The following is a 144,179-nucleotide window of genomic DNA, read 5'->3' on the forward strand; positions in this document are numbered from 1 at the left end:
GCAGGAAACAACAGAGAGAAAACCCAAAGGTCTTGCACTGAAAGCAACTGAACTGAATGAGATCAAGGAAGAAAAAGAAGATGCTGAAGATGATGATACAATCAACCTTCTTACAAAAAGATTCAGCAAATTCCTGAGGAAGAAAAGCAAAAATAGGAACCAGCAGAAAAGAAGGTATCCTAAACCTAATGATTCAAATTCCTCTAAATATACTTGCTTTGGATGTGGCAAAACAGGGCATATCAAAACAGATTGTCCAGACAATCAAACAAGGGACAAATCTGTCAGCAAGAAATTTGAAAGGAACAAGGGAAGAAGAGTCTACATCTCATGGGAGGAAAATGAAGCATCCTCAACCAGCAGTTCTTCAACAGAAGATGAGGTGAACAATTTCTGCTTCATGATGAAGGATGAGGAGTCAAGCTCTGATTCAGTAAGTAATTTTTCTGCTGATTCTGATAACTATGATGATTTGCTTGCTGCCTTCAAGGAAACACATGATGAAGCCAATAGGCTAGCTGTAATATGCAATAAGTTGCAAAAGGTAAATAATGTGCTTGCACCTAAAGTAAAAACACTTGAGGAAGAATTGCATAAAGGCAAAACAGATTTGGTAAGCCTTGAACTAACTTGCTTGCATGCCTCTATTAAATCCTGTGAAAACTGCAAAAAATTGGAAAAACAAGTGGAGTATTTGCTGAAAACCCTTTCCAATTTCACCAAGGGAAGAGAAAACCTTGAGTCTCTCCTTGGATCACAGAATGCAGTTTTCAATAAGAATGGACTTGGTTATACCCTTGGACTTGGTTATACATTGAAGGGTACCATTTGTATCATTTTTATTCTGTTTTGCAGATTGGCAGCAAGAAAAATCAGTGGTACTTGGACAGTGGCTGTTCCAAGCATATGACTGGAGATCTTACAAAGTTTACCAGCTTGAAGCTCAAAGCAGAAGGACATGTAACCTATGGTGATAATAACCGAGGGAGGATTTTGGGCAGAGGCACTGTTGGAACAGGGAACTCAACAACCATTGAGAATGTGTTGTATGTAGAAGGACTCAAGCATAGTCTTCTCAGCATAAGTCAGCTTTGTGACAAAGGATACAAAGTGAATTTTGAGTCAAATGGCTGCACAATCTCAAGTACTTCATCTAGTAAGGTACTGTTTACTGGTAAGAGAGTGAATAACATTTATCTGTTGAATATCATGGAAACTAACTCTTCAAATGAGTGTTTGCTGTCCAGAAGTGATGAGTCTTGGTTGTGGCACAGGAGGTTAGCTCACATACACACAAATCACTTGAATAAATTGAAATCTAAAGATTTAGTTTCTAGTTTGCCTAACATTAAATTTCAGGACAACAGGCTTTGTGATGCTTGTGTGAAAGGTAAACAAATCAAATCCTCTTTCAAGTTAAAGGATATTGTCTCTACAAAAAATCCATTGGATGTGTTACATATGGACTTATTTGGTCCATCTAGAGTTGCTAGCTTGGCTGGAAATTTGTATGCTTTAGTTGTTGTGGATGATTACTCTAGATTTACATGGACTTTATTTCTTGCACATAAACATGATGCTTACACTGCCTTTAAGAAATTAGCAAAAATTCTGCAAAATGAAAATGGTTGCTGCATTAAATCAATTCGAAGTGATCATGGGGGAGAGTTTCAAAATGCTAAGTTTGAGAGGTTCTGTGAGAAGCATGGGATAGCTCATACCTTTTCAGCCCCTAGGACACCCCAACAAAATGGTGTAGTTGAAAGGAAAAATAGATCACTAGAGGAACTAGCTAGAACTATGTTAAATGAATCTAAGCTTCCTAAGTATTTTTGGGCTGATGCTGTTTATACTGCAGGTTATGTCTTAAATAGGACCTTAATAAGACCAATTCTTAAGAAAACCCCATATGAACTGTATAAGGGCAGAAAACCTAGTGTGAGCCACCTTAGAGTATTTGGGTGTAAATGCTTTGTATTGAATAATGGCAAAGAAAATCTTGGTAAGTTTGATGCTAAATTTGATGAAGGTGTGCACATTGGTTATGCTTTGAATGGTCATGCATATAGAGTCTTCAATAAAAGGTTGCTTATAATAGAAGAATCAATGCATGTTGTTTTTGATGAAACTGATCATAGCCTATCTAAAACTGCTGATGACCCTGACAGTAATGAATTTAAATCTGTTTTAAATCAAAATGAATCGATTCATTTTGATACTGCTGATACACATGCTATACAAGAATCTACTGCAGCTACAGGTTTGCCAAAAGAGTGGAAAACCCCAAGAGATTTAACACTTGATAATGTCATTGGGAACATTGAGAAAGGAGTGTCAACTAGAAAATCCTTGAACAATTTCTGTGAAGCAATGGCTTTTGTATCTCAAGTTGAACCCAAGAATTTGAATGAAGCTCTCAAGGATAGCAACTGGATTTTAGCTATGCAAGAGGAACTAGATCAGTTTGCTCTTAATGATGTCTGGACTCTTGTTCCTAAAATACCTGAGATGAATGTAATTGGAACAAAATGGGTATTTAGAAACAAGATGGATGAGCATGGAGTGATCACCAGAAACAAGGCTAGGCTTGTAGCTAAAGGGTACAATCAAGAAGAAGGAATAGACTATGATGAGACCTATGCACCAGTGGCTCGGTTAGAAGCTGTTAGACTGCTGCTTGCCTTCTCCTGCATCAAAGGGTTCAAGCTATTTCAAATGGATGTGAAAAGTGCCTTTCTAAATGGCTATATAAATGAAGAGGTATTTGTATCACAACCACCAGGTTTTGAAGACCATCAACATCCAGAACATGTGTTCAAACTCCAAAAGGCTCTCTATGGACTCAAGCAAGCTCCTAGGCAATGGTATGAGAGGCTAAGTGATTTTCTCACCTCACAAGGCTATGACAGAGGCACATCAGATAAGAACTTGTTCATTAAGAAGAAAGGAGATGACTCAATTCTAGTACAAGTATATGTGGATGATATCATTTTTTGATCAAACAATGGAGAATTGTGTGAAGCCTTCGTGAAAGTCATGAAGAGTGAGTTTGAAATGTCAATGATGGGTGAGTTGAACTATTTTCTAGGCTTGCAGGTCAAACAACTCAAGGATGGCATTTTCCTAAGTCAAGCTAAGTATTGCAAGGATCTGCTGAAGAAATTTGAAATGGACAAGTGTAAACCAATCAGCACACCCTTCTCAACAAGCTGTCATTTGGATCATGATGAAGCTGGAATTTCTGTTGATGAAACCAAATACAGAGGACTCATAGGATCACTACTGTATCTCACTGCCAGCAGGCCAGATATAATGTTTGCAGTGTGCATGTGTGCAAGGTTTCAATCTGCTCCTAAAGAATCACACTACAATGCTGTCAAAAGGATTTTGAAGTATTTGCAAGGAACTAAAGAAGTTGGCTTGTGGTATCCAGGTAATATTTCATTAAGCTTAACTAGTTATTCTGATTCAGATTTTGCAGGTTGCAAAATTGACAGGAAGAGCACAAGTGGAACCTGTCATTTGCTTGGATCAAGCTTGATCTCATGGCAATGCAAAAAGCAGGCTTGTGTAGCTCTTTCCACTACTGAAGCAGAATACATTGCAGTAGGGAGTTGTTGTGCTCAAACTATATGGCTAAGACAACAATTGAATGATTTTGGTATCTTACTTAACCATATACCTCTGCTGTGTGATAATACAAGTGCAATCAACTTAACCAAAAATCCTGTCATGCATTCAAGAACCAAACACATTGAAATTAGGCATCATTTTCTAAGGGAACACATATCTAATGGAACATGTGATATTAAGTTCATTGGTACTGATTTACAGCTTGCTGATTTGTTCACAAAACCATTAGCCAAAGATAGGTTTAATTTTCTGCTTAATGAATTGGGTATTATAAATGTCATTTGTGCCTAGCAGTGAAAAATTAAATCTGTTTATTCGTAATTGAATGTGTTTATTTTCTGCACTGATATGCATTGATGACTAGGAAAGAGAAATTTTGATCTTTGACTGCTTGACTGACCTAGTGGCCATTAACCTCTGTACCTTTGACGGTTTTGGTCATGGTTATGTAACCGATTTGATGGTTTGGATGCTCAATAAAGGCATGAGTATATGCATCGTGACCCTAAATATTTGTTGCACATTTTCAAAGATTCTCTGCACAAATTCAGAGCATAAAATCTTCATGCATATCCACTCATAACTGCCATATCAACACATTCATTTCTATATAAATCTGTGTGAATACTTGCTACCCATATTGGCTATTCGTTTTCTGTTCTCACCATTTGAAACCAAGAAAAGAATTCAGGTTCAACCATGGCTTCTTCTTCCAAGAAACAGAAAAATAAGGGGAAGCAAACCACCTTTCAAGGTGTGTTAGAAGGATGGTTCGCTGGAAATAAAGAAGGCATCAATGCCTACATTCATGAGACAAGCAGGAAGCAGATCAACATACCCAAAGTGCTGGATTTCAACTGGCTGAAATTTGAAAAACTGGTAGAAACAAGGGCTGTGTTGAAGCACCAGAAACTGAAAAAGATGCTGGAATTAACGGGTAATGTTTATCCTGACTTGGTTAAGGTGTTTTATACTAACCTCACATTGGATGGGAAGAATGTTGTCTCTTATGTGAAAGGAATTAAGATGAAGATCACAAGTGAGGTGTGGAACTCTGTGGCTGGAATAAAATATGCTGGATTGAAAGTAGGAAAGGGAAATACCAGTGGAATTTCAGAATTCAACAAGCTGCAATATTATAAGAGTTGCATGAGAAATCCTACAGAGAGTATAAACAGGTTCCATGCAGGCCATTTGAACCTCACTCCACGTCTAGTTGCATACATCATAGCATGGCAACTGATTCCTAGAGGGACAAACCATGTTGTCTTACATGAAGAGGATTTCATTCTCCTATACTGCATCATGAACCAGATTAAGGTAAACTGGGTGTTCATTGTCAATGAACACATGCTCAAGTAAAAAAAGTTGGCAGATTACCGCTTTCCCTATGCTATTCTTGTTTCCAAATTAATTGATTACTTTGGTGTTGATGTTACAAATGAGAGAAACGACCCTATTAAAGCTGTAAGTGAGATTGATAATTCAACTCTCACCAAAATGGGTTTTCACAAAATTGAGGAAAAGTGGGTGGTTCTCAAGGAGAAGGACCCTCAAGCAGGACATGAGGATGAGGACGAAGCTGTTCCTATGGATGATGACTCACTTGCTACCCAATCTGAACATGAGGAAGTTGCTGCAAATGCCATAGTTGCCTATCAAGCTCCAGAATACCGAGGAGAACCAATGTCTATGTTTGAGAGGCAAGTGCTGTATCGTCTTGATGTAATGTCAGCAGAACAAAGGGCATACTTTGAGACTACTCATGCAAGGTTTCAACACCTTGATGATCAGATTGAAGGGGTTCAGGCACATCTTGCAGAGCTTTACTACAAGAATCAGTAGTTTTCTATTTTTAATGCTTTCTTTATCAGTTTTCAAGTTTCTGTAATGCTGAACAATTTGGTTTTCATTTCCTGGACTATTATGATTATGGTTTCTGCTTTATATCCCTTTATTCCCTATGCTTATATGCTGTTTGATGAATCCAAAGGGGGAGAAAAATGGCTCACCATGCTAGGTGAAGCTAGCTAAACAGGGAGTTAATTCTGCACCTTTAAACCATTTTTGCATGTTATGCAATGTTGCTGTTTTTTCTGGTTTAAAATCTGGTGCAGTGCAGGTACTTAAAGCAACAAAGCTATGAGGCTAGCTATGGGGATTTGTCTCCATCAAACAGGGGGAGATTGTTGAAGATGGTTGCTGCCCCTTCAAGATTGTGTTTGATGAAGACTTCAATGTAGATTTCATTTGTATTTAGCTTTGCTTTAAGTGTGTCTTAGGTAGTGCTTAGAGGTTGTCTAAGAGTGGGCTTTTTGCTGAGTAACTCACCTCATAACCACTGGCCATGTGATAAGAACAAGCATAAGTTTTCTTAAACTGTTTTTCACATGTTTTACAAAAAACACGTTTACTGCATAAAAATAAATCTGTTCTTTTCTAAATAAACAGATTCATTTTTACACTGATGCCTTGGCTATGTCTTGCGAAAATTAGATTTTGTGCATCAGGTATTTTGACTAAGTCTTCTACCTTTCAAAACGACTGAGTTTTAAACAGTTAAACTTTCTCTGTTTTCGTTTTGAAAAATAAATCTGTTCATCTGTAAATGAATAGATTCTTTTTTTTGTCTCTGGTGCCATGTCAAGCTTAAACGTTTTCAGTTTTATCTCTGCACCAGAATGGTTGACTAAGTCTCCTCACTTGACAAATTCTCTAACTGTTTTTTGAAAATAAATCTGTTCATTTTATTTTCAATCTGTTCATTTTATAACAGCTTTAACTGTTTTTCAAAAATCTGTTATAAGTTGGTTTTCTATAAAATGCAAACTTGTTTCTGAGTTTAATAACAATTCAACAGTTCATACATTTGCAAAAAAACAAGTTTTACAGCAGAGAATCAAAAGTTTACAAAGGATTAGCATTTGTTCTTCAAAGATTTCAAAAATCACAAAGTGCTTGTTCTTGGTTTGGTTCCAAAAGCTTGGTGTGAGGTGCTGCTACTGTTCTAGCAATCTTGCCTACTGGTTTAAGGCAGATCTTTGTATCCTCAATCAGGTGTAGTCGTTTCACTTCTTATTTCTTGTAATAGTTTGGTTGAACACTCTTCTTGATAGGTGTTCTTGAAGAGTGGGTGTGTGTGTGCTGAAATAGGTTTTTTCAGCAAGAGTACCTAAGTTCTTGTAGGTTTCAAGAACAGTGGGAATTGTACTTGGTTGTACTGTGTTTTAGTGATTTCCACCTGGTGTTGGTGAAGACTGGATGTAGCTCAGTTGAGTGAACCAGTATAACTGCTTGTGTTCATTCTCTCTCACTCTCTGCAATTTCGTTTCTGCATAATTGATAAAACAGCAAAGAAATAAATCTGTTCAATTGAAAATAAATTTGTTCTTTCTGGGCACTGTGCATACTGTTCTTAATTTCTGAAAAAGTTGTTTGAATCTGATAAGAACATATATAATCTGCTAAAAGCCATTGGAACAGATTGATTGTGATAGGTTGCTCAAGAAACTGTCAAAGCTATTAATTGAACCTTAAACAATTGCTTAAAGTTGAAGCTTGCTGTTCTGTGATTCATTGTTCTTAATTTCTGGAAAATTGCTTGACATCAAGAAAAACACTCATAGTTTGTTAAAAGCCACTGGAACAGGTTGTTTGTAAAGGTCACTCAATTAATTAGCATGCTATCAATTGAACCTTAATCACTTGCTTGAAATTGAAGTTTGTTGTTTTGTGTTTCACTGGTTTTCAATCTGATATCTGTGTGTGTGCATCTGGAAAATCTATCTGCATAATCTTGTGATTAACCTTGCTGTATTAAAAGCGTTTCAAACAAAAACAATGCTGAAATAAATCTGTTCATTTTCACATAAATCGATTTATTTTCTGTAAAGCTGGGTTAAACACTGTTTCTGCGAGAAAGTTTTAAAAGGTCAATTCACCCCCCTCTTGAACTTTGGCACTACTAAACCCAACAACCATGTCACACAATTCTAAGTTCGTTCGTCCAGAAGATTTTATTTATCAAAGAAACGCAGGCACATGCAATGGATATATTCTTCCACATTACTAGGGATTTGGGGTCGAATCACGAGGAACAACATCAAACATTCCTGATCCTTTTGTAATTGAAGTAGGTAATCCTACAAAAATTCAGAATGGATATGAAGAGAAATGGTTACTCAACCTCTTGGTTATTGATATACGTGGTGCAAATGACAAAAAAGGTTGCACTCAATGTAGATGTGACCTTATTAATCTTCCGAAAGACTTTTATAATGTCACCAAAGATATACATAACCAAAAATTGACTACTACAAACTATAAAGGTGGACTCTTTTGTTGCCAGGATAATCTACAATGCAAACTAAGAGAAGATTTTCAAGGTCCAATAAGAATAGTTTCCTTAAGATACAAAATAAGTTGGGTTGATTGGAATGAATATCAAGTACCAGTTAAGGTTTATATACTTGATTCAACAGACAAAGTGAAATCAAATGGTTCCCAAATAATTCACGATTGTCAGGTAGATAAGTTTTGAATATAATACTTAACAAAATAAACAAATTTTTCGATGTCCATTAAAGTGAGTAAAAAACAAATGTTTCTTAATTTATTTCAGGCAGAGTATACCATTCAACCAAATGGTACTGGTGACTCTCCTCATGTGCAAAAGGCTAACATACCAATGGAAAAAGGTGGTTATCTCATCTATGGCACTGCCCATATGCATTCAGGAGTTGTGAATGCTACTTTATATGGACAGGTGATAAACAATTTTGTAACTATAATCAATTCTTTTGTGATTTATTTGTTTGCTATGTTATTTTCTTTGATTTCCTTATGACTGTAAGATGTGTCATATGATAATGCATCACAAACTCTAAAATTTTCATTTTCTTTATATTTTAGGATGGAAGGATTTTATGCACTTCAACACCAAAATATGGAACAGGAAAAGAGGCAGGAAATGAAGAAGGATATTTAACTGGAATGTCAGTCTGTTATCCTCAACCTGGTTCTATCAAGATTAAAGATGGTGAAATGTTGACTGTAGAATCTAGATATGAAAATGAATTTCGTACTGGAGTTATGGGTCATTTCTACATATATCTTGCAGAGAATATACCAGAAAGATATTAAATATGTAATTCAAAAATCTTTTATATTTCTTCACCTATTGCTTAATTTATTTTTAAGATAGTTTGTTTCATGATAAAAGAAGTTTCAAAATTTATTTTTCCCTTATCTTACTTTATCTTACTTTGTGTTTTGTTGTTTTATTGTATATGACATAAAGTCGGCTATAAAAGAGGAGGAAAACTATAAAGATTAAATAATTCCTTTTTTTTTGTGATATCAAATATTTGACACTTTAAAGACGTATTTTTTTTTATACTTTTAAAGCATATTTGTGATGTCCCTTTTTCGACAAGTGTACCGAATCAGAAGTAATACTTTGGACAAATATCGAACCCACAATGAACAATTGTTTAAAATCCTAATAGTAGCATTCACTAAGTATAAGAATATGTACAATAATTTGATTTGATTTGATATTGACAACAGTTTGCATGAAAATTAAATAAAAGCAAACTAAATGAGTAAAAGATTTCAATTAACAAAATTAAGAATGAGGTTAATCTTTCTCACTTGTTTGTAGTTTTAAACATATAACATTCGATCTTGATTGGCATTGATGCACATATAAAAATCATTCATATCGATTTCCCGAATACAAAATTATTGAGAGAGTCTCTTAAATAACGATTCCTCATATATTTATAAAACTCCTTATCATTACGAACAAATGTTATAAAGTAATTAACATTTCAAATATATTTCTAGCATTCAAATATGTTAAGCACTATAATTTAGGTCAAATGCTTAGAAGTACTTTCCAGTCAAATTTAAGAATCAAAATCATAAATAGTTTCAAGCTTTGAGAATAAAATGATACCAATCATCAATCAAAAACTTAATATTATAGATAAATATCACCTTAATACATAAGCGTTTGAACATATTACTCCTAATCCCAAAGAAAAGAATTAGCCACTCATGCTGGCTATCACAAGCATGGACAACAAGAAAAGAATATCTATAGCATTTCTCGTTGACGATTGCCTCCTTTAGGGTTTCCTTCCTTTGGTCCCTTCCAATGATTTGTAGGGTTATGCCTTACGCCTTTTACTTAATCTAATTGGGCTTGGACTATGTGACATCTCGCTTAAGTGAGATATTATCTACTTAAACAACTTTTACGAGAACACATTAGACAACATTTTATAGTTTTAAATTATTAACATACATATTAATTTACAAAATTATGCAATAGGCAACATTTTCAAATTGTTTTAAAACGTAATTACACATTTAAACCACATTTATAATTTTATATTTGGACCATTTTTATAATTTAACTAGTAACAATGTATATAATATTAATATTTCAAATATGCAAGTTGCATACTCTATTATATTCCAAAATAGTAGAAGTTGTAATGATTACAACTAATTAGAGTTATAAATTAACAAAGAAAATCTCTCAAAAAATTTACATTTCTTCAATAAACCATAAATCCATTTCAGTATTAGTATTACCTTGATGTCCAACCTGGAAAAATTAAACAAAAATGTACAAACTTTTTAAATATTATCAAGTTTGTAAATAAAATTAGATAAATGCAAAGTACCCAATTGATAAGTGTCAGATTTCAGTAATATTTTATATTAAAATGCAAACACTTATGGGTATTAATTGATAAAATAAACATAAAATAACTCTTAATTTATGAATTTGTACCTTTTTACATATTTTGTGATTTTAATTTGAATAAGAATAATTTATTCCCAAATTTCTGTTAATTTCAGGATTATAGGAAAGAATGGAGATGATTGGGCAAAAGGAGAATATAAAAAGTTAAAAAGGGAAAGCTGGAACACATCAGCACTCACCAAAGTTCGCCCAAACTCGTCTAAGCCAGACGCCACCAGAGGATCTCACTCAAGTGAGCTCAATCTCGCCCAAACGAGCTCAATCTCACCCAAGCGAGATTGCTCCATTAACATTGGGCCTTTTTTCGTGCTTCTCGCACAAATGAGCCCAATAACGCCCAAGCAAGAAGATACTTAGCCTATGCAAATTAGGTTAAATAGGAGGCTTAAGGCACAACCATGGACGTGCAAGATTGACAAGAAAACACCATTGAGTGAAGTGTAATCGAATTTGGAGGATAGTAGGTGTTAGAATTCCTAGAGGAGGCAACCGTCAAGGAGAAACATCCAGAATCTTCTTTTCTTGCTCTCCTTGTTTGTAACAACCAACATGTGTTGTTAATTTTACCCTTTCGGATTGGGAGTAATTTGTTCAAACTCTTATGTATTGAGGTGATATCTAAACATAATATTTTGTTCTTGATTGATGATTGGTATTATCATTTTTTTAGTAATGTTTGTTCGCCATGATCTCGAAATTTAGATTTTACTGGAAAGTACTTCTAAGTTTTTGACCCAAATGATAATGCTTAACACATTTGAATGCTTGGAATAGATTTGAAATGTTAATTGTTATCAACGTCTGATCTTACTGATAAGAATTTTTTATAAATATGCGAAGAATCAATATATAGGAGGCATGTTAATAATTTTATATGTGAGGAGTCGATATAAATGATTTTTATACGGACATCAATATCAATCAAAGGACACAATATTGTCATGCTAATCAAAATACAAATGAGTGAGAAAGATTAACCTAATCCCTATTTTCCCAATTGAAGTAACAAACTCTTTGACTTGTTTTCTTATTAATCATTGTGATCTTAACAAACTTTATTATTGTGTTTTCTATTTAGTGAATTTTTTACTTGATTATTCAACAGTTTCTTATGGATTCGATATCCGTCCTTAGGGACAAATCATTACTTCTGACAACACGGTGCACTTGCCGTAGAAAAGTCATCACCAACCTATATGCAAATGATATGTCTATACTTGGTCCAAATAATGTCCAAAAGATAATATGTAATAAAGGATACTTAACAAGAATTATCTTAAACTTATTGTCAGTGTTTCCAACCATAAAGATGTGTTTAACCTTTGCCTCATATCTCAACTTGAAATTTGTTTCAATATGCATAACATCAAGATTATGTCTTAATATATTGTCTTTCCAGTATGGAAGGTCCCAAAAGATGCTTCTTTTTGTTCAATTATGCCACTCCCCGTAACCATGTATTCTTTGCACATCCCCTTCAGTTACTTTAGGATAAGTCTTGACTTTATTCCAAACTTGTGTAGGTGTGAACTTAGGTGGTGGAGGATCCATGTCAACTTCCCCCTTCTGGAACTCATTTTTGTTCCTCCTAAATGCGTGATCATTCGATAAAAATCTACGATATCAAACCAAAAATCCCCCCCCCCATGATGTAATCTAAATGCCTTTGAGTGCTCCATGTAATGTGGGCATTCCAATTTACCATGAGTTCCCCAGCCAGACTACACACCGTAAGCAAGAAAATCATTAATCGTCCACATTCACGCTACCTCATCATGAAGTTTTCTTTCTTTGAAATATCGTATGTTGGGACACCACTCCACAATTTCTTCAAGTCGTATATCAAGGGCTGTAAAAATACATCAATACCAACCCCTTTGATTGAATGGGTCTGGTATGAGACAACTTAAAAACATATAAGGTTTAGACATGCACATTTCAGGAGGAAGATTATACAGAGTCACAATTATAGGCCAACATGAATATGGTGCATTTGATGCTTCCACATATGGATTAAAACCATCAGAGCATAAACCCAATAGCACATTGAGTGCCTCCACAGAAAAATCAGGATATACTCTATCAAAATGTTTCCAAGCCTCACCATCACATGGATGACGCAAAACACCATTAGTGCTTATGTTATCATAATGTCATGTCATTTCTCCCGTAGTCTGTGTTGAAGCATACATTCTTTGCAACTTTGGCATTATTGGAAAATAGAACATTTCCTTTACAGGAACTGGTTTTTTGTTACTTGATCCGGTGTTCTAATGATGGTACCTTGGCTTATGACAAAATTTGCATTCAAGCAACACCCCATCATTTTTATTGTATTCGTTATCATAGAAAAACATGCAACCATCCACACAACAATCAATCCTTTTAGCCTGTAATCCCAACTTCACACTGGCCTTTTTGCACTATAATAACTTTTAGGCAAACCTATTTTGGAGGGTGTTGTATCCAAAAGCATTTTTGAAATAAACTCTAAGCATTGGTCAGAAATATTCCAATTGGATTTGCAAGCTAATAGTCTAACACACATTGATAATTTGGACTTTGATGCCCCTTCACACAATGGCGTATTTGCATTTAACAAAAGCTTATAAAATCTGAGTTTCTTCGTTTGGAGGCTCTTCCTTGTTATCTACATTTGGTTCTTGGAATGACTCTTGTTGCCTAAGAGCATCATACATCATGTCTTCCATCCACATAAATTGGTCATCTTGTGGTTGATTGTGTGCAACATCCATTCCCAAAGCCATGTAATTATCGTTATTATACAAGTCACCTTGTACCATGTCTTCACCACGATCAGTCAAAATCCAATAACTAGATCTGAAACCATATTTGTAGAGGTGAACCTTCACAACTCTTTCCTCCAAAAATTCTTGTACAATCACACTTACTACATAGACATCGTATTCCTCCATCATTCTGATAACATTCTTGTTGACAAGATTTGGTTATAAACTCTTCAACTCCCAATATAAAAGACGCTTTCAAAGCATCCCTTTCTCTATGACACCTATCATACATCCATCCACAATTTGATGGAAATTGATCCATGTTCTGTTGATAAAGCAATTCACCAAAAGTCAACGAATTTTAAAGACAATCATTGGAAGACTGAAAATATTGTCTTAAATAGTATTTGCAGATTAGTTATTAGAATAAATGTCATATTTGTTACAAACGAACATCTAAGAGTTCATGTTAAAAACTCTTCCTAGTTTAACCATATATGGATTTCCATAAGTCATTCAGATTTGTCTAATATTTTTGTCTACTGCGTGCAGTATGAGTTTATACAAACTCAATTCAATGAAAGTGACAAACCTAGAATTATACAAACCACTAGAATTATACAAACCTAGAATTATACAAACAAGTAGAATTATACTTAAGGACAACCTGCATATCACTAATAAATTGTGTGCTTACTGTAACATTTTACTACAACCAATGATATCAACAACTGTGTAGTTGGTTTACAATAGAATGCAACAAATAGCAAATCCTCTACAAGTGTCATGAATTTGCAGAATTTTACAAATTTTTCAAACTTACAAATTGGACATCTTATGCAATTTCTTGAAATTCTTACAATATTATCAACTCTTAAATCTAACCTTTCAATTAGTACAAAAACATGATTTCAATGCCACATCTCTAACCTCTGAAGCAGCAGAATTTAAACACAAATAACCATGAAAATGGAACACAAACTCAATCTCCAAGTCAACAGAAACAAGAACCAAGTTCAGCATAACCAAAAATGGAAACAAAAAGGAACTAAGGAACCAACAATGAACTTAGTATAAAAGTATAAAGGTTATCAAACAAATGATTAGTAGTGAAGGTTTCTAAATTCCTGAAAAGCTACACTCAATAATCCTAGATACCATCCAATTTGAACTTTGAAGAAGAAATACATTTTAGGAAACAAATATAGATTACTGATCTCATTCTAAACCAAAAAAGACCCAACCATGCATGAATTACCATTAGCCTGAGACCAAAGCTTCTATGAACCTAACTTCTCTTTTCATGAACTTAATTACTACATTAGCTAAGAAAAAAAGAAATATCATTAAGGTATATGCATAATCCTACATAGACAAAAGATGTTATTGATCTCTACTAGGCTAAGGCAGCAATAAGATAGAAGGCAAGAATGTCATGCAAAGAGTAGTAGTGATCATAGTTGTTTACTAAACATGTTCAACAAAGGGCATTTATCTCCGTTAAACAATAGTCTAAACTTTCATAAGTGCTTGTAAGATTAAGCTTAACTAATTATGTAATCTTAGCTATTAGTGTTTCAAGGAGAAATTAATCTTCAATTTTTCTATTCTCTCCTAGTTCACTTTTAAGGTGTGCTTGCTTTTATTAAATGTCTAAAAAGTGTTACTACATATTAACAGGAATTTCTCAAGTATATAAATAATGGTACTTCACTTTTAAAAGAGAGGACTTTTGATGCAACTGTTACAACTTTGGAACTACTTTCTAAGGCATTGTCTATAAGTGTAATGAAGATTATAAAGAAGCAAACTTGGATTTAGAAGATGATGATTCCAATCAATAAAACTTGTATTTGATTAACAGTGATATAGATTTAATAAATGTATAAACATATTCAAAAATAGTAATCTGTAATTTATATAAGAACTATTTGTTGAATAAATTTCCCCATGTTTCAACATTGTGGACCAGTCACTATGGAAAATTGCCCCTCATTTGAAATAGCATTGATTGATATGTAAACTAATAAATACTAACTATTAGTTTATTTTAAGATAGAGACATTTTACTTTACAATTCTAATTGGGGTATACACTTTGCCTAATCTACATCATAAGAAATAAATAAAAAAAATCTCCACTTTAGCTTCCCATATATACATTGGGATCACAATTTCCATCAAAGCTTGACAATTTAAAATTATAGTTTTGTGGATTTGGATTATGCTATTGGCATCATCCTCCAAAATAGTTTATTCTCCAATCTTCTTCTTCTTGGTAGTCATGTTAAAAAATTTCTCTCTGTTTATTGAAGACTCACATATTATTTCATTTATCATTTTTCTTGTGAGCCTTCTAATTTTTGTAATCTTTCCACCATTAACCTCAAATTTTCATTTTTCTTTTTCTTTTCTCCTTTTAGAAGCTTCTAAATTCATTGTAAGTTGTGGCAAGCTAAAGGAAACAAAGTTAGGAAAACAATTAGTGTCATTCTCTAAAAGTATACCCATGTTTTTTTAGTTTGTTTAGTGGAGATAGAAAAAGTTGTCATTTATTCATCCAATCTTTGAGATAAATATATTTAACTTTAAGAGAATTCAGTTCTTGAATCTAAGCATCAATTGATAAAGAATAACTCACTACACATTTTTAAAAAATTATACAAACCTATCAAGAACAAAACTTAAGAAATTTTGAAGACAAATAATAAAGCACAAAAAGAAGTAGTTAAAGAGAGTAGATATGTGAGAAAAGAAAGAATAGAATAAAGAGAAAAAATTGCTTTAGAAGACTATAATAATATTATTTATATTATTATTAGAAGTTACTCAAGAAAACTAGTTAATATCCATTGATGTCAGAATATTAGGATAACACAATATTGGAATATTTTGCCAAATAAAAACGAATCAACAAATTATATTGTTCTTAATTTAGAACAAATTTGGTTAATAATGCCTCTTTTCAATTCAATTTTTTTTGTTCTTTCTTTGTTTTGTATAAGTATTTCTCACAAACAATTTTCAAACTATTTTGATTTGCTTTTGAAGTTATAAACTTAAACTCAATACTACTATGTGATTCAAACGAGGTATGATTACTTCACTCTTGTGATTGAAGTCTACTAATCAATTCAAACTAAAAGCAATGTCAAACTTACACTTTATCTAAAAATTTGTTTGATCAACTAGATTAGAAAGGAGCCAAAACTTCATGAAAATGACATAAATATGACTTAAACAATAGAGTAAAACTACACTAGAGGCAAATTTTAATCAATGAACATTATTAATGTACATGAATATATGAAAAAAACATGATTCAATGATAAAAAAAATTTACCGAATGAATAAATGCACAAAACCAATTTAGCAATGAAAACAAATAGAAATAAAAATTAGAAACACAATTAACAACAAAAATACAAAACAAAATTAGAACTCAAATATTAGAAACAAAAATATTGATAAATTTGTTACAAATTTAATTTTTTTGACAAAATTTTAAAAATATTTACTAATTCAAGCGTAAATAAAAAATCAACTCATCCTCATACAAATATGGATTATACCTTACTCTAGTAATCAAATGATGATAAAATAACTTGAATTAGATTGATTAAGAATAAGAAATTTTTATTTGTTTATCTTTCTATGAATTTTTAGAAGAAAAACAACAAATTCAAAGATGTTCACCGCTGAACATGAATTTAATTCATAAGATTATATAAATGTGAAAGCTTGTATCTATGTGTGAAACAAGAACATAAACATAACAAAATAACATGAAAAAAATAAAGTGGATATATAAATAGAATTATTATAAACTTGTTATTGAATATGAGATTAATTCATAGGATTATTCAAGTGTAAAAGCTTCTTTCTAAGAATAGTAAAATATGAACATACACACGAAGATAGGAGATGATTGAAACACAAAAAAGAAAGAACTAAATCAATTCACCAAAAAAGGTGAATAAAAGAAGAAAAAAATGAAAAGAGAAACTTATGAAATAATAAGTTTATCACACCACTTGAAGAAGCTTCGAAATAAGTGTTGATAAAATTGTCACTTGATCTAAGGATCAAGATAGGATTCAAGTAAAACGGAACTTTGCATTTTTCTAATCATTCTATAAATGCTTTACAAAATCTCCTTAAAATTCAATTATATCAAAAATTGTTTATAAACAAGATGAATGATTATTTATAGACTACATAGTCAAATTTCCTAAACTAAATGAAATGGAAATGAACTTAGAATTACATTTAAATTCAAACCTATATCTAATGGTAGAAATTTAAATCTAACCTAGGGAGGGAAATTAAAAATTAAAAAATACAATGATGATAATCAAAGCTAGATGGAAGAAAATCTTGAAGCACATTTCATGCTTGAGCCACACTTTCTATGGTTCATTCACACTTGTCTTGCCTAGCTTATCCTTCACTTTTCTTTGTCTTTTGAATCTAATGCTTTGTTTGAGATTTAAGAGACTCAAATCGGATTTGATGGGCTTTAATTTTCTTTTTGTTTCTTGGCAATTGCTACCTGCACCCGATCAATTGTGATTGGCACCCGACACATTTTTTAAAATCCAAAAATGCCCTTGTCTTCTTCATTTATGAAAACATTGAATGGTGAGGAAGAAGAAGTTCATGAATGTGTGAAGCTTTGGTTTGAGCTGCAAAAGAGAAGGTTGTGCTTCGTTCATTGTTGCTAAGTTGAGTGTAAGCTTCGTTTGGCAAGTTAATGAGGTAAGTAATCCATTTTCGTTCGTTTTTGGTTATTTTCTCGAGCTCAGCTGGTCCCGGATATCGGAATCCGAAATTCAAATTTTATGCCTACGGATATTAATATCCGGAAGTCAAAATTTTCTATACGGATAATAATATCCGGAACTAGGATTTGCCTACGGACGCTGATATCCGTAGTTCATATTTGCCTTACGGATGAAAATATCCGGAACTAGTATTTGCCTTACGGATGCAAATATCCGTAGTTCATAATATTGCCTTACGGATATATATATCCGGAAGTTAACTGTTGATATTTTTTTGGTTATGGATTAATTTATCCGGAAGTGAAGTGTTCATTTTTTTCAGCAACCGAATGGATACAACAGAGTCATACATGGGAGTTTTAGGGGAGATTGATGTGTGGGATGGATTAGATGATGTTGATCTGGAGCAGTCAACAAGTTATAACGCATTAGATAATGAACACAGGGCACATGAATGTAGTGAGGCATTTTCTACAAATGAGGTATGGTCAATGTTGGGTTGTGAATGTTTTTTATATGAATTATTTTTAAATTTGGCATGATGATCAAGATGTTCTTTTAAATTTTTAAGAATGTTATTGTAGGTATTTCGTGATCGAGATGAGCTGTTAGATTGGGCGAGAAGTGTTGGCTATAGTTATGGGTTTGTCATTGTTATATTAAGGTCAGATACATGGACGGGCCAACGAGGAAGGATGACCTATGTATTGTTAGGTTGTAAGAGAGGAGGTAAATACAGACGGTATAAAAAAGAAGTAGATGTCAGTCAAACTGGAAGTAGGAAGTGTGAGTGTCCTTTCAGATTGTGAGGCAAACCAGTCAAAGGTGGTCAAGGGTGGAAGGTTGAATTAATTTGTGGTTCTCACAATCATGACTTGGCAAAGACAATGGTGGGTCATCCCTATGCTGGAAGGTTAAGTATAGAGGAAAAGGTTATGGTTGAGGATATGAGTAAAACTGCGGTGAAGCCAAGAAATATTTTACTAACCATGAAAGAGAGAAATGAGAAGAATGTGACAACGATTAAGCAGGTTTATAATGCAATCACTGTTCACCGAAGATCACAACGAGGTCACAGAACAGAAATGCAACAACTGATGTTGTTACTAGAGCGAGACAGGTACGTGCATTGGTGTAGGTGTGATGAGGTCTCTAATATTGTGCAAGATATATTTTGGACACACCCAGATTTAGTAAAATTGGTGAACTCATTTAACATTGTCATATTAATGGATAGTACGTACAAGACGAACAAGTATAGGATGTCGTTACTTGAGGTTGTTGGGATTACGTCTACAGGTTTGACTTTCTCCGTTGCATTTTGTTTACTAGCAGCAGAAAAGGAAAATAATTTTTTTTGGGCCCTTGACAGACTTAAAGGGTTGTTTTTAAGAGTTGATTCATGCCCTAGGGTGGTGGTATGTGATAGAGATGTTGCCTTAATGAATGCAATTAGAATGGTGTTTCCTGAAGCTTATAATTTGCTATGTCGGTTTCACATTGATAAAAATGTGAAAGCAAAATGTAAAATGTTGGTGCATCCAAGAGAGGCATGGGATCAAGTAATGGAAGTGTGGGGATCTGTTGTGGATTGTGATATTGTTGAGGCCTTTGAAGATCGTGTCAATGCTCTTCGAGTTGTCTGTTCTCCATGGCCTATATTTGTTGATTATGTGATGGATACATGGTTACGTCCACATAAAGAAAAATTTGTCAAGGCATGGATAGATAAGGTGATGCACTTAGGAAACACAACAAGTAACAGAGTTGAGGCGGCACACTGGAGCCTAAAGAGAGTTCTTCAGAATTCGATGGGGGATTTATGTTTCTGCTGGGATTCCATCAATAAGATGATTATTTTACAACATAATGCAATCAAAGATTCATTCCAAAAGAGTTTGCATGTGGTTGGACATCGGTTCAAGGTTACAGCTTACAAAAAATTGTTAGGTTTTGTGTCTAAATATGCTTTGAACCTTATTTCAGAAGAACTTGATAGGGTTAAATCAGTGGGGTTTGATAAAAGTAGGTGTGGATGTAGTCTTACATGTACTCATGGTCTTCCTTGTGCGTGTCAATTGGCTTCATTTGGTGTTGGTAGCATACCACTTAAATCAGTACATGTGATGTGGACTCGTTTAAGTTTTGAAGACATTGCTACTGAACAATCTTCATCTGAGTTGTCAATTGATAAAGAGTTTGAGGTCATCGCGAAGCGGTTTAAAGAGTTGGATGTTGCAGGTAAGGTTAACATCAAGAGTAAATTGCAGGATATTGCCTTTCAAGAGAAAACATCTATTTACGCACCAGATCATAAGGTGAAAACAAAAGGTGCTGTAAAGATGTCTCATCCTACCAAATTCATGAGATCAACTAAGCGAATCCCTTCTTATTTTGAACATGTGGATTTCTTACACTCACAACATGATAGTTGTGCAAGCAAAAAATCTAATGAAGAAAGCTTACCAGAAATTGTACCAGCAAAATGTATTCCTTTCCTTGATCAGTTCCCTGTAGGGTATCATCCATATATTGTTGATGTTGTTGACGTTAGGGCTGATGGCCATTGTGGCTACCGTGCTGTTGTTGCCCAATTGGGAATGGGAGAGGAGTCATGGGCTGTTGTTCGAATGAATTTGTTAAAAGAACTAAGTGAATGGAGACAAGAATATGTTCAACTCTTTGGTGGTGATGATAGATATGAATACTTGAAGAAGTCACTTCTAGTGGAACACATGTCTATGGTACCAACCACTAAAACCATTTCATTTTTACATTGCATTTCTTTATTTAACTTTGTTTGTCAATTGTATTTGCAGGCAGGAACAGATAAGTGGATGACAATTCCAGACATGGGATATGTTATTGCAAATCGGTATAATGTCATTCTTGTTTCTTTGTCCATGTTACAATCATTGAGTATTTTTCCTTTAAGAACCCAAGCACCAAGTAACTTTCGTCAACACCGAATCATTGCAATTGGACATGTCCACGGAAATCATTTTGTCCAGGTATAAACTAAACCAATCAAGATTGATGTGCTAAATCAAGATTTGTGTACCTTATATTTATTACCTTTATAGGTCAAGCTCAAAGATGGTTGTCCAATTCCACCTACGGATATATTGTGGGCATCACATCGTTATCCGGCGGCCCAAACTTGGTTAACATACTACACTAGCCGGATACAAGTTTATACCCAACTAATGTCCATTAGACGATATTTGTAATTATAACATTTGTAATAGCATAATTTAGATTTATGGATGTTTAGTACATTTGCAGTTGTCCTACACACAATGTTGAATTCACTGAAGTTTAGGGTTTGCCTATGGATAAAAATATCCGTAAGTCACACTTTTGCTTATGGATAAAAATATCCGGAAGAGTCTGCTATGCCTACGGATAAACATATCCGTAAGTCACACTTTTGCCTACGGATAACAAAATCCGGAAGTCACTGTTACGCCTACGGATAAAAATATCCGTAAGTCACACTTTTGCCTACAAATAAAAATATTCGTAAGCCAGTGATTTCTGTACTAATGATCATATTGAAACATATAAGGATCATATTGAAACATATAAAATAAAAGTAACGTGAAGCAAGAACCGATAAGGATCATATTGAAACATATAATTAAGGTTCAGATACATTGTCATGGATCAAAATATTACATAAAAAGAAATCGTAATACATCTGACATATTGAGAAATCCTAATCAATCATTCCTACGTGCATGTCTCCTGACATAAACAGCTCTTTCATCAGTCGCTCCTCGTGCTAACATAATGGTTGTTTGTATGCCTTCCCAAACAGGGCTGCCCTCCACGACATCGCCATGATCAAGTAATGGCTGCAATGTCTCTGTAATTCTACGACAAATACCCTACAAGAATGAATGACATACTATTAGAAAAAAACAATAGAAATTAATATCTTAACAAGGTTAGAAGCATACCAGAGCAGGATGTGACTCCTCATGATGACTTGGCACTGCTTCGTGATGACGTGCATCTGAGGGTACCGGTACAGGACGGTCATCCTCATCTGTATTAATCACATATGGATGTGATACAGATCTAAACCAACCCATGTACTCTTGAACGCAAGCGTCAGGATGACGTGCTATGGCATAGTCATGTATGACATAATCATTGAAATGTAACCATCAACGGTCCATTTCATTTGTATCCGGATGACCATGTCCAATTACAGATGGGTTGCGAGGGATGATCTGTGTATAGCCATACTGACGCAGAACACGTTCTGGCATGTGCAGCTGTGTCCAATTTCCAAGCCTCAAATAACCACAGAATAAGGAAATCCACTCGAATGGACGTTCTTCCCTGTGCTCGTTGTATGGACAAAACCGAATGGAAGCTGGTGTCAATGTATCCAACTGTGATCGTACAACAACAATTGAAGTACCTTTTCCAGCATCATACAGCCTGCACCGAGGTTGATCTTCAGAATACAATGCTTGCATACGTCTCATCCCTATAGACGGGAAATGCTCATAAATCCACCCCTGCAACAATGTTGCATAACCAGCTAGTTGCTTTGTGTTTGCATAACTACAATCTCCTAGCTGCTCATACATGTGAGTTAGGGCAGCTGCTGCCCAAGAATATCCCCCGGTAAGCCTCAAATCAACAAAAAATCCAAGATAAAACACACTTACTGATGTAGCACTCTTGTCCGCAAAAATAGTGCAACCGACAAGGTGAAGTAAGTATGCTCTGGCAGCCACAGTCCACTGCCTCCTTGAGCATGCATCTTGATACACTTCTCTTAACCAGCTAAGGCGCACATGAGCTCCCCGACAGTGTCTTGTTTCTTCAGATGCAAGTGCACGGTCAACACGGAGGGCTTCTACCAATAAATCAGTCGCCGAATCAGAATCTAAGGTTTCCTGTGTGTAAAACTGACCGACAATGGGTAAATGTAACAAATTTGACACATCATCAAGAGTGATGGTCATCTCCCCAACCGGTAAATGAAAACTGTTTGTCTCTGCATGCCACCTCTCTACAAAAGCACACAGCAGTCCTCGGTCTAGACTCTCATAACTAGCATGAAGCAGACCACCTAAGCCAGACAATTCTACAACAGCTTCTATGCGCTCATGAGGTGCTCCTAACTTATTTATCTTCCTCCCATGTGAAACGACCTTCAGCTCACCACGATCCTACAATAATCAACATATATCATCAATAATCAGGAATACATAACAAATACAAAAATTTATTTTTCATTACTTACCAAACCATCCCACAACTGTTTGGCTACGTGATGTTCATAATTAACAAGTAAGGACTTATCCAATGGCCCTCCTGGATAGCCTTCATCATCAACTTCAACTTCTTCTTGTTCAATATAATCTTCAAACTCTTCATTTGGAATTGAAGTACTAGGCCCACCCCGTTTTCTTCTAATCGATGCAGTTGGACGCACACGATCCAAATTAGAACTTCCTCCACCTCTAGTCCGCACCATCTTACATTTCATAAAAGTAACATTCAATCCAACATATATAACAAAATTATAACACATATAGTTTAAAACACTTGTGAAAAATTTCACACTAATACGGATATTAATATCCGCAGACCAATAACAACAATCCGGATAAAAATATCCGCAAGTCAAACGTAGCTTACGGATAAAAATATCCGGAACCCACTTTTGAATTACGAACAAAAAAATCCGGAACCAATTCTTGCACTACGGACAAAAATATCCGTAAGCCAATATTCAAGTCCGGATGAAAAAATCCGGATGCCAATATTCATGTGCGGATAAATTTATCCGGAAGCAGATGGTGATCTACGGATAAAATTATCTGGAAGCCAATGGTGATCTGCGGATAAAATTATCCGGAATGTACTACTCTACGAAAAAAAACCATGAACGGTACCTCAACTTCTTTGACGATGAAGCACTCACGACGAAGCAAACCAACTCTGCTCACGGTGGCTCACGGTGTCTCCCTGCAACTTCACGGTGGCTGCTGCTGCTTCACGGTGAAGAAGAAGAAGAAGAAGAAGAACCCTAGTTGTTGGGTGCTTGCATTGGGTGCAGATCATAATTTATGTGTTTTTAATTTCATTAAGGGTAATATAGTCTTTTCACAAATCTGATTGGGTGCCAGTCACAAAGCATTGGGTGCAGGGAGAATGTGCCTTGTTTCTTTGCCTCTTGATGTTCACAACCTAGCTTATTGGGCTTAACAGGCCCAATTGCAAAAATTACTATTTGAACTTATTTTTACATTGAAAGAAAAACAATTTACTTGTTTCTTTTCTTTTTTGTCTTTTTTTTTGGTAATTTGTGAGTATATGCCCCATGTATAATCACAAGTATAATTACTAGGTGTGTTTGTTTGGTAGTTGTAGCTTTATTATTGTATAGCTTTTAAAAGGTATGAGAATTTTTCTTTTAACATAGGTTGTTCAAGTGACATTCAAGTCTTAAAGGGTTTAATAATTGCATAAGCTATTAATCACTTTAAAATTTTGTATCTTATCAAGATTGTGTCGTTAAAAAGTTTAATAATTTGCATATGAGATATTGAACACTTTAAAATTTTGTATCTCAATTACGATTGTATGTCAAAAGTAAGTTAGGAGATGAAAATACATATAAATATTAAATTTTTGTCATTAAATCTAAATCTATAAAGATTGAAATTAACATCTTATGTTACATGGGACTAAACTTCTATTAGCATTTGCATCCTCCATTACCATATATTTTTTTACACAACTTATAATATTATAATGGAAAAAATAACTTTCTAAAATCTTTACACTTTTTAGAAAATATTTTTCCAAATGTATTATAAAGTCTCTATATTACATGCTTGAAAACATTTTGAAAAAGTATAGTTTAGAACTAAATCTATAATGATTTTAAATTATTCTCAATGGATCATAGAATACTTCACAATAATTTTTTTATTATAGAATAATTTTTTCAAAACAATTGTTCTGGAACATTTGAGATCTTAACACCCTTCCAAAATATTATATGAGAAAACTTTAGAAGAAAAGATATTTTTGGATTGTCAAATAAATTCTGAATTCTACTATTCAAAATATAATATATTCTAAATTGAAAATTTTAAAAGATATTTTTAAAAATTTTAAATACCTACCGACAATTTAAAATATATTTATACTTGCTTTGGAGCAAAATCTATGTAGAAGGGGACAGATTAACACACCTTTAAATAGAATTAGAACAATCATATCACTTGTTCATGTTCTTTTCTATTTACATTAAATGTAATAATAATATGAAAAACATTTCCTCAATTTATCTCATGCAAACTATTATTATAATTTTATTTAAATAATTCTATTTAATTTGATATTTTACATAGATTTAGCTCATGTAAACAATCTATGTACTAAATAAACTCTCTGTTGATTCCCCTCATCACAGTGCACTTATCTGCAAGCATTAATAATTGACTTAATTCTCCAAAATCTTCCTATTTGTAAAAGAATTTTGAAAACTTCTCTCAAAATCCTAAATCAATTCATTTCATTCAATGAAAACTCTTTCCATCAATCTAAGTGCATAAATTGACTTTTTTATAAGAAAGACTTTAACATTTTACTTTTTTTATTTCTGAAGTTTAACCAATCAAAATATAGGTAAAAATAAATAAATAAATATTCATGCAAAATTATGCGTGAGTGGAGTTCAAGCATCAAAAAGTCTAATTTCATGAGGTATGACATTGCAACTAGCCTTCTGAACTCATGAAAATCAAATCCCCTGTTCAAAGTTCATGAACAAATCTTACAACACAAATTTTTACATCAAGAAAAGAATATAACTCTATAAAATCCTCTAAAAACACTTCTCTCAATCCCAAATGATAATCTTCTCTCAATCCAAAATCAACTAATAAAATTAACTTTTACAAAATTCCTCACCAAACATCTCTAAAACCAAAGTGCTGAGTAGTTGATTTTTGGTTTTATGAAAAATACCATGCATTTTACTCCTTTTTTAATGGTAAATGACTGAAGAAATTTACCAAAACAAAACATGTATATATTAAAAGTTCAAAGAAACTATGTCATAATCCAGCATTTCAAGTTGAGTGAAATACGAGCATCAAAAAGTCCAATTCAACAAAGTTTGTTAACACTGCAAGAAGCAAATCTCCTTTTTAACCACAACCAATCTTTGCTCATGAAATCAATTTCCCTTTTCAAATTCACATTTAAATACAGTAAAAACAAGAAATTAGAAAAACCACCCCCTACCCAAATGAGACCACTACACTTAACTTGGATTAATAAGAAATCCAAAATAACTTCTGAAAACTGAGTGCTGCAAAAATAAAAAATTTCCAACAAAGTTTGCATCTCAAGTAGGAAGAAAACTAGATGAAACATAGCATTTTATTTAGTAATTTCACATGCAGTTAACTGTGGATTTTCCTGTATTTGGTTAGAATGAATTCAATTCAATCAAGCAGCATTTAAAATATAATAGACAAACATAAACTGATAATAAATAGCTATAAATTTCCATAAAATTCGACAGTATCCAAAATAGTTTTTCATTCCTGACTAACTAACTCTTAAGAAACTATTATGTCCAATCCTCATTTCTTGAGGAACTGAAAATATGTAGTTCTTTATGCCATCAGGTTGCATCACAGTATGTAGAAAGACAACCACTGGTTAAAATGTCAACACCTATATGTAACTAACAAACAATGCATTTCTTACCCTTTACCATCTTTTGCATCTACAAAAGATAATCTTACAAATAACTAAGTGTGGTCAAATCTGACTACATACTCAAAGAACCTTCAATACTTTATTCAGTCAAGATGTAGGGCTGTAGCGAAGATGCTGCTCATAGAAATTGATGAGCTGCAACATATGAAAAAGATAAGGGTTAGAATAGGCCTTAGAAACATTGTCAATGAAGTAATCAAATGTAGTAATGAGAAGGAATAGGGTACTACAAGAAGTGGATTAAATGCTTTTAGATACTTGTTGTTAACCATCACTTCTGTTCCATCAGACCTGCAAAGTTTATCACTAAATAATTCAGGTCATATAATATACTCAGAATAGACCTGCAAAGTCTTGATGTAATAAAAGAGAGTAAGGATATACATTTAGGAACAAAATTGAATAATGAAAATGAAACCCCAGGCTCCATAGAATAAAGTGATATAAGCCAAATAGCAAAGAGTACAGACATGTCTGGAGAAACTTCTCACTGAACACTTATAATAAGAGAAAAATGAAGGAAAAAATGAAATAAACTTCAAAAGCTAAAATTAACTTACAAATAAGCTGATTTACAAAAAAAAAAAAAAAACACTCATATTAACTTCTTTAAAAACAAACTTATGCATAAGCTAATTTTAACTTGTAAAGAAATTGAATTCATTTTAGCTTCTTATTTACTTTATCTAAATACTAAAGTTTATCTAACAGACCATAGCTACATTTGTTCAATGACCTTCAACAAACTTCTGTGGCAGTTAAGTCTTGAACTAAATAAAAGCATTTTGCTTCATTTGTTTCTCTTACATAACTATAATGATTTTCCTCTTAAAATGCTTTTAAAATTATAAAAATGGCAGCAGGCAAGATCACCCTTCAGAAATATTGTAAATTTACATGCATATGAGAACATTCAAAACTCGCTATAACTTATAAGCAAAGGAATCAAATGTCTAAAGCAATATAAGAATGAAGTGATTTAATCATGTTCTTCCCATACATTTCTTCTCCAGATATCGAACTCAGTTGAGTCAAAAAAGGAATCAACTGTCTAAATTAAAAATACCATATAACTTTAATATGATTCTTCTAAAGAAAAATCATATGTAAAGATACCTATTCTAAAATGAAAACACTATTCTTAATCAACATATTTCCTTTCAGAAATCTAGCCTCTTGCTCTGATTCTAATTTTAGAGGCTGAACAAATAAAAAGATACATGCAAGACTAGTTCTTAAAATCATAGCTCTCAATTGCACCCAGTAAGGCTGCAAGCACAGTAGCATTGCAGAGCAGCACCCTGCTTCTCTAAGAGCAATCTCACTGCACATTTTGTGGCCATTTTCACAGGCAACCTCTTGTGTCTCACACCTACCTGACAGCAGACCTTAGCCAGGAAGCTTCTATTCGGAATTTTCCAAACTTGGTTACCCATCTTGCAGCAACCTCTAGTCAAAGAGGCAAAACATTAATGGGTGAGTGGGCATGGAGCTGATTGGAGAGGATAGGGAAATTTTGTTTCTTGGGATTGTCTGTTGGGGATGCACCTGCATCCCCAAATTGGACCACTCTACACCTCCAAACAGTCCACTATAGGAGAGGGGGTTTTGTTGTTCTCCTATTAATCATGGATAAATATGGCCCTACCTAACTCAAGCAAAATTGTCTCTGAAGGATAATTGTGGTCTCTACCAAAGCATATAAGAGACAAAACATATAACATGTGTGTGTGTGTATATCATTATACTGATATATAAACAGAACATATAAATAACAAATTCAATAATCAAATGGAATTAATATAATAATAAAATATATGCATGTAATAAATAAGAAAGAATGCAAAATATTATCAAACAAATACATACGTGTTTACATAACAGAAGCTATAAAGAGCAATGTTGTCAAACTCGAGGATCAGAAAGGGAATTGAAACTCAACTCCAGGATTGTAAGTCAATACGGATTGAGTTACTACTATATAAAAAAATTATATTTAATACATAACACAAGATACAATGTTTTCAGGCAGAATCAGTCCTTCCACTTGCCATTATAATTATCAGCCAACACAATAAAAAACTAAAACAAAATAGAGGAACAGTTCCACGGCTCAGCTGAAATCCAAATATAAAAGAGGAGCTCTCTCCCTCCTGCAACAGCTAAAGAAAAATGAAAAACGTTGAATAGAGAGAACAACAGCGACGAGCGAGCACGAGAAGACAGCGGAACCAGAAGAATAGAGAGGACAACAATTTGGGGCTCTTTTTAGGGTTCAGATTGCAAAGAGTTGCGCAATTTGATGAAACACATTTGGGCCTCATCCTTTGGCCTTCAAAACATCAGATAAATGTTTTTTTTTTTTCAAAAAAACTGGCCCAAATTGGGGAGCGGGGACCTAGAACTTATAATTTATAAATAAATCACCAAGAACAGAAACAACAGGCACAAACAAACACCCAATTGACCCAAATAAACTGAGAACAAAGGATTTTAAAACATATATGCATTTCACATATTGACCTACAAGCCCAAACCCCACCTTCCCTATCATTTTTTTTTTTAGATGTGAGTCCTAATCATGCAGTCAACCTGTCTCTAGACTCAACCTCTACAACACACAGAAACCTTGCCACCTTTGCCATGATGCAATGTAAGACTCATAACAAGCATGGCAGTCACAGGGAGCAAGGCAACCACAACAGTGTTTCTCAGGAAACCTGCAACCGTGACAACAACATCCAGCTATGATTGTGGCAATGTCCAGTGATGGTGATGGGTATTCAAAGACAACTATGAAAGTATCAAGTTCATCTTCATTCATCTTAGAAAATATCAAAGCAGATCAATGATCTAATTATTTGTCAACTGAAACACTTGATCCACAAGTGATCTACACAATTAGCAATCCCCTATGAGTTAGCAGGTGGACCCACACAAAACTTGTTGGATTGTACAAGTTAGCATTTTACTGACATCACACAGAAACAGAAACAATATGTGTGTATATATATAGGAAAATTTAGAATAGCAGCCATCATACAATCCACCAGCCCACTATAATCCTTTTAAGTGGCTTTTCTTTGTGCTTTTAAATAGTGAAAATGCGGATCATTGCCAGGGCAGCATGGACTAATTTGCATTGGTAAAAAAATGCATGTAAAACGTGCATATTTAGCAAATAAGACTAACAATGTTGACCAATTAAAATTAACAAACAAACTTCACACAAATTGATAATATCTCAATTTCCAATTAACGCAGAAGCATAACAACTTTATCTAAGCCACAGGCTTTTCAGAATATTGAAACAAAGTTTGCATTTAGCACGTAATTTTGTCCATCAACAAGGAAACTAGTTTTAATTAGATAAAAAAAAATCGACAGATGTTTGCATGGATGAGAATATTTAGGTGGATTAGTAGACATGCAAGCAAGATAGAAATCAGCAATGAACGCATTGGGAGAAAATTAAAGTACCACTTAATAAGTAAAAGACATCGGTCTTGCCTAAAACAGCTTGGTCATAGTTATCAAACACAGATGGCAGCACGTGGCAGGAAGAAGGATGAACAATATTTTAAATATCATGATTCAAACTAAATAATTTATAATAAACATAAATACTAAAAAAACTAAAAGCAAGATAAATAAGTCATAATTCACTCAAAATCACCATCTATCCAGGAGCAGTAAGAGCATGTAAACAAGTAAATATTGAAAGATGAAGGTGAAATTAATAGTAAGAGATATACAAAATTGACCAGGAAAGCTAAAGGAAGAAGAAAGGAAAAACCAAATGACAAAAACAGTCTTATAAAAGTGTGAAGGAATAGGGGATCCAAACAAAGGTCCCTTTCCATGGAAGAAAAAAACCACTACTGTAAGTAAATGCTACCAAATTCTTGTTCACAAAGGTCTGGAAGAGTTTGATTATATGCAGCTTTCCCCCTTGCATATGGAATATCTTTATAAATGAAGTAATGAGGGTAGACTCATGAGACGTTAGAATTCATAAAACCTTAAACATTCTTCATGAACATTTTTTTGCCACATATGAAACGTGATGTTCAAAGTTGTGCAAATTGGTTTACATGTGAAAAGGCCAAGTCCTAGGTTATGTCACGTGGTTTATATACACATCACTCATCCCAAAACATTCCTTGGTCTAACATGTCCTATGGACTTTATGCTTGGTTTCCAAAGAATAGAGAATGGCAAGAATTATATCTTATGGTTGTGGGATAGATTTTTCAGGATGACACACTTTATACAAGACAACAAACTTCATGATGCTTGTTTAATTTCTAATATATTCTTTGAGGAAGTAGTTAGACTACTTGGTCTCCCTAGAAACATTGTGTCTAATAGGGATATAAAGTTCTCGAATTATTTTTGGATAATATTTATAGAGAAAAGATGGAACTAAACTTTTATTTTCTACAACATGTCATCCTCAAATGGTCAAATAGAAGTGATTAACAGAAATCGTTCTTGACTACTTGGGGTTGTGTTTGATATCCAAAAATCTAAGAAAGTCAAAAGATCCTCTTCCTCATATGGAGTTTGCTTACAATAAAGTAGGAAACTCCACAACTTGGCATTCTCCTATTACATCTTCCTAACTTTGGATCTATGATGTGTTGTGATAAGCTTAAGATGAATTTGTTAAAGACCTACAAATTAGAGTAAAAGGATAAGACAAAATAGAATATATAACAATATGAAAATTCAACAAACAAGTGTAGGAAGTAAGTCATTTTCCAACCAAGTGAATGGGTGTGACTTCACCTAAGAAATGATAGGTTCCCCACTCAAAGGAAGTCCAAACTTCAAGATTGAGTAAATGGATCATTCCAAGTACTGGCGAAGATCAATGGCAATACATACAATTTGAACATCCAAAGTTAGTATAGTGTAAGTCATACTTTAAATGTTAGTGACTTATCTCCTTTTGAAGCCTATACCATAATTGCACCATGGCCACACTATAGTGCACTAAACACCACTACTTTGGCAGTTATTACTGCTGTCATGGTTACAATTAAAAACCACTTTGCTATCCTCCTATAACACATCATTACTACCAAATTTGACACCCTAGTATGCAAAGTAATTAAATGGATCATACCCAATAGACAAAGGTAGAGAAAGACCAAAGAAAAACAAACGAAAAAAATTATTAAATAGAGATCTTGATTTAATGGCCTTTCTAAAGACTTGGTTTTGGAAATGGAATATCATTTAATCTATATATGTTGCCAATCCTACCTAAAGAGAAAAGATTATTGTTGTTATAGACTATGAATGCTTACATCAATGTTATCGATATCAGATAACTGATCATATTGAATACCCCAAAAATCCTTTATAAAGTTGGAAACCATAACGGGTTATGACGGAAGCATTGCGGTCAAAAGAAATACAATATATACATATAGACAATTTCTTGTGTTTTGTTGTTATTTTATGTTTTGAACTTGAAATTTGTGGTGATTTGATTTGATGTTATTGTTATTTGAATTTTTTATACATAATATAATTATTAGTTATGATTGGCGACAACGAGCGACGATGATAGGCAACAATTGGCGGCGGCAACTGGCGACGACGACTCGCAATAACAAGCAACAAATGCGGGCAATGGGGCAGGGAGAAATATTAGAGGTGTTGTGGTGGCAGAGATAAAATATGTATTGGATTGCAATAATTATAATGTTTTAAATGGGTCAAAAAAGGCCCAAAAACATAATTTTAAGTAGGTTTTGAAATTATAATTAGGTTTAACAACTCATTTCATGCAGGCACACAACACATTCAAATTTTAATTTGACTAATTAGGGTTTTAAGGTTTTATGATTAAAATAGTTGAAATGGGCCAAGGCCCAAACTTATTAGTTTTTTTCTCAAAATTAGGGTTTAGGGTCTCTTCTATCTTCTTCATTTTGCACCGCACACAACAAACACAATCTCTTCTATCTTCTTTATTTTTTGTCGCCACCCACACTAGCTCACCTTGCATCGCTGCCACCGCCTTTTTTGCTATTGTCATTTTCCGTTATCATTACGTGATGCAAAAAGCGACCGTCATGGACTACCATGAGAAATCCGCATCGCCACCACCTTGTTGTGGCAGTAGTCAAAAAATCCACCACCGTCTTCCACCATGGCACTGACATAACCAATTAGTGATAACATTGGTTTACATTACATGAATTTGGAATCCAATGTTATGGCCAAACTTTAAAAAATAGCCCACAACTACAACTTTTGTTGCAACTTTAAGGCTTTTAGACACTACCTAGCCATGCTAGAACCACAATTGCAATAACACTATAATTTTTAAACCTTGGTTATTCTTACTAAAATAGTTAATTTCTACCAAAAATAGTTAATTTTATACTAAAAATAGTGATAAAAGTCAAAATTAAATTTGTATATATAATCAAGTTTTAATAGTATGAAGTACCATAGAACACATTTGTGTCTAGCAAAAGCACACCTAAGGCTCTGGGTATTATCTAAGAAGACCTTTAACATTATCCTTAGGAAGGGGAGAAGCCTTCGCTAGGCCTTGAAAATGATAAATAGGAAGCCAAGTGAAGAAAGTGGTTCAATACTTAACAAAAGCTACACAATAGTATTGTGTTAGGCTTACTAGACAATTTACTAGGAAGGTTGTGGGATCGAGCCCCATCCATCTTGAACTAGGATTCAATGAACTAATCAATTAATCTTTCAAAGGGGGCTAAGGATATAATTCCAATAGAAGAATCCTTCCATGGATTCATGTTTCTCATCAAACAAACAAAAGAATCAAAATTCCATTGAAGGTTTCACTATATTGAGCATACTAAGAATTTAAAAAGATACCATAAGTGTAGCTTTTTTCGATTAATCCTGGCCTATCAAAACAGTACCACTCCAATTTCTTTCCCAAAAGGGCATAACACTTTCCTTTTCTACGATACGTTATTAACTTAGCAAAGTTGAGCCCACAAAGTACATTATCAATTTGAAAAATCCAAAGCCAAGTGTCCTGACCCAAAGATCTATCAAGCTTATGAAAACAACCAAGTTATCCCTTAGCACTAGCACAAAGTAAGCAAGCTACCTTTATTCTATTAAAGAAAAAAAAACACCCCTAGAATCATATCATGAATCACGGTTACTTACTTTGAAGCCACGAAGGTTACCAAAACATCCTGCATTCCACTGGATACGGTAGCTGAATAGCCTATTGGCTTTATAATCTTTACGATGTTGCTAGCAGGTCTGGCATGATTAGTACCAGTACCAGCATTCCTTGTTAGTAGTGCTGACTCAGCTGTACTAACAGCTACTCCAACTGGATTTTGTGTATTGGCAGGCTCACCAGCATATAATTCTTTGTTGAACCTCCTTACAGAACCAGATTTTCTCCTTTTGGCTCCCCGACAGCGGCCACTTTCACTTATTTCCATGTGAACCCCCTTTGATTTAGCAACTGTTTGACCATTATTGCCAGCAAACCCAGGACCAGAAGGAATTGCTTCTGGAATTCGTATTGCAAGCCTGTCTGCTTCATTCCCACAGGCAGAAGAAGCTTTAAGCTCACTAAGCTTAGGATCATAATCATTTTCCTCATTCCTTTCAATATTTTGTTCTGAACCAATTGCTGACTTGGTAACATTAACAGGTGTGGCATTTTCAAGATTGCTGCCAGCAACATTTCCCAATTCGTCAGCAAAAAGAACAGTCTGAGGAAAGGCGGGAATAACAGGAAGGCTTGCATCACTAAGAACAGGTAGAGCAGACTGTGTATGATTTCCAGCCGAACTAGTCGAAAAGCGTCGAAGGCTGTATGGAGTGGTAGAACGCTCCAGCCGCTTCCTGGGTTGAGTATGATGCACCACATGCTTGCGTTTGCGCTTACGATGTCTTCCTGACTTCAAGCTTTGAAACCACAAAAATAAGTATTAGTGAACAGGTGATTTTCACAATCTAGACATGTTATATATCCAACCAGTTTCTGTCAGCTACAGTCTTTTTACCTCTGCTTATAAGCAAAGCAACCTATTCACAATCACAGCAAAACAGAACACAAACATAAAATAGAATAGGAATACATGCCTCTTCACATCGGTACTCATAATTTAACACAGGGTCCAAAGAAAGATATAAAAAAATTTATGGAAGGCAAAGAGAATACCTCTCCTCAAAAGCTTCAACAACATCAGGAACAGAAACTAGATTTTCTGGTGGCTCCCAAGTGTTGGCTGTCTCAGGCCACCCATTCCTTCAGTGACAAACAAACAAACAGATCAGCAAAAATACATATATAATTTTTTTCACTCTAGACCCTTTTTCCTTCATGTATTGACATTCATAATGCACAATCTCTTCCACCCCCATTTCATTGTAATCACTCTTTATTTGTGATCACAGTATTAGTCACATCCATCACTTTTTCTCTCTACATTTTTTCTTTTTCCCACTCCCTCTTTTTTCACCCCCAAAATGGGATGGGTGGTTATTTTACTTTTCCCGTTAGTTTTCATTATAACCCAGTCCATAAAATAAGAACAAAAGACAAAGGAGCAAAAGGGGTACTCACCATTTGATAAAGTATTGCACCTGACCCTGTATTTGCAACATTGGAAATCCACATTGTCGTAAAGGAAAGCCCCCAACAGGACAAAAAACAAGTTAGACCAAAGAACAACAACAGCAACAACAAATTCTCTCTAAGTGAGGCTGGCTACTCAAATTAAGTTCACCATTAAAGCATAAAATAACTCAAAAGAATCCTTATTAAGATAAAAATAGACCAAGAAAAAACACCCCCATTACTGATAAAACTAGTCCAAAAACAACCCTAAAAAAATCTCCATTACAGATCAAATAATTAAAAAAAACAGAGACACGACACAATACAAGGAAAAAACACAACCCTCAATCATCAAAGAATAAGAACAACAACAAATTCTATGAAAGGTTGGCTACATAAATCACACAACATTCTAGGCAGCCTTTTTAAACCATTAAAAAAATCATTATTGCAGAGGAAGCTGGACCAAAACTAAATCGATTGCAGATAAAATTATTTAAAAAATATACGGACACAAGACAAAATAAGGAAAAAGCATGTGATCCTCAATCACCAAAAAATAAGTAGAACAACAACAAAACCCATAAAAAGTCGGCTACATGAATCGCTCGACATAATTGACATTATTCAGCAACTGGGTTCCCCCATTAATCCAAAAATGCCTCGAAAACAAAAAAAAAAAACATTACAGATTAAACTAGACCAAGAAAACATTCATTTTGAAGTGAATATAAATTTTAAAAGAAAAAACACAGACACAACACAAAGCAGAACAAGGGGGGGGAAACATAAACCCCAATCACCAAACAACAAGAAAAAGTCTATCTAAGCAAGGTCGACCACATGAATCACACAACCCATTACACCAAACAAACAAACAAAAAAACTCTGCAAAATACCCATTACATATAAAACTAGCACAAACAAAATAACAGGAAAAAAAATCTCCATTACAGTACCAACAATGGCCAAAGAAGAGAAAAAGATGGGAACTTTTTACCTTACGCACCCTCTTACGACGTATAGCTTCAACTTCATAAAAATTCTCAGCAAGAATAACACCTTGAGCCCCAGGAAAAGTACCACCAACATTTTCCTCTTCTTCATCTCCCTCCAACCCATACTCTTCTTCCCCTTCCCCTTCTCCTTCCTCGCCCTCCCCTTCAGAATCCTCCACCTGAGGTTCCTCATCCTCACCGTTCCGCAACTGGGTACCCTCGTTCCCCTCAAAGATTTCAACTTGACCACTCCCACCTTCTCCACCTCCCGAATCCGCAGCCCCAGAAGGCTCAACCACCTCGGATGGAACATCCGCGGTGGCCTTTTTCTTGGGTCCACCCTTCATTGCAGCAACCTTAACCAGTGGTTCTTGCCCTTCTGGTTTTGCTGGTGAATGGAAGAATCGTCTTCTTTCTACTGAGAAGGAAGCACCAAAAGTTGTGTCCACCCTGTGGTGTGGTGATGAGCTGTCAATCTATGTGTATCTATGCCCGAAAGCGTGATCCATGGCTCAGGTTTTTATTTAACGCTTTTCTTCTTTAGCCCTTTTTCCTCTTTCTTTCATCTTTCTCATTAAGATTTTTTCCTTTTTAATTTCCGTTTTTTTCAATCCTTTTCTTCTCTCGATTTCTTGGTGGGGTTTGTAATTTTGTTTCCCTCCCTGCCCCGCCTATTCTATTTTTCATCAATTTTTATTTTTTTTCTTATTTTTTTCAAACGTCTTTATTTATTTATTTATTTTCTTATCATAATATTTATGTAGCACATATACGGATATACGGATACGGATACTGATAGGATACGGACACGGAAATACACAAAATTTCTAAAATATTGGATATGGGAACACGGATCTATATATTATATAATTATAAATTATATAAATTGACAATAAAGATAATAAAGATTTATGTGCACAAGTATGTTTCAGATTATTTTTTAGAGTAAAAAGATGTTTTTCATAATTGGTTCACGAAAATTTGTTTTTTATTTTTATAATCATAATAATAATTTATAAAATAAAATTTAATTTTTTAGAAAATTAATGTATTTTTCTTTTTCAAAATTGTGTTAGAACCGTACTATAATTGTCAGAAATCTAACAAATACTTTTTGAATTTGACGGAAATGTGTCCAACATATGTCATACGAGTGTCAGTGTCTGATACTATCGGACACCGACGCGTCATTTAAGAAGAGGGTCCGAACTTCATAGCATAATATAACTTTTACAAAACAATTATTTCTATAAAAAAAAAAAACTATTTTACTCTTAATTAAAATTTATTATGGTTCCTAGCATTACATGAGTGTTGTTGAGACAAGTTTTTTAAAAAATAAACACTTCATATGCACATATTCAAAATCATGCGTGTTTAATTAGAAAAATTTATATTTTATTAAATTAAAAAAATTCATTATTTGATAAAAATACATAATTTTTCGGATTTTAATCAACTAAAAAATAGTTATATAGCTTTTATTTATATTTTTTAATTATTGTGAATCCCCATTCGGTGAATGGCATGTGCTTCCGTTATTATTAATGTAAATAAAAAAGTCTTAATGATTTACTTATTGTTTTATCAATAAAGCATTGAATGAATAATATATATTTAATGAGTTCAGGAAAAAATTAATTAATGCTTATACTTTTATATTATGTTACAAAAAAATTATTAATTGAAAAGTTATATTTATGCGTTAAAAAAAAACTATTAAATGCATGGACTTTTATATGTATAATTTCTCTTAAACCAAAGTAAGAACGCTACAATGGGTTACAATGGGGGTGGGATGGTGTTGAGTTTCATGTCTTAATTCGATAATTTTATTAAATAATTGTTAAAAATGAAGTATAGTTTAGTTTGATTTGATTTAAATAAAAAGAAAACAAGTATGAATATAATAAGAGGGTGGAAAAAATTTTATACTTGTACACAAGTAGTCACGCACACTCTTTTTGTATTTCATTAATTAAATTTAGTTTATTGATTTTAGTTAAACTAATCATTAAACCAATATTTTATGGTTTGATTTGGATTGATTTTTTATATTTTGTTATCATAAAATTGATAAATATTTTTTTAAAAAATATTAAATATTTATTAATAAAAAATTGTTAAATAAAGAGATATATTAATGTATTAATTTTTTATAATTATTGGTATATTCATGATTTTTTTTATCTATTTATAGTAGTTCTTTATTTTCAATTTAAAATCCAAACCATGGTCTAAAAGAAATAGATGTAAAAAATTACATTAGAGATGTGGTATTAACTTACATAAAGTTTTTCCAACCATAATGACTTTAGGTTTTTTCATGGTTGTATCTAGGTCACTCTAGTAGGTGTCTTAGTTAGGAGATCATTGAGGTATATTTTTTGTATAAGGGTTGAAGCACCTCTGAAATTATTTTTATTTATTTATTTTTTATTACTGATAAAAATAATTGGTTTATTTTGACTTAAATAAAACTATAGCAATGCAGATATATAATTAATGTTGAAATAATAATTATTTAATTGAACCTAATTATAATTAATGTTGAAATAATAATTATTTAAACTATAAAATAAACCTAGTTATATTATTTATGCAAGAGAAAATAGGTTGATCATATTCTCTTATTTATTGGAAATCATCTTAAAGTAGTGGGGATTCGTCTTGAAATACTTCAAACATTATACTTATGATATTATGCAATATTAACAAAAGTAAATTAAAATAATATCTTTGCTCAGGAATTATTAATATTTGCAATTATTAATATTTATGTAAATGATGACTCTCATTCAATACATAATCGCCACGTCCAAATGAGTTGGCATGTCTATAACACAAATAAAAAGACAAATGAAAATATTATCATCAAAGTTTGTAAATAAAATATGTAGTGTATGTATTAAAAATTTGTCTAATCTTAGGATAAAGAAATTACAGTGATTTTGTTCTACTTCTTCTACACAAAAATATTTACTCCAGCCACAGTTCTAATTAAAATAAATAAAAATATATTAAATGTATCTCTAAAATTTTAAAATGTAATGAAAAATATTAAAGTTATCTTTGTAATAAGCTTTTGATTTCGCTGTTTAATTTCAATTGTAGTTAACAAAATCATATTATTCCAACAAACTTTATTATTTTGTTTTCTATTTAGTGAATCTTTTACTTGATTATTCAATTGTTCTTTGTGGGTTCGATATCCGTCCTTAGGGACAAATTATTACTTATAACAACGCGGTGCACTTGTCTTAGAAAAGTCATCAGCTTCCCCAAAATTTAGAAGTTTCTAGGATCCCTTAAGCTACAATGTTGGATTGAATTCCATTCAACCTTACAATTTTTTTTATATACTATTCAATCACTTTTTCCAATGAATACCTAATGTTAATTGGTAAGAAGTGGGTCTATTTCGTTAATCTATCCACAATAACCCATATGGAATCATATTTTTGAATGGTTCAAGGTAAGCCAACTACAAAATCCATCATTATGCTATCCCATTTCCATTAAGGTATATTTACGAATTGTAGCATTTTTTCTAGCTTTTGGTGTTTTATCTTAGATTTATGAAAAACTAAGCATATTTTTATGCATTTTGCAATTTCTTTATTCTTCTTGGGCCACAAAAACATTTTCTCAAGATCGTGTTACATTTTTGTTATTCCTAGATGTATGCTAAATATGCTCTTATGTGCTTCTTCATCATTGGACACACATATCCTACCATTAAATCTCAAAATTCTTTCCTTACTCACGCCAAAAACACTAGTAAAAAATACTTCAATAACGACACCTTTCAAAGACGGTTTGGACATAACCATCGTTAAAAACTGGGCGGTGGCAATCTTGTAATATTTTCGAATTTTTTTTGGATTTTTAACGACGGTTCACCCTAGAACCGTCGTTAAAAGTGTCGCGAGTGGGATATAACGACGGTTCACCCCAGAACCGTCGTTAAAAGTGGCGTGAGATGGGGATACGACGACGGTTCTCTCAGAACCATCGTTAAAAGTGGCATTCAAATTTTTGAAGTCTGAAAATTTGCCACGCTCCCACTTTCATTCAGAACATTACTTTGCATTCTCTCACAAACTGCAGCTCGTACTCAGCTCTAACCCTGCGCCGATCTTAACCCCACCGTGCCGCGCCCTCCTCTTCGGCGCCCGAGACCCCTCACCGTGTCGCGACTCCGCGCCGTGCCGCGACTTCGCGTCGTGCCGCGACTCCGCACCGCACTGTGTCACGACCCCCGCGCCCGAACCCGCGCACGAACCCCCGCACCGTTCCGCGACCCCCGCGCCGTGCCTCTGCGCCTGCCGCGCCGCGAACCCCGCGTCGTGCCTCTGCCCCTGCCGCGCCGCGACCCCCGCGCCCGAACCCGCGCCGCACCGCGCCGTGCCTCTGCGCCTGTTGCGTGCGTGACTCCGCGCCCGAACCCGCGCCTCTGCCGCTCCGCGAACCCTGCGTTGTGCCCCTGCCGCGCCGCGAAACCCTCACCGTGCGGCGGACACGACCGCGAACACGCTTCCTGCCGCGCCCGCGCCCGTGCCGCGACCGTTACACCTACCGCTAGCCGACCCTGCCGTTGCGCCTGCGACCGCCGTCCACGCCTACGTGACCGTCTTTGCTGCCACCGCTTGTCGTGACCCCCCATCCATTTGAGGTTAGTGTATTCTTATTTATTATCACCTATATTTTGAAAGTATTCGTTTTGAGTTTGATATTAATTGTTTATATTGAACGCATTGGTTGAGTCCGGAGGTGTTCGACCTTCGGCAATTTTCAGTCATTATATATTGTTTTGACATATTGAACGCACTGGTTCTGAGTCCGGAGGTGTTCGACCTTCGACACTTTTGTTTTATTTTTTCATGATTACATATTGAAAATATTGGTTCCTAGTTTAACAGTTCTATGGATCGGAGTTGGATTAATACATCACGAATAAGTGATACTTACGAAAAAGGGGTGGAAGAGTTCATACAATTCGCAGAACATAATGTCGTTAGTTATAAGAATGGAGTAAGGATAAGGTGTCCTTGTATCAATTGTTTAAATGGAAGGATATTGACTGTTTCTGAAATTAGAGAACATCTTTTTTGTGATGGATTTTTGAAAAGTTATACAACATGGACGTGGCATGGTGAATTGTTAGACTTGCCAAGTGTGCACGGAGGTTCGGAGGAAGTTCATTTCTCAATGGATGATAGATTAGAAGACATGATTCGTGATGTGGGAGCAGAATCATTTGCTAATATAGTTTTTGAAAATATGTCTAATGATGCAAAGACTCCTTTGTATCCTGGTTCAACTAGCTTCACACGATTATCAGCAGTGTTAAGGTTGATGAATTTGAAGGCAATGAATGGATGGACCGACAAAAGTTTTACAGAATTGCTTCAATTGCTTAAGGACATGCTTCCATAAGGAAATACCTTGCCCAATCGAAATTATGAGGCGAAAAAAATACTTTGTCCAATGGGTATGGAGTATAGAAAAATACATTCATGTCCTAACGATTGTATTTTATACAGAAATGAGTATGAAGATTTAAGAAGATGTCCCAGGTGTGGTTTGTCACGCTATAAGGTTAAGGTTCGTCAAAATGATGAAATTGATGAATTGACAAAGGAAGGTCCTCCTGCTAAGGTTGTTTGGTATCTTCCGATAATTCCAAGGCTTAAGCGTTTGTTTGCAAATGCAGATGACGCTAAAAACCTTAGGTGGCATGCAGATAATAGAAAATGTGATGGATTACTTCGTCATCCTGCTGATTCTTTGCAGTGGAAGAATATTGATAAAGAATTTCCTGAATTTGGAAAAGAATCAAGAAACTTAAGACTTGGATTGGCAACTGATGGAATGAATCCCTTTGGAAATTTAAGTAGTAATCATAGTTCATGGCCCGTTTTGTTAGTGATTTACAACTTACCTCCTGCGTTGTGTATGAAGCGCAAATACATGATGTTATCTATGATGATCTCTGGTCCAAAACAACCTGGAAATGACATAGATGTTTATCTTAATCCATTGATTGAAGATTTGAAATTATTGTGGAATGAAGGGGTTGATGTGTTTGACGCGTTTAAAAATGAATCTTTCCGATTGCATGCGATGTTGTTTTGTACTATCAATGACTTCCCTGCATATGGGAACTTGTCAGGTTATAGTGTGAAAGGCCATAGAGCATGTCCAATATGTCAAGACAAGACATCTTATGAGCAGTTGAAACATGGAAGAAAAACCGTGTATCTTGGGCATCGTAGATTTCTAAAGAAATATCATCCGTATCGTCAATTGAAAAAAGCTTTTAACGGATACCAAGAACATGACATTTGTCCCACTCCCTTAAGTGGTGTTGAAATTTATGAAAAAATCAAAAATGTTAATGTGACTTTTGGAAAAATGAAGAAGAAGCAAACGATGACTGAAATATGGAAGAAGAGATCAATCTTTTTTTATCTTCCGTATTGGTGTAAGTTAGATGTTAGACACTGTCTAGATGTAATGCACGTAGAGAAGAATGTGTGTGACAGTCTAATAGGAACACTTCTGAACATTAAAGGCAAAACAAAGGATGGTGTGAATGCACGTCTGGATTTGATTAAAATGAATATACGAGAGGAATTGGCACCGAGAGAAGTTGGTAAACGTACATACTTGCCTGCAGCGTGTTACACTTTGTCAAAGAAAGAGAAAACAAGTTTTTGTGAATGTCTTAAAGGTGTTAAGGTACCACAAGGCTACTCTTCAAATGTGAAGAGTCTTGTATCTATGAATGATTTGAAACTAATTGGCTTAAAGTCACATGATTGTCACGTTCTAATGCAACAATTATTACCGGTGGCTATTCGTGGAATCTTGCCCAAAAATGTTAGGCATACAATCACTCGACTATGTTCATTTTTCAATTCCATATGTAGTAAAGAGATTGACTCTCAGAAGTTGGATGAACTTGAAGAAGAAATAATTGTTATCTTGTGTCAACTCGAGATGTTTTTTCCTCCATCTTTTTTTTGATATTATGGTACACTTGGTTGTTCATCTTGTAAGAGAAATCAGATTGTGTGGGCCAGTTTATATGCGATGGATGTATCCAGTTGAACGATACATGAAGATTTTGAAGGGATATGTGAAGAATCAATGTCGTCCAGAAGCTTCCATTATTGAAAGATACATTTCAGAAGAATCTATTGAGTTTTGTTCTGAGTACATGTCAAAAGCCAAATGTATAGGAGTTCCCGAAAAAGGTTGGCACTCTCGTAAATTCATAAGTAAATCTTCAAGAGGTGTACATGTCATAAGCAAATCTAGAGAAGAGGTTCTGCAAGCACACTTGTATATCTTGAATAACACTGATGAGGTGTTACCATACTTAGATACACACAAAGACATTGTCAAATATAAAAATCCAAGACAATCAGAAAAATGGGTGTTAATTGAGCATAACAAAACTTTCATGTCATGGTTTAAGCAACAAATAATGAATGATCCATCAGCATCTGAAAAATTAACATGGCTTGCAAACGGTCTCAAATTTGATGTTTTATGTTGTTCTGGCTATGAAGTAAATGGTTGTTTGTTTTACACAAAGTCTCGAGATGATAGGAGTACAGTGCAAAATAGCGGAGTCACCTTGGAGGCAGAGTCTATGCAGTTTTCAACTGCAAAGGATCAAAATCCTGTTGTGGGATCAATGCCTTATTATGGTGTCATAGTAGAGATTTGGGAAGTTAATTATACCAAGTTTACTGTACCTGTTTTCAAATGCAAGTGGGTTGACAATAAGACTGGTGTCAAAGTTGATGAATCAGGAATGACTTTGGTTGACTTTTGAAAGATAGGTTATCATGACGAACCATTTATAATGGCACATCAAGCTTCCCAAGTTTTCTATATCCAAGATCCTATGTCTGACCACTGGTCTGTTGTGCTACATGGAAAAAAACAACATAATGACCCAGAAGATACAAACAATGACATTTGTGAGATTGAATCACTTACAAGAACGACCATCAATAAAGAGTACGAGGATGTTGCTGATGTTGTACATGCAACTCGAAATGATCATGATGAAGGAATATATATTTGTATGTACATGTGATTCATGTTTAGTTTTACAATATATTTCATTTTCATTATATTTCATATTCTTGATGCTTATTATATTTTTTTGATAACAGGAACATGGCAGATGATAAAGTTTCCCATTCAAAAACTGGTAGAGGACCTACAAGATTGAAGAATATGTTTAAGAAGATAACTAAAGATGACAAAATACCTTTGTCTATTGATATCCACACTGGTGTGCCCACTGGGCAACATGCAAAGAAATATAGGAGTTATCTCGGAGTACTTTCTCGTGAAAGGATCTCTATCTTAACTCAGTCCTGGGATCACGTGACTGACCACGAGAAAAACATGATTTGGCAAGATATTCTGGTATGTAACTGTTTTTACTTTGCTAAATCTAAAGTTCTTTTATACTTTGTTTTTGTTTATGAACTAATTCTTTCAAACAATGTAGACACATTACAACATCCCGAATGTGGAAACCTTGAAAGCGAAGGTTCTTTCAGATGTGGGTGTCAAGTTTCGTCAGTTTAAATCAAAATTGACAACAAATTATATATATGGGAAAAGGAAAGAAGAAAATCCTTGTGCAAAATATGCATCCATTGATGAAGAAACTTGGCAGCAGTTTGTCAATATTCGACAAACTGAAAAATGGCAGGTTAGTATCACGTTTATATTTGAATATAGTTTATATTAACGTATTACTAAATTTTGAGTGTTATGATAGGAGGTTCGAAACAAAGCAAAAGTCAATCAGGCACATAATGATACCCCACACTTATTGTCTCGTGGTGGTTATAAGTTGCTAGAGCAGAGGATGCTTGAAGAAAAGATTAAAGCACGTTCTACTTCCATTGAGGAAATGAATAGTGTAGATTCTTTAAGACCTCCATCCCCACCACTCCGACATGAGATGTGGAAGGGTGCCCGTATAAACACATTAGGGACATGGAGTTCTAAGTCTACAGAACAAACAGTTGAACGCATTGTAAGTTTGACAATTTCTTTTCAATGTGTTATTTTAAATTCTATGTGTTATTTTAAATTCAATGTGTTGAAGTTTGTCAATTTCTTTTCATTTGTTTTAGGATTCTCTTAATGAGCAATCAACACAGGGGACTTTTAAACCATGTGGTCGCAATGATATTCTTAATGTTGCTCTCGGACGACCTAAACACCCTGGACGTGTTCGTGTAGCTGGATATGGGGTTGAGATTCGGTCATACTTTGGACCTCCATCACACAGCAAGGAACAATTGTCCAATGAACCTAGCCAAGAGTATTTACTACAACTACGTGAGCAGTTAAAGGCTGAGGTAACTCAAGAGCTTAAAGAAAGCTTCATGGAGGAGTTTAGTGCGCGAATGGAAATGGAGTTCAAAAAGCGGTTGGAGGGTTTAGGACACTCACAGCAACCACCTACTATGGTAGAAGATGAACCACCTCCGCCTCCTATTAAGAAAGTCAGCACTAAAGGGAGTTGTTCGGCAGTTCATCTATCAGGGGATGACTTTGGCTCAACTAGCCAATGCGAATTATATGTTGAGTGTAATTCTTTGACCCGATTCGTTGCCTTGGGTAAGTGTTATGAAGGGGTCACAATGTTACACAATGTGCCTCTTCCTTCTAATTTCATGAAGGTCACGGTGGAGAAGGTCCTTTATGGTGATCTTGCAGTTCCTGTGCCGACATCATAGGTGACAATTGTGGCAGAGGCATTACATACTTTCGTTGCCTGGCCTAGACATCTCGTCAGACCTATAGACTCTATGGTATATATTTGCACTAATATTAATAGAATTATATATCAGATATATTACATTCTAACTAATTTAAGTATTTTTTTGTTTTGATGAGTAGCAGGAACCTAAGACAAATCTGCCTCTAGGAAAGAAGAAAATAGTCTCCATTGATGATCCTCTGGCGGCATTGGTAGAAGTTGCTACAACTTTAGATACAACCGTGTTAGAGGTTCCATGGGATGCCAATGTTTTTGGAAGGCATAGTAATCTACCGTTGTACGTTCACATGTCTGATTTGTTGGACCTTGCATCCGGAGATCAAGAGATTAACATAACAGTTCTGCAATTATGGATGATGTAAGTTCAAATTTTAAAATTTTATACTTTTGATTTATTAAATATATTAGTACTAACTTATTGAAATTTAGGTATCTTTCTGGATTATGCTTTGATGAGGGGAAACACAATATATATGGGTTTTTAGACCCTCAAATCACTCAATCAATTGGAAACAAGAAGTCGGAAACACAAACATACATCACCACTGCCTTAAAGAATGGTGGAAAACACATTTATTTTGCTCCGTACATCCATGAGTAAGTTCTTATTTAATAAGTTTTAATAAATTATTGAAATAAGAGAAACTAATTAACTGATTTGTTATACAGGCGTCATTGGCAACTATTGATCATATCTGTTCAAGATCATACCGTTGCATGGTTTTGCTCCTTGCATAAAAAACCTCCTGCCTATTTTAAAAACATTATAGATAGGTACGACAGTTTCATTTAACATTTATTATTACTTATATATTATATAATGTTATGTATTTTAACATGAAATCTTGTTATTTTAGTGCTTACTCTGGATATAATATGTTGTGTGGGAGGAGAACTTCAAACGCACAAAAACTCACTTGGATGTACCTTAAGGTATTTAAAGTATGTTTGTTTACTTAATTTAATGTGTTTCACTCATTTATTTAATACATTTATTTTCACATGCAGTCCAACAGGCAACCTGAAAATTATGAGTGCGGTTATTATGTTATGCAGTGGATGTTGACTATTTTGCAAGCTGAAATTAAGAAAGGTTGGGATAAGGTAATACCTCAATACAATAAACACTTTAAAATTTGAGATTTATTATTCATGCACTAATTCAAAATATTTCAAATGTCACAGTTGTTCAACGACCAACACCCGCTAGATTTAGAAGCATTGGAGTATGTGAGAACAACATGGTCAAAGTATTTTGTAACCATGTATAACACTCTAGTATAGATAAATCATTACAATGACAAATTTTTTTATATATTACCAAACTTTTTTTGTATAATGTTATAATTTGTTGTATTTAATTTTTATGTTTAAATTATGATTTGAAATGTTTTTATTTTTTGGAATTGAAAACTTTAAACAGGTTATTTGAAATTTTAAATTTTTTTTTTTTTAATCAAGACATATAACGACGGTTCCACTTGGAACCGTCTTTAAAAAAGCCATACTTATAACGACGGTTCCTATGGGAACCGTCTTTAAAAGTGCCTCCCAATTTTTTAATTTCAAAAATCGCAACCCATCTTTAACGACGGTTGTGGGAACCGTCATTATAAGTTGGAGTTTTAACGACGGTTATGGGAACCGTCGTGAAAAACCCATACCTTTTAACGACGCCGGTAATAACGACGGTTCCAGAACCGTCTTTAAATGTCGATTTTAACCGTCGTTAATTTACCTTTTTGTACTGGTGAAAATTTCACATTATTTTTTTATGTCACTTGTTTTTCTTTTGAAGGAATTTATTATTGAATTAAGGGGAAGCTAGGTTCAAGAGGAGAGGTGAATTGTACTTAGAAAGATTTTCAAAATTAATTTTTTACAACAATTCGGAGAATAAACATATTGTTTTTCAAAACAACATATTGTTTTTCAAAACAACATATTGATTTTATAGAGACCTGCACTGATTAAGAAAATGAATTTCTTTTATTAAAACAATTGATTAAATTTTTTAATACAAAGATCTTAAAACACAATATGTTAAATAAAAAACACAATTCGGAAAGATTTGAATATATTTTAAAGAAACAAATTTATGAATTAATTTCAACAGGTTGTTTTTGGAATTAGCAGACCGTTTTTCTGATTAAGAATAACAAAAAAGATATTAGACAAATTTCAAGATAAGTGCGGAACTCAAACATATCAAACAATGTCTTTAAGAAAACCCTTTCTTTTAATTTAACTTGCTCTACCAATAACAAATACAAATGGATACAAACAATATCAATATACAATGGAACGCTCAATATTGCTTATCACAACTATTTTAGTTATTACAGAAAAACAAACAAATTTGCAGAGAACAAAATCAAGAAATTGATTTTTACAAACAACTGTTTGATTATACTAGTACATAATATTATGCAGAAAATATATAAAGCAATGATAAAGAAAGCATAAAAGACACCAAAATTTTATATTGGTTCACTCACAACAAAGCTACATCCAGTCCCTATAGAACATGGAAGTTTTGATGATTCAAATCTATGTTGAAGGTTTCTATGTTGATGACGTGCTACTTTTGGGTTGAGCTTAGTCTAGGGTGTTTAGAAATCTTGTGAAAGATCATTCTTAGTCCTTTGCACAAAGCTAGTTCAATGATTTTAAAAGAAAAAAGAGTTTTTCTAAGAAAAGAGAAAAAAAAAACAACCGGTTGAAACCACAATGTAATCGGTTGTTTGTCACTTAGCTTGGTTCAATGTTTTCAAAACTGTTTTTGACTTGGTTAAATAACTGTCTAACCAATTCAACCAGTTAAAACGACATTTCAACAGTTGATTGTCACATTTCATAACAGCTTTTCAAAAACATGTTAATCTGTTTTGCACTTTAATCAAAATTGTTTTGGCTCATGATTGATGCCTAGAACGACTAGTTTTGAGAGCTATAAATATGGCTTTCCTTTAAAAACAAAATACACAAGAAAGATATCAAATACAGTGAGATTGAGATTTATCTTGAGAAAAGTTTTTAAAGGTTTGAAAGATTGCTAAGTAGTTGTGCATTGGTTCAAGGTCTGATCATAGGAGCTCTGTGATTCCTGTAAATCCAAGTGTAATTTGTTCCTTTCTGATTCTTGTAATAGTTTCTTTTATAAACTTGTGAAGTGTGTAAACCTATAGGGTTAGAGGGTGTTCTGACTAAGGTTGTGTGTTTGGCAAAGAAGGTGAGTGGTTCTTGTGGTATCAAGATCACCTCTTTGTGGTTGTGTGGATTGTAATATGTGATTGATGACTAGTGGAACCCAGTGGTAGTTCTGGGAACTGGATGTAGCTCAAGGCTGAGTGAACCAGTATAAATTGGTTATGTAATCTTTCTCTCTCCCACTCCTTATAAATTGTTGATTTGAATTTGTTTTTGTTGCTGCCATAAACAATCGGTTAAAATGAAGTTTCAACATATTGAAATTATGCAAACCGTTTCAATTACATTGTTTGATTGACTTCCTTGATTTCTTCTTCTGTGATTATTGATAAATTTTCATTCTTATTCAATCTTTTTGAAAATCTTTTGATAAACAATTCACCTCCCCCTCTTGTTAAGGCCATTAATTCCAACAGTCTCATCTTACACCAAGGTGGAATTCACTAAAGCAACATAATTCATTCACAAGAAAAGAAAAAACAATTCTTAAATACTATAAGAACAACACCACTCACTATAACACCCTGTCACAGTAGTGATACACGCCAAGAAACCTTATCTTAGCCCCAAAAATTACAGAATTACAAAACAGAATGTAAGAGAATGAATAAACCTTGACCATGAACCAAGAAATACAAAAGGACCTCTCCAATTCACGTATGCAATGAAGAATATTTTACCTCTATCTAGATGATGAAAATTTGGCTCCAAGAATACTCAAAGATATTTCAAAGACTAATTCTTTCAAAAAATTCTCATTAAGGTTCTCACAAATGTAAAAATATGCGTTGTTATGGCTTATTTATCTCTTCTTCTTTTGTTATGAAGTCATTTGGGAAATTTGTTATGAAATGAATACAAGAAGAGATAAGAAAACAAATGTTTGATACTTGACGTTGTGCAGTGTTAGGTTTTATAAGGGTGAGAAAAGACAACAATTAATATGTGTTTAAAAATATTCAACACATTTTTATATGAAAGTGAGAATTTAATCAATGAATTTGGCAGTTTTGGTTTACTAGATATGAAAATGATGCAGTGGAATATTTGTTGTTCAAGAGTGATAAAGTGCTTTGAAGATTCCAAACCCAATGTGTTTGATGCAAGGCTGGTGTTGTTGTTGTGTTTTGGGTGGGATCTGGGTGGAATAGAATGTGATCCACTCCTTTGATGAATCTAAAACTGATGTGATTTACAACCTTTTAGAAAATAAAGTGTTTTTCCAACTAAGTGAAGAACAACTGTTGTTTTGTCGAATCAACCAGTTGTTTTACTCTTAGGAGTTTTGAAAATGTTGAAAACTGTTTTAGTTTGGCTGACTAACTGCCAAACCAAACAATCAGTTGTTTCGTGGTTTCAATCGATTGTTTCATTGAAAATCCTAACAGAATTTTGTTTTGGTTGTTGAATGTGCTTTAAATGATTTTCAACTGAATACATTCCTTCATTAATTGCTTTGACCAATCTTTGGAAAATAAAAATGGTTTGTTTATGTTTTCAAACAAGTAAGAGTAACATATTTGAGTTTTTCAGTTGTGAAGAAGTTGATTATGAGATTTGAACATTCACATCAAGCTTTGGGTTTTTCAAAGAGAGTGGAATAAGATTGTAGTTGTATTGATTTCAGTTTGTACTGTGAACAAGTGTAATCCCTTCTCAACCTACTGTATTTTTGGTGTTGTGTTGCCAAGGAGTGTTGTGTGCTCTTGAGGTGGTCAAGATCAATACTTTTGGTGTGTTTTTCCAAAGGGAGTGTGTTTCTTAAAGGGTTCAAGGTCACTACTTTGGTGGTTTGTATGTTGTAATCTGGTTTGATTACTTAGTGGATTACCCAGTGGTTTTCTGGGGATTGGATGTAGCTCTTGGCTTAAGAGTGAATCAGTATAAACTATTGATGTATCTCTCTCTTACTCTAAACTCATTTAAATTATTTTTTAAGCTTTACTGGTTTAAACAACCGATTGTTTAGAAGAAACAACTGATTGCTTTTCTGTTGCTTTGATGTTTTATTGCTTATATTCTATTATTGACTAACTTGATTCTTGTTTTGGATTCACACAAAGAATTTTATTAAACCTTGAAAAGTTTTCAAAACTCTCTCTTAAACAATTCACCCCCCCCCCCTCTCGTTTAATTCCATATATTCTAACAATATTTTGGTAAACATCAAATCCCAACAATAAATCACGTGAATGAACATTTACTCAATCAAAACATAAAAGATTTTCGCTTTATCTTACCTCGTCACACCAGTATGAACAAAATAAATAAATAAAAACAAAATTGATTAAAACAAAATAGTTAGTTTAAAAAGAATCAATTGATGTTCATTTTAATCAATTAAATTTGTATTAAGAACTATTACTTAAACTGATTATGCCTAATTCAGTTATAAGACAATTGAACATGTCTCTTGGAAGTGGTTTAGTAAACAAATCAACTAATTGTTTTTATGTTACAATGACTTTTATTTTACAGTTTTCATTTGCAATATGTTCACAAAGAAAATAATGTTTAATCTCAATATGCTTTGTGCATGAATGCATGGTAAGATTCTTTGTCAAGTTTATAACAGTAGTATTATCACATAATAAAGGAACGTTATTCAAGATTATCCCAAAATCACTTAGTTGTTGTTTCGACCATATGATTTGTGCACAACAACTCCCTACAACTTTGTTGTTGACAAAGCCACACAAGCTAGCTTTTTGCAATGTCATGAGATTAAGCTTGAACCATGCAAATGACAAGTTCCACTTGTACTTTTTCTGTGTATCTTACATCCTATAAAATCATAGTCAGAATAGCCAATTAAGTTTAAAGAAACATGACAAGGATACCACAAACCAACTTCTTTAGTTCCTTGCAAGTACTTTAGAATCCTCTTGGCAACATTGTAATGTGACTCATTTGGTACATATTGGAACCTTGCACACATGCAAACAACAAACATAATATCGGGTTTACTTGTAGTAAGATACAATAATGAACCTATCAATCCTCTATACTTGGTTTGTTCCACTGAGTTTTCAACATCATCTTGATCTAGATGACATCTTTTTGATATAGGAGTGCTTACAACTTTACATTTGTCCATTTCAATTTTTCTTAGCAAATCCTTACAGTACTTTGTTTAACAAATAAAGATGTCATCCTTCAATTGTATCATTTGAAGTCCTAAGAAATAATTAAGCTCACCCATCATAAACATTTGAAATTCACTTTTCATAGCCTCCACAAAATCTTCACAGAGAGTTTCATTGGTTGAATAAAAAATGATATCATCTATATATACTTGTACCAAAAAGATGTCATCTTTCTTTTTCTTAATGAAAATTTTCATATCTATTATGCCTCTTTCATGTCCTTGAGATAACAAGAAATTACTTAACCTTTCATACCATTGCTCGGTGCTTGCTTCAATCCATATAAGGCTTTCTTGAGTTTGTACACATGATATAAAAATCTATGATCGTCAAACCCAAGTTGTTGTGATACATATAACTCTTCATTGATATAACCATTCAGAAAGACTCACTTCTCATCCATTTAAAATAATTTGAATCCACTCATACAAGCGAAATCTAAGAGAAGTATAACAACTTTCAACCTTGCTACAAGAGCATGAGTCTCATCATAATCAATGTCTTCCTCTTGGTTGTAACTCTTTGCAACGAGCCTCCCCTTGTTTCAAGTGATGACACCCAGTTCATCCATCTTGTTTCTAAACACCCATTTTGTGCATATTATATTAATCTTTCCTGTTCTTGGAATCATAAACCACACTTCATTCTTAGTGAACTGATTTAACTCATCCTACATAACTAGAATCCAATTTTCATCTTGTAATGCTTCAGTAAATTTCTTTGGCTTAGCTTGAGAAAAAAAGGCCATTGCTTCACATAAATTATTGAGTGAATTTTTGGTTGATACACCATTCACAATATTCCTAATTACATTATCCAAAGTCAAATCTTTGGGAGTTCTCAGTTCTTTGAGCAAATATGGATTTACAACTTTTCCTTCAGCAGAAATAGAAATAGTTGTTTCTCAATCAATCGATTGATTTTTCTGAAGTATAGTTCTAAAATGATATTATTCAAGTTCATCTTCAACAGGCTTATGCATATAATTGTTAGTCTCATAAAAAAAACATGAACAAATTCTTAAACAGTTAAAAGCCTTCTATTATAGATTTTATATGCATCCATTCAAAGCATACCAATAAGAATTCCTTCATCAAATTTTGCATCAAATTTTCCAAGATTATCCTTGCCATTATTTATAACAAAGCATTTACAACCAAACACTCTAAGATGACTTATATTAGGCTTTCTACCGTTATATGACTCATAGGTTGTTTTCTTTAAAATTGGCCTAATTAATGTTCCATTTAAAACATATGCAGCAGTGTGTACAACATCAACCCAAAAACACTTACGAAGATCAAATTCATTTAACATAGTCCTATCAAGCTCTTCTAGTGATCTATTCTTCCTCTCGACTACATCATTCTGTTGTAGGATTCTAGGAGTAGAAAAACTATGTGTAATCCCATTTTTTTCACAAAACATATTAAATCTTTCATTTTGAAACTCTCCCCCATGATCACTTATAATTGATTTAATACTGTGGTTGTTTTCATTTTGTAAAACCTTAGGCAATTTCTTAAACACATCAAATGCATCAGTCTTAGAAGCAATGAATAATGTCTAGGTATATCTTGAGAAATCATCAACAATAACCAAAGCATACAAATTTCCACCAAAACTAGTTCTAGATGGTCCAAATAAGTTCACATGCAAAATGTCTAAAGGATTTTTAGAAGAAATTACATCTTTGAGTTTAAAGGAAGATCTAGTTTGTTTTCCTTTTTGACATGCATCACAAATTCTATTATTCTCAAATTTTATCTTTTGGAAAACCAAAAACTAAATCTTTACATTTTAACCTGTTTAAATGATTAGTATGAATATGTGCAAGTCTCCTATGCCACAATTAGGATTCATCATCTTTATAAATAAGACACTAATTCACAAAGATATTAAGGTGATAAATGTTATTGAACCTCTTACCCGTGAAGACTACCTTATTAATGTCTTTATTGCAGATTTGATCGTTTTTATATTCAAATTTCACCTTGTATCTCTTGTCACAAAGTTGACTAATGTTAAGGAGATTGTGTTTCAACACTTCAACATACATAACATATTTGATGGTTTTTTATGCTTCAGTTCCTATATGTCCTCTTTCAAGAATCCTCCCATGGTTGTTGTCACCATAGGTAACCTACCCTTCTAATTTTAACTTTAGCATAGAAAACTGAGATGTATCTTCTGTCATGTGTTTAGAACACCCACTATCAAGATACCACTAATTTAACCCTCTTTATTATTTTGCTTTCTACAAAACAGAAGTAAACAAAATAAATATGGTACATTTAGTTTTGGGTCCATATGAGTTTTTACCTTTCCTTAGGTTGTCATTTGGTTAAACCCTTTAGAATAAGATAATTTTTTAGCATGAAAGACCTAGAAGTATGACCACTCTTTATGCAATTAAAACATGATATTGAATGCATATGTTTAGAACTGTTAAATGAGGCATACTTTGTTTTAGCAGGAACAAAACACTACATAACTTCTTAACATTGTTCTTCTTTCTAGGTTATATCCTATACCACTTTTACCAAGCGTTTCAAGGTTGGCTCTTCCCAAAGTAAACTTAATAATGTTTTCAGATGATATTCTATCTTGCTTTCCAAAACTTTGCAATTTTTATAGTATTACATTTTACTAGATTCAACACATTTACAAGAAGCATGCAAACATATTACTTCAAGATTAACAAGTTGTGCCTGAGCATCATGCAATTCTTTTTCTAAAGATTTTGCTTTGGATTCAAGAAAGCTATTTGAAATTTTTAACTTGTTACCTATAACAACAAGCCTATTTGCTTCCTTGTGTGTTTCATGAAATGCAAGGAAAAATTGATCATAACTTCTAGAATCAGTAAAGAAAACACGTATTGAGTCATTGCTCGATCCTTCATTACTGGCCATGAAAGAAAGATTAGCCTCTTCACTCTTTGTAGAGGTATCATTAGATGAGTACATGCCATTCTCTTCCCATGAAATATGTTTTCTTTCTTCTGCCCTTGTATGCTTTTCTGCTTAGTGATTTCTCCTTGTTTTGATTGATTGGATAGTCAACTTCGATGCGTCTTGGCTTACCACAACCGCAACAAGTAGTTAACAGAACTAGATTCATTTGTTTAGAAACATACCCCTTTTTAGGCTGAAACCTTACACGATTTTTCTTCTTTAGAAATCTATTAAATTTCTTTGTGAGCAGGCTTAAGGTTTAATCTTGATCTGAATCCTATTCATCCTCACTCAAATTCTTGTTTTGTGCATTGGGCTTGAGAGTTATGCTCTTTACTTTCTTTTCATAATTTTCCTACTCTTCCAGTCTGTTCCGCTCTAGCTCGTGTTCTCTCAACTTTACAAACAGAGTTGTTGTAGATAGTCTTGACAAATCCTTGGATTCTAAGATTGTTGTAACTTTTGGTTGCCGACTTTTATCCAAGCATTTTAGCACTTTGATATTCAACCTTTTGTTATTAAAGACTTTGCCCAAACTTGTCAAGTGATTCATTATGTGTGTGAACCTTTTTTGTACATCAGTTATGGTTTCTTCCTACTTCATCTTGAACAACTCATACTCCTGAATAAGAGCATGTTTCCTTGTTCTTTTGACATCGTTAGTTCCTTCATGTGTGACCTCTAGAATGTCTCACATCTCCTCGACAAAATTGCACGGAGAAACCCTGAAAAATTCATCCATATTCAAAGCAAATGTAATAATATTTTTTGCCACATAATCATATTGATCTTTTTTTTATTTTTAGTTTCAAACCATTCAGGCCATGCTTTTTTAACATATTCATCTTTAACCCCATGTATAGGAATAAAAGGACCAATCTACACAACATCCCATTTACCCATATAAATAGATTGCATAAAGATCTTCATTTTAACTTTAGAGAAAGCATAATTGATGTCACCAAACATAGGAGGACCATTAATAGACGCACATTGAGCAAACGGTAACTTAAACTTACCCATACTTAAAGAACTTGATTAACTTTCAAGCCCTAACTCTTGATATCAATTGTTGAATTAAGGGGAAGCTAAGTTCAAGAGGGGAGGTGAATTGTACTTAGAAAGATTATCGCAATTAATTGTTTACAATAATTTAGACAAAATTTTAACAAATTATTTCTCAAAACAACATATTGATTTTATAGAGAAGTACATTGATTAAGAAAACAACATTTCTTTTATTAAAAAAACAATTTATTAAATTCTTTAATACAAAGATCTTAAAACATAATCTTATAAATCAGAAACATAGTTTGAAAATATTTGAATCTATTTTAAAGAAACATATTTCTATATTAATTTCAACAGGTTGTTTTTGGAATTAAAAGATTGTTTTTTCTAATTGAGAATAACAAAAAAGATATTTGACAAATTCCAAGATAAGTGCAAAACTCAAATGTATCAAACAATGTCTTTAAGAAAACCCTTTGTTTCAATTTAACTTGTTTAACCTGTAACAAATACGAATGGATATAAACAATATCAATATACAATGTAACACTCAATATTGCTAATCACAACTATTTTAGTTATTACACAAAAACAAACAAATTTGCAGATAACAAAATAAACAGGTTGGTTTTTACAAAGAATGATTGATTATACTAGTACAAAACATAATGTAAGGGAACAAATAAAACTTGATCGTGAACCAATAAATACAACAAGACCTCTCCAATTCATAACTACAATGAAGAATCTTTGACCTTTATCTAGATGATGAAGATTTGGATCCAAGAACACTCAAAGATCTTTTAAAGACTATTTTTTTCAAAAACTTTTCTCAATAAGATTCTCACATATGTAAAAATATAAGTTGTATGAGTAACATTTTTCCTAAAATAATGCATACCCTTTTATAGAGGTTTAACAAAAATGTGTAGTTAAGTAAAATTAACATGTTAAAAAATTGAAACAATCTGTTTATTTCACTTTAAAAGTGCAATATGCATGAAAATTATTTTTTCTCAAATAGAATGTACTCAAACTAAAAAAAATTCTTATGTTACATATTAAAACATGGTTTTCAGTATATAAAACATATTACAGAAAAATATAAAACTATTTCAGTATTTTTAATCAATTGATTTAAAAGATACAAATTTAAAAACTATAAATTTCTAGAAAAAAAAGTTAAAACTAGTTGAAAAAAAATTGTTCTTGGATTCATCATCCTTCCTAAAGGAAAAAAGATAAATCAAGACATACAAAATAAAAACTAAACTACCTAGAGACATAAGACAACAAGTCTTTAATCATGGCTTTATCAAACACTAAAGATGGATACTTGAGATGTCCAACATTTATCACTTGTTTGAGCCTCATGGATATGTCTTTATAAGTCATTATTGATATGTACTGAGTTCAATTTCATTCCATCATGGCTTAATGTAATTGACAAATTCATGTATGCAATTTTTTCCCAAAAAATCATTTCTTGAATCATCAATGAGGAGACATGCAAGAATTTTCTACTTAAAAACATCTACCACTACATTTTCCTTTCCTGGATCGTATGTAATTCAAAATCATAATCTTTCAGAACCTCCACCAATCTTCTTTGTTTCATATTTAATTCCTTATGATCAAACAAGTATCTAAGACTCTTTTGATCTCTAAAAACCTCCAATTTACCACCATACACATAATGTCTCCATATTTTAAGTGCAAAATAGTGACAACTAGTTCTAGATCATGGGTTAGGTAATTTTTCTCATATGTTTTTATTTGTCTAAAAGAGTATGCTACTATTTTTCTATTTTGAATAAAAGCACATCATAATCCCATTTTGGAAGCATTACAAAATATCACAAAGTGTCTAGTAGGGTTGGGTAGACTTCTTGAAAACTATTTTCACATTTTTCTATCCGTTCAAAGTTCTGACCTTTCTTAGTAAGTTGATTTAAAGGCATGGCTATTCTAGAATACCCTTCATCGAATCCTCTATGATATCCTGCTAAACCTAGAAAATATGAATTTCAGTCACTATTTCTTGTGGTTCCCATTGTAGAAATAATTCTACTTTGGTTGGATCCACTAATAGTCCTTCTTTGGAAACCACATGTCCAAAAAAAAAAATTCTCTAACCAGAATTCACACTTACACAACTTAGCATACAATATTTTTCCTCTCAAAGTTTGAAGAATAGTCTGAATATGTTTCTCTTGCTCCTCAACTATTTTATAATAAATGAAAATATCATCTATAAAAACAACTAAAAATTATCTAAAAATGGACGAAAAAACCTTCTTCATACAATCCATGAACACTTTAGGAACATATGTTACACCAAAAGGCGTCTAAATATATGTCTAAATATAAATATATTGTAATTAGAAAAAAAAAATGATGAATATGATTTTATATTTTGAACATTGATAATACCACCATAAAACATACCTTATTTTTTGGGTTTTAATTTTTTAAAAGATTTAATTTAAAGCCTTTTAAACTTTTATTTAGTAGCTAAAGTAATTATACATTATGATGTATTTTGAGTGATTTTTGGTTAGTGAAACTGAAGAATTTCATTTAAGCAAAATGTTGACCTAAAAGTCCAACTACTTAGACCCAATAAATTTTTTATTATAAATAAGAGTATAAATTGGACTACATTATGATGTATGGAGAAGAATTCAAAATTCTCATGTGGGATGAGGTTTTGGTTTTGAAACTCAATCTTGTTGTCTTACCTTTTTTTTTTTATGGGTTGAATAGTGTTTTAAACAGGTTTTTAAAACTTTTTCATAAAGATGTAACCATTATTTATATTTTTTTTAGAAATAAAAGAAAATTATTATTTTCCACTAATGCCTTTTAAGCCAGGGTAATTTCAAAAGTCACTCCTAAAGATAACGTATGTATTATTTTCTTAGCTTATCCTAATTAATCACAAGAGTATTCTTTACAGGTAAGTTTACTCTTAACAAGGTATTTATAGAATTGCATGATTTTCAATTTAAATAGTTCATAATACATAAATCATTCTTGAACCATCCAAAAACATTACTAGTAGGTGTTCTTCACTTCTAGCGTATGCCTTTTTGTTTTTTTTATTATTATTTCTTCATTCAATTTCTTCTTTTCTTCTATGTCTTTTAATTTTCTAAATCTGATTCAAATTGTTTAAAGTCATGTTAATTCCAAAAAATGTAAAATATTCCTAATAGTACTCTCTTAAAATTTGAGTCTATTGCATAGAATTCATATGAATTGATGTGGGTTGCTATGATAGGTTCCCTTGACTTAATATAGTATACCTTATTTTTTACTAATCTTGGTAGCACATGCTACAAATGAGGTTTATGACAAAATAGAACATAGATGAACAAAAGGGAACAGAGATTAACAAAATAGTAAACTGAAGACAAATGATATGAGAATAAATATCTCTTCTTTCTTATTATTCAAATCAAATCAAAACAAATGGTCTGAATATATACAAATAGTACATTCATTCTAGGTTTAACTAAAAAAAGGAAATAATCAATAATTAAATACTAGAATCATAACACAAAGATAAAATAAAGGTTATTCCCTTTTATAAAGAGAAATAACTGATAATTAGAAAAAGACTCCCAATTAATATTAGGATCCAACTCTGATATCCGTTGTTCAATTGTTATATATATACAAGGAGATGTGCAAAGTAACATATGTTAGAGCAAGAACAATGATGATTGTGTTTGATTGTTGCAATGATGATTGAATTTCAAAAATATCTCTCACAATCATCTTACGTGTTGCATGCTAATGATGGATCAAGCACGACATGTAATAAAACAATACCTTAAGTTCTTTTTTATTATTTTTTTTCACATTAAATTTAGTAAATACTATTAATTTATTGGAGTTTTTATAGACTTTATCTAGAAACTTAGAGATATCCACTCCAAACTTATAGGGGTGCCCATATGTGGATGACATGCACCACCATTGTATCATCCTACTACTATTATTTGAATTTGCATTTAAAAGAATTGTTTTGTAATGCAATTGTTGTTTCGAATACTTGTCATACAAACTAGTTTAATATATAAATTTTGCATATAAGTTTTTCTAATAAATATATAAAATTCTATCCATTGCATGTGGCTAAGTATCTATCCATTATAAAAAAAAAATAAAAAAATTCTTGTTCTTGTCTATAAATAATTAATTACATAATTTATTTCTCTTAATGGTCATGATAAATTGAATAATAAAGTTGTATTACTGTAAGAGTTTATACAGATATTTTTGTAACAAAATATAAATAAATTAATATTCTAATAAATAATTAATAGTAATTATCATTAGTCAAATTTGTTTTATATTATTTTTTTATGAAAAACATTAATAATTTAAAATTAAATGTAACAGCAACATTTAATATTAATTTACATTTAAATATTTATTTTCATTAATTGAAATATTTAACATTAATTTATATTAAATTATTACATTTAATTTAATAATTAATATTCAAATAAAATTAAATGAATAATACTATTTATTAATATTAATTGTGATTAACTTTCTTAAAATTCATAAATTCACTAACAATAAAATATCTATTAATTAATTAATTAATTAATTAATATTAATTTAGCTTCATTTATATAAAAGTCATCAATTTTATTCAACAGATTAATTATTAATTAATTAATTTAATAAAATGAATATAAAATAATGGGTTCCTTTTGAAAGGCCTCATCCGAAATCTAAATGATGGGTTCTCTGCATTGCCATTGAAGTGTTATTCCCACTCAACCATTTCAAACATGTAAAACTATTTTCTGGATTTTTAAAACTATTCCTCATTTTTTGCCTTTTTTTTATTTAAAAAGTGCATTGGACTTGTAGTTAAAAACATTTTAGAGTTACAATATAAAAGTATATTTGAGATTGAATAATTTAGAAATGTATTTAAGATTGTATACTTTAAACTTCAGAAATACCGAATATTTTTTAATTAAAATAAAAATAAGAAATAGTTTAAACAATTAAGATCTTTGTATAATATTATTTGAAGAATGTAAATAAACAATAATATTATAACTTAAATAATTAATATTTATAAATTAATTTTGATTTATTAATTATAATAAAGTAACTTTAATTGTTCTAATAAAAAAATTAATTAAACAATCAAATATTTATAAAATTAAATGTATTTTAATATATATATATATATATATATATATATATATATTAAACAATAAATAAATTGTTAAAAAAATAAAAAAATTGACAAGCTAGTTGGTCCACCAACCCATCATTTAAGAGACTGTTTCTTTCTGCACCTCCATATGTTCTTCTTCTACCCCTATACAAAACATGAAAACACCTTTTTATCCTTCTTGTGTCACTCCCATATTTCGGATTACATAATCTAAAAGTTAATCTCAGATTCAAAAATAACTTACGAATTATTTAATTCGACATACATTTTTAAAAATGGTATTCCAAATATTATGTAATCCAAACACACATTTATAAAAGGCTTCTAGATTATATAATCTAAAAACTAATCATACATTTAAAAAAAGACTTTCGAATTATATAATCCAGAAGCTAATTATGAATTTAAAAAAATACTTTGAGAGAAGATATGGAAGTGGAGGAAGAAAGAGCCCATTTAAAAGGGTAGACTAGTCTTTCTAACCATGTTGACCACCTACCTAGTCCTATAACCCTAAAGCCTAAAATGATTCACTTTGTCATTTTAGTTACACATTGTATAATTAAAACATGGTTTTAGATTGTAAAGTTTAGAAATAATTTTGATCTAAAAATGCATTTTAAATTATAAAATCCAAACTATTTTCTTATTATATAATCTCAAAATATATTATGAATTATAAAATTTAAAATATATTTTTAAATTAAGCAATCCAATAATATATTTTTACATTACTAATCCAAAATGCGTTTTCAATATATTTTAAATTATACGATTAAAATATTATATTTCTTAATTGCATAATATGAATTATATAATTTAAAATATCTTTCAGAAGATAAATTTGATAAACTTAACTCATCATGAAAAAAAATCCCATATTAGAAAAATTAAGCAATCCAATAATATATCTTTACATTACTAATCCAAAATGCGTTTTCAATATATTTTAAATTATACAATTCAAAATATTATATTTCTTAATTGCATAATATGAATTATATAATTTAAAATAACTTTCAGAAGATAAATTTGATAAACTTAACTCATCATGAAAAAAAAATCCCATATTAGAAAAATTTAAGAGTTTTAGAAAGCACACACACTTTTATATATATATATATAATTATTTGAAATAAATTTTAATTGTGTATTTATTAATATATTAAACTATTTTTTTTTTCTAATTCTTATATATATATATATATATATATATATGTTTACATTCTTAAACGTCCTTTACTACTCTTTTAGAACAATTATATAAAAGACATTTGATTTGATTTCAAAATAAATAATCTAAAACATATTTAACACTATTTCAAATTATATATCCTGAAAGACTTCGCGTTATCCCATGTTATTTTTTTTTAAATGTGTCAAATTTCAAATATTTAATTTTGTCCATGAAATAAGAAGGCTGATTCTCCCTGCACCCGATCATTTGTGATTGACACCCAATTGTAAACAAGAAAAGACTAAACTGTCCTTAATTAACATTGACATTTGGTTAGTGAGAGATCTGCATCCAACGTTTTCCTCTTCTTCATTTCTGCAGTGAACCTTACGACGCAGCCACCGTCGCAGGCAGCACCGTCGATGGAGCACCACCGTCGCAGGTAGAGCAGGACCTCTGAGGCAGCGAAACCCAGGAGCGAACGTCGGAGAAGGAAGCATCGTCGGAGAAGACAAAGTAAATGTTGCAGATCAATTTATTCAAAATTCATGTATGCCTGCGGATATATTCATCCAGAACTCATGTGTGCCTACCGGATATATTTATCCGAAATTCAACTTTGTATACCGGATATATTTATCCGAAATTGATGGTTTGAGTTACGGATATTTTTATCCATAATACATTGTTTGACCTGCGGATAGTTTTTTTCTGGAAGTTGGGACAATGGAAACCTGCGGATGGTTTTGTCCGTAGTGAATACAATAGTTTCGGATGCCTACATCCATAATACAAAGTCCAGACTTTCGGAAGACGATATCTGGGATCGCATCAGTTTGAACGAAAACAAAGGGGTTGCATAAAGTTTGGAGTGATATGAAGAATATAGAAGCAGAAGGAACTAGCCAATAGTGTCAATGCAGTGTATAGTTTTAAGGAACACGGGGATAATGTTTTTGGGTTTTGGACTGTGTAGGCTACCAAAGGGGTTACATATTGTCCGACCACAACCACACTAAAAACACTTATTCTGCAATGAAGTTACCCTGCACCTCACCATTCAATGTTTTCAAAAGTGAAGAAGACAATTCCATGCATTCTGGATATTTTCATCTGTAGCACATTCCATGCCTTCCAGATATTTTTATCCATAACACATTCCATGCATTCCGGATATTTTTATCCGTAGCACATTCCATGCCTTCCGGATATTTTTATCCATAACACATTCCATGCATTCTGGATATTTTTATCCGTAGCACATTTCATGCATTCCGGACATTTTCATCCGTAGCACATTCCATACCTTCTGGATATTTTCATCCATAGCACATTGCCTTCCGGATATTTTCATCCGTAGCACATTGCCTTCTGGATATTTTCATCCGTAGCACATTCACCATTCAATATTTTCAAAAGTAAAGAAGACAAGGGCATAATAGGATTTTTAAAAAAATGTCGGGTGCTAGTCACAATTGATCGGGTGCAGGAAGCAATTGCCAAATAAGAAAAGTGTGGAAGAAAATCTGTCTACTTAAAACATGGTTCCAACAATTTGTTGGATACTTTCTTCATCCACCTCCCTAATTTCTTCCTGCAACTCAATAAATATTTAATTTCCAAAAATATCCTTCAACAAAAAGGTGCATGATCTCATTTTCTAATTTTAGAATTCAAAGTATACTTTTGAATTTGAAAATACATTCTAAACTCTAAAATTAAAATAAAAAATTATAAAAGTGGAATTGTCATTTTACGTTTTTCATGAGGTGCATAAAGAAATTGTGGATCTTATTACACATTTCTTGTAGATATAACAAAAGATTTTTATTTACCAAAATAGGATAATTTAATATGTTATATGTTAATTATCGAAATGAAAAAAAAAAATTGAGGTGCAATTATACCAACACTAATGTACTAGATCCCATTAGAACTCTGCAGTTAAGTGTACTTGGACGAGAGTAGTACTAGAATGGGTGACCTTCTGAGAAATCCTCGTGTTGCACTTCTTTTGAACTGCATGCCCAAGGTTTTCTAAATTATTAAAAGAAGATTAATGAAAAAAATTATTTAAAAAAAGAAATAAATAAAAAATAAAAAATTATCGAAATGAATAAGTCATGCCAAAATACGATTTCGGTGTATCTGAACTAAAAGCATGTCAAAGTAACATGACTTACTCATTTTGATAATTTTTTTAAATTTTACCCAATTTAATAATTAATATATAAAATTAAACCAACAAAATGCGACTAAATAATTCAAGAAAATTTGAAGCTACAAATTATTATTTCTGTACGTACAGAAAATCATGAACAAATAAAAGTGAGGGGGTAGGTTGAGCTGAATCTATAGCACTTATTTAAGTAATGTAACTCCCTCTACCACCCACATGCATATGGTGTTATATTGTTAACTTAGCTTAAACAAATGTTAACACTGTTTTCACTTTCTTCCCATGATACACCTTAGCCTCTATACTAATGTCTGTACAGCAGGACACTACACATGGAATACTGAATATTACAAAACAAAAATAAATAAATAAATGATACTGTAAAGCCTTCTTCATCTGCTCAGTAATTTCTATTTTCTTCCATACAAAAGTGCAATTTGAGGTTATGCTCTCCCTTTCCTTTTTTCATCCAATGCCTATCACCAAAACAAGGTCCAAAATGTTGTCAGAAATACTTCTAGCAGACAATTTTACTGCATTTATTTAAAAAACTTTTTAATTGAACATGTTAAAAATGAAAGTAAAAAAAGACAACATAAAAACACTATAAAGCTAAGTGTGCAGTTACTACAAGAGAATAAGTGAACTTTAAGCCTAACTCAACCTCATAAAACCGGCTTATAAGGTGAGGTTTGCACCCACTTATATATTATGAAATGTCCTAATATGTAGTCGATGTGAGATCTTCAACACTCCCCTCTCACACCGAAGCTACCAACTCATGTGTGGAACTATATATTATGGGTAATCCGACAACAACCCGATAGTGGCTGGCCTGATAAGCCCAACAAACTATTGTTAGGATAGGCTCAAAATAGCTCTGGTATCATATTAAGAAGTAGACTTTAAGTTTAACTATAAATGAGGTTGCTTAGAAAATTAAACCTCAGTCGACTGTGCGTGTGCATCATCAACATGTGCCAGTATAAGATGATGGTAATAACTGTCTCGTTTGGCCAGCAAATAAACCCAGACTAAACATACTATATTATTTCAACAGCAGATCATCATCTTTTCGTAACTCCTTGAGCTTCCTCTTAGCATAGACGGTGTTGTACCAACAGTTACGCAGAAGCCAACAACATTGAGGATAATTTCCGGAGCAGATAGTGTGATCTTGATGTGCAGCATTAGCCAATGTTTTTATCAAAATTCCCGTATAAATTAAACAAATATTTCTGGCACCATTCCTACCAAGGATCCGATCAAGTAAGGCCAATACTTAACACAGGTTGCCACGGCACAATAGTTGTACAGTATGGAAACCCTGAGTAAAGCAACTGCCCGAAATTGATGAAACCAATTTCCCCCACCAGCAGATCTTAGCAGAGAAGCTTTCTTTGGATACTTTTCTAACCACTCAATTTTATGATGGAAGATTGAACCGATCATGAAAGGAAGTGATACTCCGATTGCTGCAGAAATAATTAGCAAGAATCCAAAGAAATAACCAAATGTCATCCCAAACACCCAAATAAAAGGCGAGGATGGCAAAACTAGGGTAGGGAATAACCCTATAGTAGCAAACACAACAACAGCTAATAACTCCAGAGAACTGAATCTGTTTGTCCCCAATTTATCATCGGAATAATCACCTTTTCTATGAACAAATGGGCCAACCCATTTGATAGCAACGAGAGCCATGAGGCCCAAAGGAAACAGAGCCCCAATTTGACCCAATACCATAGACGCGATCCTCTCCGGTCGGTGGTGGTTGTGGCCTCTGATTGGGGGTTCCACCTCAATTTGACGTATTCTCCTCCGTCATGATTACGCATCATGTCCTTCGTGTGATCAATGTCGACGTGAATGCCATCCTCATTGAAATATGTCATTGGAATTTGACAGGCTCGGATGGATTCGACGCTGCACACGAAGGACATGATGCGTAATCACGACGGAGGAGAATACGTCAAATTGAGGCGGGACCCCCCAATCGGAGGCCACAACCACCACCGACGGGAGAGGATTGCGTCTATGGTTTTGGGTCAAATTGGGGCTTTGTTTCCTATGTTTGGGCCTCGTGGCTCTCGTTGTTATCAAATGGGTTGGCCATTGTTCATAGAAAAGGCGATTATTCTGATGATAAATTGGGGGACAAACAGATTCAGTTCTCTGGAGTTAGTTGTTGTTGTGTTGGCTACTATAGTGTTATTCCCTACCCTAGTTTTGCCATCCTCGCCTTTTATTTGGGTGGCTGGGACCATCAAAGCAGCAAAAGAAATTGCAAAAACAATTTGCATATAACTCTATACTCGAAGTGACGAACGGGCCATCAATCTGGATGCAAGTGAGATTCCCAACATTGAAGCCAACATGAAAGTTGCAAAAATAAAACCATGGGGAATCTCTTCATCGTTTGGGCTCAATGCAGGAGTCCATAGAAACACAAAGGTGTACATTGAACCTTCAAAGAGAGACTGTATGGCACCAAGCAAGGCGATTTTTCATCTGAAGCAATAGCAACAACAGTACCCCTGAATTGGGTAAGCAAGTCCTTGTTCTCGGAAGGATCCTCATAATTTTTTGTCCATGAAGATAGTATAATGGCCATACCAATAGCAAGAAAACATGAAGCAGCATCAAAGGGGGCCACAAGAACCAATGTATCAACAAGGACGTTTCCAAAAAGATGAACAAAATAGCAACAAGGCCATTTAAGACGTTTCTTCCTTCGACAAGGTTTTGTTCCCCTCCAATGGAATATCCCGAAGGACACTGTCAAACTTGTTTGGATCAAACACACCAGCTAGTATAGTTGTGACAAGACAGTCAGACTCACTCTTGGAAAGTGTTCTTCCCTTTACCAGACACCAATCTTTCACAATTTCATATTAAAAAGTAGACTTTAAGTCTAACTCAACCTCATAAAACCGGCTTATAAAGTGAGGTTTGCACCCACTTATATACTATAAAATGTCCTAATCTCTAGTCGATGTGAGATCTCCAACAAAATGTAAAATGAGTTAGAAGGAACAAAATAAAAAAACTGTACTTATTATTGTACTTATGGTAGCTGTTAAAAAAGAGTATCAGAATGATTCCATTATGGTATATTGGTTCCATTAAAAGTGTTAGATATAATTAGATATTATTAAATATTATAGATATTGTTAGATATTTCATATTTATGTAATGGGCGTAACCCATATGTTTCTTTTCCTATATAAACATAATCCTATGTGTTCAATATACACAAGGGGATTTACCCTATTCTTTTTTTTACTTTAATAAAAAGAATATTATGTTGAAATTGATCAACCAACTTGCCGATGTGTATAAAAATGATAGTATTTTAAATCATTACATGAAGATTACATTTTTGTATCATCTATAACACATCTTTTAAGGTGTATGTTAAAGAATGGCATGCAGACCATAGTCTTCAAACTCCTAAGGATATAATAATACTAATGAAAATGCTTATCTTACTTGGAGGAATTAATTACGTGGATCAATTGTGGAGAGACAATTAGACAAGCATAGGTGTCAGGGAAGTTCAGTGAGAAAGGTAGATTAAAAGGTCACCTAAGAGCAAAGTTGTCACTGGTGGATGGAGGAAGGAGAAAACTCTAGGTGTAACCATTTGAAATTGTATTGCTAATATATGACTTGAGGGTGGAGGACCGATTGTGTGAAATACTTTTATATGAAACAGCTAGTTTCTTCAATTGAATAGTAATTTGAATACACTATTTCAGATGCCAACTTCCTTGCATCTTTACAACTATTATTGAAAATATTAGGATTAATATTACTTGTCATTGCTACTTGATGTTCAAGCAATTGTTAGCAATAGATAGAATACCTTACTCTGGAAGAATCGCATGGTTAACACAAGTGTGTCTCTCATTCTACAAAGAAAAGGATAATGAACACTGTTAATCATGTTTGTAAAATACAGTAACATTCAAATTTATATTTGTCGTGCTGGAAATTGAAATCAAAGTCATGAATCACTGAGCAGAATAAATATCAAAGATGGAAGTAAATAAACTTTGGAACAATTGGTATATTACACGAGGAGATAAGACAAATGAAAGAGATTTATGAGTATATTCACATTTCAAAATAATTGTAATTGTTTTCAATGACATCGCAGAAACATCAGCTAGTAGCAGTTTACCTAATGAAGCATCCACTGGATGCTAAATTTAAGTCAGACATTCTCAAGGGCACTTATGGAGTGTAACCAACGGCATTTTTTCAATATCATTCATTCTAACATAATGTTAAAGCAAAATACAGCAATGTTATTATTACCTGACACTATATGTGCTTAGAGGATGAGAAGACCCATCTGAGCATGTTAACACAAATTGCACCGAGAGACCAGATGGAACCTTAATCTGAGAGAATCCATAAAACAAGTGTGATTTAAGTCTAAGAAGAAATAACATCTGCTGAAGAATTTTCAAACCAGAAGATAGCGTTATTATAATGATGAGTTTCCAACATATGTATATGTCAAGCTATATTTCAAACAATAATTTGATGTCATATGTATGCAAATATTTTCACGAGCGTTTTGCAGAAAAGCTATCAAGTTTGATCAATTCAATGCCGTTATAACCAGTAAATTTCTATCCAATTAAAAGAGAGAAAGGAAACTCCTAGACCTTTTATGCAAAGGTGAGGAGCTTAGCATTCACCCCAAGTCTGAGTTAATACACTTATATAAGTGAGTGCAAACCTCACCTTATAAACCGATTTTGTAAGGTTGAGTTGAGCTTAAAGTCTACTTCTTAAAATTGTATCAGTGTCATTTAGAATCTAACCTAGCAAGAGTTTATTAGGTCTATCTTGCCACCTACTATCGGACTACTTAATAGTCTCACGCATGAGTTGGTTGGTTTCGACGTGAGGGGTGTGTTGGAGATCCCACATTGACTAGAGATAAAGTTAGTGTTGCATAATCAAGAGAATTATGCTGTAATTAAGTGCAGATTCCATTTTATATTTATTAGGACAGATTTGTTAGTGATTTGATTTGATTTGTACAGCTTTAAACAACCATTATAATTGTCTTTTATTACCTATTATTTCTTTCCTTAATTAGGTTGTAAAACAGTCTATAAATAGAGACTGTAATCACATTTGTAATACACATCGGAAATACATTCTATCTATTTCTTTATATTCCTTTCAACTTGGTATCAGAGCTCCTGATCTGGGAGACTCTGTTTCTGCAATTTTTTGGCAGCCTTCATTGCTGCAATTACTTTTCTGGGCAGCCTTCATTGCTGCAATTACTTTTCTAGGCAGCCTTCATTGCTTGCTGCAAATACTACTGTTGCCAACCGTCGACTACCACCGACCTCTGATGTCGACCTCCGTAGCCGACTTCGACGGCGACCTCTGCTATTGACCAACGTTGCCGACCTCCGTAGCCGACATCGACAACGACCTTCGTTGTCGACCGATGTTGCCAGACGTTGCCGACCTCTGACGCCGACCTCTACCTCCGCTGCCGACCTCGACGCCGACCTTCGCTACCGACCAACGTTGACAGACGTGCCAACCTCCGACGCCGACCTTTACCTCTGCTGCCAACCGACGTAGCCGACCTCGACGCCGACCTTCGCTGCTGACCGACGTTGACAGACGTGCCGACCTCCGCTGCCGACCGAAGTTGACCGCTGCTGACGCCGACCTCCGCCGACGTTGACCGCTACTGCTGGATTTTTTTTCCAGCATTTTTTTTCCAAACAGAATCACCACCAGTTTTGTCGTATTTCGGTCAACTCTTACCAATGTCGACTAACAACACAACCTCTCTTAGCTCCAATGATTTGCCGATGTTGCAAAGCAGTTATCATCTGGAAACAACTACCTACAATGGGCCCAGTTGGTTCGTGCTACTCTTAAAGGAAGGAAGAAATTGAGTCACCTAGAAGGAAACCCTCAAGCCAAAACTGATTCGAAATATGAAGACTGGGACGATGAAGACTCTCTTATCATGACCTGGTTATGGAATTCTATGACGCCAGAGATTAGCCGAAATTGTATGTTCTTCTCCACTGCTAAGGAGATTTGGGAAAACCTTTGTCAAACATACTCTATGAAAAAAGATACTGCAGCATGGTACGAGATAGAAAACAAGATCTTTCATACCAGCCAAGGGAGCCTTTCAGTAACTAACTACTATGGTATGTTGAATGGTTTATGGATCGAATTAGATCAATAGATGAAGTGCACAAATGACTCTATTGCACTAACACAATTTCTTGAAAGGGTACGCATATTTAAATTTCTTTTTGGATTAAACCCTGAATTTGATCCAATTAGGATTCAGATTTTGGGAAAGGAAAATTTCCCTTCTCTCTCAGAGGCTTTTCACATTGTACGAGGGGAAGAAACTCGGAGGTTAGTAATGTTGGATGGGGGCAACTCCGTTGATAGTTCAGCTCTAAGTACTAACAACTCTGGTGATAGTTCAGCTATGGCGACTGGCAAGGGCCCTATAAAAGGTTCATTTCCTTCATTTGGAAAGTCTCCCACAAAGGCTAATCGTGAAGATCGTTGGTGCAGTTATTGTAAAAAGACAGGTCATACTAAGGAAAGGTGCTTCAAACTTCATGGAAAGGAGAAGGTCTTGGAACGTATTGGAGGATTCAAAGGTACCATACAAAGGCATGCTAATCAAGCATCATCTGACTCTGAAAGTATGACCTTACCTTTCCCTCAAATAGCAGAGGAGGTCCCCTCACTTAGCAAAGAAGAGTTGGAACGTTTACGAGCTCTCATGTACTCTCTTAGTAAGACTAGCTCTTGTTCTTTAACCATGAGTGGTAAGAGTTCTAGTTTCTTATCCTTTAATGCTTCTGGTACTGAGAATATCTGGATTATAGACTCTGGTGCGACTGATCATATGACACCTCATTCCTCTTATTTTTCATCCTACAATGCCTTATCTTATAACCAACATATTACTGTAGCTAATGGTTCCAATACCCCCATTACTGGTCGTGGTAATATCCACCTTCAACCTTCCTTCCTTTTAAAAAATGTGCTTCATGTTCCCAACCTATCTAATAACCTCTTGTCTATTCATAAGATTACCCAAGATTTAGATTGTGCAGTGACATTTTTTCCTTCCCATTGTGTTTTTCAGGATCTTGCCACGGGGAAGACAATTGGACTTGCTAAAGAGCAGGGCGGGTTATATTACTTACAATAGGAAGAAACTAAAAAATGTGTTAAACTACAGGCACACACTTCTAGTCTTCAGCAAGGCATTGAATCTTGGTCATCTTCTCAGATATGGCTTCAACATAGACGTCTTGGACATCCTCCTTTTAGTACCCTAAAATCCTTATTTCCTGTTTTATTTACAAAATTATCGGTTGAGTCTTTTCATTGTGATGTTTGTCAGTTTGCTAAACACCATAGAACAACTTTTCCTTCGAATAATAATAGAAGTTCAAAACCTTTTAATCTTATTCATTCTGATGTATGGGGACCTTCATCTATTCCTAATATCTCGGGTGCAAAATTGTTTGTTTCATTTATTGATGATTGTACTCGTGTTACCTGGATATTCCTCATGAAAGATAAGTCTGAAGTTTTTCACTTGTTTGTAAATTTTTACAAAATGGTTCAAACACAATTTGAAAGTCCAATTAAGAGATTACGTTCTGATAATGGACGAGAATATGTCAACCAGAACCTTTCAAAGTTTCTTCAGGAAAATGGAGTTGTTCATGAATTAACCTGTGTGGACACTCCTCAACAAAATGGGGTTGCTGAAAGAAAAAATCGTCATCTCCTTGAGGTAACTAGAGCTTTACTTTTCCAAATGTCTGTTCCAAAATCTTACTAGGGGAAGCCGTCCTGACTGCCACTTATTTGATTAATAAATTACCCTGTCGGGTTCTAGAGGGTGTTACTCCTATTCAGCTTATGACCATATTCTATCCTTTTATTCCCATGTTAACTAGTCTTCAGAGTCGTGTCTTTGGTTGTCCAGCTTTTGTCCATGTTCATAGCCCGTATCGAGGTAAGTTAGATCCTCGTGCCATCAAATGTGTCTTCATTGGTGATGCCCCCAACAAAAAGGGGTACAAATGTTATCATCCTCAAAGTCGTAAAGTTTATATTTCCAAAGATGTCACCTTCCATGAAACAGAGTTTTTCTTTCCTAGTTCTCAGTTTCAGGGGGAGAGTATTCAAGAAGCTGCGGACCTTGAGTTGCCACCTTTTCCTTTGTTGCAGAATTTCGTTCTTAGGGAGAATGACAAAGACCCTATGACAACATCATTACCAGAGAAGAATAATGAGGACAAATACTTTGGGAAACAATACCAATGAAGGCAACAAGAACCCGTCCTGATCGAACAACAACTTCAATTGTCCGAACCGGAGGTAAGAACTCATACCTATGAGACTTTTGAGGACACTTTAAATGAAACTAACCTAGATGATTTACCTATTTCCTTGAGAAAAGAAAAAAGATCTTGTGCCAAATATCCTATATCTCAATTTGTTTCTACAAAAAAACTTTCTATGTAGCACCAAAGTTTTCTTTCAGCTATTGATTCTATTAGAATCCCTACATCAGTACAAGAAGCCTTAAAGGATGAGAACTGGGTTCGAGCCATGAATGAAGAAATGAAGACATTAGAAAAGAATGAGACTTGGGAGATTGTAGAGAGACCAAAGGATAAGAAGGTAGTATGTTGTCGGTGGATATACACAGTGAAGTATCAGTCTAATGGCACGTTGGATCGATATAAAGCAAGGTTGGCTGCAAAAGGGTACACTCAAACCTATGGGATCGATTATGAGGAAACTTTTGCTCCTGTAGCAAAAATGAATACAGTCATAATTATTCTCTCCTTGGCAGCGCACTTTGATTGGGAGATGCATCAGTTTGATGTTAAGAATGCCTTCTTGCATGGAAGCTTGGAGGAAGAAGTATACATGGAGATTCCACCGGGTTATGGTAATGTTAATGAAGAAAATAAGGTGTGCAGACTTAAGAAGGCCTTGTATGGTCTTAAACAATCACCTCGTGCTTGGTTTGGAAGGTTTACTCAAGCTATGGTATCTTTGGGGTACCGACAGAGCCAAGGTGACCATACTCTATTTATAAAACATTCTCAGAATGGTAAACTCACTCTACTTTTGGTCTATGTAGATGATATGATTATTACAGGTGATGATGAGATTGAAAAACAAAATTTGAAGGAGAGACTAGCTGCTCAATTTGAGATGAAGGATCTTGGGAAGCTGAAGTACTTTCTTGGGATAGAGGTAGCTTACTCAAGACAAGGCATCTTTATTTCTCAAAGGAAATACATCCTTGATCTTATCAAAGAGACTGGTAAGTTGGGTTGTAAGCCCACTGGAGTGCCAATAGAGCAAAATCATAGGATTGAGAATGATGAGGAAAACCCAAAAGTGGAGAAGACACAATATCAAAGACTTGTGGGAAAACTCATTTATCTATCACACACTAGGCCAGACATAGCCTATGCAGTTAGTGTGATTAGCCAATTTATGCATGATCCAAGGGAAAGACACTCACAGGCAGTAGATAGAATTCTTCATTACTTAAAAGCCTCTCCAGGAAAAGGATTGTTATTCAAAAAGGGGAAAAACTTATCCATGAAAGTATATACTGATGTTGACTATGCAAGATCAATTGTTGATAGGAGATCCACCACAGGCTACTGCATGTTCTTGGGTGGAAATCTGGTGACATGGAGGAGCAAGAAGCAAATGTAGTTGCAAGATCAAGTGCAGAGGCAGAATTTAGAGCCATGGCTCAAGGGGTGTGTGAACTATTATGGATGAAGATCATACTAGATGACCTTAAAATAAAATATGAAGCTCCTATGGGCTTTGCGTGTGATAATAAGTCCGCTATCAGTATTGCACACAATCCGGTTCAACATGATTGAACGAAGCACGTAGAGATAGACCGACACTTTATTAAGGAGAAGTTGGATGATGGTCTTATAGCCACTGAGTACATCCCGTCAAGACTACAATTGGCAGATATGTTTACTAAAGGACTTCCCACAAAACAATTCGAAGATCTTACTTGCAAGTTGGGAATGATAGATATACATTCACCAACTTGAGGGGGAGTGTTGCATAATCAAGAGAATTATGTTGTAATTAAGTGCAGATTCCATTTTATATTTATTAGGACAGATTTGTTAGTGATTTGATTTTATTTGATTTGTACAACTTTAAACAACCATTATAATTGTCTTTTATTACCTATTATTTCTTTCCTTAATTAGGTTGTAAAACAGTCTATAAATAGAGACTGTAATCACATTTGTACAATAGTTGCTAAAGTTACTTTACTTAGGGTTAACCTATTTAGGGTTGTGAATATGATAATCTCTTTTATCTGACCCTGCTTAGGTATTTATGGCCAGTAGGAAGACAGAAGTTAGAGGATGACCAGCGAAACAATCCATTTTGTTCTATTTGCCAACTGTAGATACCATTTTCTTCAATTTAGGCAACAAAAAGCTCCCCTCTAGCCAGTCGTGATCGCTCTTCCCATGACCCCAACCAGAACCTATGCAATAGTTGGGAAGAACATTGTGTGACCATGGAAGTGGGCACTGACAGTGCAAGATAAAAACAGATGAAAAAGAGGGGATTGAACCCGAGAAATGATATACCATATATAAAGGATTTTTGAAATTGTGTGCATCTAGAAACATGAGTATTCTTATTTATAGCGAAGGAAAAACATACTAATAAGGAAAAAATTAGTATAATGAGGATTATCTGCTAAGATATTTCTCTATTTAATGTAATCAAATGATAGGTGAAGATTACTGAGTTAGGCAGATTAATTTCCACTCTAGGTATTCCAATCGCATTTGTTTGCATAAGTTGTTATATGATTTGAATAAGTTCCTAGGAAGTGTTATAAATGGTTTATGCATTTATGATTTGTAATTGATCCAATAATGGCACTTATGATAGTTATTTGCACTAGATGTTGGAATGACATACCGATAAGTCCTTTGAGAATTTCTCAGAAACTACTGTAGCTTCAGTACCGTTAATTCTAATTTGATATCCTGTTCGTCTTAAGTACAGGGTTGCTCGTTCCCAATTCTCGGAAGAATCCGTCTATTGCAAATAATTAGAAAAAAAGTAAGGATGCATATAAGATGCAAGGATAACATGGTATATTTTGTATACAAGAGATAATATTGAACCAAATTAGAATATAAAAAGTGAGTACAAGTCAAGATTCTCAACTTAATTTTAGTAGAATAAAATTAAAAAGTTTTAACAAGTTGATAAACATTTGAAATGTCAAACCTATTCAAATGAAACAGTTTCAGGTTATTTGAAAGGAACTTTTCGTTTGTGCACAATTAAGTATACTTCTACCTGTTTAATATTTGATATGTTGTGTTATATCAAAGACAAGATCAGCTGTTTCATGAGATATATTGTATTGCTCAAGAACTCTTAAGTTACATCATGAACCACATAGATTATGCATAAATATAATGAATAAGATCAGATCATAAGAGGAATTTCCAAATAAACCAAACCTACCAAGAGTAGAACACTGAATATTGCTTCTCCTTTAGACAGATTTGTGTCAATCTCATGTTTCATTTCAGAGTCTATAAAGTCAGCCAACAGAAAACTATGATTAGAGAACATTAAAGGAGAAAATTACTAAAATAATATCACAAATATTATACCATACTTGCATGAATATAATGATATTTTATTAACAAGAGTTGGTGGCTCTATTAGAAAGTGAGTTTAGACCTACCTCAACTTCATAAAATCAACTTATAAATAAGGTTTGCACTTGTTTCTATTTTATAATTTGATTTGATGCTGAATTTTGAACACACTCTCGCTACTGAGGATTGAACATTTCAAGTGTGTGAGTAGCTATTTGTGGGGTTGATGGTGGCTAAGAGCGAGTGGTACAATAGACCCAACAAACTTTTTAAGATAAAGCCTAATACCATCATAGAAAGTGAGCTTTTCAATAGACCCAACAAACTTTTTAAGATAAAGCCTAATACCATCATAGAAAGTGAGCTTAGATGTAACTCAATCTCCCAAAATTGAATTATAAGATAGGTTTGCACCCAATTATACATCATAATTTGTCCATATCTCTAGTAGATGAGAAAACTTTAATATTGGCTACAAAAAAATCCTCCATATAAACATGGCAGATTGTATTGTTATGTGGTGCACACCAATAAATATCAGTGGTGTGAATCATAACATTATGTAAAATGTAATCTTCATTGATCTAATTGTTGAATTAGAATCATATATTCTATAAGTTTTGTGATAAATCTAAGTCAAAATTGAACAATAATAAGATAATTAAAATTCAAAAAATTGAAACCACCATGGGAGACTATTGAAGGGCTAAAATACAAAAGGTAATGTTGTAAATAGCAGATTATTAGGATAAAAATATTCTCAATATCTCCATGGTAATTAGGAAAAAATATACTCAAAATCTTCCTATTCATTTTAACATTTTTTTATTTCCTCATCTTAAAAGATTAGATTATTACAAATAGAGATGGCGATAATGTTATTGGTGTGATGGTTATCAATAAAATAATTCTTTATTGGTTAAATAGTCGATTCAAAACAACAAGTATTAACATATTTCGTTTTTAGTACAATAAGAAAAAAAGAATAGTCTTTGTACAAAAAATTTAATTCCGTTAGTTTTGTTTGAATTCCGTTAATGGTTGAGGTAATTGGGTACACGTTTGGTCTTTAATAATCGTCATTGTGTGTTTATTAAAGGAAAAATTAACGCTAATATGCAATTACCCTTTGCTTTTGCTTTCTAAATTTAAAATCCTTAGTGACTCGCTTCAAGGTTAATTGCATATTATTGTTAATTTTCTTTTAAATAATCACACATAGTAATTTTTTAAAACCAAACATGTCCTCAATTACCTCAACCTACAGAATTCAAACAAAACTAATGAAATTAAAGTTTTGTACTAAGGCTGTTTTTTTTTCTTTATATTATACTAGAAACAAAATATGTCAATACTTATAGTACTAAAGCGACTATTTACCGTTTTTTATTTCCTTACATTGTTCAAGTTGGTATCTTGGGAGTCCTGTTTCTAATATTTCATTAATAGTCACTACTGCCACCACCATTGTTTGCTATTGTTGTTGAGGTTTGTGGTGAGCCAAAATGTTGTGCCCCTACTCTAGCGACCGAAAGGTGCATTGTCAACATAGTTGCCACATAGTGTCATGTGTTACCACTACTATCAACACATGTAGCCCACACACCTTTCTTGGAAATCCCACTCGCTATTGCCATAAACAGGGTCACCGAGACCTCTTGAGCCCATTCCAAAGGGTGATGACGTCTAATTTGAATCTGATTTGAGTAGATCTATTTTTTTTTTCAAACAGACTCTTTGTTACGAATCAAAGTAACAAGGATTGAATCTTTGTTATGTCATCACTTTTGTGTATTTTTTTTCAATGTCCAGCATGAAAGACGGACTTCATCGTTTGAAAACAATTACTAAGTCCTTTGGATTGTATACCCTGTCCCTGAAAGGTAAGACTACATTCATACTATTGTTGGCCCTTTGTCTCAAGGTGTTTGGATTGTTGATTCAAGAACAACTGGTCACGTGACTCCATTTCTTAAGCTCTTCAATTCACATGTCAAAAAGATCAAATAACAACTCATTACAATTGCAAATGTGATAGTGTACCCATATGCAGATTGAGAATATGACTTTAGAATTATCTATTGTTTAATATTTCCTACAACTGACCAATAGTCTTATCCTCATAAAAAAACTTAAAAAAGATTTGAATCGTTCAGTAACTTTTTTCTCTTCTTATTGTCTATTTCAGGACCTTGTCATGAGCAATAAGATTTTAATTGCAAAGGAATAAAGTGGGTTGTATTTGTTGGAATCCAATGACCAAAACAAAACAAAAGTTATTAGCTAACAAGCAACATCAGAAATATGGGCAAGTTCCCAAATATGGTTCATCATAAAAGACTTGAGGATCACTCATTCAACCTTATCAAATCTTTATTCCCTTGTTGGTTTACTAAAGAGTTTGTTCAATCCTTCAAATGTGATATTTTCCAACTGTCAAAACATCACCATGCATTTTATCCCATATGTGATAAAAAGAGAAATTTTCAATTTGACTTTATTAATGTTGATGTTTGGGGACCTATTTTGGAATTCATTTCTAAAGAAGAAAAATGTTTATTACTTTTATTGATGATTGTACTCATGTTAAATAAACATACATTACGAAAAGTAAATCTAAGGTCTATCAAATCTTTATTAATTTTTTCCATCTTTTCCAAAATCAATTTGGAAAAACATCACAAGAAATATATTTGATAATGATACTGAATATGTGAATCATAAATTCTCCAAATTTTTGTCTCATAATGGTATTATTTATGAATCAACATGTCTTAAAACTCCAGAAGTCTATTGCCAAAACCTATTGGGGAGAAGCTCTATTAACTGTCACATACCTCATCAATAAGTTACCCACTTGTATCTCAAATAATGTAAGTCCTATTGAGTCTTTTTTGTTTTGTATTCCCTCTACTCTTCTATTGTCAACTCTACCTTGTCGAGTAACTGGATGTTCTATTTTTGTTCACTCTTATAATCTTAATTGCAGTAAATTAGATCCTAGAGATCTTAAATATGTAATTATTAGTTATCATCCTAATACAAAAAGGTACACGTGTTATCATCCTGATTCGTCGTATCTTTATCACCAAGAATGTCACCTTTCTTGAAATAAAACCTTTTTGGTCAGCACTCCGCTTTAAGACTTGAAGTGAAGGAGCTCTTTTTCCTGTCATTAACATCTATCTTCGTAGGATGCTCAAGAACCATATGATGAAGCCATAATAAATAGGATCTAACCAACTCACAGTGAGGAAAAAGACATTCTTTGGCAAAAAATATCAAAGACAACTCACTTTGACTTTGGAGCAAGAAGAGTTGTTTGACTTGAAGGTAAAGAACCCTCAAACTAACACTGAGGAAGTAAATGCTACCCAGAATTTACCCATTGCGTTGAGGAAGGGAAAAAGTTCAATGTGTTAAATATCCTATTTCTAAATATGTCTACACCGGAAATCTCTATAATAGACATCGAAACTTTATTGTTGTCATTGATATCACAAATTGCTATCTTAGTTCAAGAAGCCATGTGGACTAAAGCCATGAGAGAGAAAATGGACGCATTAGAAAGAAACTTAACATAGGAGATTGTCAACAATCCAAAAGACAAAAAGGTCGTACGAAGTATATGGATATTTATAGGGAAATATAAAGCAAATGTGTCAATAGGCAGGTATAAAGCTAGAGTGGTTGCAAAGGAGTGCACTCAAACGTATGGAATTGACTATGAGGAGACTTTTCTCATGTAGTAAAGATAAATACAATTCAAGTTGTTCTAACTCAAGCAACTCATTCTAAATGGAACTTATATCACGAAGCTTTAGAAGAAGTGTATATGGAGATTACTCTCGGATTTGAAACTCATAGTCGAAAGAATATGGTATGTCTCTTAAAGAAGGCCTTGTATGGTCTTAAACAATCTCCAAGATTTGAGAGATTTACAAAAGAACATAATTTCATTAGAATATACCAAAGTCAAGGAGATCATACTCTATTCATAAAGTACTCCATTATAGGTAAACTCACACTACTGTTAGTCTGTGTGGATGACGTGATTCTTGCAAGATATGATGAAATAGAGAAATTGAATTTAAAGGAAAAATTGGCAACCAAAAATGAGAAAGTTGTTTATTCAAAAAAGGAGATTTTCATATCCCAAAGAAAATATGTACTTAATCTCCTCAATGGGTGAGTTGGAAGGTAGAACTAGGGATGTTTGCGGTGTGGTTTAGTTCGGTTTATGGATAAAAATACATCCAAACCAAACATAAAAATTGTGGTTCGGTTTGAATGTGTTGAAGATCCCACATCAACTAGGAATAAAGCCAGATTATAATATATAAATAGTGCAAAATTCACCTTATAAACGGATTCTAAGGTTGAGTTAGATATAAACTCAATTACTAAGATGATATTAGAGCCATTAAAAACCTATCCTATCCTAATCAAGTTCTTTACCGTTATTATCCTCCCACTAGATCACTCATAAATATCTAATCCACTTCTTGTTAGACCACCCATAAATATCAAATCCCATGCTTGAGATGTTGTGTAAAAGGGTGTTCGAGATCCCACATTAATTAGGAATAGTCAAATTATAAGATATAAATGGAGTACAATCCTCACCTTACAAGCCAATTTTGTGAGGTTAAATTGGACATAAACTCACTTACTAAGACAACAAGTGTTAAGTTAATGCCTTGCCACGAAATTTGAGATTAAGACATTAGGAAGATTTAAATATTTTTTTAGAATTGAAGTGGCACATTCCAAAAAAGGAATCTTCATATCCCAACAAAAGTATATTATTGACTTGCTTAAAGAAATAGGAAAGGCAACCTGCAAACCAAGTAGTACTCCAATTTATCCAAATATAAAGTTGGGAAGTGCAAAGGAGGATATTGCAACGCACAAAGAAATGTATCAAAGACTTGTTGGCAGACTTAATAACTTATTTCACACAAGGCCAAACATTGTTTTTGTTGAGTCTAATTTTATGCACCAACCAAAGGGTTGAACTACATTAACTTTGAAAGAATTATATTCAAGTTGGGAATGAAGAACACTTACTCACCAACTTGAGGGGAAGTGTCAAAACTGTGTTGCTCATTATGTGGTTTAGGAAGTTTCTTATTTTATCCTTGCTATAATTTTATTCTTTATTGTGTATCTTCCGATTAATACTAGGATTATGTATTTAAAAACAATCTCATAATTACAAAGATTTGTTTCCTTAAAATTAGCTCTCTATATTTCCTAGAATAATTTTCTCCTTCAATACAATCAACTCCTAATTTAACTATTTTAGCTCCTAGAAAAAAAGCTATAGCCAAGTGAACTAAATTAATTATAAAAAATTTCAACAATCATTATTTTATCTGATTTTGGCTATCAAAATATTATTGAGCATCAAATAGATAAAAAAAAGTGCCAAGCTAGAGTATAGTCTTACAGATTCAAGAGAAAATGAACTTACCACATGTTATTTTGTTTTGATCATTAGCAAAAAGCTTGACCAGTTCCCCCTAACAAAGAACAAATATGACAAAAATAAGTTGAATAACATTCTACTGAACAGGAGATATATCTGCAAATTCCATAATATATGTGTAAAAAGGAATAAATTCAAATATATCAAATCTTGAATATTAAATTCAGAGAGATGACTATTAGATTTATCCTCAAAAGGAGGAGGGAAAATCAAAGGCACACCTTTAAAATAAACTATTTAGACTGCAGAAGAATATCCTTTTACTCCTTTTATTATATTCAACTTAGGCCATTTAATGTCACCAAAGCATCTAAATCCCCTCATTACATTAAAGTTATCTTCACAGCATTACAATTTTATTTTATGGCATGTCTGTTGACAACTGTGCTTATTTTTGGAATCAATTTTTCTAGAAGAATAATTCCGATCAAGGTCACATTGTTCTGATTTGATCTGATTTAGGATAAAGACCAGTTATTCTTATTTTATCTGATTTAGGATGAAGATCAGATTGTTCTGATTTGGTTATTATTGTGGGTCAGAATCAAATATCTCCAAGTTGATTTGATCACCTTTAATTTACTTCCCCTTTTTCAAATGTATTAGTAAAAAACTCAAGCCCTACATCAACTAGAGTACCAAAATGCAGTATATAAGCTGATTTTATACAGTTGTGTTAGACCTAAACCCACGTACAAGAATAATTCTCCCTGTCAAATTGTTATTCCTCCCGGCAGTCCTTAAAATCACATGATATCAGAACTTCAACTGTGATCGTGAGGTAGCCTTCCATGTTATTACTCCACCTCGTCTTCCATGAATTTTGGTGGTAATGAAAGTGTATCATCCCTTATTATAGATAATTCCTTGTCCACATGTAACAATTTACAACTTGTGATCCAAAAGCTGAATGGTAAATATATGTTGAATGAGATCTGTTGCATAATTATTTTGTAATTAAGTGCATATTTCATTCTCTAATTATTAGGACAGATTTGTTAGTGATTAAATTTGATTTGTACAGCTTTAATCACCCATTATTTATTGCTTTCATTTGTAAAGAGTCTATAAATTGAGACTGTAATCACATTTGTAAAACATCTCAGAAATATATTTCATCTATTCCTTTCAACTTATCAGAGCTCCTGATCTGGGAGACTCTTGCTTCTGCAATCTTTTTTTTTAGCAGTCTTCATTGGTGCAATTATTTTTCTGAGCAGCATTCTTTGCTGCAATTACTTTTCTGGGCAGCATTCATTGCTGCAATTATTTTTTTGGACAGCCTTAATTGTTGCAACTTTTTTTTCCTTATCTTTTCTCCATTGACCACCACCTTGCACCGTTACTGCCAGCCCCATTGACCGTCGCCGACCGCCGCCGCTGATCGCCGGAAACCGCCACTGGCAACCGGAAACTGCTGCCGGAAATTTTTCCGACAAACTTTTTTTATTGAACAGGACCAAATTTTGTCAATCTGCAAAGCTCAGTTGGTTTTAAGCTCTCATGGACTCCCTTAGTAAGACATCTAGCTATTGTTCCTTAATTATGAGTGGTAAGATTTCTAGTTTCTTATTCTTTAATGCTTCTAGTACTGAAAATATTTGAATTATAGACTCTGGTGCTACTGATCATATGACAACTCATTCCTCTTATTTTTCATCCTACACTGCTTTATCTGGCAACCAATATATTTTTGTTGCTAATGGTTCCAATACCCCCGTTACTGATTGTGGTAATCATCCTCCATTTAGTACCCTAAAGTCCTTATTTCCTGTTTTATTTACAAAAGTGTCTACTGAGTCTTTTCATTGTGATGTTTGTCAGTTTGCTAAACACCATCGAACAACTTTTCTTCCCAATGGTAATAAAAGTTCTAAACCTTCACCTATTCCTAATATCTCGGGTGCAAAATTGTTTGTTTCATTTATTGATGATTGTACTCGGGTTACCTGGATATTCCTCATGAAAGATAAGTCTGAGTTTTTCACTTGTTTATAAAGTTTTACAAAATAATTCAAACACAATTTGAAAGTCAAATTAAGAGATTACGTTCTGATAAGGGAAGAGAATATGTGAACCAAAACCTTTCCAAGTTCCTTCAGAAAAAATGGAGTTGTTCATGAATTAACTTGTGTGGACACTCCTCAACAAAATGGGGTTGCTGAAAGGAAAAATCGTCATCTCTTTAAGATTACTAGAGTTTTACATTTTCAAATGATTGTTCCTAGATCTTACTGGGGAAAGCAGTTCTGACTGCCACTTATTTGATTAATAGATTACCCTCTCGGGTTCTAGAGGATGTTACTTCTATTCAGCTTATGACCACATTCTATCCTTCTATTCTCATGGTCACTAGTCTTCAGAATTGTGTCTTTGGTTGTCCTGCTTTTGTCCATGTTCATAGTCCTTATTAGGGTAAGTTAGATCCTCGCACCATCAAATGTGTCTTCATCGGTTATGCTCCCAACAAAAATGGGTACAAATGTTATCACCCTCAAAGTCGTAAAGTCTATGTTTCCAAGGATGTCACATTTCATGAAACAGAGTCTTTCTTTCCTAGTTCTTAGCTTTTGGGGGAGAATATTCAAGCTGAGGATCTTGAATTGTCACCTTTTCCTTTGTTGCAGGATTTCATTCTTAGGGAGGATAACAGAGACCCTGCACCAGCATCATTACAAAGAAGAGTGAGGACAAATACTTTGGAAAACAATATCAGCGAAGGCAACAAGAACCCGTCCTGGTCGAACAACAACTTCAATTATCCGAACCGAAGGTAAGAACTCATACTTGTGAGACTCTTGAGAACACCTTAAATACTGCTTTTGAACCTAACCTAAATGATTTACCTATTTCCTTGAGAAAAGAGAAAAGATCTTGTGCCAAATATCCTATATCCTAATTTGTGTCTACAGAAAAACTTTCTATGCAGCACCAAAGTTTTCTTTTAGTTATTAATTCTATCAGAATCCCTACATCAGTACAAGAAGCCTTAAAAGATGATAACTGGATTCAAGCCATGAATGAAGAAATGAGTGCATTAGAAAGGAATGAGACTTGGAAGATTGTAGAGAGGCCAAAAGATAAGAAAGCAGTAGGTTGTAGATGGATATACACAGTTAAGTATAAGTCTGATGGCACACTGGATTGGTATAAAGCAGGGTTGGTTGCAAAAGGGTATACTCAAACCTATGAGATCGATTATGAGGAGACTTTTGCTCCAATGGCAAAAATGAATACAGTCATGATTAACACTTTGGTTGGGCAATGCATCAAATTGATGTTAAAAATGCCTTCTTGCATGGAAGCTTGGAGGAAGAAGTATACATGGAGATTCCACCGGGTTATGGTAATGTTAATGAAGAAAATAAGGTGTGCAGACTTAAGAAGGCCCTGTATGGTCTTAAACAATCACCTCGTGCTTGGTTTGGAAGGTTTACTCAAGCTATGGTATCTTTGGGGTACCGACAGAGCCAAGGTGACCATACTCTGTTTATAAAACATTCTCAGAATGGTAAACTCACTCTACTTTTGGTCTATGTAGATGATATGATTATTACAGGTGATGATGAGATTGAAAAACAAACTTTGAAGGAGAGACTGACTGCTCAATTTGAGATGAAGGATCTTGGGAAGCTGAAGTACTTCCTTGGGATAGAGGTTGCTTACTCTAGACAGGGCATCTTTATTTCTCAAAGAAAATACATCCTAAATCTCCTCAAAGAGACTCGTAAGCTGGGTTGCAAGACCATTGAAGTGCCAATAGAGCAAAATCATAGGATTGGAATGATGAGGAAAATCCAAAGGTGGAGAAGACACAATATCAAAGACTTGGGGAAAACTCATTTATCTATCACACACTAGGCCAGACATAGCTTATGCAGTTAGTGTGGTTAGCAAATTCATGCATGATCCAAGAGAAAGACACTTGCAAGCAGTAAATAGAATTATTCAGTACTTAAAAGCCTCTGCAGGGAAAGGATTGCTATTAAAAAAAGGGGAAAACTTATCCATGAAAATATATACTGATGTTGACTATGCAGAATCAATTGTTGATAGGAGATCTACCACAAGCTATTGCATGTTCCTAGGTGGAAATCTGGTGACATGGAGGAGCAAGAAACAAAATGTAGTTGCAAGATCAAGTGCAGAAGCAGAATTTAGAGCCATGGCTCAAGGGGTTTCTGAACTATTTATGGATGAAGATTATACTCGATGATCTCAAAATAAAATATGAAGCTCCTATGGGTTTGGTGTGTGATAATAAGTCTGCCATCAGTATTACACACAATCCAGTTCAACATGACCGAACAAAGCACGTAGAGATAGACTGACATTTCATTAAGGAGAAGTTGGATAGTGGTCTTATAGCCACCGAGTACATCCCTTCAAGACTCCAATTGGCAGATATGTTTACTAAGGGACTTCCCATAAAACAATTCAAAGATCTTACTTGCAAGTTGAGAATGATAGATATACATTCACCACCTTGAGGGGGAGTGTAGCATAATCAGGAGAATTATGTTATAATTAAGTGCATATTTCATTCTCTATTTATTAGGGCAGATTTGTTAGTGATTTGATTTGATTTGTACCGCTTTAATCACCCATTATTTCTTGCTTCATTACCTATTATTTCTTTCCTTAATTAGGTTGTAAACAGTCTATAAATTGAGACTATAATCAGATTTGTAAAACATTTCATAAATATATTTCATCTATTCCTTTCAACTAGCTCAATTAGTGAAATCAAACTTGTCGAAAAGGGAAAGTTGGGCTACTGGACCGGAGACACTCCTCGACCTATAGTGACCAATAGTCAGAAAATTCACTAATGATCCCATGACATGTCAAATTGAAGAAGGACAATTCAATTGGGAAGCCATACTTATTCCTCCCAATTGCAAAAGATGTATTGGAGGATGTTTCTGACTGCAATTATGACCTGCAGAACACTTACCTTTTTTATTCCTTAATAATACATACAGGAATAATTCTTCCTGTCTTGTTTTTACTTTCTACTAGCAGTCTCTAGAATCACCATACTTTAGCACAGAAGACAAACATCGCTTCAAAATTCAAACATAAATTCCACATTTTGTTTTTGCAACCTGATAGAAAAGTCTTATTTGACAAGCATATCCTAATTTGAAATAATAAATCCTAGTGCATTTATAGCATCCATAGATATGGTAATAAGTATATCATATAACATGCACAACATATATGATAGACCATGCATATAACTAATATATTTCAAACCTGACGGCCTTTATCATCCATTGGAATACACTCAACTGCTATCAATTTATCAACATCATCAGCTGTAACAACATACTCTGGATTTGTGGCTCCTAATTCAAGAAAAAACATACATGAAAAGCAATAACAGGCACAAAATTCCAAAATAAATGCCCAGAGTTATAAGTCCAATCTACCTTCAATGTAGTGTCTAGTGCCATCCTCAAGATGCCGAACCCACTGATGTGAACCCAAGAGTAATGGCAATATCAGTAAATAATAGAGAGGAAATTATGGATGATATGCTAAGTTCATTATTAATGGAAACAATATTCACCTGAAAAATACAAAGATAAGTTCCACGGACTGGATATCCACATCCAAGAAGCTTTTCTCCCGGAATAGCATCACCAGAAATTTGAAAATTCTCAATGCCAGGGGCATCTAGAAATATCAGTCGGTATTACAAAAGATATACTATCTATTATAATTTGTAAATATATATATGAATATATATATATATATATATATTACAATAAAAAACATGAGTTACCCTCAGAAACAGAGGAGGCAGTCTCATCCAGCTCAGGTTGAGGTTGATACATGTTGGCATTAACAAAATTTCTTTCCATGTTTTTGTCCTGCACTCCAATTTTATCAATTGAACCATGCGGGAAAGAAGCTACATCCCTGAACAAGTCCAACCATAGGATCATACATGTATGGTCAACATGAAAATGTAAAATCATGTGACTTCCTAAATAGTTGTCACCTTCAAAAAAATTCCAATCTTGAACATTCAAGTGAGATCAAATAGTCAAGTTGGTTTCTCTTTTCTATTGTGTGTTTGTGTGTAAATGCGTCTGTCAAAGTTGAAGTGCAGATAGACAAATGGTAAAATAGAAGTAAATATTTCCCATCATTTAGGTCAAAAAACCACCAGTCGCAATTTCATGACCATTTTCATTGATCTTTTCAAACTGCCAATGGAACTAAAAGACTAGATAGATGGCCATGAGTGTTGTGCAGACCCGTAACTATTCCTCCCAATGTCATGCTACACATTGTTCCTAACTAATGACAGTTAAGGTATATACACTAGTAAAAAACACAAGTGGATAAATAATACTAACCTATCGGGCTTAGGAATCTGCTGATAGTTGAATGCTTTGATTGACCAGTTTACATCAGGATTAAGTGCTGGGTGCATATATCCTGCTATATTGCTTGTTAACTGATGAGTTTGTTCATTCCCAATAAGATTCTGTTGGGAGAAATTATGCTGAAACTGAAATTATAGTTAAATCATAGTTAACGAGGACAAAAAGAAAATCTATGATGATAAACCCAAAAAATACAAGGACAAAGCATGAAAGAAGATTACATGCCAATAGTACCATGAAATCATTATGATTGTGACTTGTCAAATTTTCAGAACTTGGACTTTCAACAACATGATTACCATTATCAGCACGGCTTTCTAACACAGAGCTTAACTCTCCAATTCTATCCTGTCCAAAAAGAGTAGTCACTGATCTTTTAAATACTCAATCAACCATTGACTGCAAAATTGACAAAATCAAATGGAGACTAAACTCAAAACAAAAGTATAAACCAAAAAGAGCTATAATGTTAAATGCATAATGCAAATGAAAGTAAGGGCATCAAGATATCGTTAATTAGCCATATAGTGGAAACAAATATTAAAATGAATAACTTGGCGGAAGAATAAATGAGAATACAGTAAAAACACACAATCATGTACAGAAACCTCTGGAGAGGAAGACTGCCTAAAATTTATGAAGCAATGAACATGTAATCAACAATGTGAACAATGGTTTATGTATAGCATCAGTTTCTTCACTATGAACATGTGATATTATAATTTTCAGTATAGATGTTTAACACCGCTTGTTTCACAAGGATTTAGCCAAGATAGTGATGCAAACTATAATGCTGAAGAGAAGTAGTGAATCATCAAAAGTGCAGGAGCTTACATGTGAACTTCGAATCCTCCATTGTAATTGATCATGTAAATGCTGGACAAAGACCAAAAAAAGATTTAGAATATCTAAAAACATTGAAGAGGAAGACAATGATGCGTAATATATTCGGATAATTTGTTATCTTAGGTAGAATTTTGTTATGTTTAGGAATTGTGTCTTGTCAGGAAGCTTATGCTATGCACGTTTAGGAATTTATCATGGTCTTGTTTAGACTATCTTCTCAATAAACACTGTAAAGAAAATAAAAAGGCAAAAATTAATTAGGCTTCTCCATAAGTTAAAATTAGCTTGGGTACAAGTTAAATGAGAGAACATACGTAAAATTTGAAATCTATAAATTGATTTTAGCTTATATAATTCATATTGGCCTTTTTCTACCTCCAATAAGTGTTTATCGAAATTTTATCTAAAGAAGGCCCAATCTTTATCAAGATAAACATTCCTTCATTTAGGTTATTACGTAGCATCTAACCCGATTTTGGTGTGTTTCTCTTATCCTTAGAAAGAGAAGATATGATGAACACAATTATGTAGAAATTCTGAATACCTAAAAAGCCTTTTATAAATAAAGTAAAAAAAAGGTAGAGATTCCTTAAGCTACTTCTAAGGAAGGCAAGCAAAAAGGGATGAGCCAAACATAATTAAGATTTCAACTCTCGTATTAGTATGAATAAGTGTGAAGCAATGTAATATAAATTGTCATCATTCATTTGGATTGATGGAGTCAAATAAGGAAATAAAGAATTATTTCATTGATCACAATTACACCACTCCTATCCGTGTCAGTCAGTAACAGTTAGATTCTGTAGCCTTTTATTTGGTTATATTTAGTTGCAAATTCAAGTTTGTTTCAGCAAAGAAAGAATAAAATGGATTCCAAAGCAAGCTTTCATCTCTGGCTTTTCAATAGACAATAGCAAATACGGTACCATGCTAAATCAATCCTTTTCTCATTGTTTCCTTGGGTACTCCATATCTGCACTCTGAGAATCCACTCAGTTCTGGTGCACTCCAACCAGTAACTTAGGGCTGAAAAATTCTAAGGTACAGGAAATTCATTCATTCCATAAGTTGCAATATGCATTCACGAGCATAGATGGTGTGAAAATGCTTTAGATTGATTATTGAAGCCAAGAGAACCCAGATTCAGATTGGGAGTCATTCAAACAAAAGATTCAAGCATAGTTAGGGTAGCGACATCTTTGAAAGAATGACTACCTTGAAGCAGGAAGAGAAAATTGAGATTGGAAAACACGTCAAAGAAGTGGAGACACTAATGAATGTATCCACAGTAAAGAATGAGATCTGTTCTTGGGCAAGATAAATGAGTGACAGGATCAAGCCCTTTGGATTGGAAATGAAATCAGAGCCACGGTATGGCAGTGACTCAGTGTCAAACTGTCAAAGACAGTGTCAAGTCAAGGGAATGAAAGTTAAGGAGCTATGTAAAGTTTGTGAGGCACAAAAGATTGTGGAGGAGACAAGACAGAAGTAAAAGGTGAAGATACAGAAATTACCCACTGTTTTCAAAACCCGGATTTAGCTAAGTTGACAACAAAGGAGTTGTAGAAGGATCTAATTACTACAGGACAAAAATCCAGATTCAGCTAAGCTGATAACAAAGGAGTTGTAGGAGGGTCTTGTTACCACAGGAAGAAAATCTCCACAATCAAGGTTGTGTCCTGGTGTCAATATAAGCATGGAGATGGAGAAATACTTGTGTGTAGTAATTACTATCATGCTGGCTGCGAGGGTTTATATAAGTCTTGTTCCTAGCATAGTAGAAGAGGCAAGTTCCTGCCAATAATCACAATGATTTCCAGAGGAGGTTGTACTAGGTTCATGGATTTTCAATTTTAGAGCTAAAATTGCCATTCCATTCATTAGTTAGACATTTCTGACAAATATCTCAACACAGTATCCCATTCAAAACAGAAGAGATGGGAAATGAATGCAATATTATCCCCACACAAATAAGAAATCTCTCATAAAAAATTTCCATTTTGGTCTATTTCTCTCTATTGTGGAATCAAATATTATAAAATCAAATATTGCACCAACATATAAAATTCTGAAACAAACAGCTATGCACTGCACCAAATACATATCAACAATCCATAGATCAATGCTTTAGTCTCTCAGGATCATTCAACCTTCTTAATCCATGTCCTAGAATTTTTTGTGAACTCAAACAAAAATTGGCATTCAAAGGTCACTTAACAATTCATGAAACAAGTGACATGACATGAGTACAGGACATGGCAAAGATCAATGCCTTATAATGTTTAACCTATCATATACAGGACCACATATTTCATACCTTTACACAGGTAGATATTGAAAAGGCATTCATAACACGAGGCCAAAGACCATATTCAGCAAGCAACCCCAGCATAGATGACATGAAGATGTATCTCTCATCATCTACAGCCTATAAGAATCATGCACATCAATAACAGTAACCAGAAGTACAAGAAAAAAAAAATGATATATATATATATATATATCAAATCCATACAGTATTTAATCAATTTGCAAAAATAAACATATAACTAGTGCTTGATTTGTTAAGGAAATAATCTCTATTAATATATGACTTCAACGATAATATCCTTTTTATAATGAATTGATCATTTCCTTCGTCATTTTAGATCTTTTAATAGCATATTTAGCTCAATTAACTGATGGCTGCATGAAATATTTGAAGAAAGTTTCCTAGAATAGATCCCTGTTGGTTTCTGATCTAGCAGTACTGTAAGCAACCTGAACTAAAAATGAGAACAAGGTGATTCTGGCAGCTGTTACAAAGCTAAGAAAATGCTATAACTTTCAAGTTTAGTTTGAAAGAAATTCCATCATTTCAAGGTTGCAAATCAGCGCAATAAATAACACCAGCCATGCTATTTTCCAGTAACTAGCATTGCCTGGCTATAGATTCAGCCATAAACAGTACAACATTGTCACACAACCAGTAGTTAAATGACCAACTATGCTTATAAGAAGATGGCCCGATTATAAAAAAAGACCCATCAAACATATATCAGGCCTTGGACTGTGTACAGAAACTAAAGATCCAGTGCCTAAAGAACTCTATGGGAAACTTAGTTGTAATAGAGAAGGTATTGCTTTGAAAGTTAGTAATTGGAGCCATCAAAGATAAAAACCTTTAGAGGAGAACTAGAACAAAAGGGGAGAGCCATCAATGAGCCGTCTTGGAGATAGAGCAAGTTCCTCCACAGTTATCAAAATTAGGGAAGAGAGACTTGAATAAATAAGATAGAGGAAGAACAGTGTATTATGTTGTGCTTTTTTTTTATGAATATATAGGAGCTACAAAATAAGGCAAGACACTTACCTTAAACTCTAACCCTAAAGCTGGGTACATACAAAAGAAATAATAATAAAACATCATTACATTTTAACATAGAGAAACGTTGAGTTGAAACCATGTGTTTCTGAAAGAGCATGAGTGCTTTATTTATATTGAGAAAAAGGAATCAATATGATAAATAGAGGAGATTTGATATTCTATAAACAAATATATGATACAGAAATAAATAAATAAATAAAAATATTAATAATACATATATAATCTAAATACTCTTGATTATATAGAATGAGCTCTTTGTTCCTATATTTAATATTTTTCATTATATAGGATCAGCTCTTTATTTCTATAATTATAACAAAAACAGTGAAGGAAGGAAATCTCTTCATTATTATGTTTGATTTTTTATCATTGACAAAAGGAGAAAAACAAACTTCCAGTCATTCTCCTTTAACTAATTTGTCTATATACATTGTATTTCACATCTCCATATATTAATTAGCATTTTATTTTATTTTATTTTCCTAAACACAACAATAAGGTACTTGCCTTGTGACTCGGAGGTCGTAGGTTCAGATCGAGGGTGTAGTCTCTACCGCTCCTAGAGGTAAAGCTGCATAAATCTACATTTCCCAAACCCCACTCTGTAGGATTCTCATGTACTGTGTTGTACTGTTTCATTGTATCTTATCTTACTTTAGTTTCTTTTGTTTGAGCCTTCACTAATCTAGCTTTACTTTGTTTACTTTATTTTATATTATCTTACTTTACTTTCTTTACCATAAGCCAACATTTATCCTGGCGTTATAATTTGTTTAGTTATCTTCTGCAGGAATGAACTGTAATGACTACATGATTAATTTCTACATGATGTCCATACTTTGGGTTCTTCACTTGTTGACGAGGAAAAAGGGTATAGAGTACCCTGTACCCATTAATATCGTTTTGAGCACCAGCCAGTCACGATCTTCTTGAATATGGAAGTTATATTTTAATGCCCTCCCGCCTTTTAGGTTGATCATATTGCCCAATGCCCAAAAAATAGCCGAGATTATTCTGTCATTTTGAGAGGAAGTTTTGGAAACTGGATATTATTTCATTCATAACATACTGAAAACAGAGAAAGAAAACTAATATATAGACTTACGAACAAAGCTCATATACAGTTCAAACAGAACAAGGCCACACATGGCCCAAACAGAAAACAGTAAACAGAAAGAAACAATCAGCAAAGCATTCGGTTGAAAACAACCAATCAAATGTCTACATTATACAATACTAATAGATGTGAACGACCACTATACAGAATAAAGACACCAGCTAACTTCAATTGTCCAGGTAATGGTAGCATTCCATCTCTACCAATAAAAAATAGCTATAAAAGTAGCAAAACAATAAAATAATGAAAAGAGGGACAATAAAATACTGATTTCATCAGGAAACTATACTTACTTTCAAATCATGAGCAAGTTTTAAATTTTCTTCAAGATAACCTTTTCTATGAGCCAAATCATTAGAAGCGGAAGAGATAGCTTCACTTTCCTTCTCATCAACTGCCTGATAAAAAAATGTAACATTCAAAGTTTAAGACTAATGTTATGTATGTAAGATGCTAAAATATAACTATAATTTGCAAAGACATTTACTAACCATTCTTAGTTCAGAGAATTGCCTCTCCAGTTTGCATTTCTCATTCAACAGCTGCAGTTCCTGCTGCCATTAAATTTAGTTAATTTCCTCAGAAGCCGAAGATGTAGATAGACATAACTTACATATATTTCATACCTTCATGCAGGCAAAAGCAATCTGTTCACGGAGAGAGAGGATCTCCTCTTCTAGCCCCCTTGCTCGTGAATTAAGTTCCTACAAATAAACTTATAATCTGGTGGAATTGTATGAAGCACCTTGTATCTTTCAAAGAAAAAAAAATGCATGAATGCACTGTAACGCCTTCTAGCATTCTTTTCTGCCAGAATGTCCTGTATAAAAATTACTGATTAACTTTATTACCGTGGCTTGTGTGGCATCTTGGTCCTGGATGTGATTGTGTGCATCATTGCTTTTGAAATTTCTTTGAGTCAGTTGTGTTTCAAATTTATGCCTACAATGGAAACATCAAATTTATTACATCACAACCTGAACATAACAGATTGTAATTTTTAATATAGCTCAGAAACACCACAATCACTTTCCTTAAGATGGAACCTTTTTCCTCTAAATTATTTGTAAAGCCACTAATTCTAAAAAGTGTATACTCTTTTTTTAATAAGGTATCCACATAAGAAAGTATCACAACAAGAATATGACATCCCAACTAGGTTGACATCTCATACCTCACCAATGACCTGCTCTCCCAAGGATATGTATATACAAGAGAAAAAGAAACAATAATACAAAAAAAAATCATGGGGTGACCTATTCAAAACCTATGAATCAAGAAAACATATACTCTGGCAAACCAAACTTATTTCTGAAAAAATGGAAACCTACACAAGAAGGAAGAGCATCCAAGCACACGAACTCAATCTTAGACTCAACTCCCAAATTAGCAAGTCTATGAATGCATCTATTTCCCTCCCTAAAAATATGAGAAACTTCAAAATTCAAAATATTACACATAGCCAGACAACACTTCCATCTTCCCCAGATAGACCAAGGAACCATTGAAGGATTTTGAAATGCTTCAACCACAACTGAAAATCACTTCCCAACCTAAAGCAGTCCATCCTCTAATTACTGCAAGCTCAATGGCTAACATGGCTCCCAGAAGTTCAGCCTTATGAGTTATGTCATTGCCAAGAAAGGAATAAACACCCCCCCCCCCAAATTCACCTTTTCTACCACATAAAATACCAAAAGCTGCCAATCCAAGATTCCCATGAGCAGCGCCATCAATATTACATTTAATATAATCCAAACCAACCATAGCCACTTGAGGAGACTCTCGAGTTAAAAGTGTATACTTTTATTATTAAGAAAATCACATTGAATATCTAAGACCTTTGACAAATCCAGGTAGGTCGTAACCATACTTGGGAAAGTGAAGGCCAAAATTTTCCTGATTCACAGTTGATTGGACTGGAGATGAGAACAACAATTTTTTAAAATCTTTAAAAAATGTAGAAATAAAGTATGGAAAAGAACTTTAACAGAACAGATGCAGAATATAATGATAATCGTAAAAGGGGAAATATACAACAATGATGGAATTTTTTATCAAAAATCATATTATAAGAATCAATATATTACCTCCCTAGAATCTTAGAGCCTTGGTCAGGAACCTCATCATTTTTATGTACATGCGAAGAATTTGTAACAGAAGACATAGAATGGCCTGCAAAAGGTCCTCTTCAAAATAACCTGTAATTGAATGGTAGTCGATTCAATCCATTATTACCAATAAATTCCTTCACACTATCCCTTTATTCAGGTCCAAATCAAGGTTTCTGAATGATTTGATTCTTACCAGGAAATGTTTCAAGAGGAAACGGATACCAAGGAGTTAACAACTTATTCAATGCCCAAAACATATCTTATTAATTCACAATACATTACTTCACACATAACTACATGATCCTTTGTTTCAATACCTTTTTCTTAAAAAGCTCCCTTAGAAACCACCAAAAGAAGGTAGTTATTTACCACAATAAGCTATAATCCAAACACACCAAGCGCACACACAATTTTCCTTTTATAAATGTTATCTGTTAATATGTACCTTTTGTTAATAGGAATTCTCAAACCCACTACCTATCCATCCCCCCTTTCACTTTTACCATCAAGCCAATTACACGTAATGGTATATTCTTGTACCAGCAAACCTCAAAGCAGTATACACAACAACAAAGCTAGCAACTTACAGCACAGACACAGAGATCATTTAACAGCAAAAGAAGCATTCTTCTCATTTAAACAGAAACAAATTGAAAATGTACATAACAGAATATCTTTCTGTTACATTAAGTTTTGCTGTTATACAGAATAAATAATTAGTTTAGCTATTATCATTAGTTTTGCAGCTACATTTATCATTTGAACTCGTCTTAATCTATTGAATTATTCTTGTAACAGGCTTTCTCCGTATAATAATAACTCTGCTCATAAACTTCGTTACAAATTACAACATACAATTATGAGTGTAACCATCAAATTAGCAGCACAAGCACCACCAACCAAACTCCCAAAATAAATCCATTTCATTTCACCACATCACTGACGACCAAAATTTCTCACACAATCATGAGCCTCATATCATCCTATCACAATTCCCAAAGATCGGGAACTCTGTTAACGCTCATTTTTTCTGTACGCAAAAAACACAGTTTAAAAAATAACAAGAAAAGAAAACTACAGCAACTTGAAACACAGTAGCATCAACCACAAAGCATTTAACCAAATTAACGAACTAACACAAGCAATTGCAAAAACGAATTTAAGAAGAAGAAGAATAAAAACAAGTAATTAGAATATGAATAGAAACTCACCGACAGCAAGTACAACGTTGGCAACCTCCGAGAAAACGAGATTGTGAGAAAATTAGAGAGAGAGGGAAAGGAACTCAGAAGTTGTATATGACGGGGGCAGAGAGAGAAAGTGCGAGGTTCGTGATGCAAGTCAAAGGGAATTGGAGAAAATCGTAGAACTGAGCCATTTCCAGAGAAAAATACTTAAATAAAAATAAATAAATAAAATATTATTGGGCTCAAGTTAATATAATAATTTTAAAATGTTTTTTATTTAATAATATAATAATTCTTATAAGCGATTTAACTAATAAATGTGTTCATGCTATAAACATGGAAAATAATTGGGTTGAAGAAAAAGGAAATTGCCCTAATAGATTTTTCTTAATCTCTTAATTTATTCATTTTAAATTCTTGAGATTTTTAATAATTTCTAAAATATGTTATAAAAAATTCTATGTTAAAAATAGTTTTTACTAATTATATAAAATGAATACTCATTGAAGTACCAGTTTATTGTATTTTTACTAAAAAAAAATTATCATTTATTGTTGCTTGGTAAATCTATGTTATTGCTAAATAAAGAAGAATGCTAAAATCGCTTTCTGACACATATTGGTGAGAATTTATTGACAACTACAAATAATAAAGATACATTAAATACGGTTTTGGATCTATAATTTGTTTTTTTTTTTTCAAATTTTAAATAAATTTCAACCGGCATTAGAAAATGGGTTCTTATTATTCCTTTTAAACATATCTACAGAGAAATATGTTTCTAATACTTCTCTTAGAAAAACTTGTATGAAATATTGGTATTGTGTTTTTCTCTAAAGATACGTTTAGATAAAAAAAATTATAAATATTTTCAACATAATAAAATAAAATAAAAACATAAAAAATTATAAGTTAAAATTACTCATAAATGAATTTATAAAAAAAGTATATTAAATTTTAAGTATGTTCTAATCTATAAAAAAATATTAAATTTACCAATTAATGGTTGTTCAACATTATTGATAGGAATTAAACGGTTATAGGTTATTCGGAGAGGTTTTATTAAGGATGGCAAAACAGGATGGGGCAGCTATAGTCTGCCCGAAAAATATGAGACGAATTGTTTATTTTAACTCGTTAGTTCATTTAGGTATAGTGCACATAACCTAAAGTTTATGGGGTCAAGTGTGAGATGGGATGAGACATGATGATCTGCATAACTCACATATTTTAAAAATTTCTTATTATAGTCCCATAATTTCTTCTTGCAATCTTATATCTTCCAAAATTCTAAAATTATTCGTCCCAAATTCTATGATCTATAATACAAATTTGTATTCTATATTGTTCAATCTTAAATATTGTACAATATAAAACATAAATTTTAACTTCCAAACTTTACATACCAGAAAGCCTTTGAATTTCGCATTTTAATCCATATTCTAGAATTAAAGAAACAATATTCAATGAAAAATGTCAAAGGTATGAATTGGTATTGTGTTTTTCTCTAAAGATATGTTTAAATAAAAAAAATTATAAATATTAATGCTCTCACGCCTGTGTCCGCATTTTTTTTTATCATTACAACACATGTGACACCATTAAGTAATAAACCAAAAATTCATCATCAACTGTTCAATCAACATTAATCATGAAAATATTATATACAAAAAAAGAAAATATGATGAAATATGCTTCTTTTTTCTTTGTCTTGGACCCGTAGAGAGACTTAGTCAAATTATTTCTATCATTTACCACCACCGTCAACCACTTCCCATTCGTATCCTTCATCACCCCTCCCCTCTTATTCTTAACCCTCCCAAACAAATATCAAAACGTAAGTTTTCGCTTGTTTATTCTTCCCTCTTCCGATCCATTTTCTCCTCCTTTCGCTTATAAACTAACGCGCCTCCCCTTTTCTCCCTAAGCCCTCTCTTTCTCATTGACTAACCCCTCTCACTCCCACTGGTGCACTTTTATCTAGTACATTTTTTCCCCTTCCAATTTTTATTCAATGTACAAAATTCTACTAATCTTTTTTATTTTATTTTCTTTAATAGTTCTATTATAAGTTTGATTAAGTTGTTGTCTTCGTGTATTTTATAACATTATTTGTGTCAGCATAATAATAACAATATTGTCATCATACAATGTCAAAGACATGCATAAAGGAATAAAAAAGAAAAGTAAATCCAGACATTGCATTTCCATCTTCTACTTTATAATTGAAAAATAACACTTACAGGTTGGTTTCGTGGTGCTGAAAGGAAACTATGACTTCTCATATTTTGGATTTTGAATATGAAAAATAGAAAAGAAGATGAACGGGAGAAAAAGATGCAATTGTGCAATGTTCCTCAACAAGCCTCACTTTGTCATGTTTAGTTTTGAATTTATTTATTTTTTAATTTAAAAAGTTCAGAGAGAATGAAAGAGAATAGATAAAAAAACAAAAAATTTCACAAAATATTCAAATGTGTACTTGCATAATATTGACTAGAAAACACACCTAGAGAGAATGAAAAAGATACGAAAAAAAGTGCACAAAGATACGAAAAAACAAATTTGCAAAGAAAAAAATAACAAATTTGTAGAGAAAAGAGAGGAGAAATAAGGGACGAATAAATATAGTGATAAATAATATATAATCATAAAAAGTTTAACAAAAAAGTTGGATAAAGTGAAGAAGAAAATGTGCATACATAAGAAGAATGAAATAGTTTTTTTTTGTTGAAAGCATGAATTTTTCTTATTCTTTTTTGTCTGCATCATTACACACGTTGCACTTTTGGGGGAAATGTTCACTTATTAGATCCAACGTTAATTGAGAAAGTTACATGTTTAATAACGTTGCGGAAAGATGTTCTTGGATGTGTAAGTGATTTTTGTCAACCATTGAAAAAGAAAGAGAAAAGAATGAGGTTTGAAGGAAAATGTTTGGTTGAATAAGTGATAAGATGAGTAACTCAAAACATTTTGAATTATGTTTACAATTATTCCATAATTCATAATTCAAAATTTAAAATTTAAAATTCAAAATTTAAAATTCAAAATTCAAAATTTAAAATTCAAAATTCAAAATTTAAAATTTAAAATTTAAAATTTAAAATTTAAAATTTAAAATTTAAAATTTAAAATTTAAAATTTAAAAAATTTAAAATTTAAAATTTAAAATTTAAAATTTAAAATTCAAAATTCAAAATTTAAAATTTAAAATTTAAAATTTAAAATTTAAAATTTAAAATTTAAAATTTAAAATTTAAAATTTAAAATTTAAAATTTAAAATTTAAAATTTAAAATTTAAAATTCAAAATTCAAAATTTAATTTTTAAAAATAAAGAAGTCACGAAATGACAAATATCTCCTCTCATATATTTTTAAAATAATAAAATAAAATATAAGTACAATGATAAAATTGAAATAAAATAAAATGGAAGTTAAGAGGGGATCCCTTTATATAGTTACTAGCAGGAACACAGGCGCTGTGTATCCGTATTTTTCATTTTTACTATTTATATATTCATAAGATATGTAAATTATCTAAATGCACCATTGATAATAGTTTTATTAATATTTTATGTTACTTTTTTTTTATATTTTCATTTTATTGTTTTTGAATATTAAATTTTGATTTAACTTGGGTGTAATCTTGAACTTTGTAAGGTTACCAGATTAAAATTAAGGTTTAAAAAAAATGGACCAGCAAACAATGTCAAAACATAATGCAAATGTTTGTATGTTGGAAGTTGTAGAATCTATCACCATATCAATTGAATTCACATCTTCCATGGCAAAGGAGTTGAAAAAAATAAAATAATAAACTAAATACAAATTACCAAACTTCCAACTTATGTAATATCTAATAGATCAAAGCACCAATAGACATAAAAACTTTGCCTGCAAGGTTGGGCTTAAGATTCATACAAAAATATAAAAAAATTTAAGAAAGCAATAGAAAAAAAAAATGTTCAAATCCTATAACAATGAGACACGTTTCTGCTTCGAAGGGAAGTGCAAGAAGGAGAAAGCAATGGTGATTGTTGTTGTACAGTGGTGGAAGAGGGTTCAAAATGTGTCAAAATTTATGAGCATTTTTTTTTTCTTTGGATGCAATGGTGAAAACTACTGGGAGTGGATGTAACAGATGAAAACTACTCCTTCGTAAGAAAGTGGAGGTAAATGGTGACGGTGAAAACTAGTGAAGAAAATGTAACCGCTCAGTAATAATCAAATTGTTCACGTTTGGCCACTACTCACATTTCCTAATATTTATTTCTCTCTCATAAAACAAACACTCCCTCTCATTATGCAATTAATTTTCAAAATAAATGATCTCTTTCAATTCAAACGGTTGCTCCATTTATTTCAAATATTTTATTAAATTTATTTCTCTCTCATACAACATTAATTTTCAAAATAAATTATCTCTTTCCATTCATAACCACTCCTCCACCTCTCTTTCAATTCATAACGGTTCCTGCACCTCTCTTCCAATTCATAACTGTTCCTCCACATCTCTTTCAATACAAAACCGTTTTTCCACCTCTTTTTCAATTCAAAACCGCCCACCTCTTTTTCAATTCAAAACCGCCCCAAAGTATACCAAATATTGTAGAAAAAATAAGAAAGAGCACGATGACCATAATACAATAATAAAATTAAATATTAATATAAGGATAAAATAGAAGAAAAAAAATTAAGAGCGGTTAAGAGGGAATCCCCTTTATATATAGGTATAGGTTTTATATTAATTTTTTTATATTTTCATTTTATTGTTTTTGAATATTAAAATTTGATTTAACTTGGGTGTAATGTCGAACTTTGTAAGGTTATCAAGATTAAAATTAAGGTTTAAAAAAAATGGACCAGCAAACAATGTCAAAATATAATGCAAATATTTATATGTTGGAAGTTGTAGAATCTATCAACATATCAATTGAATTCATGTCTTCCATGACAAAGAAGTTGAAAAAAATAAAATAATAAACTAAACACAAATTACCAAACTTCCAACTTATGTAATATCTAATAGATCAAAGCATCATTAGACATAAAAACTTTGCCTGCAAGGATGGGCTTAGGATTCATACAAAAATATAAAAAAAAAAAATTAAGAAAGCAATAGAAAAAAAATGTTCAAATCCTATAACAATGAGACACGTTTCTGCTTCGAACGCTTTGGGAAGTGCGAGAAGGAGAAAACAATGGTGATTGTTGTTGTACAGTGGTGGAAGAGGGTTCAAAATGTGTCAAAATTTATGAGCATTTTTTTTTCTTTGGATGCAACGATGAAAACTAAGAAAGTGGTAACCGCTCAACTACTCCTTATAAGGGAGTGGATGTAACAGGTGAAAACTACTCCTTCGTAAAAAAGTGGATGTAAATGGTGACAGTGAAAACTAGTGAAGAAAGTGGTAACTGCTCAGTAATAATCAAATTGTTCACCTTTGGCCACTACTCACATCTCCTAATATTTATTTCTCTCTCATAAAACAAACACTCCCTCTCATTATTCAATTAAATTTTCAAAATAAATTATCTCTTTCCATTCAAACGGTTGCTCCATTTATTTCAAATATTTTATTAAATTTATTTCTCTCTCATACAACAGACAGTCTCTCATTATGTAATTAATTTTCAAAATAAATTATCTCTTTCAATTCATAATCACTCATCCACCTCTCTTTCAATCCATAACTGTTCCTACACCTCTCTTTCAATTCATAATTGTTCTTCCATGTCTCTTTCAATTCAAAACCGTTTTTCCACTTCTCTTTCAATTCAAAATCGTCCTATACCAAATATTGTAGAAAAAATAAGAAATGACACCATAATACAATAATAAAATTAAAAATTAATATAATGATAAAATGAGAAAAAAAATTAAGAGCAGTTAAGAGGGGAATAAGAAATGACACAATGACCATAATACAATAATAAAATTAAATATTAATATAAGGATAAAATAGGAAAAAAAATTAAGAGCAGTTAAGAGGGGAATTCCCTTTATATATAGGTATAAGTAGGTATAGATTATATAGAAGTATAGATTTTCAACAAAAAGAAAATAAAAATAAAACAAAATTATAAGTTAAAATTATACATATATAAATTTATAAAAAAATGAATTAAATTTGTAAATAAATTAAATTTTAATTTATGTATAAGTCGTGATCAGTTATAATCTATAAAAAAATATTTTATTAAATCTTTTGGGTTAATGGCTGTACAACACTAATAGGAACTCAACGGTTATGATTATGCATAGAGAGGTTTCATATTTTTTTAGTATAATAATTAAATTAAGAATATGTTATATATATATATATATATTAATATGTATAATGATTAAACTATTTTTTTAACTTGAAGATGGCTGGTTCAATATTTTTATATTTTTTTTATATAGTAATTAAATTAAGAATATGTTATATATATATATATAAAAGATTGATTAAATTGTTGTCTTCGTGTATTTTATAATATTATTTGTGCTAACACAACAATAACAACATTGTCATCATATAATGTCAAAGACATGCATAAATGAATAAAAAAAAGAAGTAAATTCAGACATTGCCTTTCTATTTTGAAAAATAACACTTACGGGTTGGCTTCGTGGTGCTGGAAGAAAACTATGATTTCTCATATTTTGGATTTTGAATATGAAAATAGAAAAGAATATTGTGCAATGCTTCTCAGCAAGCCAACCTCACTTTGCAATGTTTAGTTTTGAATTTAAATTTTTTTAATTTAAAAATAATGTTATCTCTTTTATTATCATTTTGAGATATAAAATTAAAACTGCTCACAAAATGACAAATATCTCCTCTCATATATTTTTAAAATAATAAAATATAAATATAAAGATAAAATTGGAATAAAATAAAATAATAGTTAAAGAGGGAAATCCCCTTTGTATAATATTTATATAATAATAATAATATATAATATATATAGGTATAGATTTTCAATATAAGAAAATAAAAATAAAACAAAAAATTATAAGTTAAATTTTAAAATAATATATTAAATTTTAAAATAAATTAATTTTAGTTTATGTATAAGTCGTGATCAGTTATAGTCTATACAAAAATATTTTATTAAATGTTTTAATGGTTGTACAACACTATTAGGAACTAAACGGTTATGATTATACCTAACTATAGACACTACAACAAAATTGAATTTTAATAGATTTGTTAGCTGAGGTTATTATAACTTCTATGTAGCATGGATACGAACACTGACACGACACTAACACGGACACGAAAATGCGTAAAATCTCTAAAATGTGGATATGAGACACGGATCTATATATTATATATAATTATGAATTAATTTCATTCGAGGGAGTCACAATCCGCTCAGAAGGTTAAAAAAATTGATCTACTACAGTAAAAGAACACAACTGAATAATACACTCCACAAAAAACGAAGTGTTATGGCGGCGGTGGCAAGAGATCGTGGTAGAGGAAAGGAGGCAAGGTGGAGGGGGAAGAGGGAAGAAGTCTGGAGAAGAGAGGCAGACCTCAAGACAACATCGTCGGTGAATAACTCTGGAGAAGAGATCTCAACAACCTTCTTTTTCTCAAATTTCCCTGACAACCATGGAGAGTACGACATGTTTAGGATTTTCAGAAAATGGGCCAGAGTGAAAGAGGTGTTCATTTCCAGGCGACTGAATAGGTGGGGAAGAAGATATGGCTTTGTGAGATTCTATCCAGTCCCTAATAAGGCCAAATTGGAAAAGAAACTGGACCAAATTTACATTGGCAACTTGAAATTACACGTTAACTTCCCAAAATATAGGAGAGCGGAGGTTGAAGTTCATAAGGGAAAGCCAAGTACATCTAGACATGTTATCTCTCGAGCTAGGAGCCCTAAAGGTAAGATGAAGGAGAAGGAGGTCTGGCGCGGTTACAGAACAATTCGAAAGGATGAGACCCAAAAACCTAAACAGTCCTATGTTGAGGTTGCGCGTAAGCATTCAAAAGGTAGATGGACTGGCCCCGCTTTTGAAACAACGTCTAATGCGCCATCGTGGTTGGTTTCGAGTGCAGTTGGATGGATGTCTTCTGACATGTCCTTCGATACCTTGAACGAAGAGTTTGTCAAGGGGGGTATGAGCAAAATCAAGCTTAGATTTATGGGTGATAATCTAGTGCTTCTAACACCCAAAGATGGTGATAGAATGGAGGATATCATTAAGCTTAATAATGAATGGTTCGTCTCCCTTTTTTATGATATTGCACCCTGGTATGAATCTCTTGTAGCAGGGTATAAAATAGTCTGGGTGAGGTGTTATGTAATCCCTTTAACCTTGTGGAATAAATAGTGTTTTACGAAGGTGGTTGGAGAAGTAGCATCCCTGGTAAAGATTGACGAGTCTACTAGACTGTGGGAGAACCTGGAGTTCGCCCGTTTGCAGGTTAGGTTACGCAAAGCATGCAAAGTGGATATGGTGAAGGAGTTCAGGATTAATGGGCAGGTCTGTAACATTGTCATTACAGAGGAGATACCCAGTAAAGAAAGAGGAGAATGTTCATGTCACAATGATCACTATGCATCATCCGATAGTATCTCGACATCAGATACCATGGTGGAGGAAACATACCATTCTGGAAGGTCGTCCGACAAAGGGGACAAGTGCGTAGGCGTCGATCTGCAGCGGGACGAGGATCCTGAGGTGGTAGGGCTGACCCAAACCTCGATACCAACAAATTGGAAGTTTTTAGAAAATAAGGCTGTAAGCGATACTGGGTGTCAATCTAAAGGTGGGTTCTCTTTCCTTAAAATGGCAAAACGTGTGCAAGGAGGGTCTGAAGGAGGAGCAGCTTTAGCTGCTATTAGCCAAGTCAACGAAGCATGTAAGGTGTTTCAGGATTCGCTGGCCAACCTAATAGAAGGGGCCTATGGGTGCAACTTCTTAGCTAAGGCCCAATCAACAATGAGAGGTACGGTTAGCAAAGAAGGAAATACAAGGGGCCCAATGTCAGGAAGCAAAGGGGGAAAAACGGTTATTCGTTGTGAGAAGGAAGGGCCCGCTACCATGGCTGCGCCAATTCCTCATCGTACAAAGGAAGATGGGGATCACCGTGTCGTGTTGCAAACGCAGGTGAGCGATTCTGATGTAAATCCATGCCATGCAATTCACTGTAGTAATGAGAGAGAGAGCTCATCTACGGGAAGCTCAGATCCCTAATCAAGCGGAAGTGTTAAGTGGTGCAAGACGACCAACGACGTAAAATCAATTGCAGAACACGACGCTTGTTCCAATGGAGAAGCAGGCTGCAAGTCATCACCGGAATTCCGTAGACTTAGGGCTACGCGGGGGTTAGGTACGCAAACTGCTCAACCAAAGTGGAGGTCGAATGGGGGAGTAGGATCACTCCATCATGGGGTAAACTCTTCCTCTAGGCTTAGCCACTGTTCCTTGGCGGAGTCGAGTACAAACATTCATCACTGCAATGATCGGTTGAAGCTAGAAGTCAAGGATGCAGAATCAGTTCGAATTTGGGAGTTGGGACGCAATCTCGGTTGGAGTGCTCAGGGGGCGAGGGGAATCTGGTTAGAGAACTGGATCGACTAGAGGAAAGGGATAAGGACGATAAAGAGGTATCTCGGGTGGGAAGTTTGAAGGAGTTACCATGATTATAATCAACCTTAATATTATAGGGTTGGGAGGGGGGACAAAAGCAAGGTATTTGAGTCACCTTGTGTCTAAGGAGGGTGCTGATTTTCTCTGTTTGCAGGAAACGAAAACTTCCTCCTTCTCAGATGCCAGATGCTTTCTCTTGTGGAGAAGTTGTAACATTGGTTGGGTCCATCATGAAGGGACTAACGGGGCAGGAAGTATGTTAACAATGTGGAATAAGGAAGCATTCGAGTACGGAAGTCACGTTGTAGGGGTTGGCTTTATTGCTATAGTGGGCTATCACCTCATAGCAAAACGTCATTGTGTGGTGGTAAATGTTTATGCAGCGTGTAATTTACAGGATAAAATACTTTTGTGGGAAGCTTTAACGATACTCAAGCAATCCTACCAGAACTTGGCTTGGTGTTTATGCGGTGATTTTAATGTCGTAAGGAGGCCCGAGGAGAGGAAAGGGATTAGAGGCCATTCAAGCCAAAAGAAGGAGATTGAAGGGTTTAATAACTTTATTGAAACCAATGGTTGGATGGACATTCCTGGTGTAGGAAAAAAGTTTACTTGGTTTAAAGCGAACAACACAACAAATAGCAGACTAAATAGATTTATGGTCTCTGAAGAGTGGCTTCAAATTTGGTCGGCATCCAAACAATATGTGCAACAGAGAGTCGTCTCGGATCACTGTGCTCTAGTCTTAAAATCATGCGTTAAAGATTGGGGGCCTAAACCTTTTAGAACCCTCGATGTATGGCTGAAGGAACCGGGGTTTACCGCAATGATAAAGGATAAATGGGAATCATATCAGGTGGAAGGTAATCGCATTTCCGTTCTTAAAGAAAAGCTGAAACTCTTAAAGGCTGATCTTAAAGAGTGGAACAAAAGTGTGCTTGGTTGTGTGGAATCTGATAAAATACGTATTGAGATGGAAATTGAGAATTTAGATGGGGAGGATGACATTGATGCTTTAGAGGACGAGGGGAGGTTGAGAATGATGGATCTGCTCAGTCAATTGGGGTTGGTTAATAGAAAGTTAGATTCCATTTATAGGCAAAAAGCAAGAGTGAATTGACTTAAACATGGGGACTTTAACTCCAAATTTTTCCATTCCGCGATTCGATGGAGAAGGCTAAAAATGAGGTCAAAGGTGTTGAGGTTAACTCTCAGCGGTGTGAGGAACCGAAAGTTGTAAGGAGGGAAGCAAAGTTACTCTTTGAGAAGAGATTCATGGCTACGCAAGACTTTGGTGTACATTTAGGTTCGGTGGAATTTGTTGGGTTTAATAGTGCCAAAGTTCAAGAGGGGGGGTGAATTGACCTTTTAAAACTTCTTCGCAGAAACAGTGTTTAACCCAGTTTTACAGAAAATAAATCGATTTATATTAAAATGAACAGATTTATTTCAGCACTGTTTTTGTTTGAAAAGCTTTTAATTCAGCAAGGTTAATCACAAGATTATGCAGTGAGAATTTCCAGCAGCACACACACAAATATCAGATTTGAAAAACAGTGAAACCCAAATACAACAAGCTTCAATTTCAAGCAAGTGATTAAGGTTCAATTGATAGCATGCTAGTTAATTGAGTGACCTTTGCAAACAAGCTGTTCCTGTGACTTTTAACAGACTATGAGTGTTCTTCTTGATGTCAAGAAATTTTCCAGAAATTAAAAACAATGAATCACAGCACAGCAAGCTTCAACTTTAAGCAATTTGTTTAAGGTTCAATTAATAGCATTTACAGTTTCTTGAACAGCCTATCACAGTCAATCTGTTCCAGTAGCTTTTAGCAGTTTTTATATGTTCTTATCAGATTCAAACACCTTTTTCAGAAATCAAGAACAGTATGCACAGTGCCCAGAAAGAACAGATTTATTTTCAATTGAACAGATTTATTTCTTTGCTGTTTTATCAATTATGCAAAAACGAAATTGCAGAGAGAGAGAGAGAATGAACACAAGCAATTATACTGGTTCACTCAACCTGAGCTACATCCAGTCTTCACCAACAACAGGTGGAATTCACTAACACACAGTACAATCAAGTACACTTCCCACTGTTCTTGAAACCTACAAGAACTTAGGTACTCTTGCTGAAAAAACCTATTTCAGCACTCACACACACACATCCACTCTCCAAGAACACCTATCAAGAAGAGGATTCAACCAAACTATTACAAGTAATAAGAAGTGAAACGACTACACCTGATTGAGGTAACAAAGATCAGCCTTAAACCAGTAGGCAAGATTGCTAGAACAGTAGCTGCACCTCACACCAAGCTTTTGGAACCAAACCAAGAACAAGCACTTTGTGATTTTCGAAATCTTTGAAGAACAAATGCTAATCCTTGAAAACACTTAACTCTCTGCTGTCAAAACTTGTTTTTGCAAATGTCTAAACTGTTTGAATCGTCGTTGAACTCAGAAAACAAGTTTGCATTTTATAGAAAGCCAGCTTATAACAGATTTTTGAAAAACAGTTAAAGCTGTTATAAAATGAACAGATTGAAAATAAAATGAACAGATTTATTTTCAAAAAGCAGTTAGAGAATCTGTTAAGTGAGGAGACTTAGTCAACCATTCTGGTGCAGAGATAAAACTGAAAATGTTTAAGCTTGTCATGGCACCAGAGAGAAAAAGAATTTATTCATTTACAGATGAACAGATTTATTTTTCAAAACGAAAACAGAGAAGGTTTAACTATTTGAAACTCAGTCGTTTTGAAAAGAAGAAGACTTAGTCAAAATACCTGATGCACAAAATCAAATTTACAAGACTTTAGCCAAGGCATCAGTGAAGAAAATGAATCTGTTTATTTAGAAAAGAACAGATTTATTTTTATGCAGTAAAACGTGTTTTTGTGTAAAACATGTGAAAAACAGTTTTAGAAAACTTATGCTTGTTCTTAACACATGGCCAGTGGTTATGAGGTGAGTTACTCAGCAAAAAGCTACTCTTAGACAACCTCTAAGCACTAACTAAGACATACTTAAAGCAAAGCACAAATACATGGAAAGTACATAAATGTCTTCATCAAACACTACATATAAGTCTTCATCAAACACAATCTTGAAGGGGGCAGCAACCATCTTCAACAATCTCCCCCTGTTTGATGGAGACAAATCCCCATAGCTAACCTCATAGCATTGTTGCTTTAAGTACCTGCACTGCACCAGACTTTAAACCAGAAAACAGCAATATTGCATAACATACAGAATTTGTTTAAAGGTGCAGAATCAACTCCCTGTTTCAGCTAGCATCACCTAGCATGGTGAGCTATTTTTCTCCCCCTTTGGATTCATCAAACAGCATATAAGCATAGGGAATAAAGGGATATAAAGCAGAAGTCACAATCATAATAGTTCAGAAACAGAAAACCAAATTGTTCAGCATTACAGAAACTTGAAAACTGATAAAGAAAGCATTAAAAACAGAAAACTACTGATTCTTGTAGTAAAGCTCTGCAAGCTGTGCCTGAACCCCTTCAATCTGATCATCAAGGTGTTGGAACCTTGCATGAGTAGTCTCAAAGTGTGCCCTTTGTTCTGCAGACATGACATCAAGACGGTACAGCACTTGCCTCTCAAACATAGACATTGGTTCTCCACGGTATTCTGGACTTTGATAGGCAACTATGGCATTTGCAGCAACTTCCTCATGTTCAGATTGGGCAGCAGGTGAGTCATCATCCATAGGAATAGCTTCATCCTCATCCTCATGTTCTCCTTGAGTGTCCTTCTCCTTGAGAACCACCCACTTGTTTTCAATTTTGTGAAAACCCATTTTGGTGAGAGTTGAAGTATCAATCTCACTTACAGCTTTGATAGGGTCATTTCGCTCATTTGTAACATCAATACCAAAGTAATCAATTAATTTGGAAACAAGAATAGCATAGGGAAATCTGTAATCAGCCAACCTTTTTGACTTGAGCATGTGTTCATTGACAATGAACACCCAGTTTACCTTAATCTGGTTCATGATGCAATATAGGAGAATGAGATCCTCTTCATGTAGAACAGCATGGTTTGTTCCTCTTGGAATCAGTTGCCAAGCTATAATGTAGGCAACAAGACGTGGAGTGAGGTTCAAATGCCCTGCATGGAACCTGTTTATGCTTTCTGTAGGGTTCCTCATGCAACTTTTGTAATATTGCAGCTTGTTGAATTCTGAAATTCCACTGGTATTTCCTTTTCCAACTTTCAGTCCAGCATATTTTATTCCAGCCACAGAATTCCACACCTCACTTGTGATCTTCATCTTTGTCCCTTTCACATAAGAGACAACATTCTTCCCATCCAATGTGAGGTTAGTATAAAACACCTTAACCAAGTCAGGATAGACATTACCCGTTAATTCCAGCATCTTTTTCAGTTTCTGGTGCTTCAACACAGCCCTTGTTTCTACCAGTTTTTCAGATTTCAGCCAGTTGAAATCCAGCACCTTGGGTATGTTGATCTGCTTCCTGCTTGTTTCATGAATGTAGGCATTGATGCCTTCTTCATTTCCAGCGAACCATCCTTCAAACACACCTTGAGAAGTGGTTTGTTTTCCCTTGCCTTTCTGTTTTTGTCTTGAAGACGAAGCCATGGTAACCTGAATTCTTTTCTTGATTTCAAATGGTGAGAATAGAAAGAGAATGGCCAATGTGGGTAGCAAGTATTCACACAGATTTATAGCAGAATAAATGGATTGATATGGCAGTTATGAGTAGATATGCATGAAGATATTATGCTTCTGAATTTTGTGCAGAGAATCTTTGAAAATATGCACCAAATCTTTAGGGTCACGATGCATACACTCAAATTCTTATTGAGCACCCAAACCATCAAATCGGTTACATAACCATGACCAAAACCGTCAAAGGTACAGAGGTTAATGCCCACTAAGTCAGTCAAGCAGTCAAAGATCAGAATTTCTCTTTCCTAGTCATCAATGCATATCAGTGCAGAAAATAAACACATTTAATTGCGAATAAACAGATTTAATTTTTCACTGCTAGGTACAATTGACATTTATAATACCCAATTCATTAAGCAGAAAATTAAACCTATCTTTGGCTAATGGTTTTGTGAACAAATCAGCAAGTTGTAAATCAGTACCAATGAACTTAATATCACATGTTCCATTAGATATGTGTTCTCTTAGAAAATGATGCCTTATTTCAATGTGTTTGGTTCTTGAATGCATGACAGGATTTTTGGTTAGGTTGATTGCACTTGTATTATCACACAGCAGAGGTATATGGTTAAGTAAGATACCAAAATCATTCAATTGTTGTCTTAGCCATATAGTTTGAGCACAGCAACTCCCTGCTGCAATGTATTCTGCTTCAGCAGTGGAAAGAGCTACACAAGCCTGCTTTTTGCATTGCCATGAGATCAAGCTTGATCCAAGCAAATGACAGGTTCCACTTGTGCTCTTTCTATCAATTTTGCAACCTGCAAAATCTGAATCAGAATATCCAGTTAAGCTTAATGAAATGTTACCTGGATACCACAAGCCAACTTCTTTAGTTCCTTGCAAATACTTCAAAATCCTTTTGACAGCATTGTAGTGTGATTCTTTAGGAGCAGACTGAAACCTTGCACACATGCACACTGCAAACATTATATCTGGCCTGCTGGCAGTAAGATACAGCAGTGATCCTATGAGTCCTCTGTATTTGGTTTCATCAACAGAAATTCCAGCTTCATCATGATCCAAATGACAGTTTGTTGAGAAGGGTGTGCTGATTGGTTTACACTTGTCCATTTCAAATTTCTTCAGCAGATCCTTGCAATACTTAGCTTGACTTAGGAAAATGCCATCCTTGAGTTGTTTGACCTGCAAGCCTAGAAAATAGTTCAACTCACCCATCATTGACATTTCAAACTCACTCTTCATGACTTTCACGAAAGCTTCACACAATTCTCCATTGTTTGATCCAAAAATGATGTCATCCACATATACTTGGACTAGAATTGAGTCATCTCCTTTCTTCTTAATGAACAAGGTCTTATCTGATGTGCCTCTGTCATAGCCTTGTGAGGTGAGAAAATCACTTAGCCTCTCATACCATTGCCTAGGAGCTTGCTTGAGTCCATAGAGAGCCTTTTGGAGTTTGAACACATATTCTGGATGTTGATGGTCTTCAAAACCTAGTGGTTGTGAGACAAATACCTCTTCATTTATATAGCCATTTAGAAAGGCACTCTTCACGTCCATTTGAAATAGCTTGAACCCTTTGATGCAGGAGAAGGCAAGCAGCAGTCTAACAGCTTCTAACCGAGCCACTGGTGCATATGTCTCATCATAGTCTATTCCTTCTTCTTGATTGTACCCTTTAGCTACAAGCCTAGCCTTGTTTCTGGTGATCACTCCATGCTCATCCATTTTGTTTCTAAATACCCATTTTGTTCCAATAACATTCATCTCAGGTATTCTAGGAACAAGAGTCCAGACCTCATTAAGAGCAAATTGATTCAGTTCCTCTTGCATAGCTAAAATCCAGTTGCTATCCTTAAGAGCTTCTTTCAAATTCTTGGGTTCAACTTGAGATACAAAGGCCATTGCTTCACAGAAATTGTTCAAGGATTTTCTAGTTAACACTCCTTTCTCAATGTTTCCAATGACATTATCAAGGGTTAAGTCTCTTGGGGTTTTCCACTCTTTTGGCAAACCTGCAGCTGCAGTAGATTCTTGTATAGCATGTGTATCAGCAATATCAAAATGAATCGATTCATTTTGATTTAAAACAGATTTAAATTCATTACTGTCAGGGTCATCAGCAGTTTTAGATAGGCTATGATCAGTTTCATCAAAAACAACATGCATTGATTCTTCTACTATAAGCAACATTTTATTGAAGACTCTATATGCATGACCATTCAAAGCATAACCAATGTGCACACCTTCATCAGATTTAGCATCAAACTTACCAAGATTTTCTTTGCCATTATTCAATACAAAGCATTTACACCCAAATACTCTAAGGTGACTTACACTAGGTTTTCTGCCCTTATACAATTCATATGGGGTTTTCTTAAGAATTGGTCTTATTAAGGTCCTATTTAAGACATACCCTGCAGTATAAACAACATCAGCCCAAAAATACTTAGGAAGCTTAGATTCATTTAACATAGTTCTAGCAAGTTCCTCTAGTGATCTATTTTTCCTTTCAACTACACCATTTTGTTGGGGTGTCCTAGGGGCTGAAAAGGTGTGAGCTATCCCATGCTTCTCACAGAACCTCTCAAACTTAGCATTTTGAAACTCTCCCCCATGATCACTTCGAATTGATTTAATGCAGCAACAATTTTCATTTTCCAGAATTTTTGCTAATCTCTTAAAGGCAGTGTAAGCATCATGTTTATGTGCAAGAAATAAAGTCCATGTAAATCTAGAGTAATCATCCACAACAACTAAAGCATACAAATTTCCAGCCAAGCTAGCAACTCTAGATGGACCAAATAAGTCCATATGTAACACATCCAATGGATTTTTTGTAGAGACAATATCCTTTAACTTGAAAGAGGATTTGATTTGTTTACCTTTCACACAAGCATCACAAAGCCTGTTATCCTGAAATTTAATGTTAGGTAAACCAGAAACTAAATCTTTAGATTTCAATTTATTCAAGTGATTTGTGTGTATGTGAGCTAACCTCCTGTGCCACAACCAAGACTCATCACTTCTGGACAGCAAACACTCATTTGAAGAGTTAATTTCCACGATATTCAACAAGTAAATGTTATTCACTCTCTTACCAGTAAACAGTGCCTTACTAGATGAATTACTTGAGATTGTGCAGCCACTTGACTCAAAATTCACTTTGTATCCTTTGTCACAAAGCTGACTTATGCTGAGAAGACTATGCTTAAGTCCTTCTACATACAGCACATTCTCAATGGTTGTTGAATTTCCTGTTCCAACAGTTCCTCTGCCCAAAATTCTCCCTCGGTTATTGTCACCATAGGTCACATGTCCTTCTGCTTTGAGCTTTAGGCTGGTGAACTTTGTAAGATCTCCAGTCATATGCTTGGAACAGCCACTGTCCAAGTACCACTAGTTCTTCTTGCTTCCAATCTGCAAAACAGAATAAAAAATATACAAATGGTACCCTTTTCAGTATAGGGTCCAGCACAGATTAACACCTTCTCTTTGGTAGCCACTTAGTTAAGTTCTTAGGCACAAGATGTCTTCTGGCAATGCAAGACCTAGATGTATGACCAGATTTCATGCAGTAAAAACAGGTTACATGAGATGCCTTTTTGCCACTGTTAAAAGCTGAAAAAACTGATTTTGCTGGAACAAAAAAACTTGAAAGCTTTTTGACATTGGTTGTATTTCCAGGGGTATAACCAAGTCCATTCTTATTGAAAACAACATTCTGTGATCCAAGGAGAGACTCAAGGTTTTCTCTTCCCTTGGTGAAATTGGAAAGGGTTTTCAGCAAATATTCCACTTGTTTTTCCAATCTTTTGCAGTTTTCACAGTTTTTAATAGAGGCATGCAAGCAAGTCAGTTCAAGGCTTACCAAATCTGTTTTGGCCTTATGCAATTCTTCCTCAAGTGTTTTTACTTTAGGTGCAAGCACATTATTTACCTTTTGCAGCTTATTGCATATTACAGCTAGCCTATTGGCTTCCTCATGTGTTTTCTTGAAGGCAGCAAGCAAATCATCATAGTTATCAGAATCAGCAGAAAAATTACTTACTGATTCAGAGCTTGACTCCTCATCCTTCATCATGAAGCACAAATTATTCTCCTCATCTTCTGTTGAAGAGCTGCTAGTTGAGGATACTTCATTTTCCTCCCATGAGATGTAGGCTCTTCTTCCTTTGTTCCTTTCAAATTTCTTGCTGGCAGATTTGTCCCTTGTTTGATTGTCTGGACAATCTGTTTTGATATGCCCTGTTTTGCCACATCCAAAGCAAGTATATTTAGAGGAATTTAAATCATTGGGTTTAGGATACCTTCTTTTCTGCTGGTTCCTATTTTTGCTTTTCTTCCTCAGAAATTTGCTGAATCTTTTTGTAAGAAGGTTGATTGTATCATCATCTTCAGCATCTTCCTTTTCTTCCTTGATCTCATCCAATTCAGTTGCTTTCAGTGCCAAACCTTTGGGTTTCCTCTCTGTTGTTTCCTGTTCTTTAAGTCTTTTAAGCTCTAACTCATGCTCCATCAGCTTTCCAAACAGTGCAGTAGTTCCCAATTTTGACAGATCACGACTTTCAGAGATAGCTGTCACCTTTGGTTGCCAGCTTCTGTCGAGGCACTTCAATATCTTTATGTTGAGCTCCTCTTTATCAAATTCTTTTCCCAAGCCAGTGAGGTGATTCACAATGTGGGTGAATCTTTTTTGCACATCAGCAATGTTCTCTCCGGGTTGCATTCTGAACAACTCATACTCTTGGATGAGTGCATGTTTCCTTGACCTTTTTACATCCTCAGTCCCTTCATGAGTCACTTCTAAGACTTCCCACATCTCCTTTGCTGACTTACATTGAGATATTCTGAAGAACTCGTCCATTGTCAATGCAGAAGTTATGATATTCTTGACCACAAGATCATGTTGAGCTTTTCTCCTTTCAGTATCATTCCACTCTGATCTTGGCTTTTCAACTTGTTCATCTTTGACAATCTGCATTGGCACATAAGGTCCATTGACCACAGCTTCCCAAATTAATGCATCAATGGATTCCATAAAAATTCTCATTCTAACTTTCCAAAATGCATAATTCAATCCATTAAACATAGGTGGTCTATTTACAGCAGAACCCTCAGCAAAAAGCACATTAAACTCAGACATTTTTACAAACAACTTGATTAAACTACAAGTCCCAGCTCTTGATACCAATTGTTGGGTTTAATAGTGCCAAAGTTCAAGAGGGGGGGTGAATTGACCTTTTAAAACTTCTTCGCAGAAACAGTGTTTAACCCAGTTTTACAGAAAATAAATCGATTTATGTTAAAATGAACAGATTTATTTCAGCACTGTTTTTGTTTGAAAAGCTTTTAATTCAGCAAGGTTAATCACAAGATTATGCAGTGAGAATTTCCAGCAGCACACACACAAATATCAGATTTGAAAAACAGTGAAACCCAAATACAACAAGCTTCAATTTCAAGCAAGTGATTAAGGTTCAATTGATAGCATGCTAGTTAATTGAGTGACCTTTGCAAACAAGCTGTTCCTGTGACTTTTAACAGACTATGAGTGTTCTTCTTGATGTCAAGAAATTTTCCAGAAATTAAAAACAATGAATCACAGCACATCAAGCTTCAACTTTAAGCAATTTGTTTAAGGTTCAATTAATAGCATTTACAGTTTCTTGAACAGCCTATCACAGTCAATCTGTTCCAGTGGCTTTTAGCAGTTTTTATATGTTCTTATCAGATTCAAACACCTTTTTCAAAAATCAAGAACAGTATGCACAGTGCCCAGAAAGAACAGATTTATTTTCAATTGAACAGATTTATTTTTTTGCTGTTTTATCAATTATGCAGAAACGAAATTGCAGAGAGAGAGAGAGAATGAACACAAGCAATTATACTGGTTCACTCAACCTGAGCTACATCCAGTCTTCACCAACAACAGGTGGAATTCACTAACACACAGTACAATCAAGTACACTTCCCACTGTTCTTGAAACCTACAAGAACTTAGGTACTCTTGCTGAAAAAACCTATTTCAGCACTCACACACACACATCCACTCTCCAAGAACACCTATCAAGAAGAAGATTCAACCAAACTATTACAAGTAATAAGAAGTGAAACGACTACACCTGATTGAGGTAACAAAGATCAGCCTTAAACCAGTAGGCAAGATTGCTAGAACAGTAGCTGCACCTCACACCAAGCTTTTGGAACCAAACCAAGAACAAGCACTTTGTGATTTTCGAAATCTTTGAAGAACAAATGCTAATCCTTGAAAACACTTAACTCTCTGCTGTCAAAACTTGTTTTTGCAAATGTATAAACTGTTTGAATCGTCGTTGAACTCAGAAAACAAGTTTGCATTTTATAGAAAGCCAGCTTATAACAGATTTTTGAAAAACAGTTAAAGCTGTTATAAAATGAACAGATTGAAAATAAAATGAACAGATTTATTTTCAAAAAGCAGTTAGAGAATCTGTTAAGTGAGGAGACTTAGTCAACCATTCTGGTGCAGAGATAAAACTGAAAATGTTTAAGCTTGTCATGGCACCAGAGAGAAAAAGAATCTATTCAGATGAACAGATTTATTTTTCAAAACGAAAACAGAGAAGGTTTAACTATTTGAAACTCAGTCGTTTTGAAAAGAAGAAGACTTAGTCAAAATACCTGATGCACAAAATCAAATTTACAAGACTTTAGCCAAGGCATCAGTGAAGAAAATGAATCTGTTTATTTAGAAAAGAACAGATTTATTTTTATGCAGTAAAACGTGTTTTTGTGTAAAACATGTGAAAAATAGTTTTAGAAAACTTATGCTTGTTCTTAACACATGGCCAGTGGTTATGAGGTGAGTTACTCAGCAAAAAGCTACTCTTAGACAACCTCTAAGCACTAACTAAGACATACTTAAAGCAAAGCACAAATACATGGAAAGTACATAAATGTCTTCATCAAACACTACATATAAGTCTTCATCAAACACAATCTTGAAGGGGGCAGCAACCATCTTCAACAGAATTCAGATCGTTGCCTTTGGAGGAAAGCAGAAATATGGTTGTCAGCTTCACTGAGGAAGAAGTGAAAAATGTTGTATGGGAATGTGGAGGATCAAAAAGCCCGGGCCCGGATGGGTTCAATTTCAATTTCATTAAGAGTTGTTGGGAAGTGCTTAAGGCAGATGTTATGGCAGCAATGCAACTTTTTCATACCACGAGTTTTCTTCCGAAAGGTTGCAATGCTTCTTTCATTGCGCTCATTCCCAAAGTAAGTGATCCGTCTTCGCTCGATCAATTCAGACCCATTTATCTTGTTGGAGTAATCTACAAGATTATCACTAAAGTTTGTCAAGTCGTATGAAGAATATTATGTCGTTACTCATTGATGAATGTCAGTAAGCCTTTATTTGTGGTAGAGGATTATTGGACAACGTCGTTATGGCTAATGAGGTCCTCGAGGATATAAAGAGAAATGGGAAAAGCGGGGTGTGCTTCAAGGTGGATTTTGAAAAGGCATACGACTCAGTGAGATGGAGATTTTTGTTTGATATGCTCCACAGGCCAGGCTTCCATGAAAAATAGATTTTGTGGGTTAAAGGGTGCTTGGTCTCATCGTCAAAACTTAGCTTTTGGAAAAGGAGATTGCTATCAATGGCAGGACGAATCTGTCTGTTAAAATCGGTGTTCATTGCCATTCCTTTGTTCTACCTCTCAATTTCCAAAGCTCCCGTAGCAGTGTACAATAAAATCAGTAGCATTCAGAGGAAGTTCTTATAGGCATGGGGAAAATAGAGCAAGTCGATATCTTGGGTTAACTGGGATAATGTGTGTAAGCCTTTAGAGTTAGGAGGCTTGGGGGTGAAGGAAATGAAGAACTTTAATGTGGCTCTCCTGGCGAAATGGTGATGGAGGCTCATGAGTAGTGAAGAAGGCAAATGGAAAGAGATTATCTCATCTAAATACGACACAGTAGCAAAAAATATACAGCTTAGGTCGAAATACCAATCATGGTGCTGGAAGGATCTCACTTAAATTTGCGATGAAGGTGTAGAAGACGGTTGGTTCCAAAAGGCCATTGGGTGGAAAGTAGGAAACAGAGCCATAGTGAGATTGTGGGAGGATCTGTGGCTTGGGAATGAATGTCTTAGATCGGCGTATCCTAGACTATTTTCCTTGTCACTTGACCAAGGTAAAAGTGTGGGGGAGGTAGGAGTATGGGAAGAGAATGGTTGGCGGTGGAATTTGAATTGGAGGAGGGACAGGTTTCGATGGGAGACGAATATGGAGGCAGACATGTTGTTCAGACTAAGTACGGGTGCTTTGTGTAAGGATTCCCTTGACCAACTTCTATGGAAGGGGGACCAGAAGGGTACGTTCTCGGTAAAGTCAGCATATTCTATGTTGGATAATCACCAATGCTCAGCCGCAAGGGAAGGTGTGTTTAGTCTCCTATGGCAAGCGAAAGCCATGCCCAAAGTACTTACTACAACTTGGAGAATCCTCATTGATAGATTTCCTAATAGAGTTAATCTGTTTAGAAGAGGAGTGCCTATGACCTCAACCCTTTGTGCTCTCTGTAATCTGTAGGAGGAATCCTCTCAACACCTCTTCTTAGAATGCGGTTTTGCACAACAAGTGTGGTCCCGATGTTATAGGTGGATTGGTATCCTAGGTGTCCAAAATAAGGACCTCATGAACCACTTTATGAATTTTCATCTAACACATCTTTCTAGTCAACAGAATCAGATATGGTTAGGTTTTTGGGCGGCTATCGTTAACTGTATTTGGGAGCATAGGAACACAGTGGTTTTTAGACAAGGGGTGCCTGACTCCGATGAGATTTTCCAGAACGCTCAGCTGCAGTCCTGGTTATGGTTAAAACACAAAACATCTGATTTTTCGTACGCTTTCTCTGACTGGCTTTTGTATCCGAACCAGTGTCTTCTCTTGGTTCGCTAAGTGGTTGGAGTTCGAGTTGGAACATGTATGGTATAATAAGGTAGTGAGGTTGGTGCTTAGCAGGTATAAGGTGATCATTTTTCTGTCATCGGTAGTAGTCGTGTTTCGGGAGTTGGTCTATGAAAGCGGACATGGTTCCCCCCTGGGTCAGGCCCTGTGGTGTTTTTGTAGAAGCAAAGGAATTCTGGTGCTAATTTAATCTCTAGACAGACCATATCTGTTGTGACCATATTTCTTGCTGCTTCGACAGAGTTTGTCTTGTGGGATCGGTAGGGGTGTGGTAGGAGTGTGATGTGGGCAAACCCTCTTGGCAGGCTTGATCATCTACAAATAAGGTCCATGTTCGGTTTTATAGAGGGGAAGACTGCATCATGTAACCGAGAGGACGCGGTTCATTGTGTTAGACGCTTCTCTCCTTGTCATGGGTCTGGAAAAGCAAAGCACCCTTTACATCACATCGGCTTCTTCATAGGGGAGGGGTTGTTTTCCTTTGCACCTGTATGTTTGGTTACGTGAGTTTTTACCGGGACATGCTTTGTCTAAGGTGGAAATATTGTATACCAATTATTTATCCATATTGGGGAGGTGTAAACCCTTGCAAGGGGGTGGACCACCGTTTCTTTATTGGTGGTGGTGCTGCTAAGGCACATATAGTGTGTTTCGGGGCTGTCATGTTTGATGAATGGGCGTGTTGGACCTGGCACAAAATTTTTGTGCAACAGCTACCAGAAGGCTGGAGCTAACGTTTATTTTGAAGTTGTGCAGGTACAATGATGGTCAATTATAGGGCTGAAGGACTGGTTTCCCTCTAGAGAGATGATCCACTGGCTGCTACTAGTGTGCTGCCATTCCCGGGAATTCGTTTTTGGGCACATTTGTGTGCTGCCGAGACCTGTAATACCAACAACTGAATAGCAGAAACAAGGGAATGACTGGTGGTGACTGCTCAAAATGCTACAAAACACTGAATTTTGTAGCCTTCAGTGGGGATCCATATTTTTTGGAGCCTTTTTGGAAGAAACATGCCAGAAGGAGTGCTATATTAGTATCAGGGTGGCACAGAATGGGTTATACTTATAGTGATGGATCATACATCTCACAATTATTGGTGGACCATATCCAAAAACTTCATGACATAGTTGGAAATGCAATCACAGAAGGAAAACACATTGTATTTGGAAGTGGCTCAACACAACTCCTAAATGCTGCAGTTTATGCCTTGTCTCCCGATACTTTTTCACTATCTCCAGCAAAAGTAGTAGCCACTACAAAACACTGAATTCTGCAGCCTTCAGGTTTTTTTCAGTTTTGTCAGGCTATATAGATTGTGAGATGATAGAGGTCTTGTGGTTTGTGGGGATGCTTGATGGCGTTGTTGCCACAATTTGTTTTAATTTTATTAGTGTTTTAGAGGTAAGGTGTTTTTTAATGCTAGTTTTTGTAGCGTTTTATAGGAAACAGTTCGATCTCTCCTCCTTTGAGGATGTTTTGTATAAAAGGGTTGGGATACCCCTTTGTATCTCCTTTAATTTTAATTCCATTCTTTGCTGATAAAAAAATAATAATTATAAATTGTATAAATTGACAATAAATATTTATGTGCACTTTTTGGGAGCAAGAAGATGTTTTTCATGACTGATTCAAAATAATTTGTTTCTTATTTCTATAATCATAATAAAAATTTATACAATAAATTTGAATTTTTAAAAAATTATTGTATTTATCTTTTTTAAAATTGTGTTAAAACCATACAAATTTTTTCAGAAATTCAACAAATATTTTTTGAATTAAACACTTCACCGATAAGTGTCCTACGAATGTCGAAACCGATACCTATGTCTGACACGGATACGCCATTTAAAAAAGTGTCCGAGCCTCATAGCTGATAAATCATTTGCTTTTGGAGTTTACTAAACCCTAGTAAATTTTCACGATTATTAAAAAAAATCTACAGTATATTTTAATTTCTTATTTACTTTTTTACATTTCGTGTTTTCTTGACACTAACATTTTTAACCAAAGTTTCGCGGCATAGTCAATACTACCCCTTTTAACCTAAAATTTTGGAGACATAGTGTCAAAACGGAGTACATCTATTCATAATTCAAAAAACACTTTTCATCGATTCCTTTGAAGAATTTTTGGTACAAAGATTTCTCTATTAGGTTTCCATTTGGTAATTTTTTTACCCTATTTGATTTCTGGTTTCTTTCACAATTTTTCAAATATACCTTTGACAGTTGTAGGAGTCAATCAATATCAGTTTACAAGAAAGCTATCAACCAAATTCAAAATCCAACATATCATACATGAGCTAATAGAATGAACACATCAATAGTCTCAAACAAAATCCTCAATTAAAATCCCTGAAGTAAACCCTACTTCTAAGCTTTTGCAGGATAGGGTTTCATGAGCTACCGTCGATATCTCAAAAAGAAAGCCTTCCCCTCTAGTTCACAGCGGCGCCGCCAGTTCTCTCACTCCGCAACAAAACCACATCCGTTGTACCGTGAAACTACACCGCCGAAGCTGAACCCTAAAACTTCAGGGTAACGATGCAGCACGACGAGGTCATATGGCAAGTTATCAGGCACAACCATTGCAGTTTCTTGGCCAAGTAAACAGTTCCCTAACTTTTTTTCAAGATTTTCTTTCAGATATATGATTTTGTTTTATTAATGTTGCTGTTACGAGCTCAAACTAATTGTTCACTTTTTTTTTTCTTGTAGAATTACGACGGGGAATTTTTGTAGAAACCCTTACAACGTTACTGGGGTTTGTAACAGAAGTTCGTGCCCTTTGGCTAATAGTCGCTATGCTACTATTCGAGATGACAATGGTACTTTTATTTACAAACATTTTTTTTTTTTGCCTCTTTAGGCTAGGTTTTGTTTTTGCTAGAAATTGATGCTTTGTACTATGTAGTAGTGCTGTTTAAGTCGCTTAAGTTATCATTTTGTTGGTACTATAATGTCTTATAGTCCTGTTTGGATAAATTTCTGGAATTTACAGAAGGTAAAATCGACTTACGTACTTCGGTTTATGGAGAAGTTAGATAGGAGAGTTTTTATGAAAGTTGTAGTGTGTTGAATGTTGATTTTTTTCTCATTTTCTTCTCTGGCAAGTACTTGTTGAGAAGTTTATCCAAATATTTCTATAGATTATAGTAAGCTTCACCGTAAAGCTTATTGAAGTTTGTTAAAAAGAGTTTGTGCCAGCCACTCTCATAATTTTAACCAGATAGCTTCAATTTTCTGCATAACTACCGAAGATAGATTTAACTAAGTTCATATATGCTCCTCCGAACACCCCTAAATGGCTATCTTCACGAATGACAAGTCCATAAATGGGGAATTCATGAAAAGACAAAATATGCTAAGAATCATAATTTTGCTTTGGGTGTTGCAGGAGTGTTTTATCTTTACATGAAAACTATAGAACGAGCTCACATGCCGAAAGATTTGTGGGAAAGAGTAAAGCTGCCGAGGAATTATGAGAAGGCACTTGAAGTCATAGACAAACATCTGGTACTGATGATATATGTAGTCTTTCGCATATTTAAGTACTCAACATTTTACTGGTTAGTGGTTGTCAAGAATGAATGTGTGTTTGACCTTTCTGAATTGGCAGATGTATTGGCCCAAGCTTCTTATACACAAGATAAAGCAACGATTGACTAAAATGACCCAAATGCGGATACGTATGAGAAAACTTGCTTTGAAGACGAGGTTTGAAATCATACTCTCATATTTAGTTTGTTTTATCAAGTTTACCCGTACATATTTTTTATATAAGTAGATTGTGCTCCAGATGCTCTAATTTTCGTATCACTTGAATAACTAGTCTGATAAATGCATTTTTGCATGTGTGAAGGAAAATTAATTCCGTGAAGGAATAAAATTGTCATAGAAGATTTTATCACATGGAGTAAAACCTCAATACCCTTCCGTATTACATGTGATTTTCAATAAATGTGTTGCCGATTGTATAGATTTTGGGCTAACTTTGGTTTGTTTCTTGAAATAAAGGAAACCAGACTAGCAAAGTAAATGTTTGGCTATTGCTGTCATCATGCTTAACTCTGCTGCTGAAAATCCATTTTAGGGAAAATAACACATTATATTGTTTCAGCTTAGGGAAAAAAATGGATCTTCCACTAGTAGATATAATTTTATAACCTTCTCAATTTTAATTTTTACCCAATATTTTAAAATGTTTTTTAGGATTTTGGTAGTTTGACATGTAATTGCATTCCAAACTTCTTCAAAATGAATTCTGTGGAAAATTAATTCTTAGATGATAAGTTTATAAAAGAGGGGTGCTTATCTGCTTAATGAGAGGCAAATCACACTAGAAAGAAACTGTCGCCCTATATTCTTAATTGCTATTGATTTCTGTTTTTCAGGTTTTTCCCTCTTCTCTCTGTTTAGTTCCTCATATTTGTTTAATTATGAAACACTTATAAGAAATCATTTACTTGTATATTGTAATGCACCAACCAAACCATGTTTATTTAGTCAATTTATGTATTTAGAAATATAGGTCCCATGGGATTTGTTTTTTGTATTGAAGCATTTTGAGTATTTAGTAATAAATTATTCTATTTTTATCTCTCATCTTTTGAGCGCTAAATTATCAACAGCAAAATTAGTTAGTTATTTGTAATCCCATTTTATTTGAGGATAAATTCCTTTTTCCAGAATTTAAATTGGAGTTCATTTGAATGCTGTGACTTCATATGTATTCTGTTACGAACCAAGAAAACGCACCCAAAGATAAGCCAACAACACAGAAAAACTACTGAATAACCTCTGTATTATTTCTACTGAACTTTACACTCGGAACATTCACAAAGAAAACAATTATTCCTTTTACACAAGACTTTCCCTGTCTACAAAACTGTACTAAAAAAACTTAATCTCTTTACTAAACCGGTTGGTAAAGACCAACCCTGCCCAACAACTAACCGCCACCTTACCCTTTATTCTTAACATTTTTCCTATAATATACCTTCCAAGTCCTTCCCTTATTTTGTGTACTAACATATTCTTCTTGTCTGTTATTTATGCACATGTATGTATGCATTATTTTGAATACGATTTTATGTTTAAGGTGCGATCATACATTGTGTTATATTCATGCGACAAATTTTCTTATCTTTTATCTATAGTTCTATATTTAAGCTGATGTCTCTATTAAATGTTAATAGCAATTTATCATATTATTTATTGTGGTTGCTGTTTTACAGGGAGAAAATAATGACAACTCCAAGGAAAGAGAAAAAGAGAGAGTCTCGAAGAGAAGAGAAGGCTGAAAAAGCAGCTCTGTTAGAAAAGGTTATAGTTAATCCTACTGTTACCCATACACATGAATTGTATGTTGTTTTCACTTTTCACTTTACTCATTGTTGCTTTTCAATATTATGTAGTCTATTGAAAAAGAGCTTTTAGAACGCCTTCAAAAAGGAGTTTATCAACAAAGTGATATATACAATTATCCGCTTGAAGAGTACAATAAAGTTCTTGATATGGAGAATCTTCAACTTGATGATGAAGAGGTTATCTACCAACCCATTTTTTTTTCTGTTACCAATCATGTTTCAGTAAAAAAAAAACTATTTCAAATTGAACCCTTTCTAATGTATTTAATCTATCAATTTGTTTATTTTTTGTTTTTGGAATGGACAGGAACCAGAGGTAGAATATGTAGAAGGATATGATGAACTTGAAGAGGAAGAAGATATTGAGGATTTTGGTGGTTTTGCAACTCATAGGTCACCGGGTAATTATGTGATGAAGAAAATGGTCAAATTTAGTTTAGAAGCTTTGGAACATGCATTGACTATTTTTGACATGTTCAAATAGTGAATTATGTTCCCATTTTTGTTTTAAAAATTTGCTTACTACAGAAGGAATTTGCTTTTGCCTGATTGAAACCCAAATTCAAGGATTTTGACATGCATGGTATGATAGGATAGTATAATCTTTAGTTTAATTTCAACTCGAAGTACTGAAAATTTCAGATTAGAATTTTGTTGGCTGCATAATTTTTTTGTTTCCAATTGTCTTGGTTTGAGGCAGGAATAAGATCTTCGAATTCTTTTTCATTTTTAATCACAAACTTATGGTAATTATGATGATAAAAGGAATTTTTTTAATACAATGTTTACTGATCTACAATCACATCTTTACAAACTTAAGTCCCGCCCTAATAGAAGAAACAATAATTAGCTGTCACATACAATGCTGGTTTCTGCTTGGCTAGAACTTGAAATGCTCAGTTGTGTGTGATGTTTGTGTTATGTGTTGATTATTTCACTAATTGTTTGAAGAGAGCCTTTCTTATTGAGAAGGAATCTGTGTGTTCATGAGTTTGAAAAAAGTTCCAAACTGAAACATTGGAAAAGCAAAAGCATGATAGTGTACTTACCTATGCAGCCAGAAGCACTGATGATGAAGAGGATGATGAAGAGGAAGATGATGAAGCAGTTGATCAGAGTAGAGCAAAAAGGAAAATGATTTTAGCTTCCAAGAAACTTGAGAAGAACGGCCTTGATTCTAAATCAAAGAAGACAAGGGTCCTTGTTGAGGTAATTATACAACGTTTCCTTCTATGAAAAGAATATCAGCACTTTAAATGCTATTTGATATAGTAATTCTATGAATTGCTGTCTGTGAACATCTTACCCTAGAGGAACTTTTGCATACAATAATTTCAATGATGTTTTCAAACAAATGATGCCACCGACTGCAATTTCATTACTCTGGACTTTCAAGATAGACTGTTAGAAAGTGGAACCCTTTTTGATCTTCCGAGGCTGAAAATAGAGCCAATGCCTCTATATTTTTGGAAATTAGTTATGAACAAAGCTAATCCAATTTTTTCTTCAATAATGTTATACGTGCATGTCTAATCTATGTGATGAGTGTTACAGACAATAATGTCAATCAAGTCTTTGTCGATATTTTCCCTTCTTGCTTGATATTACCTAGTTTTTGTTGGTTTTGGTTTGCCAAAGCCATTCTAAAAGTTATGTTTAAAAAGTACGGCACTCATTAGCTCCATTCCATCTTTGAAGTTTAGAAGTAACGTGTAGTTGCAAGAAACCGCTAAAGCGAACTGTATGAGTGCCAAACAGTGTTGAATTCAGTGCATTCCATATTTTAGAGAGAATTTCTTCACTATTGACGTTGATTGAGTTTTATTAGAAGGTGAACTCTAAGCATAACTTAACAATTTCATAGAACTGGCTTAGAAAATTGAATTGCATCTACTTACATATTATAATTTAAATATATCTCTAGTTAATGAGATCTCTATCACCTCTCGTCGAGGATGTACAAATACTTTTAAGTGGTCCGATAGTGGGTAAGAGTATAGGTCTAACAAATTTTCCTAGGATAGACTTTACTACCATCTTAGAAATGAACTCTACAGAATTGGCTTGGAATGTGACATATTGCTTGTCCTTATGTGATCTCGAAAAAGTTTACAGATGAATGAAATACTTAAATTAGTTTTTGGTTCAAAATCTGATATCGCAACCTTGATTTTCTTTGGTCTCAGGTTGAGCAAGAGGATGCTGATGAAAGACAGAGGGTGGTACAATAGTTGTATTTACCGTTTTTATGGACAGAAGAAAACTACAGCAAAAACGCAATTTTGATTGTTGAGTCTTTTAATTTTTTTCCTATCCATATAAAAGTTATATACAATTTCCATTTCCCTTTTCAATTTATTTAATGTTTGTTTTGAACGAGTTCTGGCAAATGTCATAAAGTGTAGTCTAGTGTGGTTTTATAGAGACGGAGCATCTCATTCCGCATTTAATCGAGCATTAATTGTGACTCTGATAATTTTCTTGTGTCACGCTGCTCAGCAAGGTTTTTGAGACCTTTGTAAGTTTTAAGAAAGTTAAGCACATTGTATCCTTTTTTTTCCTGAAACTGATTTTCACTTGCAGTTGCTTTGCTTACACCTTACATTACAAAAATAGGTTGTGGAACTGGGGGGTCGAGAAATTGTTTTCATCAAATAAAGGAGATTGGTTAAGAAAAACTTAGCTTGTGTATAATTTGTACAGTTAAAATCTTATTGTGTGATAATGTGTGATGTGTAATGTGATGTGTGCTGGAATTCACCATTAAATGTTTTTAAGAAGTTCACGATAGTATGGTATTTCTTGGTCCCTCGTGGATTACAAAACATCCCTGAATTAGGAATATACTAATTGTTCTAATATCAAGCTGGTTTAAGATATCATTATGATGTTAGATTTATAATGATTTAGTTTTTAAAAGGTGCTTTGGTGGCTCAAGAAAAAATTAATCTTGCTTCGATTTCTAAGTTTTGGATGTCAAAGAGTAGACTCTTACAGGGGTATGAGTGATATGTCCAAGAATAAACTCTTAGAGACAATGTTGATGCTTTAGGATCAATTAGTGTATTAGGAGTTTGATGTTTCTATTGGTTTAGTCAATCATAATTTAAAATGGGGAATCTGATTTAACGATTCTGCCAAGATCTGCTAGAGCGAAATTGTAGAATTGTGTTATGTAGCATTTCGGGGTTTTTGGATTCAACCTCACAAATTTCAATTGCACCCTCATTATGTTTGTTTGTTTGTGAGAAGACCAAACTATCTTTCCTTATATTTATATTTAACCTACCTTCTATTTTTTTTATCCAACACCTTTTCTTCTACCTTTTGCTTCACCCTTTGCCTGTATTGTACTTTTTCCAATTTTTTCTTCCTCCGTTTGTGAGTGGAAGAGCTGGAACTATAGTGGTCACATGTTGAGGAGGTAAGTATTTACTGTGTCTTTTTTTTCTTGCTGATTTTGTGTTTAATTTGGTTTTCAGATTCAGAAACACATTCAGAAATGCACAATTTGAATAAATAAATTCTGAATTGTATATTCTGGAATGTATTACTGATTAAACACATTTTCGATTGCACAATATGAAATTACTACAACAAAATTATTAAATAAAAATCAATTTTAAGAACAAATAATAATTTGTTTTTATATTAAGTTAGATACTATTTTAATGACTAAATAGTTGGTATCTAAAGTGATTTTTATTATCAATAAAATTTATATAGTAATTTCTAAATTGGTATCTAGTTAGCTATCAATGTTTTAACTACTAATTTTAGACAATTTTGCATGTCCATCTAGATAAATTACCTACACCAGAAAGTTATTATTATCCACAACAAAGCCCCACCCTTTATCTTGGAGAACAAGATAGAGGGGTATGAGTGTCATTTGTGAGAAGCCTTCTAGAAGGTAGGTCAAAGAAATCCTAAACCTAGAATCACTTATTATGAAAGGTGGGCTTGACAAAAACCCAAATTACTAAGCACACCCTATTCAAACTACTAAGCACACCATACTCAAATCACTAAGCACACCCTACTCTAGCTTATTCTTCTATTTGGACCTCCAAAGTGAGCCCAATTTATTTACATAAACTTGTCTTTTAAAAAGACCAGAAGAAAGAACATCTGATGCTCTAACTTATGTCCACTTCTTCTTTTGCTGAGGTCCTTCTGAAGTTTGATGGGGTTGTGTCTTGTATGCTGAGATGAGTGATCAATTTGTGAAGTGTCTCTTGTGTCCTTGGTAGATGTGCTTGGCTAATTGAGTTGTATCATGCCTCCCAAGTTGGAAAGAATTTGACTCGAATTTAGAACTCCTGTAAATAACATAGTTAGTTTGTTCATAGAAAAGATAGAAATATTTATAGATTTGGGTGTGAAGAAAACTTATGTTCATGAAGCTTGGGGAGTTCACATGGGTGAATTCTAGATACAGACCATGTTTGTAGAGAATGTTCAGGGAAGAAATGATTTGTTTATGAAAATCCTTTTAGAAGGTGATAGGAGGTTTTTGAAGATCATCCCTAAACTTCTTTATGAAAGATGTCACAAGTGTTTAGAATGATTTGGTAAGAAAAAAAGAAGGAAGAAGTATACCTAGGAGGCGTAGTTAGTTTTGTACAAGTCAACATTATTGTTTTGCCTGCGGGAGATGAGATGATGAGACCCGATTTGATTTTACTGACCTCACCTTTTTCATTTTTTCTTTTGGTTTCATTTTCAATTGGTCCTTATTAACTTCTTTGGGAGAGAGGGGTTTTAAGATAACCTTATACTCTTGGAAGTTGAAAGAAATATTATTGGTATGACCATCATGTAAAAAATTTCTATCATATTGCCAAGGTCTTCCTAATAAAATAGGTGTTGCTTGCATTGACACAACATCACATAAAAACTCATCTTTATATTTTCCAATGGAGAAAGCTATGAGGGATTTGTTTATTGATAATTATTTTCCCCTTCTCACTAAGCATTGTAATTTGTAGGGCTTTGTATGAGAGATGGTGGGTAATCCAAGTTTCTCCACCACTTTTGTACTTGTCACATTTGTGCAACTACCCCATCTACAATTAATGAACATAATTTATCATTAATAAGACATATTGTATGAAAATATTTTCCCTCTAACTTTCATCAAAAGGTTTTTGAAGTTGTCCAAGCATGCCTCTTACTACTAACAAATTACCTTCACAAGGCATCTCATAATCATCCTCACTTTGGCTTATTGAAGAGGTATTATTTTCGAAAAAATAAGTTTTCCAGTTTTCTTTGCTCTCTGTCTAAGACTTATTACGCCTTATTTCTTGGATGTTTTGATCTAAAATTTTTACCAGACATTCCTTATTGTGCATATTGAATTGTGGCAGAGATTTGAGCCTCAAATTCGTTCAAAAGATTAACAATAAATTTTTTATTCATCGCTGCCAAGGTTGATAGGAAAATAGTAAGCAATTATGATTTCAAAAAGTAAAGAAGGCTAGACAGATATATAATGGAGATACATACTAGTTTATTTTTTTTTTGGAAAATGTTAATCTGAAAAAATATTTATTTTATTAGAAATTAAATAGTTTTATATATACAATTTGAGTATTTTTCTTCTTAAAATGCTATTAAAGTTATTAAAAATAAGTAATTTAGTAGACTTGTTAAATAATGAATTATAATTTTTTATTTGAATTATAATAAAAGGTTTCATATTTTTTTATAGTATAATAATTACATTAAGAATATGTTATATATATATATTAATATGTATAATGATTAAACTATGTTTTTGACTTGAAGATGGCTGATTCACTATTTTCATATTCTTTCAGTATAGTGATTAAATTAAGAATATGTTATATATATATATATAATTGTATGTATAATGATCAAACTAACTTGATGATGGATGATTCACTATTTAAGATTATAAGATTATATGCGAGCGAAGAAAAATCATGTATTATTTATGTTTGGATTATATATTTTGTAGGGAAATACATGGAAAAGAAAGGTAAGATAAAAGAGTGTCCTTTCTCATTTTTAAAGAAAAGTGCGGAATTGGAAATTCGAGTTAGGTAGTTTATCTCTTTGTCCCTACATGGAAGGTAATTTACATAGGTATATGATGCATCCATAGGAAGAAATGTGGGAGAAGACCATCTTAAAGTAGTGACGAGGGAAGTTGTATATGAATTCAAGAAGCCTTGATAATTGATTATGTCTTAGTGCATAATCAATTACAAATCAATACAAATTTGTTTTGAATTTTTGAGGGAGTTATAGAAAAATATAATAAAAAAATATATTCAACCATGTAATAGAGAAAGTTTGACCTAACTTATAATATAAAATAATGAATTAAAACAATGCCGATAGAGAATAGTTTAACTATATACATTGGAAAAAGAAAGTGTATGTAGTTCACGTGTTTACTCCATGGACAATAGGAATGAACCATGGGTGAATCTCGGTAGTGTGTGTGGTTGATCAATTGACATAATACACAAATCTCTTTTTTTTTAACAAGTACATTGTAAATATTACACAAGCAATCACTTCCAAAGAAACTTTTGACATGTATTTTGGATGATGTAAGCGTCAGACAAAGGGAGGAATTTGTTTTAAAATATGATATATTATTTTTGTTAACATATAAGTTTTGGTCTAGTTTTGTCATATTTTTGTACTTTTTTTAATAATACTTTTTTTTTTCATTTGTCATCAAATGATTGTTGTTACTTTAGGTGTCAGCATAAATGAGATGTTAAATTGCATAGTGATGCCTAACATAAAAGCTTTTATTTAAAAAAAAAAAAGTCAAATAGTAACATCACATGGATGACTAGTGTAATCCAACCTTTGTGGGAAGGGGAGGATTGTCTAAAATTTGAAATAAAGTCACGAGTGAAGAGTGATGAGGTGATGGTTCAATTTATGTAGGAGGTGGATCAATTTATGTAGGAGGTGGATGCTTCTTAACTCCCTTTTGTTTAAGTTATATGGGTTGACCAAAGAATGATGTATTCCAGGTTTACAATGTGAAGTATTTTTTGAAGAGTGTAAGTGGAGAATCTTGAAAATCAAGGTGATAGAGGTGGCTTAGCTACCCCAACATTGAAGAGCAAAAGAAATTTTTGTTAGGTTAGTTCAGTGTGTTATTTCCTAATGCGGATGCATGGTATTTTGTAAAGAAAGGGGTATTTTTAATCATTTGGTTTTGAAATAATGGTGGAATCCATTTTTGTTATTTTCATGTGATGGCACAAAAAGGTTTAAGGAACTATTTTCCATTGTATTCCCAACAAAGCAAAACCCTAAAGAGGATATTGAAATTATATATGATCTCTTTCCTCAATAGAAATCCATGTTTGTATAGTATTTTTTGAAGTTTTTCCTTTCTCATATACATATTGTTTTTATCATAGAAAATAATTTCATATCATTTTGATTATAATATTTCACATTTCACTTTTTAAGCATGTATGATTGTGATATATATGTGTTATCAGTCCTTGAAATATCGGATGATTTTAGTTCAGTAAACATATAAGCATTGGAATATTCATCTCTGCACCATATTTTTTTGGCAGTTTAAATAACTTTTGGCATTATCCCTGTGTAATGTAGTAATGTTGATGTGCGATGTGAGATTCAACAGTAAAATATTCATTTGCCAATGGGTGTTACACTCGTGCAACAACCATAAGTCATCAACTTTGATTGCAACCAATTTAATGGAGGACTTGCATTTTTTTTATGAAGAGTTTTTGTTATTCATACATACCACTCACATATACATTAATCATTATTAGGTTTTAACTACTTGATATCATTGTTCTTTTAACATGGCATCACTCATAAAAAGCAATGAAGTTTGTTGTTCAATCTTAAATGCAGATTTTAATGATAATGAGAATAAATATATTCGATCATCATCCAATTGAAGTTTGTGTCACTGATTTTTAGGTAGTAAATTGTTCTTTAGTTTTACTTGTAACATAGGAAGGTTTAATTAGTTGTATTATTTACAAAATGACTTTATATTTTTCCTGCATTAGTCATTATTTGTTATCACCTCAACACAATCTATTTTATCTTGCCTCTATTCAAAAGTACCACCTTGTTCAAAACCACATTTAATAGGTTGACTAAGTGACTACCTTAATGACATCAAGTATTGCATAAAACCATATTTAGGTACTTTCACTCTTACAATTGTATTTTAGTACAAATAATTAATACGTTGTATGTGATTGTTTGAAAGAATTTGTTTCTCTCACAAGAATGGTTGATCAATGTTACCCCATAAGCTAGGTGAAGAAACTATTATGTAAAGTCTGAATGGAAATGTGAAATGTGAAGAAAGGGGGGAAGAGAACGTGAGTGTTTTACATTATAGTTTGTCAACAAAAAGTATGGTCTGACATGTTTTTGAGAAATATTGAAAAGAGACAAGTTGAACGAGAGAAAATAACTTGAATGAAAAATTCAGGACAAATACATACAATTTACGTTGAAGAAAAGAAACTCACATGAAACACACATAATGAATAATCATTTGAGTAAGGTAAGTTCATTTCATCTACATATTGAAAAGTAATAAGACTATTCAAACTCTTAATCATTTGACAAGAATTAATTATAATCAAGATTAATCAAAGTCTTAACAGATAAAATGACAAAACTATAAACTTAAATTCTTTCTTACAAAATTATTTATTCAGATAACAACAAAAATATTTTTTAATTACTATTCATGGCATGACAAATTTAATTTTTTTTCCTCTACTCTATTAAAAAACTTTCAGATGTAATTTACTGAATTATCTTTTAGGTAAATAATGTAGTAAATGAGGCTTTAAAGCGAACAAAATTGATTTCTCGAGGCGTGAGTAATCACTATCCATAAGGATTTATCCACGGTGTATTGCGCAAGTCCCCCATGATACAACATGAACTTTTCGAAGATTTTCAAGGATAAAGTTACTCTTTAAAAGAGTAATAATTCAATAAACCCAAAGATCTTATAATAAAGTAATATTAAATGATGAGAGGGAAAGAGAAAGAATGTGAAAAGGTAAGAGGAAGAAAATGGTGAACGGAGTAGGGTTTTGAAGAAGATGAAGAGGTGAATGTGCGAGATGCATGTTCAAAAGCAAATGGGATGTGGTATTTATAGATGGAGAAAACACACTGCCGCATCTTCAAACCCTAAAGGAGCAGTCATGGCTGCCGGAGATGGAGGAAGACCCGCGTGAATGGAGGAGCCAACCACCCACGACTCTTGCAACGTTCTCCAACGTTCTCAAGATTCCACACGACCAGCAGTGCGGAGGCATGAGCGTTCCCAGTCGTGCGACTACAATTTAGGGTGGAGGGGGCAACGTCGCGCGATAATCTCGGAGTAGATCCAGTCTTCGCCGAACTTTCGCGATCTCCTCCAACGTCACTGAAGAACGTTAGGGTTTTACCACATACTCTATTTTTTGTTTCACACACTCTTTTTTTCGTTTTTATTTTGCTAGATTAGATTCTGTTTTACAACAAATAGTTGGTTTAGTAGAACAATTATTAACATATTTTGTTTTTAGTATAATAAGAAAAAAAACTTAATATAAATTTCGTTAGTTTCATTTTACCTCCATTAATGGTTGAGATAAATGAACATGTAATATTAAAACTAAAAATTTTAAATTTATTAAGAAAAAACAAACGAAAGATTTAGTGCGAATTCAAATTTTGCCATAGCATATGAATGAGTTAGGGATGTAGAGAAAAAAAAAAATTTGTTATGCTACTTATTTACTTAATGGTTTGGTGATTAAGCATACAACAAATAAGAGAGATTAAAGCACTGGAGTTCCTTCACTTTGGAAAGAATCTCTTCAAAGATCTCTGTAAAAATTAAACAAAATGTGCTGAAAAACCTTAGTTACGTACTAAAATCATAAAGTTCCAAGCTTTTAATGTCAAGTCGTTGTAGTATAGTGGTAAGTATTTCCGCCTGTCACGCGGATGACCCGGGTTCGATCCCCGGCAACGGCGAAATGTTTTTGTATTCTTTAAGTTAGATTAAAAAAAGCGCGTTTGATTCTATAATTTTTCGGAGAGATTTCAGCAATTTGGTATTGTCATTATTGGGGAACTGGTTATTCTTATTAGAATATTTGTGCATTACTGTTGCTACTAAGATCGAGCCAAACAACGCACTTACTGGATTTAAAATGACTTTTTAATCAAATTTTGAAAAATCGCGTTTGATTCCATAAGTTTGTCATTATTGGGGAACTGGTAATTCTTAGTAGAACAATTTTGTATTGCCGTTAAGATTGAGCCAAACGCGCTTAATGGGTGCAAAATGACTTTTATTCAAATTTGAAAAAACACAAAAAAAACAAAAAAACAACAAAACGCCGTTGCCGGGGATCGAACCCGGGTCATCCGCGTGACAGGCGGAAATACTTACCACTATACTACAACGACTCCATGTCTTTAATTTAAAACCAAATCAATTTAACAATGCGCATTCAATGGAAAAGTTGTCCACCATTTATGCTTCATTCTATGAATTAAATGTTATACAAACATGTTTTCTATCCTTAAAATATGTAATAAGTTTTGAAAATATTAAAAATCACGTTACATAATCTCTTAAAAGCATTGAAAAGAAAATATTTAATGTTAGTATAATATATAAATTCATGAACTCAAGTATGAGAAAAGAACGTCATGCATGATAAACTTAAATATATATAAAAAATGTAATCAATTTCATGCAATTTAATAGCACCATTCTTAAAGATGCGCTTCATTTTATTTCCTATGATTGTCTTTCCTTCTTAATATCAAGTTATGATATTGCAGAAAAATATCTTCTTGCTAGAACTAAATTATGTTAAGAACTAATTTTTTTAAACAATATTATATTTCAGTTAGGAAGGAGTATTTATAAAATTTCATCAATTTAAAGATTATTTAAGATACAGGTGATATATTAATCAATTATTCTTCATTCTATATTTAAGTTTGTATCATTGATTGTGCTCGAATTCTAATTTTGAAAAAGTTAGAAAATGATATTAGGATGAAAAGAACTTGTTGCCAAAGAATCTTTGATAAATGAACAAGATAGTTGGTTTAGGTTTTGTATAATTGATTTTGATCAAATTTTAATTTTGAAAAAGTCATAAAATATATTAAAATGTGTTTTGAGTAGGTATAAAAATAGATTTTAGTTTATTAAATGTGAGATCGATTTATTGAGTTCATAATCATTAATGAAAAACAATGATAATGAAATCTTGAATCGAGTAAGGGAGAAATAAGGTTCAAGAGTTTGAGAGAGTCATAGATAATATAAAAAGAGGATATTATAATGAATTAAACAAGAAATTATTTTTGTGAAAAAATGAAGAAGATATTGTTCTTTTGAAGAATAAAAAAAGAAGTTACAAGAAATAAAAAGTGTACAAAATATAATATTCTTGTGTGTCTTGCATTTCTTTTTCAATCTAATTCATACATAGAAAAATCCAAAATTGGTTTATTCGTACACTTTCTTAAAAAATCAAACTTGTATGAAAATAAACATAAAATACTTCTTTTAAAATCTAGTTGTTTTAATGAAATTTATTGTTTTAATTAGTTTTGTTTTTTATATTATTTTTATTTCACCTAAATTGAAAGTCTTAAGATTACCATTCTAAATTAAAAAAAAAAACTTACAATTTTGTATTTATTTTCTATTAAATAAAATTATACACTAAATTTCACGGAAAATACAATGAATAGAACTTACTACAAAAGAATTTTTGGTAGAAAAAATTATTGAATACGGGCTTAATGGTTACTTTTTATATGATTAAGATGACTCTTGAAGGTATGGGGGTGATTCAACCTAGTTTAAAGAAAAAGATAAATTCTTGTAGTTGAAATTTTAGTAATATAGAAAGATTTACAATAATATTAATTATCTTAAGATTTTAGTTAAAAATATTTTTATGTTATCTTATTCATGATGTCAACCATTAATAGATATATCTATGATACGTTATACTATTCAATTACTTATTACAAATAATATAAAATGAAGTAAATAATAGAATATTGAAGAGCCTTAATATCTATCTTTCCATTATTTCTCTATCTAATATATTTAAGTGATCTTATCTAAAGTTACATAAAGACAAATTGAGGCTAAAAAGCAAAGGGGTTTACTATTTGAACTTTGTAGAATACACAATTAATAGTAATCAAATGTATGAGTTTGACAATTTCTGCATAATAATAAACTCTTTAAATCAAGCTTAGCTACTTTTATTAGTGAGGTTGATGCTAAATGTAAAAAATAAGAAGTCAAATTTGTTTTTGAAAATATAAAGTATTTTTATGGGAATGAAATAGAATTGTTTGAGGTGAACAAGTTGTTTTGGAAAGTTGACCTCTCTGTGAAAGAATTACCGAATTTTGATAATGAAGATAAATGATGATCTATTTACAAAAGATTTTGCGATGCTCAAGTCAATAAGATTTTGCGACGCTCAAGTCATTGGTGTGATTCAAGTTTGGGAGAAGTTAGGAAAACAAAGGAGCATAAGGACACAATTCAAAAAAGAGTGTAATTCCTGTTGTTCAATAAATAAATAAATAAATAAATAAAAGTTGAAATAAAATAAGTTCAGGGTAAGATGGTATTTGATTTTAGTCTAATTTTTATATTGAAATAGGTAGAAGGCTAAGTTTATGAGTTGATCTAATTGATCGTTTTCAAGATGATTTTGACTTTGTTAATTAGAAAAACCAAGTTCCTTCTTAACCTAGCCACAATACAACCCATAAAAGTCCTTGTGATGATTGCATGCTTATGAAAGTTCTTGGCTCTTCAAACAAAAAGCAAAGTTGAATGTGGAATTAGTGGTGGAAGAGAGAAAAACACACATCCTTATACACTAGTGTGCTTAAGTGAAACACTTATCCTAGTGGTGAATAATTCACTTAGTTGATCTATTAGAAATCATATTAGTTCTTTTTGTCTTTTTTAACATTAGGTGTAAGCTTCTTTTTGTTTAGCCTAATGTTATCTTTGAATTTATCATTTACTTGATATGGATTTAGGTCTAATCCTCCATATGGTTGATTACAACAATCTAGAGATTGTAACAAATTTTTAGAAATTAATTGTATTTGATAATTACATACGCGCTAATGGTATGTCATTAGGCTACACATCACTCGATAAACTATGTTTCAAGATACCAACAAAAGGGAGAAAGAAGGAGAAAGATGGATGTAAGGTTATGAGTTTTTAAAATATTTATTTCATGGGTGTGATTTTAAATTTTATTTATTTCATGTTTAACAAAAAATTAAATTCAATAACTTACAAACAACTATGATATTGCATTCAAGAAAACATATCTTTTATTTGTTTAATTTTAAATTTCAAATGTTTGGTGGGATTCTACGTATTTAAATTTTGTATAAAACATATAAAATTCATATATATATTTTACACAAAATAAAGAAATTAAAAATGTCATTTCAAGATTTTGGTTTAAAAACATAACTTTCAAACCAATTTCACAAAAATAAAATTAAGTTTTTTTTAAACATTTATCTTTAAAACGGTGAAAAAATATTTTATATTATCATTCATTATAGTTCTTGTCATTATTATTTTATTCGTTATAATTGTTATAGTCATTTTTATTTTTCATAGTAATTATTGTCATAGTCATCGTTATCATATGAGAATGTTGATAACAATGAAGAGGAAGATGATGAAGACAATGATTAATATACAATTTTGTTAAATAATACTTTGTTAAATAATAATATAATATATTCATACACTCTTAAAAAAATAACTATCCTTACAACAACATTCAACACATTAATTTTTAATTGAAATCATATAATATTATAAAAAAAATAATATTTAATTTTTAAAAGATAAATAATTTTTAACACATAGAATATGTAACACCCCATTATTTACATATAACTATTACAATACCGGTTCTACGTATTTCTATACAAACTTGGAGTTTTTCAAAACATTCCTAATACATGATTAGGATTTATAGAAAAACAAATATTTACATATCCATAGCTCAAAATAAAACTCTGAAATCTCTAAGGCTTTCCTGCACCTGTATGGTCATCTGCTCGTGTACATAGTACAGTCATCGCAGTTTAAACACAACACAAAAAGCAAGGGTAAGCTAGTGAAAATAAAATTTTATAATATACGAAATTAAATTAAAAGAGAAAATCAAATTACATGGCCAATTTCTCAATTATTCGATCTTCTTCAAATTCCAACATAAATCAATCACATAGATCTCACATGGATCTACACATCCAAAATATTCAACAAACAACGTCTTCCGGAAGACCCGTATTAAGTAAGTCCTACCAGAGACTAACACCTGATCCAAAGATTACCAGCGAATCCAACAGAAAGGATCAGGGTAAGTTCAATACAACCCAAGACGTGCATCTCATATGTCAAGGTGTGCATGAACTCCCCCATCAGCTTCTCACCACCTGATATCTTAGTCTATGTGACTTAGATCATCAGTGAAGCACGAAGATCTCTGTTACCACATAGACATCAATACTTAATACACAACAAACATCAGTCCATACATTATCCCAAATGTATGAATTCAATTCCATACCATTCAGTCATACAATATCATTCAAAAATTGATCCACAATATTCAAAAGTCTATTTGACATGAAAAAAATAACACTTTAATACTAAATCATCAAAATATAATATTTTTACAAATTTAAATAATATATAAACAAACAACCCAATATATAAACACACAACATCCCTGCAAGAAAAATTGAATATTGGGACCACGACCCTTCCGAATTCAGATCTTTTATCCTAGGGTGCTATTAAAAATTAAATTTAGCTTCCCTTACCTCAATTGCTTGCTTTCCAAGCAACTTTTAGAATTTTATTCCCCACCGTTTGGATAAGCTTCAAGATTTATAGGCCTAATGCAAATTATCCAAACAGAAAAAAAATTCAGTATATAATAGAATAAGTTGAGAGGATTAAACTTCTCAACTGACCCCACCAAGATTGATGATTAAATCCTAAGGAAAAACAGAGAACAAAGGATATTTAGAGTAAAAATGAACTTACTCTGTTTAAAAATCTGATCGGGTAAAAATGTTCCTTAACTCCTCTGCTACAGCGTGGTATGATCAGATTCTAAAATAGATGAAGTTTGGGAGAGAAAATTAGGAGAGAGGGAGAGAATAGAATATGGAGAGAGAGAGAGAAAGAAGAAAAATGGTACTGTGGTGGTGGGAAAAATGTTTCTGTTGGTTTTAAAAAAGGCACGCTGTTACATTATCTCCAACCTCAAAAATTTTCGTCCTCGAAAATTAACTTACCAATATAGAGATTAGGATATGATGCTCGTATCTCCTCTTCAATTTCCCAAGTGGAGTCTCCAGATATGAGATCCCACAGTACTTTCATCATGGGAATACTTCTTCCACGAAGTTTGTGAATCTAAGATTTTGATTGGCTTCACTTCAAATGACAAATTTTCTTTCACTTGGATGGAATCAGACTCTAGAATGTGGCTAGGATCAGGTACATACTTTCTTAGTTGAGATACATGGAAAATATTGTGAATGTTAGCTAAAGGAGGAGGCAAAGCAATTTCATAAGCCACAGGACCTATTCTCCTGAGAATTTGATAAGGTCCTATGAACTTAGGAGCCAATTTCTTGGATTTGAGTGCTCTTCCTACACCAGTGAACGGTGTAACTCTCAAAAAGACATGCTCACCCGCATAGAATTCTAAAGGTCTTCTTCTTTGATCTGCATAAGATTTTTGCCTGCTAAGAGATGTTTTCAATCTTTCCTGAATCATTTTGACTTTCTCATTGGTTTGTTGTATTAATTCTGGTCCAATTAACACACTTTCACCATCCTGAAACCAGCACAAAGGTGTCATGCACTTTCTTCCATACAATGCCTCGAAAGGAGCCATTCCTATGCTAGCTTGGTAATTGTTATTGTAAGTGAACTCTACCAAAGGTAGAATTTCATCCCAACTGCCCAAATGATCTAACACACAAGTCCTAAGCAATCTGACTATTTCATCTATGTAAATTTGGGCCAACTTTTGCATAGAGATTCTCAAGTCTATAGGTAGGAAGTGTGTCGTCTTTGTCAACCTGTCCACTATGACCCAAACAGAGTCATGCTTCCTCAAAGTACGTGGTAAGTGGGTAACAAAATCCATTGAGATACTGTCCCACTTCCACACTGGAATGTCTAACTGAGTTAACATGCCTTCAGGTCGTTGATGTTCAATCTTTGATTTCTGACAAGTCAAGCAAGCAGCTACAAACTTAGCTACATCATTCTTCATGCCATGCCACCAATAAGACTTCTTGAGATCTTGATACATCTTGGTCATTCCTGGATGTAAACTGAGTTTGCTTTTATGACCTTCAGATAACACTGTTTGCTTTAGTTCATTATCCTCTGGTATACATATTCTATTTTTGAATCTCAAAATACCATCCACTCCTAAAGAGAAGTCTTTAGCTTTGTCAGTATTTAATAAGCCCATGAAGTTCTTCAATTTTGAATCTTCCAACTGCTTCTCCTTCACCTTCTCTAGAAATTCATTAGTTATAACAAATGTATTACAACTAATGCAATTTGAAGACATGGAAACCTCCAAATTCATACTCCTGAAATCTTCAATCAATGCTAGCTCTCTAATAATTTTTTTTCCTCTAATCATAAGCGACGACATTTGTATCTTTTTACGACTCAACGCATCTGCAACAACATTTGCCTTCCCAGGATGATATATTAGCTGGAAATCATAGTCTTTTAAAAATTCCATCAATCTCCTCTGCCTCATATTTAACTCCTTCTGATCAAACAAATACTTCAAGCTTTAATGATCACTGAACACATTAAAACTAACTCCGTAAAGAAAATGTCTCCATATTTTTAAAGCAAAGACAACTGCTGCCAATTCTAGATCATGAGTTAGATAATTTCTTTCATGCACCTTTAACTGACGAGAAGCGCAGGCAACAACTTTCTTATTCTGCATCAAAACACAACCCAATCCCTGATAGGAAGCATCACAGAAAACTTCAAAAGACTGATTGGTATCAGGGATTGTCAATACAGGAGCATTAGTCAACCTTCTTTTCAACTCTTCAAAGCTTCTCTCACATTGTTCAATCCATGCAAAAGGATGATCCTTTCTAGTCAATTGGGTCAAAGGAGCCACTATTTTAGAAAAGCCTTCTATAAATCTCCTGTAATATCTTGCTAACCCGACAAAGCTTCTAATTTCTATAACTGTTTTAGGACGCTCCCACTGAAGTACAACCTCCACTTTAGAAGAATCTACTGATATTCCCTGTGCAGAGATGACATGTCCTAAAAATTGTATTTCTGGAATCCAGAAGTCACATTTTGAAAGTTTAGCATATAACTGTTTTTCTCTCAAAATGTTCAGGACGGTTCTAAGATGTTTTGCATGTTCTTTCCTTGTACGAGAATAAATCAAGATGTCATCTATGAACACTACCACAAACTTATCAAGAAAAGGTCTGAATATTCGATTCATATAATCCATGAAAATAGTTGGAGCATTAGTCACACCAAATGGCATGACCAAAAATTCATAGTGACCATACCTTGATCTAAAAGCAGTCTTCTGAACATCTTCCGTTTTCACTGAAATTTGGTGATAACCTGAGCGCAAATCTATTTTAGAAAAGACAACTGCCCCATGCAACTGATCCATCAGATCATCAATTCTAGGAAGAGGATATTTATTCTTTATTGTTAACTTGTTTAATTGTCTATAATCTATGCATAGACGTGACGAACCATCCTTCTTCTTCACTAATAGCACTGGAGCTCCCCATGGAGAAACACTAGGTCGAATGAATTGCTTCTCCAATAAGTCTTCTAGTTGTTTCTTCAATTCAGCTAACTCTGCTGGTGCCATTCGGTATGGAGAAATTGACACGGGGCCTGCTCCGGGAATCAAGTCTATTGCAAACTATCTCTCTTTTTAGGTGGAAGTCCAGGAATCTCATCAGGAAATACATCCATAAACTCCTGAACTACAAATATATCTTTTTGTACTTTATCAGTAACTATAGAACAAGCCAAGAGCATAAAACATTCTGCACCTTCTTGTATCTCTCTCTCAAACTGATGAGCTGAGATAACCTGCATTCCTTCTAATTTAGGG

At 33.5% G+C, this 144,179-nt stretch overlaps 7 protein-coding genes, 3 non-coding genes and 1 pseudogene across 18 annotated transcripts; 6 read left to right on the top strand and 5 right to left on the bottom strand.

Moving 5' to 3' along the window:
* The first annotated feature begins 5,133 nt into the window (after positions 1 to 5,133).
* Positions 5,134 to 8,775, top strand: LOC137812893 (uncharacterized). The gene is made up of 4 exons (XM_068615142.1): positions 5,134 to 5,283; positions 7,706 to 8,158; positions 8,255 to 8,398; positions 8,545 to 8,775. The coding sequence occupies exons 1-4, from the start codon at positions 5,134 to 5,136 to the stop codon at positions 8,773 to 8,775; spliced, it is 978 nt and encodes a 325-aa protein (XP_068471243.1).
* A 10,056-nt stretch (positions 8,776 to 18,831) lies between these two features.
* LOC137812898 (uncharacterized) lies at positions 18,832 to 21,174 on the top strand. Its single transcript, XM_068615154.1, has 4 exons — positions 18,832 to 19,064; positions 19,182 to 20,688; positions 20,764 to 20,955; positions 21,028 to 21,174. Exons 1-4 carry the CDS (start codon positions 18,832 to 18,834, stop codon positions 21,172 to 21,174), a joined length of 2,079 nt encoding a protein of 692 aa, XP_068471255.1.
* A 565-nt stretch (positions 21,175 to 21,739) lies between these two features.
* Positions 21,740 to 23,974, bottom strand: LOC137818749 (protein MAIN-LIKE 1-like). 2 transcript variants are annotated; one of them, XM_068622344.1, is made up of 4 exons: positions 23,866 to 23,974; positions 23,211 to 23,444; positions 21,907 to 23,136; positions 21,740 to 21,834 (listed from the first exon to the last, which is right to left on the bottom strand). In XM_068622344.1, the coding sequence occupies exons 2-3, from the start codon at positions 23,442 to 23,444 to the stop codon at positions 22,117 to 22,119; spliced, it is 1,254 nt and encodes a 417-aa protein (XP_068478445.1). In that variant the 5' UTR covers positions 23,866 to 23,974; the 3' UTR covers positions 21,740 to 21,834; positions 21,907 to 22,116. The 2 variants fall into 2 exon arrangements, with proteins under 2 accessions (XP_068478445.1, XP_068478444.1); XM_068622343.1 differs by lacking the exon at positions 23,866 to 23,974 and having other exon boundaries at positions 23,211 to 23,646.
* A 2,500-nt stretch (positions 23,975 to 26,474) lies between these two features.
* Positions 26,475 to 36,925, bottom strand: LOC137818544 (chromo domain protein LHP1-like). Of its 2 annotated transcripts, none has more exons than XM_068622037.1 (6): positions 36,304 to 36,925; positions 35,310 to 35,335; positions 34,905 to 34,991; positions 33,890 to 34,648; positions 26,944 to 27,004; positions 26,475 to 26,848 (listed from the first exon to the last, which is right to left on the bottom strand). In XM_068622037.1, exons 1-6 carry the CDS (start codon positions 36,646 to 36,648, stop codon positions 26,801 to 26,803), a joined length of 1,326 nt encoding a protein of 441 aa, XP_068478138.1. In that variant the 5' UTR covers positions 36,649 to 36,925; the 3' UTR covers positions 26,475 to 26,800. The 2 variants fall into 2 exon arrangements, with proteins under 2 accessions (XP_068478138.1, XP_068478137.1); XM_068622036.1 differs by having other exon boundaries at positions 26,944 to 27,019; positions 36,304 to 36,889.
* A 27,811-nt stretch (positions 36,926 to 64,736) lies between these two features.
* On the top strand, positions 64,737 to 64,855 carry LOC137819841 (5S ribosomal RNA). The gene has a single exon (XR_011082453.1). It is a non-coding gene; the product is annotated as a 5S ribosomal RNA (ribosomal RNA).
* A 224-nt stretch (positions 64,856 to 65,079) lies between these two features.
* LOC137818316 (uncharacterized) lies at positions 65,080 to 97,512 on the bottom strand. Of its 6 annotated transcripts, none has more exons than XM_068621657.1 (20): positions 97,314 to 97,512; positions 96,079 to 96,189; positions 94,840 to 94,930; positions 94,615 to 94,692; positions 94,480 to 94,539; positions 94,282 to 94,386; positions 91,822 to 91,932; positions 89,493 to 89,534; positions 88,893 to 89,006; positions 88,629 to 88,783; positions 88,049 to 88,185; positions 87,833 to 87,939; positions 87,693 to 87,735; positions 87,517 to 87,608; positions 82,243 to 82,291; positions 76,627 to 76,697; positions 76,069 to 76,188; positions 69,346 to 69,431; positions 68,891 to 68,936; positions 65,080 to 65,498 (listed from the first exon to the last, which is right to left on the bottom strand). In XM_068621657.1, the coding sequence occupies exons 2-20, from the start codon at positions 96,153 to 96,155 to the stop codon at positions 65,466 to 65,468; spliced, it is 1,617 nt and encodes a 538-aa protein (XP_068477758.1). In that variant the 5' UTR covers positions 96,156 to 96,189; positions 97,314 to 97,512; the 3' UTR covers positions 65,080 to 65,465. The 6 variants fall into 6 exon arrangements, with proteins under 6 accessions (XP_068477758.1, XP_068477760.1, XP_068477759.1 ...); XM_068621659.1 differs by having other exon boundaries at positions 68,896 to 68,936; positions 97,314 to 97,484; XM_068621658.1 differs by having other exon boundaries at positions 68,896 to 68,936; positions 94,480 to 94,542; positions 97,314 to 97,473.
* Positions 65,922 to 67,102, bottom strand: LOC137818317 (uncharacterized; annotated as a pseudogene).
* Positions 97,513 to 106,940: 9,428 nt separating the features above from the next.
* On the top strand, positions 106,941 to 108,011 carry LOC137812908 (uncharacterized). The gene has a single exon (XM_068615164.1). The coding sequence runs from the start codon at positions 106,941 to 106,943 to the stop codon at positions 108,009 to 108,011; it is 1,071 nt and encodes a 356-aa protein (XP_068471265.1).
* Positions 108,012 to 122,578: 14,567 nt separating this feature from the next.
* Positions 122,579 to 128,476, top strand: LOC137819025 (uncharacterized). Of its 2 annotated transcripts, XM_068622727.1 has the most exons (10): positions 122,579 to 122,706; positions 122,929 to 123,147; positions 123,260 to 123,369; positions 123,939 to 124,057; positions 124,161 to 124,258; positions 125,779 to 125,866; positions 125,959 to 126,087; positions 126,218 to 126,311; positions 126,968 to 127,119; positions 128,097 to 128,476. In XM_068622727.1, exons 2-10 carry the CDS (start codon positions 123,086 to 123,088, stop codon positions 128,139 to 128,141), a joined length of 897 nt encoding a protein of 298 aa, XP_068478828.1. In that variant the 5' UTR covers positions 122,579 to 122,706; positions 122,929 to 123,085; the 3' UTR covers positions 128,142 to 128,476. The 2 variants fall into 2 exon arrangements, with proteins under 2 accessions (XP_068478828.1, XP_068478827.1); XM_068622726.1 differs by lacking the exon at positions 122,579 to 122,706 and having other exon boundaries at positions 122,723 to 123,147.
* A 7,403-nt stretch (positions 128,477 to 135,879) lies between these two features.
* Positions 135,880 to 135,951, top strand: TRNAD-GUC (transfer RNA aspartic acid (anticodon GUC)). Its single transcript has one exon. It is a non-coding gene; the product is annotated as a tRNA-Asp (tRNA).
* A 366-nt stretch (positions 135,952 to 136,317) lies between these two features.
* Positions 136,318 to 136,389, bottom strand: TRNAD-GUC (transfer RNA aspartic acid (anticodon GUC)). Its single transcript has one exon. It is a non-coding gene; the product is annotated as a tRNA-Asp (tRNA).
* Between the last annotated feature and the right edge of the window lie 7,790 nt (positions 136,390 to 144,179).

Source organism: Phaseolus vulgaris, chromosome 10 (assembly GCF_000499845.2).
Source record: "Phaseolus vulgaris cultivar G19833 chromosome 10, P. vulgaris v2.0, whole genome shotgun sequence".
NCBI classification, from domain to species: Eukaryota; Viridiplantae; Streptophyta; class Magnoliopsida; order Fabales; family Fabaceae; genus Phaseolus; species Phaseolus vulgaris.

Coding starts and splice junctions, on each gene's coding strand:
- LOC137812893 (XM_068615142.1), top strand. CDS start 5,134: ATGGGTTTTCACAAAATTGAGGAAAAGTGGGTGGTTCTCAAGGAGAAG. Junction 5,284..7,705: donor AAGTTGCTGCAAATGCCATA/GTTGCCTATCAA, acceptor CCACATTACTAG/GGATTTGGGGTCGAATCACG. Junction 8,399..8,544: donor ATGCTACTTTATATGGACAG/GTGATAAACAAT, acceptor TTTATATTTTAG/GATGGAAGGATTTTATGCAC.
- LOC137812898 (XM_068615154.1), top strand. CDS start 18,832: ATGGTGGGTCATCCCTATGCTGGAAGGTTAAGTATAGAGGAAAAGGTT. Junction 19,065..19,181: donor TTGTTACTAGAGCGAGACAG/GTACGTGCATTG, acceptor ATTAATGGATAG/TACGTACAAGACGAACAAGT. Junction 20,689..20,763: donor TAGTGGAACACATGTCTATG/GTACCAACCACT, acceptor TTGTATTTGCAG/GCAGGAACAGATAAGTGGAT.
- LOC137818749 (XM_068622343.1), bottom strand. CDS start 23,501: ATGTGTTATAATTTTGTTATATATGTTGGATTGAATGTTACTTTTATG. Junction 23,137..23,210: donor AACAGTTGTGGGATGGTTTG/GTAAGTAATGAA, acceptor TGATTATTGTAG/GATCGTGGTGAGCTGAAGGT.
- LOC137818544 (XM_068622036.1), bottom strand. CDS start 36,648: ATGAAGGGTGGACCCAAGAAAAAGGCCACCGCGGATGTTCCATCCGAG. Junction 27,020..33,889: donor GTAACCTTCGTGGCTTCAAA/GTAAGTAACCGT, acceptor TGAATTATTTAG/TGATAAACTTTGCAGGTCTG. Junction 26,849..26,943: donor AAGCATTTAATCCACTTCTT/GTAGTACCCTAT, acceptor CATATGTTGCAG/CTCATCAATTTCTATGAGCA.
- LOC137818316 (XM_068621656.1), bottom strand. CDS start 96,155: ATGTCTTCTGTTACAAATTCTTCGCATGTACATAAAAATGATGAGGTT. Junction 94,543..94,614: donor TTGCTTTTGCCTGCATGAAG/GTATGAAATATA, acceptor ATTTAATGGCAG/CAGGAACTGCAGCTGTTGAA. Junction 89,007..89,492: donor GGAGGATTCGAAGTTCACAT/GTAAGCTCCTGC, acceptor CTTTTTGGACAG/GATAGAATTGGAGAGTTAAG.
- LOC137812908 (XM_068615164.1), top strand. CDS start 106,941: ATGATTATAATCAACCTTAATATTATAGGGTTGGGAGGGGGGACAAAA.
- LOC137819025 (XM_068622727.1), top strand. CDS start 123,086: ATGCAGCACGACGAGGTCATATGGCAAGTTATCAGGCACAACCATTGC. Junction 123,148..123,259: donor CATTGCAGTTTCTTGGCCAA/GTAAACAGTTCC, acceptor TTTTTCTTGTAG/AATTACGACGGGGAATTTTT. Junction 126,312..126,967: donor TGCAACTCATAGGTCACCGG/GTAATTATGTGA, acceptor TTACCTATGCAG/CCAGAAGCACTGATGATGAA.